The sequence below is a fragment of the Homo sapiens genome, chromosome 10, assembly GCF_000001405.40.
Source record: "Homo sapiens chromosome 10, GRCh38.p14 Primary Assembly".
NCBI classification, from domain to species: domain Eukaryota; kingdom Metazoa; phylum Chordata; class Mammalia; order Primates; family Hominidae; genus Homo; species Homo sapiens.
This window is the reverse complement of record NC_000010.11, coordinates 100,708,259-100,830,154: the sequence shown is the minus strand read 5'-3', so window position 1 is coordinate 100,830,154 and position 121,896 is coordinate 100,708,259. Positions and strand designations below refer to the sequence as shown.

Here is a 121,896-nt window from a genome sequence, read left to right as displayed (position 1 = left end):
GCCGGGGTGCGTGGGGGAGGGTGGCTACTAAAGGGCAGGCTAGTCTCGGCCTTCGCCGTGGTTCAGCTGCCGCCAAGGGGGTCTCGGCAAAGGAGTTGGAGGTGGCAGCGGGAGTGTAGTTGGGAGGATCATTGAAGGGGCTTTTGGGGATCGACCAATGGAGGGGAGGCCCATCTCAGAGACAGGGAGAGACAAACTTGGAGCCATGGGGAGTGACATACAAAATTTTATTCTTTATTTATTATTATTATTTATTTCTTATGTGCACAAAAGAAAAAGAATCAAAACGAACCGACGCACTGAAAGTGGCCGAGGAGACCAGAACCGTCCGGGGACATTTAGCAGGTTAGGCCTGGGCCTGGGTCCGGGGTCTCTGCCCGGCCAGCCCCACAGGACTGGGATGGGCCGGACCTCGGCGCCCTCGCCGCCCTCGCCGCCCCGTTCGGGCCACTGGAGCCTGGCTGGGCGCCGGGTTCCCTTAAACGATTCTCTTTTCTCTTTTTCCTTCTCAAATAAAAAGGGCTCGCAGGGGAGAGAGATCTGGGCGAGGACTCCAAGCCTTTTCGGATTTGTTCAAGGATTTTTATTTATTTTCACTTTATTGACTTTGTTTCTGTTATTTCGAGTCGTCACGATCCACGGGTGAGGAGACATGCAGGGCGCATCGCCACTACCGAAAGAGCAACTACGGGGCGGGACGGGGCGGCCCGGCCTTCGGCCGCCCGGGGCGCGCGGGGCACGCCCGCGAGGGGGCGAGCCCGGGGGCTGGAGCTGCCACCTCGGATCTAGCCTGCGGAGACAGGGCGGCCGGGCCAGGTCTGGGGAGAGAGGCCGAGGAAAGAGCAGAGACAGACAGACAAGAGCGACAGAGACGGAGAGAGACAGAGACAGAGGGGGAGAGAAGCGGAGAGGAGAGAGGGGCAGAGGGAGAGAGGGGCAGGGAGGAAAAAGCGAAAACACGGAATTACAGAGAAAGAGCCAACAAAACAGGCCAGAGGAGTCCACAGGACCATGTTCGTCATTTTGCATAGAGATTTCTTTTCTTTCGTAATTTTTTTTTGTAACATAAAAAATGCCCCCCTCCCCCAGGACGTGCTGTGCTTTAATGGGCGTGTAGCTGTGTCCCCCCCTTCCCCCCCAGCGAGCGGCGACTCTCACAGCACAGACAGCGGGGCGTATCTACAGGCAGGGCCGGCGGGCGACAGGGACTCTACGGGGCCGGGCGGGGCGGGGCGGAGGGGGAGGGGTTATGTACACCGGGTTTCGCCTTCACACGACACACACCGTCTTTCCACAAAGCAGCAGCCTGGTGGGCTTTTGTGTTGTTTTGTTCCTTTTTGCAAAGACCATCATATTAAATAAATGTAGACTTTTTGTGGTTCTGTTCAGTTCCTGCCGGAGGAGGAGGCTGGGAGGGGATGGGAGGAGTGGAGTGGGCAGCCCCCCACTTCCACCCCGCAGCAGCTCAGACGCCAGCTCAGAACCGGTTCTTACCACCGGCAGATTGAGAGTCTGTGTCGGGGGAGGGGGCATCAAGTAACTGCTGGAGGAAGACCCCAGTCCGCAGTCTATGGAAACTGGTCCTGCGGCGGTCCCGGGAGAGCGTCCGATGGGGCTGCGAGTCAGGGAGGAGGATGCAGGGCGTCAAGGGACAGGCGAAGGACTGGCAGGAGGGGAAACTGGGAGGCCAGCAGGTGGAAGAGACGCTGAGGTAGGGGCAAGGCAGGGCTGAGAGCCGGGTCTCGCAGCAGGAGGTGCCGGGCCCTGGGGAACTAGGCAGGCCAGGAGGAGCAGTGAAGAGCCGAGAGTCCGGCTCGATCGGTGCGGGCTGCTGGGCCCCCCGATCCTTGGGTCCCAACCTTGGAAAGACCTGACGCCCCCAAAGCCCGTTCCTAGAGCCGGACCCCCACACCCCCATTCCATCTTCTGGGACAGGGCACACCCGGAAGGCGAGGGCAGTCCGGCTGGCACTGGGGGAAAAGAATTTTTCCCAGGGATTCGGCAGCGGGCTCTTCCTCCTGCAGAAAGTCGTTTTCTTCTTAATCTCCTTGGCCCAGCCCCTCCAGCGAAGCCTCCTGGCGCCCGAGCGTCCGAGGCGGGTGCCCGGGGCTGGGCCGCGCTGCGGTCCGCGCTGATTGTGTGTCACAGAAACATCCGGCGCGCGCCAGCAGGTCGCGCCCGAGTCCGGCAGGGTGGCTGGCGGGCTTCGGGGCTGGCTTGGTGGAGGCCGGGACGAGCTGGGCCGAATCCCCCTCACGGCGCCGCGCAGTCCAGGCAGGCGGGGAGGGGCGGCAGGCGGGGCTGGGGGCGGCGGGCCCGGGCCTGAGGGTCCCGCCCACGGCTCCACCCGTCCTGTCCGACCTTCGAGGGGGGTGATGTGAAGGGTTGCGGGGGTCGTGGGATGGGGTGAGGCTGGGGCGGTGGCCGGGAGGCATCGCGTCGCGTCGGTCCTCCCTCCCTCCGGGGTGGGGTCAGACGGGGACGATGTGGAGGCCGAAGCTGTCGGCCTGAAGCTTGATGTGGTCCCCGCGGTAACTAGTGGCGGTCATAGGCAGCGGCAGCAGCGGCAGGGGCGGAGCCCCGGGGGGCGGCACTATAATAATAAGGGGAACCTGGAAGTTAACACAGGAGAAGAATGGGCTGGGTGAGAGGACAAACAGGAGAACAAAAAAGGAAAGAAAAGCACAGAAAAGACCTCCCCTGGCTGGGGTCCAGCGGGATCCGGACTGGGAGACCTTGGCTGGGCAGTGGAGCCAGTTGCCCCGGAGAATAGTTGCGTTCACGGGGCATGAGAGGGACCCGATCTGGTGACGCCCGGCTGCGCACCCTCCAGGGGATCCGAGGGCGAGGGCGGCGCAGAGCCTTCGAGCGACCAGGGAGGGCACGGGAGGGCAGGAGGTGCGGGCGTCCTCGAGGGGTCCCCGGGCCTCAGTGCTGCACTAACAAGCCTGTCCCCCTGGCCCGGCCGGGTCCCCAGAGGTCGGGTCGCCGGGAGTGGGACCGTGCCCAGAAGCCGCGCGGCCGCGCTGAGCCGCCGGCCAGCCAGGTGGCGTACTCACTTAGTAAGGCGGGGTTGCTGAATCTCCAAGCCTCGTTGTAGGCCGTGTACTGGGGGTGGCTGTACGGGTTGCCGGAGAACTCGCTCCCTGCGGGAGGGTCGGGGAGTGGGGATCAGACGCCTGCAAGCCAGGGCGGACCCCACGAGTCCGGCCGGTGGCTTCTCCGCCCGCTCCTCCCGCCGGGTCTCAGGCGCAGGTGTCGCGGGCAGGGTAATGGCCGTGGCGGGCGGGCCGGGCGGAGGTGGGGCGATCACCGCGTCCGCGTGGAGAGAGCCCGGGGAGGCGGGAGGCACCGACGCGCTCGCACACCCACGGGCGGGACCTGTGGGCCGGTGCCCGCCCAGGGCTTCCCAGCGGAGGCGCTCGCGGCCACCCACGAAGGGTTTGTATTGGGGCGCGTCCACCCTGTCGCGCTGGGGGCCAGGGCCTTTATAGATGCCACTCCGGTTCTAGGAGGCATGGCCCCTAATGGGTGGAAATGGGAGTGGGGGGCGGTGGCGAAGAAAGGCCTTCGGGACATTTTTCTCCCAGAAAGTCCTAAGAATGGCATCAATGTGCAGTGCCAACACAAGAGGTGGGAGCTCTTTTGGGAGACACCGCCCTCCCGCCTTTCCCTCAAGAGGTTGGATGCGTGGGCTACGCGGCAGGGGATGGAGGCGGCGCAGGTGGACTGCCCGCTGGTCCGCTAGCGGTGAGCGGAGGGCCCGTGGGTTGGGAGCCGTCGTCGGAAGCTACCTCCCTCCCTCTGCGGGAGAAAGGCCAGGCCTCCAGGTTTCCCCCTCGCCCTTTCTCCTGTGTGATGACCCCAGACTGTTTACAGTGATCCCTAACCGCGGGTTAAGTAGAGGAGAAGGGGCCCCTCTCTGAGAGGGAGCTGGGGTGGGGGTGGGGGATGCAGCCACTGGAAAGCCTGTTTATTGACGAGGAGGGAAAGCATGCGTGCAGCAGGATAATGAGCTTCTGAGCTCAACTGTGACCAAGAGGAACTGAGCTATCTCCTTCCCCATCGCTAATGAAACAAGTGTAATTTCCTCATCAGCACTAGATTCTGTTTAACGACTCCCCCCTCGACACCACGAGCTCTCTGCGGCTCCCCTCTTCCCCACCTCCCTGCAGACTCCCTGCCCCCACCTCCCCACTCTTCCCTCACCCCACCTCTTTAAAACCTCCTCCAGCCCCCACCTGCTCACTGCTGGGAGTTTCTCCCTAAAATCTCCTTGCCTCCCAACAAGGCTTCTACTTTCCTTCCCCTAAATCTGGGCAGGAATCCCTTTACCCACACCTCTAACTCCCTTCAGCCCCTAGTCCATAAGACCCAGCAGCAATCTCCCTCTTTGCCGCTGCCCCTACCCCAAGCTCTGCTTACCCAGGGTTATACCTAAATGTCCCTGGATGGATGGGGCCAACCACTCTCTTCTATCCTCCCCATTCCCCATACCAATGAGAGTTGAACTTCAGGGAAAGGCCACATAGAGGGCGGCCAGAGGGAGTGAGTTGCTGGCTGAGTGAGTCTAACCCTCCTTAAGACAAGAGTGTTTTGGTGTTTGTGCACATAGGAACTTCAACTCTCTTTGGCTTCAAGACCCTGCTCCCAATCTGGGGTTAGGGGTTAGGTATAGTACAACCTCCAGCTGCAGTCACCAGACCTTAAATACAGCCTCTGTCTCTCTGATTCAAACAACCCAAACCCAACTCCTCTGATTAGGGATGGGTCAGAGCCCCAGGGAAGCAATGGAAGGCTGGGTGCCTCTGAAGAGGTATAGGGGTGTTCTAGCCTGTCTCACTGCAGCGACTCTCCCTGCTTCCCGCCGCAGCCTGACCTCCATTCCTCTTAGGGACTAGCTCCCTACTGTCTCTGGGTTGGGGTTGGGGTTGGTTCTCAACATTGGTCTTCCCTTGTGTCTTGGTGTGGACCAGGGTGGCTTTGTCTGAGTGACTGACATGCCCCTGGAAATGGTTCTTGGCTCCAAGTTTCCATGGAAACCAGGGCAGGCTCTTCCAAGCAGTGTCAGCTGGCTGGGGTGGGCTGGGCACTGAGGGTGGAGCTGAGGCTGAGTGCTCCTCGGGCACAGACTTGGGTGGGTGGGCGCTGTGGAGGGGCCATGACATACAGTGGGTTGCACACAAGGGGGCACTTCTGCAAGCTTCCTCCCCGGCTTGCTCATGAGGGAGGATGAGGGACCAACTGCAGCCTCTAAGGAGAGAGAGGGACAGAATAGCAGTGGTTTGCAGGGAGGGGACGTTGTGTCTCCCCCCACCCCAGCCTCAGACTACAGACCATTCAGCAGCTCACCCACAATTTAGTTCCCCCCACCTAGATTAGGCAGCTGCAGCATTGTCACCTACCAGGCACCATTCCTGCCAGGGTGGAGGTGGGGTAGCTTCCCTGGCCAGTGGGGGGCACGTGAGGGGGGTAACCAGGCAGAGTGGTGCTCGCCATGTCACGACCTGGAAAAACACAAAGGGGAAGGGGTGAGGCCTGGAAGAAAGGGGCCTGCCTCTACTCACACCAGGGTACTGCACGGAGAGGAAACTCTTGGAGAGGAAAGAGCTCTGTGCAGACGTGCAGGGGTATGTGTGCCACTGTGCACCTGAATGCGCCATCTGAGTGTGCCTTTGCATGTGTCTAAGCTAAATGTCTATGATCAGCTGTGTGTACGCATCTCTGTTTTGTGTAGCTCTTTGTGTCTCTGTGTATTTGTGTGTGTGTGTGTGTGTGTGTGTGTGTGTGTGTGTGTGTGTATCTGCCTTTGCCTGTGTCTCTGTGCATTCCAAACCCAGATGGAGATGGGAGGGAGATGACCTGGTTTTACTCCTCCTTCTCAGCAAGATATTCAGCTGTGGTCTCTCCAGCAGCCAAATGGACCTCTATCATCTTGCTTATCTTTCCTCTCCCTAACACCCCATCTTTCCTTCAGGCTTGGAGGACACCCCACCATCACCCCTACAGGGACTGATGGCTATTCCTTGTCCTCTCCAAGTGGAGCTGCAGGTCCTGGTCCTGGCAGGTGTGGAGAGCAGGGGGGCAGCCAGTGGGCTATTTTGCTGTTAGTGTTTATGGCATTTACATGATAGAAAACCACCCTGAAGTGAATCAGGAGCTTTGAGCCAAAAGTGCAAGTGGACCAGATAAAGTTCCAATGAGCAAAATCTGCTCCCCCACCAGCTGCTGGACTTCTGTCCCTGGAGGGCTCTATCAGCTAAAGCCTGGAGGGTGGGAGACAAAGCGAGTCAAGATGAGGGTGCTACCCCTGGTCCACCGACATGTCCTCTGGGACACAGCTGCACATGACTGGGCTCCCTACCTTGCCTGCATCCTCCATGGCTATGAAGGGGCCACCACCTCCCTTTGCAATTTAGCATGCTCTGATCTCTAATAATAATTTGCTTTCTCCCCTCTGCCATAATCTCTTTATCCTCTCCTGGACCTCCTGGAACCCCCTTAACCCCTCCAGATTCCCCTTATTCTCCTCACTAGCCAATGCCACTCTATTACTCTAATGCCTCTGTCTATCCTTGGGAAGGCAAGGCATGGCTGGAGAAAGTAACAGAACTATGCATACCTGGGCCCGTTCACTTTCTTTTCATCAGCTGGGCCATAGTCATTATTCTCCCAATGGCTATTCCAAAGCATCTCTCTCTCTCTTTGCTACTCTCCCTTTGAAGATGGCCTCACCTCCCTGCATTCCAGAGCTGTATGAGTTTCCTCATCCCTACCTTGACACGTCTGAGTGATTTATCCTTCCCTAGCTATACAGAGCTACAGCTCAGGTTTTTGCATTTCTAGTACCCTGCTGAACATTTTCCTTGGCTGTCCCTCTGTTACCTCAAACCTAACTGGAATAAAAACAGATTCATCTTCCCTCTGTCGGTTCTTATGATCTTGAATATCATAAGACCAAAAACTTTGGAGTCCTTCTTGACATAGCCTTCTTCCTCCCATTCTAGATGAAGTCAGTCACCAAGTATTGTCAATTCTCCTTGGCAATGTCTGTTACATCTGCTCAATTTCCATTTCTTCCACTACCTTCCTAGCTCAGCTTCTAAGCACCTTCTTTTTGCCACAGAATATTTTTGCTTGCATTCCCTGACTCCACATTCTTCCCCTCCTGTCTGTCCTAAATGTGGCTGCTTGGCTAGTCCTCATGAAACTTTGCTTTCATCACACCACTTCCCTTGTAAAAACTATTACTGATTCCCTGTAGTCTATAGTTTGAAATGAAACTCTGTGGCTTTTAAAGCTGCTAAGGTACTCTCTCCATCCAACTTAAGATTATCACCTCTCCTGGTTTAGTTTGACTGTTTTCATGGCTTGTGTGATGTGAACCCCCTATGCTTTTGCCATGACCTTTTCTTCTTCCTTACGGTTTTCCTCTCCTTCCCCACTGAAGCCTTAAAATCCCTACCATTCTACCCATCAGGGAAGTTTCTCTCTTCCAAACTTCTACAGCATCTGTGCTGCATGGTTTACCATGCCATTATATTTCATAATATATGAGCCCTGATGTTTCATATCATAGCTTGCTTCTTCAAACAGATCATAAGCAACCTGAGGGCAGGACCCTGTCTTCTGCTTTATCCTGCATAGTTGAGAACGTGGTAGATGCTCAATAAACACTTGTTGATTAATCGTCCATCAATCTATTGCACTTAACAGCCAATTCCTGATGGGTTATCATTTTTTTTATTGTTTCATGTATATTGGTCTCATTAAAGAAGTAAAGGCTTGGATAAAATGTAAATATTAGAATATGCTTTTTCTTTAAAAAACAATTTAAACAATAGATTATGATTTTTTATAGGCTGATAAGAGGTTTACAGTGAGGGACTCATATATTGTGACTTTATTATGCAATAGAATGACTTTCCTCTATACCTGTCTAATATAGCCAATATCTTTCATTTCCTAAAACTCGAGAACAAGCAGAGTAGAACTGCCAAACAAGAGATCACTTTTGACTCCTAGAGAGACAGAATAAAGGATTTGTGTTTGCTTTGATGTGGGTTTTCTTTTATTGACTTCTGTTGTCATTGAAAGCTACACTCCTCCTGACTGTCTCTCAGTGGAGTGGACCTGAAGTAGACAATGACAGCAATATCAAAATCAATTCCTAGAGAGATTAATAATATGGCATTTATTGGTCAAAAAAAAGAGAAAGGCCCAGGACAGGATCGAGTTAGGGAAGACGCAGAAGTTTTGAAGCTGAACAGATATAGAAACCTAATTCCTCCTTCCCTGTCATCATAAAGTCTGCAAAGCAGCAGGAAAAGGGGTGTGCCTCTTTCTTAATAAACAGGAATTTAAATGCATCTGAATTCTGGTTTTCAGTTTTATGATTCCCACAATCTGTCACCATGAATTCCTTATAATCTAAGGTTTTGTCACGGAATCTCCTACCTCACTTCAGGAGGAAGGAAGACAGGCTGGATAACTAGAAAGATGTTTCCAGCTAACCTGGATGCAGTCCTATTGGAAAGTTTTATTTCTACTGCCTTTCTGTCTTGCAAAATGGCAACTTCCCTCAGGTAGGAACTTTTGCATGCTGAAAGTCACCCACTGAACAGCTGATTGAAAGGCACATTGCCAAATTCTATTTAGAAAACTGAAGTTGGGCAGTGCCATGTAGAAATTTTTAAAACGTGAAAGAAGAGTCCCAAGACAAGGAAAAAGCACGCAAGCTTCCTCGTGTTCTGCATACAGCTGTGCACCTGCTGCTGCGGAGTCTATAACACCAGTATCTCCACAAAGGAGTACCCTGTTCAGGACCCCTGAGCCAGCAAAGGTGCTGGCCACTGCATACAAAGCACTCTCAATTGCTTCATTAGCACACAGGTGACACTTAAAGAGCAGAAAAAATTGACCAAACTCTTGCCATATATTCTTCTGGAACACCATTGTCAATAATGGAAAACACATACTGCAGGAAGTTTTCAAATTACTAAGACTGTCATACCATTTGCCCAGCAGCATTCTTTGAGCAAGCCTCTTTTAGTGAAAGAATATGAATGGGTAATGGAATCTGTGCAAGCAAGAATCGACAGAGCACTGGGCCTTGCTGTACTATAGATGGATGGAAAAACATGAGTGCAGACAGACTCTAAAACTGTACAACAGCACAGCACCTCCTTTATACAAACAAGCAAAAGCACAGAAAAAGGAGAAAACAGTTATGTGGCAGAATACATCAGTTATAAAATATGTGCCACCCAACAGAAAGCAGTAGAGGATTTTTGTTGCTCAATGACAATGGCCAGTAACATAAAAACAGCATCAGAAATTACAAATGGACAAAACCCCACATATTATTACAAGAAGATGGGCATTTCATGTTGGACACTTGCTTTCCAAGGTTACAAAGTTGTTTTTTGTTTTTCGTTTTTTGAGATGAAGTCTCGCTCTATCGCCCAGGCTGGAATGCAGTGGTGCGATCTCGGCTCACTGCAACCTCCGCCTCCTGGGTTCAAGTGATTCTCATGCCTTAGCCTGTAGCTGGGACTATAGTTGTGTGCCACCATGCCCGTCTAATTTTTGTATTTTTAGTAGAGACAGGGTTTCACCATGTTGGCCAGGCTGGTCTCAAACTCCTGACCTCAAGTGATCTGCCTGCCTTGGCCTCCAAAAGTGCTGGGATTACAGGCATAAGCCACCGCGCCTGGCCAAGGTTACAAAGTTTTTAAAGATGAATAGCCTTCCAGATGATGAGGTAACTTCCTTGTTTCAAGGGTGAGACAATGAAGGCACAAAGATGCATCACAGTTTTCCCATGACTACACAGCTAGTAAATGATACAGCCAAAATTTGAAGCCATGTTTATACCACACTGCCTTTTAATAACACGAAGCCAGATACTCCCCAAAAGAGCCAAAGAAAAGGAAAAGAAGTCATCTGACAAACAAAGTCTCATATCGTCATGGCTGTGGATAAAAAGGACTCAGAGAATAAAATCCCGATGCCAAAAGTCTATAATAAAACTCCATGGGGTGGAGTATTAATCTCCTGTGAGAGTTTTCTGAAAAACAAAGAGGGTCTTCAAGAAACAGTGGTAGTGGAGAATCTTAAAGTCCCCAGAAGTGTTCAAAGCACTGTACTTGATGAGGATGTCTTCTCAGTTCAACTGCAGAAGTCCCTGAAGATTCTAAAGCCAATTTCTACAGCAATCACTACAACTGCATCAGACAGTGCACTTTCGTCAGACATTCCTTACCAAATGGGCCAGATCAAATCAACTGCTTTGGAGAATCTAAGTGCAGCTCCCCTTACAAGTACAGAGAAAAGCAAAGTGAAAGACTTTATTAAGAAAGTTGAAAAATTGTAGTCATCAGGTAATTTGTGCTACTTTCACCATCAGGTCTAAGATTCAAGGTCAGAGCTGTGTTTCTACTTGGGCCAGGACTACCTAGCATTCATTGAGCACCTTCTATATGCTGGGCGGTGTCCTTAACATTTTATATGATGTATTATCTCATTTAATCTTCATATCAACCCTATGATGTTGATGTTTTTATTTTTATTTTTATTTTTATTAAGACGGAGTCTCGCTCTCGTCACCCAGGCTGGAGAGCAGTGGCACGATCTCGGCTCACTGCAACCTCTGCTTCCTGGGTTCAAGTGATTATCTTGCCTCAGCCTCCCAAGTAGCAGGGATTACAGGCACCTGTCACCATGCCTGGCTAATTTTTATATTTTTTAGTAGAGACGGGGTTTCACTATGTTGGCCAGGCTGGTCTCCAACTCCTGACCTCAGGTGCTCTGCCTGTCTTAGCCTCCCAAAGTGCTGGGATTACAGGCGTGAGCCACTGGGACCAGCCATTGATATGTTTTTAAACTCCCCCCCCTTTTTTTTTTTTGAGACAGAGTCTTGCTCTGTCTCCCAGGCTGGAGTGCAGTGGTGCAATCTCCACTCACTGCAACCTCTGCCTCCCAGGTTCAAGTGATTCTCCTGCCTCAGCCTCACGAGTAGCTGGGATTACAAGCGCCTGCCACTGCACCCAGCTAACTTTTGTATTTTTTAGTAGAGACAGGGTTTTGCCATGTTGACCAGGCTGGTCTCGAACTCCTGACCTGAGGTGATCCACCCACCTCGGCCTCCCAAAGTGCTGGGATAACAGGGTGAGCCACGACGCCCGGCCTTTAATCCCCATTCTATAGATGAGAAATAAACTCAGAGGGGCCAAATATTACGTCTGAGATTTCACTGCTAGTAGATGGCAGAAACTGGATTACAGAACAGGCTGTATACTTGGGAAATGATCCTGGAATGATATTGTTCTCAAATAGTGCAGACCCAGAAAATAGATAGGTGTTTGGTCCAGGAAAGTAATATGGGATCATGCTAAGTGAATCCTTCCTATAACAGAACATCTTGTCACTTCTTGTTTCTTATGTGTTTCAGTTTCTTCCACTTTTTTACAGTGGGGGTTTTAAATTGGGGTTAACTGATCCCTCAAGAACCCATAGATCACTTCAAGGGGTCTATATAAATCTATACATAAAATGTTATGGACATTGTATATCTGTATCTTTCTGTGTAGATGGTACATGACTTTTATCATATTCTCAAAAAATATGGCTTAAAGATTAATAAGCACTGTTTATAAAAAAGTGAAAGAGCCCCGTTCTTTGGCATAAGACACTGATTTGTTTGCAACTACTTGAATTGTATCAATAAACAGGATGATACAAAGCACAGCAAAATAACATGTGAAGTAGCAGGGAGTTGCATCTCAAGTCAAGGAAAATGTCAGCATTCAGAAGATCAAGGAAATAAAAAGGAAGCCACGAAAGAAGCAGAAACTGCTGCTCATGATGGCTCAGATGAGACTTATTAGACATAGATTTATATAGCAAAAGTTCTATCGAGGAGTTCAGAGATGCTTTTCCTCAGCATCTTTCTCTGAAAATGAGCACTTTTGCTACCCACTTGACACTGCGGAGGACCCTAAGGCCAGAAAACATAACTCTTGTTTTACTGCCCTATCCTCAAGTTCTGTCTGCTTCTCATAAGGTAGCGAAAATGAAGACATTAGATTTCTTCAAGGCTGGCAGTCTATGCCTGCATTTGACATAGGCATTTATAATACTTACAAAAATACACAGTTATTAAATTTGTAATTGCTGCCTAAATATATAAATGCATAATTGGTATTTACTATAACAATTACGAGCACCTTATGACCAATTCAACGTATATCTATTACACTAAAGTAACAAACTTTAAATCCACACAAGATGTTTTAAAAGGAGAGGAAAATAACTATCTACATATTTCCTTTCATTTCTTATTTCCCAAGCTTCCAAATCCTCCCAGGATTTGAGTTGTCCTCTAGGGCAGAAGGGACTATGGGACAGCCCACAGCCCCAGGCTCTGGCCTCAGCCCCATACCCCACCTGAGGCTTGCCTGCTCCAGGTTCCAGCAGAGGGGGCTGTGCCTCCAACTCAGGGTGGCTGCTCTTCCAGTTGATCTCAGCTCCCACTGCCACCTTGAATCCCTGGTGTGTCCTAGGCAGGGATGTTACCCAGATCTGCAGGGGCTTAGTGAGGTCTACACCTTGACAGCCAACCGGCCGGACACAACCAGTCATGCTGTTTCCATCCCTTCTCCCAGCACCCCGCCCTCCTCTGGGCTGTGTAGCCTGTTGGCTCAGGGCCTCACAGGAGGTGGTTTCCTTCTAATTCAGCTGGACCATGGATGGAAATGCAGCTTCAGCATCCTAGGATAACACCAGGGAATGTTGGGGAGAATCACATTTTCAAAGGGCTGAGAAGGAACTTGGATATCTTCTAGTCCAACTCCCTTGTTTTACGGAGGAGGAAACTGAGGCTCAGAGAGAGGGGAAGACATTTCCAGTCCTCTTCCCAGTTGGCAACTTCCCAGTCCTCTTTCCAGAAGGCAACGTCCCTGTGTTGCCTTCTCTGGCTCCATGAGCAAATCACAAATGAAGATTGGAGTTGGGCAGGTACTGGCACTCAAGAGGTTGGGCCCAGGCTCAAAGATGGGCTCAGAGCATGAGAGACCCTCATGCTGGGTGGGCAGAGGTTAAGCCTGTTTGCAGAGTCTTCTGATACTCCAGGCCTCCCAGTTCCTCTCTGGCTTTATTTTGTTCTCTGAGAGCACTGAATTGTCAGCTCTAATCCTTCCAAAAGCGCAGTGTTTTTCAGGCGCTCTGTGTAAGTGAAACCCTAATCCCAAGGAAAACGGCCACTTAAGCCTCTGCAGCATTAGGCTGTTCTCCGAGCCCTGCAGGATTTCCTCCTTCCCTGCCTGCCAGCCCAGCCGCCACCACCACTGGGGAGAAGAGGGGAGGATTCAGGCTGAAGGCATGCAAAGCCCTCTCAGAAGTGACAATAGTGGCGGAGCTTGTCTCCCAAAGCTCAGGGTTGCAAAAGCACTAGCTTGTTTGTCCTGAGGCTACAGCTAATTGTGGAGGTGGAAGGGATTCTGGCTACCCTGGGAAAAAAGTGGGGGGTCTTCCTGTCACCTTGGAGGTGGCCGGCCCTCTGGGGGAAACAGGTTTTCAGGTCTTGCCTAGGTGGCTTTGAGGCCACTGAGACATTTCTGAGCCCTTGGTACCAATACATACCTGTTTCATTGGGACAGCAGTCTTTAGGATTTCCGGTCATTCAAAAAATGTTGGGTTGACTGACCTTACTTTTACTTAGCCAACATTTTCTTCTTAAAAAGTACCAAATAACGGACTAAAAAGCTTAGTGCTGGGAGATCTCTTTTTTGGAGAATTCCCCTGTGGGACACATCAAGTATCTAAATGACATCTACAGAAACCAAAAGGGTCCCGTAACCTGACGAATCATGAAAGCAGTGGCCAGTATTCTCAACTGGGCAATCCTTTATTGGCCTGAGTTGGCTATTGTTATGCACTTGATAGCAAGATCATTGATTTCTTAGAAAATATTTTGATTCAAATTCAGACTGGCCCCTTTCTCTCTCTCTCTGATCTCTGATGAACAAGTGAGGCCATCCTTGGAGGAATAAGCACTCCATTTGGCATGTTCAGGTTTTTGGGCCTCACGGACAGAGGGAAGAGATGAAGGGAGGAGGTAAGAAGAAAGGCCCAAGGTTAAGGGCCAAATTTGAGCTCAGCGTAGAAAACACCAGAACTACGTCTTTGCTAAGACACCCCAAACCCTTCCTACCTTTGTCACCCTCCCTACGATGCTCCTCCCTCTGCAGCCCCATTCTCAGCCAGGGTACTTCTGCCATGGCACCCTCCTGGGAAGGGCAGCCCAGCAGCACAGGGTGGCCGGTAGGCACAGACAAGGACATGGGATTGGGACCTGAGATTGAGGTGGCACAGCTTTTATTCTGGTCAAATATGGCCTGACTCTGATCCCGACAGTGGATTAGGGCCTCTTCTTTTCCATATCCTTTACCTCTATCAGTGGACTGGATAAAGGAGGAAGGGAAAGAGGCCTGATCCAATGACTCCCTAGGCTGCAGGCCGAGAGCAGCCGCATATCTGTCAATGTCTCATTGCTATGGAAATGCCCCCATAATTAAATCAGAGCTGAGGTTGGGGGCTGGAGGTCCTTGGGGATGTGGCCAGCAGACTCAGGGATGTTTGAAGGAGGCTAGCCTCTTTTCTTGGGACCCTCACAGCCTAAAGGAAGGGTCTAGGGCATGTGAGCACTGAGGAACAGCCCTCTGGCTTGCTTTGGCCTCCACAGTAAAGGGATCTCTGACTTGCCACACGTCTGAAGTTGTCTTAGCCCTCTCCTTTCAAGGAGAGGAACTATGATGTCTGTGCCCTAAATTCCTCTAGCTAATCAGGGGCTTTGAGCTGACAGACAAGACTAGGAGACTCCCAGCCTCCTTGAGAAACATTTCTCAGTCTTTATTGCCCTCTCCTCCCCCGGGGGCTGGCCAAGGGCTAAGCTGTTTGTTTTATGGAGGGAAATGCAGTTGCATTGGAAGGGGGTTGTTAACTACAGGAAAGAGGCAGTTCCTGGAGGTCCTCAGGATGCCCTGAGTAGGAGGAGGAGGTTTCCCAGGGTCCACACCTCTATCTGCTAAAAGGCCACTTTGCTGACCATCTCAGATGTGGGCCAGGAGGCCGAGCTTCTGAGTTGGCAACCCTTTTCAGAAGCTACATCCACACTGCTCACACTGGTCCCTGCTGCTGTCCAGCTGTGAACTTTGCCTCTCTGGCCTCCCCTACCTCTGCTCAAATCAGCCAGCTTCTGGGAGACCAGCCTCTTCTGCTCCCTCTTCCTGCCTTGGGCACTTCCCTCTTGGGCAGCATCCACATCTCTTCCTGGATCTTAATTACAGCTTCCTTCAAAACTGCAGTCTTCAGCAATTAAGAGACATTTCTCCCAAGCTCTTGAATAAAACCACCTTCCCCCAACCAGGATGGGGAAGCTACGGAGGCTTCCCACCTGCCCCCACCCCACTGGGGAGAAAGGTACTGTGCCCATCTCTAGCTCTCTAATGTTCAGACATTTTCTCAAAGAAAATATAAGATTTTCTGCTGAGGCTTAGCAGTCTGGGAGCCTGGACAAGCCTGGAACAGGCTCTACTTTCAGAGTTGCCTGAGGCTCAGCTCTTTCCATGCCTCCTGGACCCCAAAGCAATAATCTATAGGTATGGTCCTCATTCTTTGCCCTTTTTGATCTCCATTATCTGACAATTTGGTGAGCAGTGGTGGGAAGGGACTGGGGGATCTGGATCTGTGGTAAAGATACAGCTGATACTTCCTTTGATCTTTTTTTTTTTTTTTTTTTTTTTGAGATGGAGTCTCGCTGTGTCGCCCAGGCTAGAGTGCAGTGGCACGATCTCAGCTCACTGCAAGCTCTGCCTTCTGGGTTCAAGTGATATTCCTGCCTCAGCCTCCGAAGTAGCTGGGACTACAGGCGCCTGCCACCACGCCCGGCTAATTTTTTGTATATTTTTTTAGTGGAGACGGGGTTTCACCATGTTAGCCAGGATGGTCTTGATCTCCTGACCTCGTGATCCGCCTGCCTCGGCCTCCCAAAGTGCTGGGATTACAGGCGTGAGCCACCGCGCCCGGCCCCTTTGATCTTTTTTAGAATATTAAACATGCTGAGTTTATAGCACTTTTGGATTATTCTATTGTTCCCAGGTCTTGGGGGGATGTTAACTGTTCTGTTTATTGCTTCTACTAACTTTCCCTTTTGAAAGTTTGTATTCACATGAGATGTGTACTTTTTTTTACAGTAAGCTCATCATTAGTGGTGGGGTTTTTTCTTCCCCCTGTGGGAGTCCCATGTGCCCTGGATTTTAGAATGTCTCTACAAAGAAGGTTTGTCATTGCTCCTGGTGAGGTTTCAGAATGGGTTACTATCCTGTACAAATTTTTATGTAAGTTCCTGGCTTGGGTTTCCTGCAACATACTCATGGTATAAATTTGGACTCTGATCTGGCATCAGGCTTGGCGTCTCCATGTCTCATGGTGACCTTCCATTCTGCCCCCTTCCTTGTTTCCCTGGGCTACTCAGACGAGTGTATGTGTTTGCCTTTCACGGACAGTGTGGTCCCTGTTCTGTTCCTTGCTTTATGCAGGATGATACTCAGTTCTGGCTTCCTGATTCCCAAAGTCACATTCCCTGACTGGTGTGTTACAACCCCATCCTCTCCCAGTCAGCATCTCCCTCCAGTGTGATGCCAGCGGCCTCTCCAATACTGATCTGGCTTTGAGTTCCCCTCTATTTCTGGCACCAAAGAGTGAGATTTGCTGCGTATTAACATTTTTGTTGTTATATTTTATTCAGTTATGTTTTGGTGAGGTAGCCTGCCTGGGTCCCAGACATCAATCTCATTCCTCCTTTACCTCTCTGTGACTAAAACAAGGGCGGTGAGAGCTGCACTTGCTCAAGGCTCTGCCAGTGCGCGGCAGCAATGCCCACTAGAGGCCAGTGAAGCCTGTGGGTGCAGTGGCTCCAGGGACTGGTGCTTTCCCTAGCTTCTAGAGCGAGCCTGTCCAATCCACAGCCCACAGGCCACGTGCTGCTCAGGACAGCTTTGAATGTGGTCCAGTGCAAATTCGTAAACTTTCATCAAACATTATGAGGTATTTTATTTTTGTTTTTGTTTTTAGCTCATCAGCTATCTTAGTGTTAGTGTATTTTATGTGTGACTTAAGTAATTTCTTCTCCTTCCAAAGTGGCCCAGGGAAGCCAAAAGATTGGCCAACCCTTTTCTAGAGAGCATGGAACTGCACAGTCTCTGACTTCTCCAGCACTGTTCCTTGCATCTGGGCTCTCTCCTTCGGGGTGGACTTGCACTGTGTCAAGGGACTCTCTAATGCTCAGAAACATCCCCAGTGACTTTGGGAATCCTGGAGTAAGTTCTCATCTTCTCCTCCCAGATCAACATCACTGCCAGTGTCTCTGCATGCTCCTTTGTCACTGGAGCCCCGGCCAGACATGGGGAGGGGGGGTCAAGGTGAGAATGCTATGGAGAACAGGGACTATCTTTTCTTCCAGGGATGGGAGACTTTAAGGAATGAAGCCTCCTGCATGCAGTTGGAGCGAGTCCTCACTGCAGATGCCCTGACCCGGAGGGCCCTGGGACTACTGAGAGGTGGATGGCAGCCCCTCTGGGCTCCTTTGGAGGGTCAAGAAGGTGATGAGAGGTACCAGCCACAGCCAGCCAACCTGAAAAAGCCTGGGGCCAGAATGCCCGTGACCCATTCTCTCATGTAGCTGGTCCCTCTTTCTTTATCACTTAGGAGAGACGAGGCTCCGTTCCAGACCAGCAGCCTAGAGCCGTGGGCTGGAGAGAAGAGATGCCGCTGAGCTAGAGCAGCCCAGCGGCGGAAGGGAAAGTGGGTGATAAATTTAAATAACCAGCTTGACTTGGCAGCTTGCTGAGTTGTGATGCAGTGAAATTAAAATCTCGGCAGAACTTGCAAACACTACCCAGCAAAATCAGTCTCTCTCCTCGGTTCCCTGATGGAAGGTGGGGAGGGGAGGCTATGGGGCTGAGCCCTAGCCTCCGGCAGCCACCCTTGCTTGCAATGTGATTAGCTGTGTCCTGGCCCACTGGGCCCCACTCTCCCCTCCACACAATAGTCTAGGTTCCTCTCTCCTCTCAGTCCTGACCTTGTGGAATAGCTGCATCAAGTGGCTGGTGAAGTTTGAAATCAGCCTCCAGGGCCAGGAGGTGGCAGGAATCTCAATAAGGTCTGGCTTTTCAGGTTGGGCTAGGGCATTCCCTCATCCCCTAAGGTTTGCAGCCGCAGCTGTCAGTCCTGGGGAAGAAGATGAGCAGGGTGCCTGAGACGTGGAGGATAAAGAGGGCTCCTTGAACACCTCGGCACTCCTAAGCCAGGCTATGGGCACTGGGTGACCTAACAGCTCCCTTACCTTTAGCACACACCTCCCCAGAATCACCTACCCACCTAAAAGAGCCTCCTTTTCTCTTCTCCCACCAAAGCCCTTAATATTTGCCAAGAAAATAAGCTTTTAAAGACTCTTTGAGGTCAGTGTCCACAAATACACTAAGGGCCTCTCCCGCACTCCAGCTCTGCCTGGAGCCCAGTTCTCACAGATGCCAGTATCTTTCTAGAAGAACTCACCCAAAGTCCACTCTCCTGTTTCTGTTCTCCTTGCATCACTGCTCACTACTACCCACAATATCCTGGCCTGAAGGCCAACATGCTGGACCCACTGCTGAGATGGCATATGGAGTCTCTGAGCAATGCCCCATGGCTCACCTTGACAGTACCTCTAGCAAATTCTGTTTGTCCCCATAATAAACACATCATAAATCATTCATCTTTAATAGATTATGCAAATTAGGAGGACATAAAATCAACAAAGATCAATAACTGCAGCAGTTTAATTGCCAGCAAAAACATTTTAAGAATGAGCATAATCTGCAGCTCTTTCTTGGGTAATGGCACTATTAATCCAAACAGTGGATCTTGGCCTAAGTGTGGAAAAATCATTCCCTACCCCTATCCCCATCTTCCCTCCCCCACCTCTCCACACACTTGTCTCTTTTTGGTAATTTCCAGTTTCTGAGCGAGTTTCCCCGTCATTACCACTGGTGAACAGCTCCGAATGTTAATGGTTCTGCTTTTGTTACTCCTCGCTTGATTGAAATGTCGCATACAGATTGAGATGTTAGTGCTAACTTGCCACCTGGGAATGTCAAGCTGGGTCTGAAATGAACTTTTCTCACACTTGGATCCAGATGGATCAGCCGGAGATGTTCCCAGGCTGAGCTGGGACTGTTCCAGGGCCATGGGGGGGAGGCGGGTGGGGGCTGCTCAAGGTGGAGGCACTTCTCTGTACCAGCCCCTGGGTCTCCTGTGGCAGGAGCCCTACCCTGAAGATCCATAGCTCCACCCTAGGAAGCCCTTGCCTTCTAGACTATGGCCTGAGCGCTGGGCAGCAGATGGGGTTAGAGAAGTCTCCCGGGTTCTCTTTGAACAGTGCCTGGAGTGGCCATCTTTGGGAAGTGACCACTGTACTTCTGAGCAGGTCAGGAGAAAGGTGGCCTGGCCTGGGCCGTCTCTCTGCCTTGGGTCAGAATACCTAGCAGGTCAGAGAGCTTCCCAGCTGGGCGAAGGATGGCTCATGCTGAGGGCCATTTGGTCATGGGCTGTGTCCTGGCCCAGCTAACCCAGCTAAGGTCGTCACTCCCGAAAGCCCAGTCCAGGTCTCCAACACTTCTAGAATTCAACCTCTGACTCCCTAGCCAAAGATCTAGGCTGGAAACAGTTGTACCAGTACAGCCCCTTAGGGAGAGGCTGGGAAAACTGACAGGGCTCTCCTAAGCCCCCAGGTGGAGGCTGGGTGGCCACTGAGCCCAGCTCAGGCTCAAATGCAGCCGCACTCAGACCAGCTCACAGGCAGAACCAGGGCCCAGTCCTAGAGTGGGCGGTGCCTGTTCCCTGCCTTTGCCGCTGGCTCTGCAGCCCTGCTGCTGGGTCCGCAGGCCACCTCCGCTTGCCTCGCTCTGCAGGTAACGCCTCAGTGTCTCCCAATCCCCACCGAGACCCTTCTCAATCATCCTGTCTCCCAAGGAACAAACGGCACATTGGCTTTAGTGTCTCCAGAATAATTAGGTGAATTTTAATAACACCTCAATGCGTGTCTCTCCCATTTGGGCAGTCTCCTGGCCTGGAAACCCTTCTGCAGTGGCACGTGCATTCCACAGCCTGGAGCTCTGCGGCCTTCCCTGGACTCCACCTCCCCTTCCAAACTAACTGGCCCTGCTGCTCTTCATTTGTAGGGGCTCCTGGCCATGGCGCCCCTAGCTCTGCATTTGATTGTGGGCCAAGCCTGATCCTACCTGGCCTTGAAATCAAGCCTTGGTGTCACTGACCTCTCTGGGAAGCAGGAGGAAGGCTGGAATAATTGTACTCATCTCAAACTCCACAGAGCTGGGTGCCATGCCCTCAAGCCCAAAGCCATGATCACCCATGCTGCCTGGAGGGAGCGGTAAGCGGGTCCCCCAGGAGCCTTGGAGACCCAAGTGTGGAGGCTGGACACTGGGTACCCATGCTCCACTCTCACCAGCCTGGCTTATTTGCTTTCTGCAGACATCCTAACAAGAGGCTCATGATTCTGGGCAACTTGGGAGAGGGAAGAGAAATAGACAAAGGGAGAGGCGAAGGACAGGAGGAAGAACTGGCAACAGCCCCTCCTAGCATCAGCCTTTCCAGGTTGAAGCCCACAGATGCCCTGACCCCAGTTTTTTTCTCCCCACATCTGCACACCCCTGTTCAGGAAGCACCCTGGTTTTAGAAGCCTCGTTCTCTCTGTAAATATCACGGTGGGGGACCTGCTCCTCACACTGGGCCTCAGATGGCATGGGCTGAGGCACCCTCCACTGAACGCAGTGCCCCCACCCTCCTGGAAGCCCCCTTACCAGTCACAACTGGGTATGTCTGTGTGCCTGACACGTTGCTGCCCAGCTCAGGGTTGGTGGATGCAGATAGACTCGACTTGACTTCATCAAGCCCAGGGGTCAGGGCTGGGAGGGAGTACTCGTTCCCCTGGGAGGAGAGAGAAAAGTGACAGCTCTCTATTGATGCACGCACAGAGAAAGGGCTCGGTGTGCAGATGGGGAGGAGGAACAGGGGAGCCCGCCCAGATGGGGTAGAAAGAGATGGTGGGGCAGAGGGGAGATGCGGGGGCTTGGTGGATGATGGCAAGTTTTGTGCGGGTAGTAGACCTGACTTGGTGAAACCGGAGGCACAGCACCCTTTACACATTTTGGGCACTTAATGCCAGCACCCTTTATGTTTCTGTAGCATCTCCTGCCTAAGCACCCCTGCGGGTAGGGTGTAGTAGTGGGGATACCCTTGTTGAGAGGCATGGGATGTCGAGGAGCCTTGGGGAGGAGGGGGAACCATGACATGACTGGCAGAGCCAGTAGCTGGGAGAAGGGCCTAGTGGGGCCTTCAGCCTGGCACTGCTGGCTGATCGGGTATGGGCGCCCCTTTTTTAAAAACAAACAATGACAGCCCCATGGGCCCCTCGCTGTCTGCCTGTGCACTGGGGTATGAAATTGGGGAGGGGGAGAGTCCACATGGCTAACAGAAGGGTAGGAGGGGGCCAGTCATTGACTCTGAAAGGGTGTCCTGCCTGAAACACTCGGGTAATTGCCTTTTTATTGCAGCCACGGCCAAGCCAGACCCCAGAGCTGGGCAGACCGGGAGCCTGCACAAAGCAGGAAAAGTTGCTCTGATTAATATTACGTTAAATTAAAACTGATTTCCTGCTCTTTCGGGTCTGTTTTTTTCCCTTCCGCTTCCTGGCCCCCCTAGAGTACCCCCTCCCCTCCATGGCTGGACGGGATTGCCTCGTCATTTCCAATTCCTTCTCGTATTGATCTTCCTGTAGAAATCAGTTTTGTAATTAGCTGCAAATTAGGCCTTCTACTGGGGGTGAAGCTGCCCCCTGATTTATCACCAGAGTAATTCGCTGTGATCGGAGAGAAATTAAAATGAACTCAATTAGGCTTCGGATTTGCTTTATGGGCCCTGCTCCGAGTTTCAGGGGGAAAAATGACTGTGCTGGTGTTTAATAGTCTAATGAAAGTAAATAAAGGTTATTCATTGTAATACAGGCGGGGACTCAGGGAGGGTGCACTGAGCCGCCCGCCTCGGCCAGCTCCTCCTTTGTTGGTTTATGGCTCAGGGCACCTTAAAAAGACTTTTGATTTTTGTTTTATGAAGACAAACAGCTTATGGGATAAAAGGACGGGCGGGGAGAAAGGCGAGTGGCTGGGAGCTGTTGGAGTCTTAAGAGTGGAACTACAGCGTTCAACGCTGTGGGGCTGCACTGACGTGCATGTGTGGGTGCGTGTGTGCATGCATGCAAGCACAGCAATGCTGTCTTGTGCTGTGACTGTGGGCCTGGCCTGGGCTGCATGTGTAGCAGGGATGGGAGTGTGCCCCTGTGTGGGAGCGGGTGTGCTGGGGGCTCCACCCAGCGTATGTGGGTGGAGGCATATGCTAGGGGTATGCTGAGCTGGTGATCTGGGGGCAGCACACACCCACTGGCTCCATGCGGCTGCCGGGGCTAGCTGTGAGTACCGTGGGCTGTGGGTGAGGGAGCAGGTGGGCGGTGGTGTGTGAGCACAGTACCGTGGGCTGTGGTCGGGGGAGCAGGTGGACAGTGGTGTGTGAGCACAGTACCGTGGGCTGTGGGTGAGGGAACAGGTGGGCGGTGGTGTGTGAGCACAGTACCGTGGGCTGTGGGTGAGGGAGCAGGTGGGCGGTGGTGTGTGAGCACAGTACCGTGGGCTGTGGGTGGGGGAGCAGGTGGACAGTGGTGTGTGAGCACAGTACCATGGGCTGTGGGTGAGGGGAGCAGGTGGATGGTGGAGTGTGAGCACATGCACACCAGCACATAGAAAAGTTCGGAGATGGTTTCTGCGTTGTGCGTTTTGCTGGTGTGTTACATGCTGTGCCCCATGCTATGTGTCCTGGGCTGCTCAGTGTCTGCAGAAAGTGTTGGGTGTAAGTGGGAAGCTGCCAGCCTACCTAGGGTTCCATTGAATTGCTGGCTTGGGGAGCAGGAGGCAGGCACAGGCAGGCTCTCCTGACACTGGGCAAGGAGAGCTCCCCAGTCTAGCGTAGACTTTCTGTAGGACCCTGAGGGGGTGTGGGCAAGGGACACAGCAAGAGGATGTTCCTGAGTACTCCATGCAAGAACCACAGAAAAGCGGAGCTAGAAGGGACTTGACAAACCCTACATCCAAGCCCTTCATTCTATAGATGGGGAAACCGAGGCTCTGAACAGAGATGATTTACCCAAGGCCATACTCTTGCACCCAGAACTCATTTCTAATTACCATATACAGACCATAATGATTTGTCTTAACGATACCATACTGTCTCATGTGAGCCTGTTCACACTGCACACACACAGAACACACGTGTGTAACACATACAATGCTGGCTATGCATGTGGTGTTTAGTGAACAAGTTTTTGAGAGGCCTTGCTCTGCCGGCTCCTTTCTACTTCTGCAAGCAGAAAGCTCCCTCCTCACCTGTTCTGATTTGATGTGCTCTGATGCCTGGAAGACGTCAGGGTAGGAAGGACGCTCAAAGACCCGATCCAAAGCTTCCAGCTGCTGCTGGGTGAAGGTGTCAGCTCGCAAGTGCTTCCGCAAACTGTCCACACCACTCTGGGAATCTCCATTGGGGACTGAGCCCTCAGACACATCTGGAGAACACATGGACACTCGGGGCGTTAGCGCCAGGCCAGCAGAGGCACAGGAACAGTGCAGGGCAAAGAGGTGGGCATCTGGTTCCGGGCCCAGGAGCTCTGCACCCCTATGGGACCCCTTACTCTCAGCCCCTGGGCCAGTGGGGCTGACACCAGAGGGTGGCCCTGCCTCAGAGATCTGGCTGAGGAAGCCCAAGGAAGAGAAGGACCTGAGGACCTGGTAAGAGATGGAGCGGTCACACTGTGGGGTCAGGAAGGATTAGGCAGAGGTGGAGCCAGGGGGCTCCCAGGAGCCAGCTCCCTGGGGCATGTCTCCCTGAACCACCCCCTGCCCCCAAGCCAGGGCCAGCCTGGGGAAGAAAGAAGCTGGGTGTCTCAGACTGGCATTACTGAGCCTGTGGAGAATTGAACTCGGCTCCGAGATGAATTTCAGTTCCACTAATTCCAAGGGTTGAAAACCATCAAATTTCCGAGGCCGAGTGTAACCTGGAGACTGGGTGAAGTAATCAACTTCGCCCTGAGGGAGGAGGGGCTCTGAGGCAGAGCTGAGGCACTCTGCTTGGGTTGGGCCAGGACTGAGGCCAGAGGGAAACCAAGCGGGAGGAAAGAGGTGTCGCTAGAGCAGCAAAGCTCCCGCTTGGGCAGAGCCCACAGAAGGGCCCCTGTGGATGCCTCTATGCCCTGGCCGCCTTCTCGGCCTCTGTCTCCAACCTAGACCCAGGCTCAAGCCTCCTACAGGAGCCAGTTTCTTGGTCACCTGGTTCCTCCTGCAAGTCTCCAGAGGGAGCAGAGTCTTATCACACCGGTGCCTGCTCCCCTGAGTCTACAGGCCAATCCTGTCTCCATGTCCCCTTTCCTCAGGCGTTCTCAGCCCTCCCCTATCCTTGCCTCCCAGCGTCGGTTCCTTGGAGTTTTCAAGGTGTACAGTAGGCAATGTGCCTGCTCTGTGGCCTCTCTCTGAACCCACACCTTGCAGCCCCCCAAAGTGGGGTTTCCCCCCCAAACCCCATACCAGCTTGGTCACTCCAGGCTTCCCTCAGCCCAAGACCAGCTGAGGAGCCTTGGGCCTGGGGCCAGCCCATGCCGGAGGCCCCAGGGTGTTCCTCTGGGAATGTTATATATATCAGTTTATAGGTGATTATACGATATGATATAATCAATATTGCATTATATACAGTAACACCATACAGTATCATTCAGGAGACCATAGAAAATATTACATATTGATTAACTCAACCTGCAGCCATCCTCCCTTGCTGGCCTCCCAGACCGAGCATGGGGTTTGCTTTCCTAATGTGACCTCCCATCTTCCCTCCATATCTATTCTGGAGGGGGTGGGAAAGCAAAGAAAGTGTGTGTGTGTGTGTGTGTGTGTGTGTGTGTGTGTGTGTGTGTGTGTGTGTATGTGAGAGAGAGAGAGAGAGAGAAGGAGAGAGAGAGAGAGAGAGAAGGAGAGAGAGAAAGAGAGGGAGAGAGAGACAGAGATCAAGACCAGGACCACATCTGAAGAAGACAGACAGAAGCAGCTTCAATGGTATTTGTTCCCATGAACACAAAACTTGGTGGTTGTGGTTTCTTCTGCATAAGGCTCTGGAATCATTTCAGTCTTACGGGATGTATGCATCAACATATGAGTTGAAAGTTGAAGTGTGGTAAATTTATTTTTCCCTTTTGTGTGAGTATTGCGTGTCTACGCGCTTGTACATATATAAACGTCCAGATAAACAAGGGTCTGCGTGTGTGGAAATAGAATGAGAAGCTTCCTGAAAGAATGTGTGTGTCTGTGTGTGATTGCATGAGGACTGTGAGGCCACATGCCCCGTTTCTCCTGTGCCTACTTCTTTTTTCAGGATGTGCCATCATCCTCATTTCACTCCCTGTAGCTATTTGCGTGTCCTATTGTGTTTGATTCTCCCTTCCTGGAGCCCTCCTACCTTTTGGGGAAGCCGGACTCTCAGGGCTGAGGAAAGCATCAAATATCTTCATATATGGTTATTGTAGGGGCAGAGAGGGTGTATTTGTGAGCGTGTGTTCACACATTATGTGTGTGCATGTGTGGCAGGACTCTCCTCATGCCTCTGTGTAGATTTGTGTATATGCCTGTCTGTGTGTGGCTTGGCTCACTGTGTCTGTGTGTGTGTGTGTGTGTGTGTGTAGGGGCTGAACTGAAGCTTTGTCCTCAGGTCACTGGCTGGAGGAGTCTCTTTGCCTTCATTTATTCAGGGGCCCTTCAGATCTTGACAAATCTGTCACTCTAAATTTGCGAGAGATTATGGTGCTCTCTCCCCGGCCCGCAGAGAGGTGATATATGATATCTGCTGCCCCTATTGATTGCCTGATCTGGTGGCAGAGGCCGGCGAAATGAACTTGAAATGAACATCATGCCTCAACTCATTGTGCGTATAATACACTACTTAATCCCACATTTTTCAGCCGCTATGGAATTCAATTGATCAATCATGTTCCACTGATAGTACTGTTTTAGGGGTTATTGCTGCTCCCTCCACTCACTGACCTTTTTATTTATTTATTTATTTTTTTGTATACTCAGGCCCTGGTGGTAAGACAGGTTACAGAGGCAGCAAAGGAGGGGAAGGGGGAGGGAAAGGAGGCAAAGGCTAAGGAAGCCTGCTACTGGAAGAGGTGGCAGTGGGAGGCGGGGAAGCAGAGGAGAGGGAAGTGGGGAGGAGAAAGGAGGCGTTAGAGGAGAAGGAAAACAAAGTGGTGTGATGAAAGCATGCGGAGAACCCCCACCCCCCAGAGAGGCTGGAGGAGGCTTGCGGGAACTCCTGTAGGAGAAGGAAGGCAGCAGTCATGATGAATGGCGAAGGAGCACAAAGAAACTTATGGGGTGCAGGGAGGTGAGCCGCAGGGCCCAGGAGAGGGCAGTGGCATTACTGGTGGGGGACAGCCAGCCAGCCCTCCAAATACACCACACGTACCATAGGCTCTCAAGGGCTCTTTCCAGAGGAGGGGGTGGCATCCTTCCATCAGCTAGGGAAGGAAGGGAGGAATGAAGGCAAGGAGAGAGGGCAGGAAGGGAATGAGGAAAGGAGGTTGGGAGAAGCCCTGGATCAGAAGGTCCAAGGAGGATAAGCTCAGGGAAGGAGGAAGCCCAGAGGCGTGGAAGGGCAGAAAGAAGGAGGGGAAGAAAGGGAAGAAGCCTTCCGCACCAGAAGCTGGAAGTGCTGGCTGGGGTGAGGACACTTACTGCAGGAATAAAACCAGCTGGCTCTACTTTCGCTGAAGACTGGGTGTCCTGATACCTTCTCTGCCCAGGGCCTGGATGAGGGTGGCTTTGCAGGGGAAGGAGAGGAGGAGGAAAAGAAGAAGAGAGTAAAGGAGGAAGAGTCAAAAAGGAAAGAAGGAAGACAGCTGTCAGTGCTGACCACCTAGAGGGTTCTCCCGGGAAGATGGGGAGCGAGCTCGGCATGGGACTTTCCAAGGGCAAAGTCTCAGACGGGACGGCAAGGAGGAAGAAAGAGACCACTGTTAGGCCCAGCTGTTGAAGGGCTGTCTGGCAGAGCTGGGCTGAAACAGAGGTGGAAGCAGAAGCCGATCTTAATCTAGGTTTCTAGGATGTAAAAGCAGATCTTAATCTAGTGAGCAGGGAAGGAGAGCGCGTGAGTGATTAGACACCATCCATTTCAAAGAAGATCCCCTATCCAACAGCCCCTTTGCCCCCAGGCCCAGCAGCCAGTCAAAGAGCACCTTGTGGCAGGGACCGTGACTAATGCATTTCTGCAGCTCCAGCATCAGGAATGGCCCCGAGTAGGTACTCAGACTCTCCCGGGTGGCATTCAAAGCCATACCTCTGGCAGAAGGTTTTGGGACTGGCCATCTGACTGGCCTGGCACCCAAGGACACCCAGTCTCTCATCAGGTAAGCCCCACACATCCCTGGCTAGCAAAAGATGTGCTATCCCCACTGCTTGTTAGCCTCTAACAGCATCAGCTCTGACGCACAGGCCTTTTCCACTCTCAGCAACACCATCCTGCCCATCTCTGGTGCCTCTACCAATAGACAGAGAACACTGTGTTCCTGGTGAGCAGCAGAACTTAACCCCGGGGCTGCTGAGCTGCCATCCAAAGCAGGTGGCAGAGGCTGCTTAAGACTGGGGCCTGGAGAACACATCTACATTTGAACTCCCTGCACCAAGAGGGCTGGAGGCTGCTGGTCATGTGTCCTGGGCTTTCAGGAGGAATTCTGATTTCCAGTATTCTTCCCCATTCTCTGGCCACATTTTTAGATTGGGGCTGGAAAATATGGTGGCTGTGGGTTTAATAAGACCAAACAGAGCAAGGAAGGGACCGTGTGCTAGTCAGTCCCCATAGAGGGAGGGTTCAGCCTCATTCTCCGTCTGCCCCCTGCCCAGCTCCCATTCTGTAGCAGCTCACAAGTATCAAGAACTCATTACATGCCATTGCTGTTATTTACAGAGCTCATTTAATCCTTCCGACAACCCTGTGAGGGAACTACTATGATAACCATTTTAAAGATAAGGAAGCTGAAGCAAAGAGAGGTTAAGTAGCTTGTCAAAGGCCATGAAGCTAGTAAATGACAGCCAGATTTGAATCCAGGTCTGTCGGAGTACAGAGCTTGCCCTCTAAATCATTTCACTCTGCAGCCTGGGTGCCAAACACAGTGGGCCCAGTTGAAGGCCACTTGGCTCCATCCAGGGCACAGCCTTCCTCTCGGCATCCCTCGTTCTTTGCCTGGCACCCTCCCCAAATGGAGGCTACAGCCTGTGGCACAGGTGCTGGCTGAGTGCAGACTGTGCCCAGATGATTAGAGGATGTCTGGTCCAAATTTTTCATGTTACCATAACTAGCAGGGGTGGGCAGTGACTTTTCCAAGGTCACACAACTGGGGAATGGGACTCCCAGGACTGGGCCATTCCAGGTGCTCTGTCCACTGTGGCATGAGCACTCTCAAGGGGGTGAGCTACTACAGGTCTTTTTGGAACACAGATAGTATGTAAATAAATTAATTCGATTAAACAAACTGCTGAGTCAAAACTTTGACATAGATTATTCTTTCGAGGATAACAAAGCTCATATTGTCTTCTTATCTGACTGTTTCCTATTTGCTTAGCATTTAACAAAAGGTCTTCATAGATCTTAGGTTATATGGGCTTCCCAACCACTCTCCAAGGTAGGTAGGGATTTTAATCCCTTTTTACTGGGGAGGAAACTGAGGCTCAGAGTAAATGAGGTGCAGGTGAAGCGAGGGCAAGTGACTGGCTCAAGGGGACATTTGCTGGGGATCCTGGCACAGGGCAGGTGCCCTGACAGCTGTGGACTAAATAGACGGACAGAGTGGCTGCCTGCCCAGCCAGAGCCCAGAGTGTGGGGCTACTGACAGCAGGACCCTAGTCTCCAGGCAAACGAAGAGAACTCCAAAACCAAAGATCAACTTGACTGGAAGGAGAGCTGCCGGCATGGTGACAGTGGTTACTTCCCAATCACAAGCAATTTTTATTTTCTTTTCATCTAAGTTTTTCCATACCATCCAGGCTTTGTGCAATTAGTATGTGCTACTTCTAAAATCACTATTAAAAATGTCTTTACTCCTCAACCAAAATATCTCATCTCCTCATTCATTCAGCCCTGCACTCACTCCCCATCTATTCCTGGGTGGCCCTGGAGCTGGGCCCTATCTCACACCTCTCACCCCAGGTCAGGGCCCTGGCACTGGCCAGTCATGAATGGAGTTGTCCAGTGGGTTCTCAGCAGCTTGGGGAGGGAGACACCCCCTGAACCCTGTCTTGGGAACAGGGCTAGGGACAGAAGGGTCACTGCAAGGGACAAGAGACAGTTGGGGGTGGTGGTAATAGATAAAATGAAATAATGGGCCAGGCATAGTGGCTCATGCCTGTAATCCCAACACTTTGGGAGGCTGAGGCTGGAGGATTGCTTGTGTCCAGGAGTGTGAGACCAGCCTGGGCAACATAGCGAGACTCATCTTTACAAAAATAAAAAATTAGCTGGGCATAGTTGTATGCACCTGTGGCTCAGCTACTCAGGAGGCTGAGGCGGGAGTATTGCTTAAGCCTGGGAGGTCAAGGCTGCAGTGAGCTAAGATAGTGCCACTGCATTCAGCCTGGACAACAGAGTGAGACCCTGTCTCAAAAAAAAAAAAAAAAAAAAAAAAGAAAGAAAAGAAAAGAAAAATAAAGAAAATGAAAATGAAATGATGTCATTTGCTTGGGCAGAAAGCACCAAGGCTCATCAAAGTCTACAAAATCAGGGTGGGATGAACGGGGTTGCCCATCAAATCCCAGGAAGCAAGATGAGGTATTTGAGAAGAATTTAAGTATAGCAAAGAATTACACTAACTTTGGCCGGGCGCGGTGGCTCACTCCTATAATCCCAGCACCTTGGGAGGCTTGAGGCAGGTGAATCACAAGGTCATGAATTCGAGACCAGCCTGGCCAACATGGTAAAACCCCATCTCTACTAAAAATACAAAAAATTAGCTGGGTGTAGTGGTGGGCGCCTGTAATCCCAGTTACTTGGGAGGCCTGAGGCAGGAGAATCGCTTGAACCCAGGAGGCGGAGGTTGCAGTGAGTTGAGATCATGCCAGCCTGGGTGACAGAGTGAGACTCTGTCTCAGAAAAAAAAAAAAAAAAAAAAAGAATTACACTAACTTCAGTTTTCTAAGCTCAAATACAAACATCTATCTGTCTATGGAGAAAGTAATGATATTAGGGCTTTCACCTACACTCATCAACCTCTTCAAACTTTACGAGGTACTTATTACTACTCTCATTTTCTAGAAAAGGAAATAGTCTTAGAGAGGCAAAATTATTTGTTCAACACTGCACAGCTAGGAAGCAGCAGAGCCTGGATGTGAACTCAGGGATGTCGGACTCTGAAGCTCTCTCCACTCTACCATGTTTGCCTTCTCTGTCAAGGACCCATCATCATTTACTGAGCACTTACTGTGTTCTGGGCAGGCTCAAGGTACTTTATACACATTATCCACAGTCTTCACAGAATGCTTGCAAAAGTGATACTGTTAGTTCAATTTTACAAACGAGGAAACAGGCTCAGGGAGAGTTCAAAATATGTGCAAGATTGCACAGCTGGCAAGAAGCAGTCTTGGGAAAACTGAGTCTTCATCCGCAGGCAGAAAATGACCTCAAAAAGTGATATGGGAAGAAAAGAGAAAAGCGTGGAGGTGGGGGGACCAGTGGGTGATGGGCCTTGGGCCTCAAGGGCTGGGGGAGCAGTGGGGCTCAGGGGCCAGCTGTGCTGGGGATGGGGGCTCTGCCCGTTCTGATGGTGGCCTCTGCTCAGAAGGTGCTCTCTCTGCCTAGCTACTCCACACATTACTTCCGCCTCTGAGGGGTTCACCCCCAGGCTGCCCCCCAGTCTTCCCAGCTGCCAGTTGTTGCAGTTTCAAACTCAATTGTTCTCCTCGGTAGTGAGGCAAATGGAGTCATTAATTACCTTCTATCGGCTGGGCTGAGTTCAGAACGCGATCAATATCCCCGCTTGTCATTCAGGGCAGCCTGCCTGTGCAGGCCCAGCCCCACCCCCACGGCGGCACAGCAGGACCAGGGAGGTGGAGGTCCAACTGGGAACAGGGAGTGAGGTTTGGGAGCTGAGGAATGGGGTGGCTCCCCAGAGGTCAGGTGCTGTCCAGACTGGGAGAGGAGGGAGGATTGATGGATTGGGTGGGGGAGTCACAAGGGAGAGTGGAGGAGGATAGAAAAGGAAGGAGTGTTCAGGAATGAAGAGAGAGGTAAGGGAGATAGGAGAAGGGAGGGAAGAAGAGAGGATGAGGGGAAAGTGGGATTCCGGGAGTGAGGGAGGAATAGATAGGAAAAAGGAGAGAGGAGGGAAGGGGCTCCAGAGGGCCGGGCTGGGAAAGGAGCTATGGTGACACTGCTTGTCCAGGGAGATGGATGATATGCCCCATTGCCTCCCATCTTTAAACTGGACATTCAGTGAGTCTGGCCTGGCCACAGTTCCCAAGCCAAGCTCAAGAGGTGGGCATAAAGTGGGCCGGGTGCAGTGGCTCACTCCTGTAATCCCAGCACTTTGGGAGGCCGAGGTGGGCAGATTGCTTGAGCTCAGGAGGTCAAGACCAGCCTGGCCAACATGGTGAAACCCCGTCTCTACCAAAAATATAAAAATTAGCTGGGTGTGGTAGCATGTGTCTGTGGTCCAGGCTACTTGGGAGGCTGAGATTGGAGGATCACTTGAGCCCTGGGGATGGAGGCTGCAGTGAGTTGAGATCATGCCACTGCACTCCAGCCTGGGAGACAGAGTGAGACCCTGACCCTGTCTAAAAAAAAAAAAAAAAAAAAAAAAGAGGTGGACATGAAGAAGGCTTTGGAAATCTGGCCCAAACCTTGGCTCGGGGCAAGACCAGGTTCTGCCCAGCCTTCTAGCCCTGGGAAACTACCTGCTGTACTTGACCAAGCCTAGCTTCTAAACACTCAGTGAGTTCATGAATAGGGAGAGGCTGGGGTGGCTGTGGGCCTGTCTGACCTCAGGCTTGCTGTACCCATTCACACCCACCGGCCTCTAGGGACACTAACTGTACTAGTGACCCTAACACAATGCTGGACCAGAAGTAACATCTCCTGGATTGAAATCCTAGTTTTGTTGCTCACTTGCTATAAATCTCCTGAGCTTTTCTGGATTGAGTTTCCTCAGACATATACAAGAGGGCTGTTAGCTCCTCCCTCACCATTAATTTCTCCTTTCTCTGCATTCTAACAGCCATCTATCCAAACCTCTATTGTAGAAATAGTACTAATAATAACTAAAACAGATCCAGTTTCTACTTGGATACCAGACACTATGCTTAACATGCATGCACTGATGTAATCCTTACAATAACAGCAACTAACATTTATTAAGTGCTTAGTATATATCAGGCACTCCTCTGATAATCTTACATATATTAACTCACTTAATTTTCACAAGAACTTAAACATTATTGTCCCCATTTTGTAGATGGGGAAATGAAAGTGCAGAGATTAAGGAACTTTCCCAAGGTTACACGCCTCACAGATGGCAGAGGAGCCAGAACTCAACCCTGGCAACATGCCTCTGGCAGCTAAGCTCCTAACCTGGGGAAACTGAGGGATAGAGAGATTAGGTAATTTACCCAGAACAACTTATGATAGCCAATAAGTGGCAGAGCCAAATTTAGAATCTCTTCGTATCACAGTTATTATTTAATGTTTGTTTTCTCCTCTGAACTGTGAATTTTGAAGGCAGGGGTCCCATAGTTTTCAACTTTATAAACTTCATGTAGAGAAAGTGATCATGAATGTTGGCTGATTTGTTGACAAGAATTCCAAAAGCAAAGATTGGTCAGTTCTTAACTTGTTATGCTCAACATTTTACCTTTTAGAAGGAAAAAGAAGCAACAAAGGAGGCTGCTACTCTGAATTCAGTGTCACTCATGTTCTACAGCTGGAAAATATGAAGAGAATTTAATTGGATTCCCTCTTAGATATTTAAAATTAAGACAAAAACCAAAAGCCAGGCTCAGAGAAGTTAGGTAATTTTCCCATGTCACATAGCTAGTCGTCATAAGAATGGGAACTGAGGTTCCTAGCTCAGATCCCTTTCCACTATTGCAGGCCACTTAATTCTGACCAAGAAAGAAAAACTGATGAAAGGGAAATGATGGGGATGCAGGGAGAAAGCAAGCATGTCTAGAGTTGGCAGTAGCTCAGGAAGGGGGTGCAGGGCAGAATCTGAACTGAAGAAAGCAAAATGCTCCATGCTGGGGGAAAGACATGGCCAGGGATTCCATGGCAAGAGATTCTAAAAGAGACCATAATTCCACGAGGATGGGATGCTCTAAAAATGAAATTCTGCTTCTATAAGCTCAAATAATCAACCTGACAGCATAAAGGGAGTGGGAGTGGGGGAGGGGTGAAAAGAGAAGGACATTTCAGGAAAATCACTGTTGTTGCACACAGATAAGCTTTAAAATATGATGATCCCAGATTTTAAAAGGACATGTACATCGAACAGTGGAAGATTATGCAGCCATTAAAAAATCGTGTTTTCAAAGAATATTTAATGATATGTGAAAATGGTCCTATATTAAGTAATGTTAGGTGAAAATGGCAAGACATGAAGCTGTTTATATGGTATTGTTCAATTTTTGATTAAAAAATTATATATACACAAAAAAGAAAGAGAATGGGAAAATATACCAAATTCAACAGTGGTTATCTCCTGGTGACGACATTGTGAGTGAATTTTTAAAAATTTACTATCTCTTCCAGGTATTTCCCAATGAGCATGTATTGCACTTAGGATCATAGAAGTCACTTTTTTTCCTCTTATGCAGGATACATGACAGATGGAAGCGGGGACCATAACCAAGGATGGATATGAGGGTGGCATGAGCCTGTCAGGAAGACAAAAGCTCAGAACAAGCTGAGACAACAAAAAAGGGCCTTGGAGAAAGAAAGAAAAGAAAGGCAGGTTTTGGCTCAGTCCTAGGGAAGAGGATGTAATATTGAGAGAGAAGGCAGAACTTCTCAACCTTAGCTTGCTTTTGTCTTCTCCAAATGAAAGAATCTTCAAACTGAGCCCAGTAGGAGGGCACTAGTGCCCTGGTCAGGGAGGGGCCAGGCAGGTAACCTCTGGCCATTTCAGTGAACTTTCCCAGGTCCACACAGGACCCTAAAACTGCTGTTGATGATCCCTGAGATGTCACAAAGAAAGGGTGAGGCAGTGACAAGCCCAAGGCCATCCTGCCTGTCAGAAAAGGGGGAAGAGGTACACATATGCAAATGACACTCAAAATCATAAATTCAGGATCAGGCTCTGGAAATCCTTTAAATGAAATTATTATACAGTTAATTTATGGGCAACAGAAAAGAAAATGGTGATATCCCAGAGCTTGCACGCACTCACAAAAATAAGTTGTGGCATATTTACTCCATATCAACGCTTAGATCAAATACCTCCCTCATAAACACTTCCCTAGTTGCCCTGAGTGGAAGCAACTGCTCCTTTGTTTTTTTCGTTCATCATATGACTTCATGCCTTGATCACGGCATTCATCACATTCTGATTATATAATGATGTGTATGTCTACCTCCCTGCTAGATTGTAAGTTTCTTGAGGTCAAGGACTGTGTCCTATTTACCTTTGTAAATCAGTCCTGCCATACTTTGTACATAGCAGGCACTCAATTTGCTCATCGATGTAAACCAGATTTTTAAAAATAATTTATTAAGGAAATTATGTGGAAGTAGTGAGTGTTAACATTTAACCAAGAATCTCCTTCCTAGCATAATGGACAAGATGAAAACAAGTAAAATGATTGATGGCTGTTGGGCTCAGTAGTTCCCAAAGCATTCATTCACTTACAGCAGCCAGGAGGAGGTCCCCATTGGTGGGCCATGTGGCTTTCCTGTGTTTTCAAGGAAAATAACTCTTTTGCAAAAAACTAGTTGGATGATGATATAGAAGACATCCTTATGACCTTAATCGGGTAGAATTAAGAACCCAAACCAACAAGGTGAAATTCAGCAGGGATAAATGGAATGCCCTATGTTTAGGCTAAAAAAAAAATCAATTACACAAGTGCAGAATGGGGTAGACCTGGCTTGATAGCAATTGATGTGAAAAAGATCTCGAGGTTTTAGTTGACCACGAACTCAATATGAGCTTGAGTCTGACATGGCTGCTAAAAAATCAAATGTAATCTTAGGCTATATTATGGATGTAGAGTCTCCAGATGGGAGAGTGGCAAGGCTCTACTGTGCCTGGCATTGGTTAGACTGTCTCTGGAGTTCAGTGTTCATTTCAGAGGAACTTTAACCTTCAATAATGAATTCTGAGATGGGTAACCAGGATGGTGAGGGAACTCCAAGGGCAGGAACCATATCATGTGAGAATCTGAAATCCACCCAGGACCCAGCCCAGCATTTGCCAAGAGCTCAGTAAATAAGGTGGAGTGGATGAAAGGGAGGGAGGGAGGATAGGGAAGGGAGGGTGTCAAATGGAGAGCTTTACCACCACCACCATTCTCTGTGGCAAATGCCATTACCTCTATTTTAAAGATGAGGAAACTGAGATTCAGAGATATTATGTAATGAGTCAAAGTTCCCAGAGCAAGTAGGGAGTGGAGATGGACCCACATCTGGACATTTGGATCCCACGTCCCGTGGTCTTCCCTCAACCCGCATGACTTGGTATAAAGTGATGCTGCAAACAAACAATGGCCACTGTCCATCTCTGACATATGTCCAGGCAGGGCTGTGGCCTTTCAGGCAGAACTGTTGGAGGAAAGAGTTCTATGGTGAGTGGCAGATAAGACAGGATGACCCTTAAGAATCTGACACTCTGCCTTGTCACCATCCAGCCCAGCCAAGGCCTCTCTCAATCTCAGCCACTCCCAGGCTCCCAGGCTGAAGCCCCATTTCCTGCTTGCCCTTCTAGTCCATTTCCCCAGATTCCTATGGAACACACAGCCATGTGTCTGGGCATTTAATGAACAGCCAATTGTCTGAGTGCAACAGCCTTGCCTTCCCCAGCAGGCTCTAAGCTCCTGAGAGTCACATCCCGGTTCTCTGCTCCTCTCATACCTCCCAACACACTGGGCACCTGGGCCCACATTGATACAAAGATCCCCAGAGAGGCCAGAGAGGAAGGTGTCAGTTTCCTCAGTATCCTACCGATTTACACACCAAAGCAGTCAAGGACTCTTAGCTCACTGAAAACTGCCGAGGACAGAGGGATTGTCTGAGGGGCCCCTTAGGGCCCTGGCATTTCCTAACCAACCGGTAGAGAAGAGGGAGATATGGAGGAAACCTAGAACCCCGGGGAATTGTACCAGCACATTTACTTTCCTCACTTTGAATAACTTAGCTCCCCCGAAAAAGAGCCCCCAGGTTACCTGTGGAGAAGAAGAGCGTGGCACCCCACTGCCAAGTCACAGCCAGCCTAGATGTGTGCGATCCATGTATTAAGAAGTGGAACGGTGGAGAGTGGGTACCGACAAGGAGGGAGGTGAAGGCCAGAGGCCTCAGGAAGGGAACACACAAGTTGTGGGAGAGGGAGGACAGACCCGGGGAGGAAGGAGAGGGGTGAGCCTTGAGTGGGTTTAGGGGAATTCCCCGAGGAGATCAACTTTCCTGCCTGGGAGCACTGGTATGCAGTCCTGCTGGCCTGCTGCAGGGGCTGGTGGGGAAGGAGGGCTCACTGAGCGTCTAGCTCCTGGGACCCTAGCCCTTTCCCAGCCTTCTCTGGGCTCTCAGGGAGCGGGTGGGGCCCTCTGCCTGGTGCTGTCCCCGTTTGGCTCCAGCAGGGGCCAGAACCAGTTAGAAATCTCTGGAACCAAGAGGAAAGGGGGCTTTGTTAGCTCAAAGGACACAAGCAAGGCGAAAAATTACATACCAGGCCGCCCTAAGTATGCTTGTTTAGAGAAACTGCTTGCATTTATGAAGTCTTTGGTGCGGAAAGCAGGGTTGCAAATGACTGCATCAGAGCGACAGTAAAGGCCATTAATTTCCTGTTATGTTTTCCTGTGTTGGGGGCTTTATTAATTTAATTTTACACTGTCGAACAACAGCGAGAGCTGACACTGCCACACCGCCAGGGCTGGGGTTTTCTTTTTGTGTGTGTAGCAAGGCTTTGCCTGACATGCAAATCAACGCTATTACCAGAACCAATAAAGATGTGTGGAGGGAAGAGGGGAGGGAGGGGGAGGGAGAGAGCAGGGGGGAGAAAGGACCAACGCCATCCTTGGCCAGTTTCTGCCTCCTGTGCCTAGCACCTCCTGGCTTCCCAAGGCGTCCTCCACAGTCAGCAATTTCTGAGCATCCTTCGCTATCCTTTTGCCCTCTTCTCCCCATCCTCTGCTTCTGGATGGTTCTACCTCTGTCATCCTCTTCTGTCTCAGTTCCTGGTAGAATTTGAATAGAGCAGACATGGAGTTCCCAGAAAGAGAAGGGAGATAGACTTCTCACTGTCTGTCCCCAGCTGAGGTATGTCGCAGAAGCCATAGGGGCAAGCAACATGATGGTGCCAAGCCCACAGGCCAGAGCAAAGGCCTATGCTGCGGACTTCCTCTCCAGGCATTTTCTCCCCCACACTCCCCTTTCATCTAAAGTCAAGGGTCCTGGCCCACTTACACATTATTAGTGCACACACGCACGAACCCATGTGCTTGTGCACGTGAAGAAGAGTCCAGAAGAACAGATACTCCAATATTCCAACTTGCTTTTAAGTCCCTCTGTGAGCTTTCATACTTTAACATTGTCAACCACTTATTTCCTTTGAATTACCAGGAAAAAAAATACGGTCTCTATTTCTCCTTAAAAGACTCCAATAATTATCTTCAGTGGCTGTAAGGCACCCACATGGTTCAGACCAAAATGCCAGAGAAAAATGGATCCCCAGCATCCGAAGAAAAAGCAAGTCCCTAGAGGTTCCTTTGTATAGCATTCTGGTCCCTTTTGCTGCCTGGACCACATACCCACTGCCCAAGACCACCCACACTGTCCCTCACCCAGGCGGCTCCTACAAGCTGGCTGCCCCAGGTGGCCCACAGTGCCCTCGGCTCCCCACACCACCAGTCCACCCAGGTGCCCACACTGCCCAAGGGCTCATGCTGGGCACTCTGCCTAAAGAGATGGAGATGGCAGGTGAGGAGGGAAGAAAGGAGGAAAGAACGGCTCCTGGAGTCACTCCTACCAAACCTACTGTCCCCATCCCTCCATCCCAGGCTTCCCAGGCTGCCTGGGCCGAGGGAGATCTGTGTGAGCCAGCAAGGGTGTGTGAGTGTGTCCGCGCATCTCTCCCTCTGTCACTGGCTCGCTTGCTCTCCTGCTCACACTTTCTGCTTCAGGAGCTGTTTGGCAGGCTCTGGGAGGCTGTTGGATGGAATCCAGCTCTCCCTAGGAGGAAAGCATAAACTTCATAAACTGCATTTACTTTAATGCAGGTTCCTGGAGCTGCTTTCCTCTGGCTTCTCTTCCCTCCCCTTGTCTGCTGTCTGGATCACATTCTACTGCTGCCCCTGTGTGTACCCCAACCTTACACACATGCACACACATACACATGTACACACATACACATGCACACACACTCTAGCCAGTCCTCCTGAAAAAGGTGAAGCCTGGGGCAGAAAGAGAAGGGCAAGGTGTAAAAGCTCTGCCTGCAGGATAAAGCCCCAGCCCCAGTCCTGGAAAGGCCCCCAGGAGATGCCCACACACTTGTCTCCAGTAGAGATGAGCACAAAGGGTGCTTTGAAGCAGGCAGGCGGAGCCTCAGGGAGGGAGGGGATGCTGACATTTCATGGGGGCAGCCAAATTAGGAGCCACCTGGAGGATGGGCCACAGGGCTCCAAGAATGGGAGGGAGGGAAGGCCAGGCCTCCGTGCAGGTTGAGGTTTGTGAGGCCTCTGTTGTCTAGTGCTGTCAAGGTCAGCAGGTTCAGGTTCACCGAAGGGTCAGGATGGTTTGAATTACTGGCTCCGCTGCAACTCGGCTCTGAGGCTGCAACTTGGCTCTGAGGCTCGTGATCTGTCTCGCAGCCCCTGAGCCAGGCCCAGCCCTCCCCCAGCCCTCTATGCCTTTCCACCCCAATGGGGCAAAATGGAGAGGGTCCCAGACAGCCCTAAGGCCACCATGGCTCTGAGGAAGGCAGGGCAGGAGGGGTCCTTTTCTGGGCTCCAGGGCGGGCAGCAATGGTCAAGGAGGCTGCCAGGACCATTCCGCTGGCAGGCAGGGATCTGGGGTCTCCCTAGCCTACATCCTCTCCAAACCCTTTTTCCAGTGGCCTGCGCTTCTCAGCTTCCTGCTTGTCTGCAGAGGAAGAGGCGCCCAGGGAGGTGAACTCAGGAGTAGCAGGGCCCGGGGATAGCTTCGGCGCTCATCTCCTCCTTCCTGCTTCCATAGCCTGTGCTTGGGGAAGAAGGGCAGAGCTGAGGCAGCAGATTTCCTGCTTGGTGCCCTTGCTGGGTGGGAAAGGAGAACAATGCCTACCTGCAGGGCTGGAAGGTAGTTGCCAAGTGAAAGACTAGGAAGTTGAAGATGTATTCTGACAAGATGGGTGCTCGTCCACGAGGGTGCAAACATGGAGCTGGGCAGGAGTACCAGACAGCCTTTGCTGAGACAGTGGTATACCTACACCCGCCCACCCCAATTTCCAGCGGTGGATGGACACATACAGTCTCCTCTAGGGCAATTCTGTATATTCTCTCCTGGTAGGGTGGAATTGACCTCTCTATTCTGAATTTCTGGCATTGTATGAAAAAATATATACTCTTTTGTGCTAAATCCCAAAATACTTCCCCAAACAACCAGATGGAATTCTTCATCCACAACAGCATTAACTAGTTGGGAAGCAAAGGTAGTTGGTGATTTGGCTGCTGTCTCTGATATAAAGGCAAGGACTTATATGCAGATGCATGCACCTATGTTGATCCACACAGCCAGGGCTAAACCCCTGTACTTCCCCACAAAAAAAGTACAAATCACCTATGCACAGGGCCCAAGATAAAGGTCCTTCTAAAACATCGACAGAACCTACACCTACCTCTGGATAATGACATAGTCAGTATTCAACAGGCTCACGGCCAACTCTACCCAGAGAGTTTGGCTAAAATATGTGATCCAACTAAGACAGAAAACCTCCCCCCTCAGGTATGAACAGTTTAATTTCCTTGGTTACTAGGGAGATATAATCATAGCAATGAATGTGTGTTCATAAATGAGTTTTTTTTCCCCCTGTGTTTTGGTGAGTGCTGACCTTTGAACCTCAGCTCTTTCTTGGACTAAGTGGACCTTAGCCAGGTTTTGGGTATGAGTTGGAAAATGAACATAGGTTGAGCCAATGCAGTTAAAGTCAGAAACTTGTCTAGACAGATGGTTACCATCATATAGATTTGGTTTCTGGACTTTCATAGGGCCTGTCTCCTAGGGAGGGGAGAGTCTGTGATGTGCTAGATAGTACAGTGTGTGAAATCATAGAATCCCACCAATAATCCACAGAGCACCTCTCCTTAGAGAAGCACAAACTCAGGCTGGGCACAGTCGCTCATGCCTGTAATCCCAGCACTTTGGGAGGCTGAGGTGGGTGGATCACCTGAGGTCAGAAGTTCAAGACCAGCCTGGCCAACATGGTGAAACCCTGTCTCTACTAAGAATACAAAAATCAGCCAGGTATGGTGGCAGGTGCCTGTAACCTCAACTACTCAGGAGGCTGAGACAGGAGAATCGCTTGAACTGGGAGGCAGAGGTTGCAGTGAGCTGAGATCTTGCCATTGCTCTCCAGCTTGGGCAACAAGAGTGAAACTTCATCCAAAAAAAAGAGAGAGAGAGAAGCAAAAACTCTGCTCAGCTGCCCCCTACCAACATAAATGCCTTCTTACAGTGCTGAACCAGGGTCTGGGAGGAGAGCAAAAGCAGAGAGAGGCCCTGCAATTCCCTACCCACGATGTAAGCTCACTTTAGAAACCTGGGAGCACACTCCTTCTCCCCGTCTTCTCTAGCAAAAGAGTCGGATGGCTGGGTGTGCATGTGTGTGTGTCGGTGTGCATGTATGTGTGTCGGGGGGGGTGTGTGTGCATGCAAGAATTAGGTGGTAAACAGACATAATTGTATCCAAGTGCTGGGTTTTTGTTTACCCAATATGGTGCAACCTCGCCAAGTCTCCTGGGCCCTCCTCAGCCTCTCTCCAAGCTCCTTCAGGCTGAATCCCATCCCACTAAAATAGTGTGTACTCAGCAAAACTTCTCCAAGCTCTTCCCAAGCAGGGAGCACTCAGATCCCTCTCTGGTTCTGCCAGCCCCCTGCATCTGGACCAAAATGCCGCTGAGAGACTCAGGCCCTGTCTCCTTCCTCTGCCCCCAGCCATACCCAGCCCTCACTCAGTTCAGAGCAAGCCCACCAAGGAGCGCTCACCCACCGACTTCCCCCATCAGCCTCAGCCAACATGGCAGGCTGCACCCGAGTGCCCAGGGCCTGGGAAGCCAGGCAGTGGCAGCCTCTGGTCTTCCTCGGGGTCCTCCTTGCCTGCCTTTACTGACCCCAGCCCTCCTCCCACTGCCCCTCCAGAAGGAGAGCCGGGAAGAGAGCTTGGTGACCAGGGCACGCCTGGTTTACATTAATGAGATACACCGAGTGTAATCCAGCCATGGAGGCAGCCTACAAAAGGAGGCGATCGCGGGCGGCCAGGAGCAGAGCTGCTCAGGTAATTGGTTTATCTATCTGGAAGCAGGGGGAGCAATCTCAGCACAGACTAGCAGTAAAGTCTCTTCCTTAAGGCTATTTCCTTTGTCTTTTCAATTGCTTGCACATCCATGTGAGAGAGGGAGAGAGTGTTAAAGAGAGAGGGAGAGGGAGAAATGTTAATTTGTGAATTAATGGCTTTTCTCAGCGGAATTGTAAATTCAAATGTCACCTCACACGGTGACACCACGGCTGGTCTGCTGAAGAAGCAATGATAAGATCCCCCACCTCCCTCGGTGCCCCTCCCTCCCCAAAGATAGCTGTGGAGTGGAACATGCTACTTTTAATTTGCAATAACAACACAACAGAGGTATGCAGTAATGACTGCCTTCTTCCACCCTCCTGGCTTCCTTCCCCCATAGTCCAGTGGCTCCCCCATTTCCTCGCTCCTCACACCTTTCTCAAACAACACCTCACTTTGCCCTGGGTGCCCCCCACCCAACCCCAGCCAGTGCCCGATCACATGAGGGGGTGCCTTTGGAATTGACGATGCTGCAACCCTCTCTTCTCCTTCAATAATCAGGGAATTAATGACCCTGAAGTTAAAGTGAGGCTGATACCGAGGCCCTGCCCAGCGTTGGGAAAAAGCCTTCATTGTTTTCAAGCAGGAGGCGGGCAGCAGTGAGGAAGATTCATGGATGGAGATTGAATATGCAATTTTCTTTCACCTTGCCAAGAGCTGCCCCTGGGCTGTGCCTGGCCTAAATTTTTCCTTTTACCATCTCTGCCTTATCCGGCCCTCCCACCTCCCTTCCATTCTTTCCAGAAAATTACCTTCAAAATTGATTTCCACTTTTACAAACAAATATAATGGGAACACAGGAAAAAACTTGGGCTGTGATGAATTAGGGCTGTCAGGTGCTTCCAGGTCTCCTTTGCTTTTGTTTTACTACCCGATCTGCTCTTTGTTTTTCCAAGGGCTAGAAAAAGTGACCCCCCATCCACTGAGTGCCTGACCCTCCAGGCCACCGGGGCCTCAGCTCCCAAACCCCATCAGTGGCCCATGGCGGAAGTAATCCAGGCCCTGAGACTCTGTTAGCCTCCAGGTCTCCCAGTGGAAGCCTGAGCCAACTCCTCCTTTTCCATGCTCTGGCCCTTAGGAACCCACTCTCTGAATGTTCTCTAACCGCCACCCCCAAGCTATTTCCCTTGACCCCCACGCCATGTTCCCTCTGGCCCTCATACCTCTTAAAGTCCAGACCAGATGCAAACCTCCACCTCCTCTAATGTGGGCAGGATCAGTGTATACCTCAACTAGAGCAAATAAGAGACAGACAAACACTGAGAGATCCCGAAAGACAGGCAGGCAGAAGATTGGGGGCAGGATCCCAAGATCGGGAGACCAGACTCCCCTTCTAAGGGCTACAAGGGTTCTGAGCTGCAATTCCCTCACAGCCTGGCTGTAAGGGCCTTAGTCTCCCTAGTCTTGGGCCCTAGGCCACCCCTGGAGGCAGGCTCAGGACAGCCCCTCCCTTTATCAGCAGAAGGTAGGGTGATGCCTGTGCCCAGGACCATGGGCGCTCAACACACTGAGGCCTGGCTTAGAGCTCTCCCCGCTCACACAGTCACACCCGGCACTCTCTCCAAGCACGCACACTACCCAGGTAACTGCACACCTTCCCAGTGCATGACATTCCCATCCCCTTATACCCAAAGACCTCAGAGCGGTAGAACACATGCATACTCACACTTGCATAAACTGTGTAAAAAATTACATTTGGGTTTATAAAACAAACATACATTTTCCAAGGTAAAGAAATAAACTTGCATGTGGGAGCAGTAATGTCCACAGATGAATAGAGGGAGAGATGCCCACATGTTAGAAAAAGAAGAGGATCTTATGTTTATTTATTTATACACACCTAAAATGCCTGTGGAGGCTGAAAGATGACATGTGGCCCAAGTGGGTAACCACAGAGTAAATGAACAGATAGAAATGGACAAACGTTCTCCCAATCCCGGGTGTGAGGACGACAGCTTTCCTCCACTGCGCTGGTCCCATCCGGGTTAGCTAATCCCAGCATCCACTAAAGGCTGCCCTAGTTACAAGGAGCTGCACCAAGGTTAGGGCGCCTATGCCCAAATAAATTTCTTTCTAACACAACTTCATTTCCTCATGAAACATAAACCTGCCAATTAGGCTTTCTTTCCCAGATACACAAGGATGCGTCTCCAAGATGAAGTCAGCTCAACACTAAATTCACGACCTCATGGAATCCTCTCCACAGCCCCCAGGAAGGAAGTGCCATTACCATCTTCATTTTACAGAGGAGAAGATTGAGCTGATGAAGGTTAGGTGACTTGCCCAACTAGTGAGGGGCACCAGGATTCAGACCCTGCTGTGCTCACTCCAGAGGCCACATTCATTCCCACTGAGCCCCACTGCCCATCCATGCCCTGCTCTAGGGATGGCATGCTCACTCCTACCCTGTGCCTTCCTTCCTGGTGGGAGTCTTTGCAACCTTCTGCTGCCTCAAGCCAGGCTCGTAGACAAGGGCAGGTGCTTCTCATTTCCACGGCTTAATCCCCTCATTTGCTCCAAGTCTAACCTGAGCAACACTCTTGGGGACCTCTAGGATGGTAGCTAACTAAGGAAATAAACTGCTTCTTCCATTTATGGCTTCATCCAAAGCAGAAGGGAGCTATTAAAGGCAGTGACAGGACTCGGCCATCTGCAGCCATGCAACCTGCCCTGCCTGCAAACGCACAACTGCACCAGCTTGGCACCACTCAATGGCACAATTCATTGTACACCTAATGAATGGAATGCAAAATCATGGCCCCCTGCAATCTCACACCTCAAAGGATGATCCCAACACACCTCCCTCACACAGACCAGCAGATTCTCACCATATGACTTCATTTGGATTCTTGGACAAGTTGTGTAACTGCCCTGCGCTTCAATACCATCACCGATGAACAGCAATGTTTTGGGCCCCAGCCGAAAGCAACTGGGTAAAGGCGAAGGACTTCCAGTTTTCAGCCTGATTGTAGATAGGGAAATACAAGAATCTCTCTCCTCCAGCCACATAAACCAGCTCACACAGTGTTCAGGGAATTGGCATCCCTTCAAAGGGCCCAGGGAATCCAGCACTAACATGCCCACCCATAATTACAGCTAAGAAGTGAGGATTTTTGAATGATATGAATGGGGATTCTACCTTCTCGGACTGATGGACAGCCTGTCTTCTGGGTGCTTCAGAACATAACTTCCTCATCTATCTGGACTGTCTACCTGTCTCATTCTGGGAGCTCCTGGGCTCTTGGGATGAGGGTCAAAGCCTCTTGACCAGCACATTTCTCAAGGGAAAGTCAGGGGGTGTTTTCCATACTCTCAAAGGCCAAGGCATGGGAAGGGGTCTCAAACAGGCTCACAGTCACTGCCAGTTTTTCCCCAGAGTCACAGCTGATCAGTCCTTTCCTAATATCCCCAGGGAAATGATTGCTGCAGATACTAATAACACTGTCCATATTCCGAGTGCCAGTGCCAATAATGTTCTGGGCATTATCACTGTGAACACCAATAACTACTGCTGAGATTGTCTCCAATAATGCCAGCACTCACTGCAGTGATTGTCCTCACTAATGCCCATCACCGTGACATTGTTAGAGCTGAAGAATAGGCCGAACTGTACCCAGAGCAAAAGAGGAGCAGCTTCCTGGAGGACAAAGAGATTCACAGCTTGCCCTTGGGGTATGACACTCCTAGGAAGATGCCACAGTGCTTGGGGCCAAAGGAGGGCCAGTCTGGCAGGGTCTTTAAGGGTCCTCCTGGAGGGAGATGAGCCCCTCCATTCCCTCTAGGGTCTAGCCCTTTAATGTGCGTGCTCAGTCCCATCCCAACACCCCTTAGTCCCCTGGTCAGTATTCTCTTTTGCTGCAGTCCCGGCCCAGTCACTGAAGGACACACCTGGGTGTCTGCAGCCCATGCCCGAGGCTGCCTTCTGTGACTGGCCTGCCAGCTGCTTTGCTACCTTGGCCTGACTGCAGAGTTGGGCTACATCATCTTGACACATAATTATCTCCCTTATTCTTAATCATCTGAGCTGCTCCCTAATGCAAACTGGGCCTGGCTCCTTAGAAGCATCCAGAGTGGGGGAAAGGGGAGGAGGGGCTGCCACAGCTCTACCTTTGCTCTCTCCTCTCCCTTCCCACCAGGGGCTGGTGGATCAGGATTGGAGGGGGAGGTCAGGGAGAACTGGTCTCCCTCATAGGCCAGGCCTCCACCAGGGAAAATACATCTCCATTTGGCCTGGGGTTGGTCAAGAGGAGTTGGTAAGAGGAGGAGAACCGTCTCTCAAAAAAGAGTGAGGCCTCTGATATGTCTTGCCACCCGGATAGGCCCAGCAGGTAAATGTTTCAGAGGAAACTTGGGGGCACCGTAATCTCTTGCTTTGAAGGCTTTCACTGCTTCCTGCAACATGGCCCTGGTGCATCACTGTCACACTGCTGGAGCATGAGCTTCCCAAACCCAGCCCTGCTCCTGTCCCTTCCTGCTCAGACTACTCCTGCTTTCAGAAAAAAAAAAAAAAAAAAAGCCCAAACTCCTTCTATGGTCTAGACCTGGCCTGCTATCCTGTGGCCCTAACCTGTCTCCTCAGCCTTACTGTCCACCACATCTCTTTGTGCCTTCTATCCCTGCTAAAGCTGCCCTGCAGTGGCTGGCCAAAGGGCCTTCTGGTCACAAGGCTCAGTCTATCAGATAGAATTTCAGGCTACCATTGTCTCTGAACATTCTCCTCTTCATCCCTCAGGCCCCTCCTCAAAGAGCAGCCCTTCCTGGCCATGTACTCCCTCCCCAGCCCAGTTCCTGTGGCCCGCCACCAGACCTCCATCGCAACAGGATATCTGATGGGCCTATCTGCTCTTTGAGCTCACATGTTTAACATGCCCCACTAGAATGTAAGCTCCTTAAGGACAAGAATCATATCTTGTTCTGCTTTGGGATCCTATAGTACCAAGCCTTTCTTGAAACTGATGTCCAGGAAAGGTTCACTGAACTGAATTGATTAGAAACAATGAAGGCGATCAACCACTCAGGAGAGCGCCCTGTTCTGGGCCAGCCAGGCGCAGCCCTGGGTGACCACAACCTCATGCCAGTGCCTCCCTACCCCCAGCCTTTCTTGCCCCACAGGAGCCCATGCAGCAGAGGGCATACTTGGCCACGAGGTTGGCATACTTGGCCACAGCCTCAGACTGAAAAGGGAGAGTACAGAGGGGTATCTGTGGCCTCCCATGGGCTGCTGGGCCTCTCACCCCTAAAAAACACAGGGGCTGCTGGTTAAGGGAGAGACCTTTAGGGTTTGAGGCAGATTCTACCAAAGCACTTGGGGTGCCAAGGAGCTTGGCCAAGGCCTGAGCACAGGGAGCCTCAGGGAGAACTGGGACTTAGGGCCTTTCCCACAACCTCCCCCTGCCCATCAGGGGCCGCCGCCAAAACAACCACAATGAAATTTAGTGAATGGCAAAGGCCGTGGCGGCCAAATCGGTTTGGATATTTTGGAAGAAGGAGAAATAGAGCCAGACAAGCTGTTTCCCTGTGAAACGAGGCCATTAGGGCTTCTGGAAGGAGGCCAGCGCCAGGTCATCACTGTCTTGTCAGGCCTAGGCCTCCCCTCCACGCTGTCCCTTCCGCTGGGGGCCTGGCCTCTCCCACTCTCTTCCCTCAGCCTAGGCTGGGGGATCTTGGACTGTGGGCCCAGGCAAGCTCAGTGTTGTCCCTTTTCTCTGCTCCTCACTCCATTAGGCTTCCCCTACCGAGGGTTTGTCTATGTGTGGAATGACCACATAATTTATTGTCCAAACACGACATTTTTGAGAGAAAAGGGAGATGCTGAGATGCTGACTGGCCAAGATGCAGAGACAACAGGCATAAATTGGGACTGTTCTGGGCTAATGGGATAGATGGTCACCCCTTTATGCTCATTGTTTGAGGATTCTGCCTCTTTCCTGGGAGATGTCTTTAAAATCCTCTGAAGGCCAGGAGGTTACCACTTCTCCAGCGGGAACCATGAGAAAATGGGGGCAGGACGCAGGCCGGAGACACTGGTGTCTCTGTTGTTCAGGGTCTGCCAGCCCTGTGCCCCAGCTTCACGCATCAGAAGAGAACCAGATGGTCACCAAGGGACCCCCAATGTCACGACATTTGAAAAACACTTTGTCCCAGGATCATCCCTACCACTCTCCCCCTTATTTCTTTTCTTCTCTCCTCCTCCTCTTCCTTCCCCCTTCCCTTTGACACCCTTCCTAACAGCCTGGCTGCACCTTGAGGCATTTCAGGGAGGTGAGGGAGAGGGCCAGGGGATTTGGAGTGGCATTTCTACTCATGGAGAAGAAGAGGAGAGAGGGGTCCCATGTCCAGCTCCCTGTGAGGTTTGAACTGGGGGCGGTGTGCAGGTGTTAAAGAGAAAGGACACCAGGCTAGGCTGCACATGACATCACTACCTCACCTCCAGACAGATTGGGATCAGGTAAGGACAAGGTAGGTTGGCCTTTCATCCTCAGGCCAGAGACCAGCTGTTCCCCCAACTCCAAAACCTTCCCAAGGTAAACGGTTCTTGCTTCTCCTCCTGACATCCCACAGGGATCGATAGGGTGAGCCCTAGTGGCAGGTGAGGCAGCCGGGGCTGCTGAGCAGATGGTGAAGCTGATGGCCCCACTAGCAGCCACCCTCCCTCTCTCCAGGAGCCAGCAGGGCAGTGGGGGGACCTGGGCTTTGCTACTAAAATTGATCTCACAGCAGAGCAGCTGCGAGGCCAGGCCGAAACCGGAGCTTGGAGTCCAAGGACAAAGCATGTGAAGGGGAAGCCACACCTCTTCCCTCCTCCCTACCTTCATCACGTTTCCTCTTCTCACCATTGGAGCGAGGAATCCCCAGGATCCCATTGATGGAGTAGGATCCCACTGGGTCATTGGAGGCGCTGGAAACAGGAGGGGAGGCCGTGCTGGGAACTGGATGAGAGGAAGGAGGAAATGGCATCAGGATAGCAGTTTAGCAGTTGTGATCGTAGGCCAAAGCCCCAAGGCTGGGGGGCAGAGAGAAGCAGAGGACATAAGGAGGGATGAGGAGCCCACGTTCCTCTCATTCCTCTACTTCCTCTGGGGTCTATTTAAGAGGGGACTGCATTGCCATATACAGGCTATTATTCACTTCTGTCCAGCCCTGAGGTAAGTGGTGCCCAGTTTAACCCCAGGCCTTCTCTGCAGACCTGTGGATTTCACTGGGGTTCTCAAACTCACTCTCCTAAAGACGGATGGAGTACAGGCCCAGGAAACAGCAAACCTGTCTCCTTCTAGGCAGCACCTCCATGGTCCTCTAGAGAGCACAGCTCCTTGGATACCCCCTTGCACAGCTCATCCAATCCCTGGGGCTGGGCAAACCCTTCTAATGAAGCCCCAGCTCATTGTTCTCAGTCTCCTGGGCTGAGTCTTTACCAATCCTGATTTAGAGTCTGTGGCTTTCTAAGATCTGTCTCTGATTCTCCAGGAGACACAAGACTGGTCCTGATGTTCCCCAGGAGTGTGCATTTCTCTCTCTCAGCTGCTTTTGGTCTTGAAATCACTTGAGAAACTCCTAATTTCCCCCTTAGGGCAAGATTAGTGAACCCATTCGCTCTATGGTGATCAACTCAGGTACAGCCTGGCCCAACCCTCCCTCCCAGCACACACTGTAACACTGGCCTAGTAAACAACAGCTCCTGCCAACTCCTGGAGGGCTGGAACTAGTCATTTCTATTACCTGCTGGTCAAGACAGAAGGAGACAACTGCCAAGAGGAGCAGCAGGAAAAATGTAACCACATCCCAGCCCCTCAAACCCCGGGCCTCATCTATGGCTACAGTAGCACCAAGTTTCTCCTTGGGCCAGAGGGAAGCTAGTCTGTGTGCGTTGGGGACAGAGGAGGAGTGTTAGCAGGTGTTCTAGTAGGCCTGGGTCACGTCTTTGAGAGGCCCTAAGCATGGCTCAAAGAATGAGGAGGATGGAGAAAGGATGAGAGATACAGAGTGGGTGAGACAGAGGCTGAGCAATCAAGAGAGAAAGGCCAAGAGGAAAGAGGCCATGAGGAAGGAGGAAGACAGAACAGAGCCAGAGCTACACCTAAGAAGAAGAGAGAAGAGAGGGAAGGGCAGAGGGAGAAAAGAAGAGGAGCCAAGGGGAGAAGACAGAGGACAATGTTAAGAACAAGATGGAATGTTAAACAAAGATGGAATAAGAAAGTTGATATAAAAGAAAGAGGGCACAGGTAGGGAGACAGAATCAGATAAAAACAAAAGATGTTGGAGAATGAGGGAGAGGGAAGCAGGAGGAGGAGAAGAAGAAAAAGAAGAAGAAATGCTAGAAGAAAAACACTTAAGAGAGAGGAGAGGAGGGGAGAGGATAGGGACTGACTAAAGCAGGGCAGAGGGAGGTGACACAAGTGGGAGGCAGAGAACAGTCCTAGAGAACCAGTATCTCTCAGGAAGACCCTATGTGGACAGGAGCTCAGGTGAGAGGAGTTGGCAAATAGGTTGGGCTCTGGACCTCAAGCGGGCAGGCAGTTCCCAGGGGTGGAGCTGCGTTTCCTGCCTTTCTCTAGGTGGGATCTGGTTTCCTCCCCTTCCCTGAGCCCTCTTACCAATGGTGTGGCCAGGGGCGGTCACTCCTGTCCCAGCCCCATCCGGCGTTGGGTGGAAAGGCTGCTGAACTTTGGTCCGGATGATTCTGCAACAGCGTCACAACAGCATCACACATCAAATGCCCACTCCTATCCCGGCCAATTCCAGCCCAGCCCTGCAAAGGGGCTCTCTCCCAAGTTCCTCAGCGATTTCCTCATCCATCTGCTCCCTGTGTCCCTGCCCTCACTGACTGCTGCAAGGCACAGGGTTTTCCTTCTGTTGGCTCCGCAGATCCAACGTAATGCAGCTCTGGGTGAATGCAGCCTGCCTTATGTCCTGCTATGTGCATCACCCAAATTATTGTTTGATTTTTGGTAGCAAAGATCAGGGCAGAGACCCAGTGAGCACAGCATCCTTTCTTTTTCTGCAGGGTGAGGACTGCCCTAGTGGCTTGTTGTCCACCTTTCTCTCCTCAACCACACACGCATCTCTTCCTGGTACCAGGACCTCCTGGGTTTTGAGATCATTTTGGAGCTGGCTTTCCTACTTGGGACTGTGTCACAGTCCTTCAGAGTTGAGAGGATGAGATTTCCCCATATCCTGAAAGAATGAGAAGTAGCCAGGGAGGGGCTGGGTCACAGGTGACCCTTTCTTTTGTCCCCAGGACTCCAACACAGCACACAGTCCCTTTGCCAGATGTCAGGCTGAACAATCTCTTCTTGAGCCCACTTACTGCCCTCAAACAAGTCAGAGCCCTGTTCCTATATGGCTGGCTGGTTTGCTGGCCTCCTTTTCTGAGGTTCTTACTTGGATTGCAGCGTCTTTGCCAGCCTGGTTGAAAGGTCTGGTGCCCTCCCTGTACATCCTGGGGAGAAGGGGCCAAATCAAACATTCCAGGAGCCTGCTTTTCAGGGATCTGAAAAACCGAGGGCTCAATGATGCCAAAGACCAGTCCCAGGGCCAAGACGGAGGAATGCTCCCCCTACCCACTGGTCAAATGAGGGGCCTTTGGAAGCCACTTTTCTGATAGCGTTCCTTGTCCCCACAGAGAGGCATGTGAGCCAAGCTCACCTCAACCAGCCAGGTGAGTCACAAGCCATGAGCAAGTCAGCTCTAAAAGCTTTTCCTGAACACTTGCAGGCAGTTGGGATAAGGCCCCTAGCTCACAGTGCTGGATATGAAGGTGGGGAGGGGAGACTTAATCCCCAAAAAAGCTCAGTTACCCGAGGGAATCAGGTAGTTAGTGCTGGAAACTTGGAGGAGAGGAACCATTCCCCTTGCAGGAGAGGGAACTGCGGAAGAAGTCGCTGAACAGAGGGAAATTGATGTAGATCTTCAAAGCCAAGTAGGGCTGAAATCAGAGGCACAGAGGATGGCGGAAAGGACACTGGGCTGCATGGCAGGGGCCCTGAGTCCTGCTTCTGATTTTGCATTTAAGAAGCCACATAGCCTTGGTCTCACCTCTCAACTTCTCTGGGCCTCAGTTTCTTCAGCTTTAAATGAAGGGGTTGGACTACAGGATCTCCACTGTCTCTTTCCCCAGTAAAAAATAACTTGATCCTAAGATGAACAAAGAAGTAGAGGGGAGGGCATCACAAGCTGGTGGAAGCGGAAGCCACGCGAGCCTGCTGCCTTCTGGGTTAATGCCCAGAGTGGTCAGCCAGAATGAGTGGAGACAGGCAAGGGACTAAGAGGAAACAAGAATGAAAACTTGGATGTGATGAGAACCATCACCATTTTCCACTTACTGAACATCTACTATGTGCCAATATTATACACAATTTATATGACATATATATTACTGTTAATTCGCACAACCACCTCCAAAGTAGAGACTATTATCCTCATTTTGCAAATTGAAAACCAAAGCTGAGACAAGTTTAAGTAGCTCACTCAAGATCACACTACTGGCTGGGTGCAGTGGCTCACGCCTGTAATCCCAGCACTTTGGGAGGCCAAGGCGGGTGGACCACCTGAGGTCAGGAGTTTGAGACCAGCCTGGCCAACACGGTGAAATCTCGACTCTACTAAAAGTACAAAAATTAGCCAGGCATGGTGGCAGATACCTGTAATCTTAGCTATTCAGGCAGCTGAGGCAGGAGAATTGCTTGAACCCGGGAGGCGGAGGTTGCAGTGAGCCAAGATCAAGCCACTGTACTCCAGTCTGGGCAATAGAGTGAGACTCCATCTCAAAAAAAAAAAAAAGGCCAGATGCGGTGGCTCATGCCTGTAATCTCAGCACTTTGGGAGGCCGACGCAGGCAGATCACGAGGTCAGGAGTTTGAGACCAACCTGACCAACATGGTGAAACCCCAACTCTACTAAAAATACAAAATTAGCCAGGTGTGGTGGTATGCACCTGTAATCCCAGCTACTCAGGAGGCTGAGGCAGGAGAATCGCTTGAACCCAGGAGGCGGAGGTTGCAGTGAGCTGAGATTGTGCCTCTGCACTCCAGCCTAGGCGACAGAGTAAGACTCCGTCTCAAAAAAAAAAAAAAAAAAAAAATCACAGTACCAATTAGGGAAGACTCAGAATGCAGCCTCTAAAATCTATGCTTTTTGTTACTTTGTCATCCTGCCCCCAACATGTAGGAACCAGGTTTAGAGGGCCTTAAGCCATGAGTGATTTCTAAACTAGGGGGGATCTCTACAAACAGATCCCAGTAAAGCAACATACATATACATGAGGCATGAGGCGATAGGGAGCTGGTCTCAGGAAAGAAAGGGAAGAATTTGCAAGACAAGAGGAAGGCAGAATGGTCAGAGTTTGGCAACCAACTGGAGTCAACCATGGTTTTACAAACTCAGATTTGTGTAACTGGAAGCTTGGTGGAGTTTACATCAGCAGGTCAGGAATAAGGCTATAGGGAGGTGACTGGTTTTGGAGGGAAGTGGTGATGTTGGTCCTAGATGTGCAGCATTTGAGGTGAAAGAGGAGCGTCCAGGGGCAATGCCCCTGCATCAGCAGGCACACAGAGGTATGGATTTAGGAGACTGTCAGGGACCGGGGAAAGGAGTGTTTAAAAGACAAGAGGCCTAAGGAGTGGATACTGGAGGACATTTATTTCCAGGGACTGGGAAAAGAAACTGACCTTGCAAAGGATTCAGAGAATTAATTGCAGAGGAAATGGCAGAACCAAGATAGGTCAGTTTCACCTAAGTCAGTGGAGAAGAATGTTTCAAGAAAAACACAACCTGCAGTGCCAACAGCAACATGGGGACCGAAGGGAATTAGGAACAAGAAGAAGCACAGATTTGGGATTCTGGTAGCCATTAGTGACCTTGAGGAGGAGTCTCAGCAAAGCGACTGGAGCAGGAGCCAGACAGAACAAGGTTAGGGAATGCATAGGGAGTAAAAGGAGGCAGGGCAGTAAACGGAGACTATTGCCTCAGAAGTTTTTGGAAAACGAAAGGAGAGGAAAGTATGGAAGGTGGAGGATGGAACGGGCAGCTAAGTGGAGGGAAGGCCTTCTTGGGTAGGAAAGACCTGGATAAGCTTGTAGACTGAGGAGGAAGAACCAGTGAAGAGGAAGAGACTGAAGTTGCCTAAGGGACTGTGGATGATTAACAGAGCAAGGGAGAACAAGGAAAAATGGAGTGCAGACTCCAGGGAGGTGTTAGCCAGAAATGGCATATTTTCAGGTGGCCAAAGCTTTGAAAAGGAGCTTTTACGGCTTTTATCTCTCAGCAAAGCAGAAGGCAAGGTCATCTCCCAAGAGTTGGAGGGAAGATTTGGAGTTTGATCACAATGGAAAAGATTGGATAGTAGCTGAGAGGCAGTGTACAATCATCTACAAGAAAAGTCTAGAAAGATGCTGAGCAGCTCAGAGCAGCTGCTCCTAGTTTACTGCAGCAACAGCTTCTGTGAGCTCACTGGGCCTGTGGGTGGCTCTGGCTTGAGGGCTGATGGGCTCTTGACTAAGGGAACCCCAGGGGTGGGGCTGGCTGAGAGAGAGAACTGGACGGGCTTGAGGAGTTTCTGTCTTTGTTACCCAGAGCCTCTGACCCCTAGGGCACTGGCGCAAATTTAGCTGAGGCAGCGAGTGATGGAAAATCACTACTCCCTGACAGCGGCTTGGTGGTGCATGGGGGAGGAGCTGGGCAGGGTGCCTGCTGTGAGTTACTAATGCTCTTGGTGTCCATCCATGACCTCAGGCAGTGGGCACTTGCCAGTCCCTAGAGCTGATCTCGGAGAATTTAAGAACTGGGATCATGGAAATCTGATGGTCATCCATTGTCCTCCTGTCTCCCATACAACAACCCAACAACTCATGGCAATTTCACTCGGGGCTAAAGGATGAATGAAGTAAAGCAGTTGTTGATGATGACGGCCTGATACCGTTTCCCCATGTTCCTCCTCCTCTTTCTCCAATTCTTTTTCATACTTGGCCTCACAAGACAGCCAGACACACATCAAACCTCCACGGCCCCAGGCAGGTTTGACCTGGAAGGTCAAGTTCTGGATATAGATCCCTGGAGGGTGCAGCTGGGACCCTGGAGGACACAGCTCTGCTCAGAAGCTGGGAGGTGTCATTTTTCCATTTCCACTGAGAGACTGCCCTGCCAGGGTGCCTGCTCCCCACTTCTCTTTCCTTCACAAGATGCTCTTTCTCCTCCACCATTTCCGATGAGAGCTCGCCCTTTCCTGGGGACCTCCAGGGCTTTGGCCTGGGCCCCGCATGGGGACTTCCAGGCACTTAGAGTCTCCCACACTTCCAAGGGAGTGAGAGCAGCAAAAGGAAGAAGGACATGGGTTCTGGGCTCAGCCTGCCTTAGTCGGAATCCCGGCTTTGTTACTTGTTTCCTGTGAAACCCCTGGCAGTTTCTTATTCCCTTCTCTGTAAAATAAGATAATACTACCATACACTTCATAGGACTGTGGCAAGGACTAAATAGGGACACTCCATGTAATGTGATTACTATGATGGTTGGTTCTATAAATGCTACCTATAATAACAATGATGACCAGTATTATTATTCCTATGGGTGACCCCTAGGCCCGGGTGCTTTCAATTTAGGCCGATGCAGGCAGGAGACCTCCCTACCCAGTATGCCCCAGACTGGTCAATGCAGGTGCCACTGAGACCCTGGGAAGAGCATTGAGAAGACAAGAAACAGCAGCAGTGGCGGCGGCGACATCTGACCCAAAAGGAGGTTGCGTCAGACTCTCAAGCAGACAGACTGGGGGCTGGACCAAGCCCCACTAGGGTCACTGGCAAGGATCCACAGGAGACCCAAGGGATGGCAGGGGGTCGTGGCAGGACTTCAGAGCAAAGGATGACAGGGCAGGTGGGGAGGCCACTCCCTTACTGGTTAAATTCCCGGAAGACCCCCACCTCTCACCAACTTGGATATCAACACAGTCTCAGGCTCTGTGAGTAAGAATGAAAGCCCTGCATGAAACTCCTATTAACACTGTGTTAAACTCAAGAAGAAAGAGAGAAGCGCTCCACCTTTTAAGAGAGCACCAGGCATTCTTACTCATCTTCTAGTTCAGCTCTCTCTCTTCCTCCTCCTTCCCCATTCTTTTCTCTGTGTTTCACTCTCTGTCCCTCTCTTCTTCTCCTTCTCTGCTCCTCTCTCCACTTCCCCTCTCTTTGTCTGTCTGTCTGTCTCCTTGCACCCTGAAGTCCCACCGTGGCTATGTGAGTTTATTGATTCCTGGGAGCTGGGGGAAGCAGGAGGCAAGGCTGGGGTGCAGGCTCAGGGGTGGAAATAGAAGGCTATAAATTATTTGTGACAGGAAAGCAATAGTGGCAGAGTGCTGAGCACAAGTCCTGTGTCACTATTAGATTCCTTTTAGCCTGATGACACTGTAAAAAAGGTTAAGTGTCTGCTGGAATCATACACCTGGGGGGCCGGGGCAGCCTGGGAGCAGAACAAGCCACTGAGAGCAGGTATATCAATTCTCCAGGCCAATAATATTCCTCTCATTGATCGCCACGCAAAGTTCAAAAATCTCATTACAGCCAGGCAGACCGGGAACTTTTTACAAATCAATAGAATGATATAATGTATGTATACTTAGTACAAATGTATCTATTCATCTATCCATCCATCCACCGTCCGCCTCAGGGTTTCCAAGTTAACCTACCCATCATATTATGTTATGTTATGTATGATATTATATTGCATTATATTATATGATAATACATGGTGTGCAAAAACTCCCTGAGGTGGAGACAAGAAGAGGTCCTATTAGCATTGAGGTGACCTCAGACAGCTCACCTTGGGAGGAGTGAGGTGGCAGCATTTACTGGACTAGGCTGGGCAGGCTTTCTAGGAGCAATGCTTCCTCAGGAGAGGCTCCAGTTTAAAAACAAAAACAAAAAACTGTCTACTGAGTATCTACTATGTGCTAGGCAATGTTCTATGTACTTCAAATAAATAGTTCACTCAATCCTTACAACAACGCATTTTGCACATAAGGCTTATTACAACTTGCTCAAAGTCACCCATTTAATAAACAGTAAATCTGGGATTTGAATTCACATAGACTAATCCCAGGGACTAATCCCTTACCTGCTAAATTATACTGCCTCCAGGGGAGAGACACCCAAAGGCACCAAATTGAAACTTCTATTTTCAGTCCCTTCTGAGAAATGAAGGGTGAGAGGTTTCCCTGAACCTCAGTTGTCCTCACTAGAAAATGGGAGTATTAACACCTGCTGGACCCAATTGCTGACAACCCCTGTACATTGGATCTCCAAGTATGTCACCATGAAATCCTTTCCTGCTGTCTAGAACAGACTTCCTTCCCAATTTTAGAATTATTCCCTAGAGGAACAAAATTACTTCCTAGCAGAGCTTGAACAAACCAGTGACATGACCAGGCTTGAGGCAGGCTGCTCTTAGGAGCAAGATGTCAAGTATCTGGATATATGTGTTATATACATGTATAAATCAGTTTAAATTGTCCTGGAGTAAACTGTCCACTTTAGAGTCTTTGCAGAAAATATTTAATCCCTGGTATGGGGAGGGTCTTTCCTGATTCAGTAAATCAAAGGCACTCCAGGGTAGAAAATGTGCCAGACTAGCTGGCCCCATTGCCCACTAAGCCAGACGAATGGTCATGGGGGCCTCTGCCAGTGGTCTCAGACTGCCTGGGCATTATAAACTCAATCATCCTAGAGAACAAAATGATATTTGCAGCCAGGCATGGTGGCTTATGCCTATAATCCCAGCACTTTGGGAGGCTGAGGCAGGTGGATCACTTGAGGTCAGGAGTTCGAGACCAGCCTGGCCAACATGGTGAAAACCCATCTCTACTGAAAATACAAAAATTAGCCGGGCAGGGTGTCACATGCTTGTGGTTCCAGCTACTCGGGAGGCTGAGGTGGGAGAATCTCTCAAACCCACGATTGCAGTGGTGAAGTGGAACCCACGACTGGAGTCGGTGGAGGTTGCAGTGAGCTGAGATGGTGCCATTGCACTCCAGCCTGGGCTGCAGAGTGAGACTCTGTCACACACACAAAAAAGATATTAAAAAGGATATTTGTGGCCGGGCACAGTGGCTCACGCCTGTAATCACAACACTTTGGGAGGCCGAGGCAAGTGAATCATGAGGTCGGAAGTTCAAGACCAGCCTGGCCAAGATGGTGAAACCTCGCCTCTACTAAAAATACAAAAATTAGCCGGGCATGGTGGCGGATGCCTGTAATCCCTGCTACTGGGGAGGCTGAGGCAGAGAATTGCTTGAACGCGGGAGGTGAAAGTTGCAGTGAGCAGAGATCGCGCCACTGCACTCCAGCCTCGGCAACAGAGCGAGACTGTGTCTTAGAAAAAAAAAAAAGAAGATATTTGCTTCAGCAAAGGATATTTTGCCCAGCTAATGCAGGTGGTTATTGCTTCAACACAAGTCTTTGAGAGCTGCCTATATCAGGCACGTATCCATGGCTTGGCCCCGAGGCAAGTCAGCAACACTAACAGCGGGAGACTTTTCACAGCAGAACCTTGAGTGAGATGTCATAGATCACCCAGGAAATGTTTACCTCTCCTGGAAATGGTCCCTACTCCTGAGAACTCTAAGGAACTAGAGTCTCCCCCTTTGTATACCCCAGGAACTGAAAAATTGAAATTTACTTCCTCCTCTCCACAGAAACACAAAGGAAACAGCATCTCTCCTGCACGTGGCTTCCTTTAAGGCAGGCCTGAATCACTTAACACACTGTTTTTGTAGCCTCTGGCTGCAGTTTGGGCTGAGTTTAGAGGTTTTTTTGCCCATGCTCACTCATATGCCCTGCAGGTTTCAGTCTGGATAACTGACCATATGTCAGGCAGGGTTCTGAACATGGCCACTGATAAGGGCCAGGCCATTCTTCAGAGCTGTGGGCAGGACCTTCCATTCTGGCTGTGGCAGGATGTTGCTGGAATACACAGGTTCCAGGTTACCAGGGTTCTTCCCAAATGTGTCAACTCTTGTTGACTCTCAGAAGTCATAGCTGAGCTCCAAGAAATGAAAGTCCTACCAAAAAGCTGGCAGAAGGGTTTCCTCAAACTACTGCCCTTGAACTACCTGCATTAGAATCCCCTGGGGTGCTTGCTAAAATGCAAATCACCGGGTCCCATCTTAGACCTGAATTAGAGTTTCTGAACTCTATTTGAGAAGACTAGCTTAAGCCAGGAGGTGAAGAAACCATCCTTCTGGTTGGTTTCTCAAGGGGATCCTTGGAAGAGCTGGGAATAAGTCTTAGTGAGTTAAGAAAGTTCCTTTCTCATACTCTATCGATCCACATTTCTCTCCATCTATTAACCCTGACTCCAGCTGACATAGTCACCAAAATTCAATAAGCTATCAGTTGCTCTGTGGAAACAAAACCATAGGTTAAAAATTGAAATAATTTCAAAATGGTTTTTGGTACATTCCAGGATGATAAATTCCCAGTGGGTTACTTAGATACCAGGCATATATTCTGCATCAACTTAGCCTTCCAAGACTGGCATTGAGGGCGATAATCTTTCCGCCACGTGCCCCTGAGAGCCCAGGCCAGAGACAATTTACCAGGCTAGATGGGCCATGGGGCTGGCCCAAGGGGGCAATAGTGATGGTTTATATGATGAATGCTAAGCATATGGATTGATTTAACTTCAAGATATGCATAGGTTTAAAAATTAAGGGGCAATGTGTTTAACTAACCATTTGGAAACCAGTCTGTGGTGCATGCCAAGCCCAGAGCGTGACAGACTAGCGCCTCTCACCACTGGCCCTGCCCTCATCTGTCAGAGCTTCTGGCTAGAGCTGGAATCTACCAGCTGTCCACCCCCATGATCCTGTTTGGGAAGCTCCAGAGGCTTGAAGACTGCTTGATATAAGGTGAACAAGGTACTGCTATAGATTCATTGCTGGGATAAAGTCTCCCACTCTGCACCTGTCCATCCCCCAACCCTGTCCCACCACAGGCATGCTCACCTCCCTCTGCAGTCACATGAGCAGCAGCAGATGTAGGGCCCGCTAGTGACTGCCTGGCCTCCCTACCTCTAGCCTTTCCTACCTTTCGCCTACTCAGGCATTCAAAAACAGTCCGTCAGTCTTTCTCTGTCTCCTGAAAGAATGTGATCTGGCTAAACCCTACAATCACTTCCTATCACCTATAGGATAAATTCAGAATTCTTCAGCCCGGCCTTCAAAATCTTCCCTTATCTGGCTCTATCCTAGCTTTCCAATCTATTTCTCTCTGTTTCCCTCTTCCTCTCAGGGTCTAACACAGAGCTGAAACCTTGTTTTCTTGCTTACTCAGTTCACATAGAGTCCACCCCTCCAAGCTCTGAGAAGGCAGATGTCTGCTATTTTTCTCACGACTGTCTTTCCCCAGCACCTAGCAATGGTGTCTGGTATAATGTAAGTACTTGATAGCTATTTGTTCAATAACAAATGAATATTATTATTAATAATAATAACAATAATATACTCTTGTTTTTTGTTTTTTATTTTTTTATTTTATTTTATTTTATTTTATTTTATTTTATTTTATTTTATTCTTTTTGAGATGGAGTCTCACACTGTTGCCCAGGCTGGAGTACAATGGCACAATCTCAGCTCACTGCAACCTCTGCCTCCCAGGTTCACTGCAACCTCAGCCTCCTGAGTAGCTAGGATTATAGGTGCACACCACCACGCCCAGCTCATTTTTGTATTTTTAGTAGAGACAGGGTTTTACCATGTTGGCCAGGCTGGTCTCAAACTCCTGACCTCAAGTAATCCTCCCACCTCAGCCTCCCAAAGTGCTGGGATTACAGGCATGAGCCACTGTACCTGGCCAATAATAACAATGACATAATCTTAAGGGACACAGTGGGCCAATATACACTTACTATGTACCAGGCACTGTGCAAAGCACTTTATATGGATTATTTAACTTAATTCTCACAAGTACCTATGAAGATTATTGTCCATAATCTACAGATGTGGAAGCTGAGACTCAGAGAGGTTAGGTAACTTACGGAAGGTCACACAGCTGTTAAGTAACAGAGCCAGAATTTAAACCTGAGTGTCTCACTCTAGAACTTATGCGGCTAACCATTGAGTAGAATGAGTCAGTCATATCAAGAACCGATGGTAGAATCTATGAGAGGCTAGGCCTGAATAGAAGAGCTGAATCTAATAATAGTAAAAGCAATAACTATCGTTTATTTCATATTCACTGTATGAAAGGCATTATAATGAATGTGTTTTCTCATTCGAATTCAACTATAACTCTATCAAATAGCCATCCTCTCTATTTTGCCTAAGAAACAACAGAAAGGCCAAGCAACTTGCCCAAAGTCACATGCTTAATAGCATTGGAGCCAGAAATTGTTTGTTTGGTTGGTGTTTATTTTTTTCAATTGACATATAATTATACATATGCATCGGGTAAGAGCCCGACATTGGATCCAGGCTTGTGACTTCAATGTCTGTAGGCTGAATCAGTTGATCTTTTTGGGAAATTTATATATATATTTATTTATTAACTATTTGGACATGAACAAATTTTTCCTTCAGCCTTTTCATATCCATGATTTTGGAAAATTGAGCAATTATATATGTAGACAATTAACAGAGAGCACAGGTAGCTGTGATTTTAAACACGCTTATCCTCTCCCATGCATGTGCCATAGCTGTATTTGATAAGCATCATGTCTGTGTTACTAACAAATCACAATTTTAGATTAAGCTGCTATAGGCTTCGGTGAATTTTATATGCACTGGTAGGTTTGGGGGGCAAATTTTCCAAATTATTTTCATCTATCTAGTTTCCAAATCATGTACATGATTGCAGGATGATACTACATATAGATGTGTTTCTCAATTTCTGTTTTGAGGATCTATTTCTATGATTAGTTTATCTTTATATTCAGGTCTGCTCCAATGCATTGATCTAAGATTTATAATAGTGGATATATTTATCAAAACCTGCTTCATGAGTATCTGCCAAGTTATGCCCATTTCTGTCAAATATGTAAACTACAGCGAGACTCTACACCATCATTGTTCCCTTCCTGGGGTGTTTGAGATTTTCACATCACAATCGTGTTTTTATATTGGTCCATGCACCAGTATTGACGTACATAAATGTGCATTTGTATACCTGTGTATCTCTCTGTCTATGGCCAGGATGGGGTGGGGGAGGGGGATGTGGAAATGAGAGAATTATTAAATGCCAAGTAGCTGTGCAATAAATTCCATTGATTTTATAAACTCCAACTTGTCTTCAGTCTCCTTCCATTCTTTATCCTGGGGGCATTGCAACAAAAACCTATTTTAAATACCTTTGCTTCCCACCTCCCCCTCCCCAAAAAAGTGTCAATATTTTATTTGGATTTTTAACTTCGCTCCATAACAGTTGTTTGACCTCCTGACTCGTGCGAGTCACATAAATTCTGGGACTTTATTCAGGAGCCATGTTCCTGCTATTGAATAAGCAATTTGGGAGGGTGAATTAATGACTTGTGCTGTTGCTGGAAAGTCCCTGAAGAAATATTAAAATTGCTTGCAGACTGAATCGATACTCCGTGAACACCCAGCATGAGGGCTTTGGCTCTGGAATGGCCACAGAAGGTAGGGCTGGGTAGAGGAAGGGGAATTCCTGCACCCAGCTTAGTGAGCTCCCCTCCCACCACCACCTTTCCCTTTATCCCTGGAGCTCTGTCATTTTCACTAACAGCGAAGTCTTATTAAACCCCAACCAGGATAGAACTGAATTGTCCTGTCTCGGGAAGCAGGCTCAGGGGACAGTTTACTCTCTTACTAGCAATGAGAGCCCAGAGGCCTTATTAGAGGTGATGGTCTGGACACGTCCACCTGCTGGAGAAACGGCATGGTGCTGCTGCTTTCTGGCAGGCTGCATCGTGCTTGGGAGGACTGCAGCTGTGATCGTTTTCTGCTGGGTGTGCAGGAGAATTGGGTGCTGCGCTATTGGCTCTGTCTCTGTGTGTGTCTGCCCATGTGGCTCAAGTGGCCACATGATTTCAGCCTGTGGGTATGGGTGTGCCTATGGGATACAGAGTTTGAACTGTGTTGTGCATTACCGTGTATTATTGCATTGTGTTGACGCATTCCGGCAGCTAGCTTAATGTTTGTTACTTGGTGTTTTGTGGTATTGTATTGAGGTGGCTGCACTTTGTGTAACACTGAGTTGGAGGAATTTGAGTATTGTTTGGTGGCAGTGTCTGTGTTTCTGCTTTGAATTATTGTGTTCATTGATCATATCAGCATCTTTTTTCCCTAATGTATGTCTCAGAGATTAGGTTAATGGGTGTCTCCTTGGTGATGTGGGTTGAGTAATGATGCTGGATCTGGGTGATGGTGTATGATTCGGTAATTGCTTTAATTGCCTTCTTGGTGTGGTTGTGGGTGAGAGGATCCATCCTTTAGCTTTTTTAGCTTACTCTGGCCTGGTCATTTGCACTGCTGCTTTTCAGAAGGAAGATTCTAGAGATGCAGGACAAATCTCTTCTTGATAACCAAAAATACGATTCTATTCTTCTTGGAAGCAAATGTCCCTGCTCTGCTGAACAGTTACGACTTTACCAAACGAGAACAGGTCTGCCTGATTTGGAGAGTTAAGCCCCTAGTCCAAACCTTATGCCAATTGAGAGTCTAGATCCCTGTTGGAGCTGGAGGAGGATGGACGGGAGTAAACTTGCCAATCCCAATGGGAACAGCAATATAAACTCTAGTTCCAAGAATCCCCATTCCACTCTACTCTGTGGCTCTGGCTATTAGTATCTTCTTCCTTCCCAGTATCTCTAGATGATGTGGCTCAGCAGTGGCCTGCACTGAGGAACACACACCATGGAAGAGTACAGAGATACACAGAGGTGTGACCATCTGCTAGGGTGCAGGTTTCCTGTTTTGAGCTTGTAAGAGACTGCAAAATATACAGAGTTCCCCAGGAGATTGCCTGTGCCTGCACTTCCCTTGATCCAAAGTAGATATGAAGTATGGCATAGGGGATAAGCATGTGGGTTTTAGAGCCAGGACTGCATGGGTTCAAATCCTACTTCTGCTACTTAGTCTGTGACCTTGAGCAAGTTATTTAACTTCTCTGTACTCCAGCTACCTCATCTATAACAATCCTATAAAGCCCTATGGGGTTGTTTAGGATGCTTAAATCAATTAATGCATGAAACATGCTTGTAACGGTTCCTACTGTAGTAAGCACTTGTTAACCACTATGATGATGATGATGATGATGATGATGATGATAAATATAAAGGCTTTCTGAGTAAAGCAGCCATAAGATTGGCCTGTGTATGTGTATAAACATGTACACATGTGTGCTAGTGTACATAAAATCCTAAGACAAATTAAGAGGTGTATGTGTGTGTGTGTGTGTGTTTTAAGCAGAGAAGTGCAAAAATTGCAGCCAGGTAGCACAGGGGCAGAGGGTAGTTCTCTCCCTGCCATCTGGGCAGTGGCAGGGGCTGGGGATTGACAGAGCTCACCACTGCCTATGTCCACACAGAGGGCAGCATCTGGCCCTGCATCTGGTAATGAATAGGCAGCCCTTGACTTGTTTCGTACTACAAGAAAAATGTAAGGATGATTGAGCTTTCAGGATTCTAATTTTGCTCATTAAAAACATTTACTTTCTAATTTGAAAATCAGAACCTTTACCAGCTAATAGGCATAAATGACGAATAATGAAATCTAGGAATTTGAGAATGATGCAAAAGGTATAAAAGGTATCAGATAAGTGACTCTGTAAGTATTTGGGTGTGGGTCTTACAGCCATCCATTGAGCTGAACTTGGTCACCTAACTAAGCCAAAGGGGCAGGGAGAACTTGAGGCAAGAATGGGATTGCACCTCAGTCTTGTTCCATGGAAGTTCCCATAAAGATGAGAAACACATTGTCATGAGTTTGGGAAACTGGGTTTCATATTTGCTCTTGTCAGGCAAAGAATAAATAGAATTTGCAGTTGTCCAGTTAGTTGGAGCCATTCATCAAATAGATTAAGCCCAAAGTAATTTTTTCCTGAAATTTTTTTCTTAAAAACTTTTACTCCTTAGCAATGGAAATAACTGCAATGATTGTCAAACTCCCATACTTCCTTAGAATATCCAGACATGCCAGACAAGAATAGACAGATTTCATTTGAATTTGTTAAGTATTTGCTCACTTCTCCCTTTCCTCTTTCTTCTTCCTTTGTCTTATCTCCATTTTCTCTCCTCTCTTCCCCTCCTCTTCCTGTTTACCTCCCTTTCCTCTCCCCTGTATGACATTTAAGAATCAGTGGAACCCTTCAAATGCATCAAATAAGGACTTTTTCCCCACTACCATTTCATTTTATCTTTTAAAAAAACTACAAAATGCAAAGCACCACAACCTACGAAAATGCCATGAAGCCTAGAAAATGCCAACCTTGAATTCCTCAAGCAATAGCAGGCTTCCAAGAGAAGGAATGTGCAGTTATACAAAGTACACACACACACACACACAGCCACAAGGTCTGGGCTCTCAAAGTTGACAAAGGGGCAATTATCTGACTAATTCTGCTCAATGGTCAGATTACTGAATCATAGAGGGTCTTTTTTTCTGGAAATACACTGAGTGGGTCCCCTTCCTAAATCCATCTGGGCTCACGAGGGACCATGATTCTCACTGGCATTCATGATACACAATTCTGTTCACAGAATATCCTTTTGGCTCTTCAAACTTTTTTATTTAAAAATATTTCAGGCCGGCCACGGTGGCTGACGCCTGTAATCCCAGCACTTTGGGAGGCCAAGGTGGGTGGATCACAAGGTCAGGAGATCGAGACCATCCTGGCTAACAGGTGAAACCCTGTCTCTACTAAAAATACAAAAAATTAGCCAGGCGTGGTGGCGGGCGCCTGTGGTCCCAGGTACTCAGGAGGCTGAGGCAGAAGAATGGCATGAACCCGGGAGGCGGAGGTTGCAGTGAGCCGAGATGGTGCCACTGCACTCCAGCCTGGGCGACAGAGCGAGACTCTTTCTCAAAAAAAAAAAAAAAAAAAAAAAAATTCAATGTTTGTGCATACACAAAGCAGAATGCATACACACTGAAATAGACGCATAACAAGAAATACAGACTTGATTATTACTACTGCAATAATAATAACTAGCATTTATTGAGCACTTAATACCTGCCAGGTGCAATTCTAAGCTGGTTTATGTGGACTCACTCATTTAACCCTCATGAAAACTTATGAGAGACCTACACAATTATCCCCCACATTTTATGAGTGAAGAAACTGGGGCCCACAGAGGATATAAGGTGGACCCAGTACCCTCTAGCCAGTGAGTAGGGAAGCCAGCTTCAAACTCTGGCAGTTTCTCCCCAGAGCCTGCTTTCTAACACTATGCCACATAGCTTTATGTGAATTGCCTAGCACATAGTAGGTGCTTAGCAAGCACCTACTTGCTTCTGAATGGATGAATGAAAAGATAAATGAAGAAAAAGCCACATGTCTTAAGAACCTGACAGTCTCCCTTAAAATGGCAAAATGGACTCCCTTAGAGAAACCAGGCCTAACAGGCAGCCTAAGCTTATTTGGACAAAGTGATCTACCCTCCTGGCCAACTTTCGGGGGAAGGAAACCTCTCACCAGCTGTGCTCGTTCCAATACTAACTACTCTAACCACCAGATCTCCATCTGACTTAGAGCCCAGCCCAGCCTCCTTTCAAGCCAGAAATCAGACTCGAACACATCAAAGATGCTTTCTAATGAGAACACTTTGTTTCCTGGAATATTTTTCTCTGAAAATAGGTGTTTCCCAATGTGTTGATTCTGAGCCTGGATAAAAAACTGAGAAATTCAATCAATTATGTGGACATTTCTAAATCGCCAGATCTTTGGCATCATATCGACAACCTTTATAGATGATTGACTGAAGTTTTGGTTTCCATCCAGATGTTTGGGAGTTGCCACAGTCATTAACCTGTTTGTCAGCAAGTGCTCATGAATTTCCAAGAGGCATAAGTGAACACTAAAAAGGAAAAGAGTAGCCCAGAATAAAACAGAAAAAGGAGGACAGGGGTAGCAGCTATTTGACAAAACCAGTCAAGCAGGCAGTGTTCTGGGAATGGGTTGCTACCTTGGAGATCCATTAGAAGGTGGATCCAGCTCACAAGAGACTCATGTGTTTAAAGACCTTTAAAAACCTCATACAGCTGTATCCTCGACTGCCTACCGAACTGTACCCAATCAGATCCCTGCAAGGAGGAACTGATGGATCAATCCCAGAGTCCAGCACAGACAACAGCTTGCCCATGGTGCGACCAATCCACCCTCTGCATACTGACACTCTCTGGAAGTCTGCATGCCTGTGTGTTTAGCATCTCTATGTATTGTCAGTCCAAGCTGTGGATTCTGCAAAGCTTGGCATAAAGCCGGTTTGTGACTTCGTACATGTACCCCTATTTGTGATTTAGTGCTCTGTCTTTTATCATTTCTCCTACCTCCATTTCCTTTCCTGCTTGACTTTTTAATGCTATTTACAACTTCCTTATCCAGAGAGCAGCATAGCTATCTTTCAGTGTCTCTAACTGATATACCCTACTAATTTTTCTTATGCAGGTTTTCTCTCCCCTCGACTTAATTTATGTTCTCAGTAAATAGGAAATTTAGATTGTTCCATTCAGTAGCATTTAGGATTACCACTTTTATCAAGGGATCACGGCACTAAATGACTCCTTGCAAGGGACATTTGTTTATTCTTATGAGAAACCGGCTCTCCTTATGTGCAAGAAGGCTGCGTGCGTGCAGGCGTGCATGCACAATGTCCTCCTTGGTTTGTGCCTCTATGCTTCACTGCCCCATGTCAATGCCACTTGGAACTGGCAGGAAGAGCCCAGTGAAACCCCGGTGTGGACAGCAGATGACCCTCAAACTGCTGGAGAGAAATCCAGGCCCTTGACCCTTCCTGATGGCCACTTAGTTTTGTTTTTTTTTTTTTAATAGAGATGGGCCTCACTCTGTTGCCTAGTCTGGTCTCAAACTCCTGGTCTCAAGTGATCCTCCTGCTTCAGCCTCCCAAAGTGCTAGGATTACAGGTGTGAGCCGCCATGCCGAGCCTGGCAGGGCTGCTTCCTCCAAATTCTCTCTCCCATGTACTCCTTCATCTCATAGCTTCAGAGGAGGCTTGTGGTGATATTAACAAGTAAGATTTTGGGGGTCTATACCCCTAGAGATGTGAGTTGGTGGGGAAGGAGGGTGGGAAACCAGAATAATGTCTCCCTATATTCCTGGTAATCTATTGCCTTTTTCTCCTTCTCTTCAATTCTTTCTACATCTTCTCCCCATTTACTAACTCTATTTGACCTTGAACTCTGGCCTCTCCCTTCACACAAGAATCTGTCACAAGGGGGATAGCACCTCCAAAGAAGCAGTCACCTGACCTGACAGGCCTGGAGACCAGTAGCCAGAGGGGCCAGCCCATCACTCCACTCCTGGAAATAAATCTCATTGTATTTGCATTTTAATTTTCCACATAAACAAAGGCCCAGAGTACTCGCTTGGGCAGCACCACTGGACAAATTTAATTAGAAGTGAAAAGTTTATAGGGCCCTCTTTAATGCGATTAATGCTCAGTTAGCATTTATCACATTCGGATGCTGGAATCGCCTTTTCTAAGCAGCCACTGGCCATGAAATGAATTTCTCTCAACTTTTTTTGTACCCACCCTGGGAGGTCATCTCCTAAGGGAGTCTGCATGGCCTTCCTGGCTGTCTCCATGGGGCCAGGAGTGACCTGATCCACAGAGCCAAGTTCAGAGGAAACGAGGGTGGGGAAAAAGAAAAGTGTATGTGCTAGGTGGGAGGGCGGAGGGTCGAGAGCGCAGGTGAGCATTGTTTCTAGGAGGAGCTGAACCCTAACCAGGGCTGTACTCTCTGCAGGAGCTAAGTGCTCAGCCCCAAAGATGGGTTAAATGGCTTCATAGCCCCTTCCCTAATTAAAAAAAAAAAGGTACCACACCCCACCCCGTACAGTCCATTTCTGTGGCCAAAAACTAGGACTTAGCGAGGCATATCTGTGTTGATCACATCTGGCTCCCACTTCTCTCTTCCTGACTTCTGCACTCTCTCTTCTACCCTCCCCTCGCTCTCATCTGGAGTCTGCTAGGTTTTCCCTTCCAGGACCATTGCAAATGGGTAGGAACCCGAGTCCCAACCCCAGTCACACCTCCTTCTCTCTGGCTCTCCCAGACTCCAGACAGTCACAGTCGGCAGGCTGCCTGCCCTAGTGTCAGCTCCTCAGAGAAGCAGCGGGGAGTGAGGAACATGAAACCTCCATTGGTCCCTAGAGGAAGGATGGCCTTCCTTATCTTATCAGATTCTCCTCACTCTTTAATTAGAGTCTTCTGAGATTGGCCCCCTAACCCAAACCAGCTAACCTGAGGAACGAGGAGGAGGAGGAGAAAGAGGAAGAAAAGTAAGGGACTGGGGGAAGGGATAGTGGTATCCACTTTGCAAATGATAAAAGGAGGTGACTATCTTGACCTTTGTCTCTACCTAAATACATGCTCCCTTTGAGGACGTCAGCAGACACACAAGAAACAACTGCTTCCAGTTCTCCTAGTGCGATACTACACACACCCTCCACCCTGGCCATCACACATGGCTTGGTTCACTCATCCAGCAGAGCAAATGCACACTACTCATAAGCGTTCACATCCCCAAACTTGTGCATGCACACAGACTAGATGTGTCGGGACCCTGTGTGTACCTTTCAGAACCCCCGTTCATTGACCCATCAGGATGTCTACTGTCCATTCAACCACGTGCTCTCCAGGGAACATTAACTAACATCCCAAACAGGCAGGCCATCAAAGTGATAACAGGGACTTTCATTCTGGGACCAAACAATCCCTTTAGCCGGAAGCCTTCTGAATAGCAAACCACCAACTCCCAGTTTGACAAGACTGACTCCTTTCGAGAGTTCCCTGGGAGCCAGGGCCATTTAGACAGCTTCCCAGGGCATAGAAGCCAGGCCTAGCTAGATACCACCAGCACACATAGTCTTTCCAAAGCAGAGCCATGCACAGAGGCTCCCAACACATCACCAACTTCTCTTGGGAAAACGCACTAAGGCAGGCACCACTGCTTGCCCTCCAAAATCAGGATCAAAGCTTCTGGACTAAGAGGCTGAATGAGTGTCTCCTTCCTGACCGCCTCCATGTCCTGCAGGCCAGAAGCTGCCTGCAGACTCCTCATGCCCTTCAGCTTCTATCATCTGCCTGCCAGGTATGGGCTGGGCAGTTGGGCCCAGCAAAGACCCCCAGGCCAAGAGGGAGCACCAAGACCAGGGAGAGCAGCCCCCAGTGCTCACTCCCATTTGCTCATGCTCAGGGGCCACTTTTGTTCTCCCTTTCTGCCTGCTCCCCTCTCTCCCAGTCCTCTCCAATCCTTCCTCTCTGATTTCTTGATTCTACTGTGCCTGCAGGGTGAACACAGTTCTCCTCCCAGCCTGCTGCCCTGCCTCAGCCCTGCCAGGAGCCACCGGTCCTGTCCCTGGCTTGTTCTGTTCCCAGGTGGCAGCAGAGAGAAATCTGTGGTTCAGGCAGGACTGAGGGCAGGCAGAGGAGGAAGTCCACAGCAACCTGGTCAAAGGCTCTGGGTGGAGATGGCTCTCGAATCTGCAACCCCCAGCAGGCAGGGGCCTGCCTCCCTCCCTTTTGGCTGCTCTCCTACTCTCCCTCTCCAGCCTGCCAGGGACTAGGCTGGAGCCACTGCTGGCCTGCCTCACAGCCTGCCGAGAGGGGCCACAGCCAGACCATTGCGGCACACTCATGAGGTTTCCTCTCAGAAAGGGCTGCATAGCTCCAGCCAGGCCGCTATTCCTCCCATGCCATTTCCTTCGCTCCATACTCTTCTCAGAAACCTGCTTACCTTCCTCTTCCCCTTTCTCCTTCATCACCTCTGGGCCCCTCCTCAGGGCCCATCAGCCTGTACTACCAGATGCCTGGAGCTCAGGTTTCCTCCCACCACCCCCAAGACCTTGCAGGGCCACTGAAGGCCCCAGCTCGGATGAGCAAATCCAAGCTCCCCTTGCGGGCTCTGCCGTGCCATTTCCTGCTCAGCCATGTGCTCCAATCCCGAACAACCCTGTCCAGCCCAAGGCAGCGCCCTTCCTTCCACCTCTCAGCTTCATCGCTTCCTGCCTCACTCTCCCAGTCCTCATCCTCACTTTCTGCCTCTCCCTACCCACACCCCACCTCTCCTCCTCCGGCTATAGGGAGTCATAATCTCTCCTCCACTGCCTTCCCCAGGAGCTTCTGGACCAAGGGACCCAGGAAATGTCCCATCCCCTTCCACTTGCGTGGATGTTACTGCCCTGGTCTAAGGCAGAGAGATAAGTCCATCCAGTCAGGTCAACCAAAGGCTGCTGAATGCTGGCCAATGGATGGAATCAGGCCCAAAGTTGAGTTTTATTCGGTCAGCAGAGAGTTTTTTAAAATCCGGTCTTCCTGCATCACTGCCTGCAGGCAGGGCCCATGTGCTCCGGCTGTTTGTCCAGTTCTCACCACTTTTCATCTCATATTCTGGAGCCTCTTCCTGCTGGGGCCTGGGAGTCTTTTGTGCTCATGACTCCTGCAGCCACAGCGCATCTCCATCATTGCTTTTGGCAAACCCCAGTCTGGACTTCTGGGCACTGCTTTCCTTCCCCCAACATCCCTACAACAAACCTGAACGTTTCTAGAATAGAATGGCACCTGACGGCCGGGCGCGGTGGCTCACGCCTGTAATCCCAGCAATCTGGGAGGCCGAGGCGGGCGGATCACGAGGTCAGGAGATCGAGACCATCCCGGCTAACATGGTGAAACCCCATCTCTACTAAAAATACAAAAAATTAGCCGGGCGTGGTGGTGGGCGCCTATAGTCCCAGCTACTCGGGAGGTTGAGGCAGGAGAATGGCGTGAACCCGGGAGGCGGAGCTTGCAGTGAGCTGAGATCGTGCCATTGCACTCCAGCCTGGGCAACAGAGCAAGACTCCGTCTCAAAAAAAAAAAAAAAGAATGGCACCTGACTCGCTCCCCCTGCCCTGCTCTCTTTCTATCTCTTTCCTTCTCCCTTGGAAAACACAAAATCTGTTCTCATTACATTATCTCTCAGAAAACAAAAGAAAGGGCCTCATTTCTCCCATGGTTGATTGCGGATGTGCCATGAGGGGACCCTGGCTCTACGGCCTCGCCTGTCTACCTCTTTCCTGCACACTTCCTCTCTTACCTGAGAGTTCCCAGCCTACAAGAGGCTGCTCCCTCTCCTACAGCGCCAGACCATTCTTCTTTAGCTTCCCATACCCTCAACAGCTCCCCTGTGCCCAGCCTTCCTCAGGAGACCTGAGGCTGCCTCTGCCATCACGCCTCATCTACACCCCAAGCCTTCTGCAGTGGCCAGCTCTGCATTTCTCACAAACAGTAAGCCTCTTCCCTATGCCCCTCACACCTGGATGATTGAGGAAAGACTTGCAGGCTGGCCCTGGGGTGAGCTCTGCCCACCGTTGTGTCCCAGGGCTGCTACCATGCCTCCCACTGCGGGACCACAGCTTTGGAGGAAGGATTGTGTTGGGAAGAGCGCCTTCTTGGCTGCTTATGCAATTGGTCCCTAACTAATCCTGCCAACAGGGCTTGGACCCAAGTATCAAAGTAAGGATGGACAGCTGGTCGCACAGCTCTTGTGGCATCATTGTAGCAAAGCCCCTCTTATCCAGGGTTAACTGGACTATAGAGTGTTACAATGCAAATAACTGAAGGAAAATGTGGCTCCAATTTGCCTAGACTGTGAAATGAGGAATCTTCAGCCTAGCCTTATTGCTGCTGCCACTTCGCCCAGTGGCCCAATGACTACTTGCCAATTGATCTGATGGCCCAAGTACAAGGTGTCCAGCCTTGCCTGTGACTGCAGGTCATGTCCTGTGAGCCTTCCTCCCTTTTCTCCTCTTGGCCTCAGGGCCTTTTCACCTAAAAGCAGACATAGGTAGGTACCCACAAACACACACAAATCCACACGCACAGAAGATATCAACTTCTACACTGCAAACCATCATGAATATATTCAAGCCATGCCTTGCTAGCCCCAAAACAAATAGCCTGTTCCACAAGAGAAAACCATCTCAACCTAGTAGTTCAGTGGTAGATAGAAAAACCAAACGTGATTTAATGTTTCAGCTGTCTAATATTTCACTTGCTATTTGGGCATTGGTTGTGAGACTCTATTTCCCACATCTCAGTTTCAGGAGCCCTTTCCCCTTCTCTGGACTCAACTGCATGGCTGGGGAGCTGCACTGGGGATAGCTGCACCTGAAGCTGCTTCCCCTGCAAGAATCTGAGCTCTGGACACCTGGCTTGGAGGGGCGGGGGAAGTGTGAGAAGAAACAGCAGGGATGCAGAGAACTGGCAGGTCGGATGAGCATTCTTTTAAAGGACAGGAAGTGAAAAATAAATTATTTTCAGTGTACAGATGCTCCTTAACTCACAACAGGGTAATGGCTCGATAAGTTGAAAATATTGTAAGCTGAAAATGCATTGAATACAGCTAATCTATGGAACATCATAGGTCAGCCTAGCCTACCTTAAACATGCTCAAAACATTTACAGTTGGCCAAAGTCATCTAACACAAAGACTATTTTATACCAAAGTGTTGGATATCTCATGCAATTTATTGAATACTGTATTGAAAGTGAGAAACAGAATGGTTGTTTGGGTACTTGAAGTATGATTTCTACTGGATGCTTGTCACTTTTACACCATTGTTCTCTTCTTAATATAAAAACTCCAATTCCAGGTAGACACAAGGAGGGGGTGAAGATAGACTTGAGTATTAAGAGGCAACCTGCAGAGTAGCTATTGTTGGACACCTAAGAAGCTGGGAGCGGACAATGGGGCTCTTTCATCAGTCCTGCTAAGAAGACTGGGAAGCAGGACCCCTATCCCATGTGGGCTCATAGGAACCCCCTTTTCAGAGGGGTTTTAGGGGGTATGGAGTGTGATTAATCTTCCACACCAGTTACTACTATTGTTCCTCTTTCTGTAGAAGCTGTAACATTCTAGTCCGCAAGCACATGCCATCATGCATAGTCACACTCTCCCATGTGCACCAGAACAAGCCCATTTCCCAAATGCTGTCCAAAACACATGTTCCCTACCACCTCAACTTCCAACATTGCCTGTCATTCCCTGGGTCTATTTTGCACAATACTCCCCATCTAATACCAACATGCATATGAAGCTATTGCTCTCCCCTGCCACATCTCCACCCCTTCCCTAATCTCCCCTACTCCAGGCACCCCTGTTTCCCTTCTCTAGGGGCTGCTCCTGTTTGGCCCCATCTCCACTTGGCTAATTCCCCCTGTGGCCCCTCTATTGAACTGTTGTGTTGTCCATTTCCCTGTGACAAGGGCTCTGGTTACAGAGTTATTGATTGGTTTTCATGCAGACAGATGGGCCCTTCCTGGGCTCCCATCGAAATCTCTGGCTGTATGGGCTGATTGTTGCCTCTCAGGGTGTAGGATTGCACTGGAGACCACCCTCCACGCAGCCTCCTTTGCCCAGGCCATGAACGGTAATAAATGGAGGCAGCCTGAGCGATAATAAAAGCAATTGAGTAGGTTACCTGTGCAGACACAAGATTTATGCCTCTTCATATTTGATGTGATTGTTTTATTGAGTTCTCAGAACAGTTGGGACACTATTTATTTATTCATTTTGGGTTTTCCCTCTCTTTTCTTCTTTGCGTCACCTTCTGAAATGCACCTGGAGCTGTTGTCAGGCCCAGTGCCTCCTGTCTGCCTCTTCTCGAGAGTTGCCAGCTGAGGTAGGAAGGCAGGGCAAGCAGCAATTGCTCTCACCAGAAACCCCTTTTGTAGCCTGAACACCCACAGAACCAGCCAACAGGGAGACAGTCAGACCAACAGGACTGTGGGCCAGGAAGCCCAGGCTAAAACAACTACAAAAACAAAAAGAGGCTTTTCAGGAGGACAACTCCAGCTCATTTTAAGGAATGAGAATTTCAACCATCATGCCTGTTTCAAATGTTATTCCAATGATGGGTAACCTCACAGTAGGGGACTGTCTCTGGGAAAGGACAGGTGAGCGAGGCTTCTCTGACAGAAATTGGCATGTTGGTCTGCTATTTGTGGGCCCAATCTGCTAGGCTCAGGCCACAGAAGGTGAGTTCCCTGTCCTTGTTTCTGCCATTCCTCTGTGGATAGAAGTCTTTTTCTGAACTCTCCAACTTGCCCTGTCTCTTTGCCATGAGACCAACAGCCCTGACCACCAAACAGCTACAAAGATATGGAGATGTGGTAGGCAGTACCACCCCTCTGGCCAAGCTTCATGCCAAGCCAGGTCCAAGAGTAGAATAGGCAATGTTCTGGAACCTGAGTTTCAGAGAGGGAGAAACAGACCCTAGCCCGGAACATATCTTCAACATTCACGGGGCTAGGATTAATAGCTCCCAGCTTATTTGGAAAGGTCTTTGAACGAACAACTAGTAGACCATTGTCACCCCACTGCCTGACCCAAGGGGAACAATGACCTGAGAATGACTCAAAGACCTGAGAATGACAGAAGAGGGACACCCAAATGATACAGGATGGAATTCCTTAACACAGCCCTGGGTTGCCACTGCTAGGAGAATGAATGTACTCACCTAGAGCCTAACAGGCTAAGAGAGAGTGTGGATAGTGGGAGATCCGTGAGAAGTTGATTCTGCCAGGGTCCACTCCAAAGATCTAGGGGCAGAGAGTGCCCTGACTCCAAAGAGTGTTAGGCAAGCTAAAAAAGTTAGAAGGTGACACCCTTATTGTCAGCTCTTCCCAAAAGAGCACCCTCGGGGGATTGTCAGTAACCCCAGACTCTATTTGGGGTCTGTGCCTGTTCTTTCAAAGGAGGTGTATTCTCTGCCCAGAGTAACAGCCAAACCAGAAGATTTTGGCATATAATCAGGAAAATCCCTCCTGCTTAGACAATTGCTCAGCTATGTAACTAGACGACTTTTTCCTTTTTCAGTAGCATGGATCTCCCTCCACCTCTCCCCTCTCCAGGCCATGTCCCACACCAGGTTTCAATCTAAAGTCCCCTGTTTATAAACACCTGCCCTTTACAGCAGCGGTGTACAAACCAAAAAGCTGGCAACTCCATGCTCAGCCATTGGTAACCCAATGTTTAGAAAGATTCAGATAAATTCCACATGCTAAGGAGCCCAGTCAAGCCTTGGGATTTTTGAACGTGGTTTGTGGCAGTGGGGAGGCCTTCCTGACCCAGTCCTCTGGTTCAGAGAGGCATTTCTGAGGATTTGCTAGTGGAGAATACAGGCTGGATGGCCAGGCCTTTATCACAACAGAATCAGAGAATGCCAAAACCATTTTTAAAGAGTGAAAAAAGCAATTTAGTTTATAACCATAACAGCATATTTCAAGTGTGGCGACAGCATCTGTTTTGGGAAGGAGAAGATGAAAAACCACTAGCTCAGGTGGGTGAGCATGTGTGGACTTCTTTTCTTGCCAACCACCAGCTCATGCACAACCTTACTCATAACTGTTATAAAGTACCCAACACAAGTGGGCAGGTCACTACCAACAAAGCTCTAAACTCAAGAACCACCCGTTCCCCGGTGCACCACACTTTGTGCACACAGGAAAATCTCCGGGCTCTTCCTACAGTGAGTGAGAATTCCCAGAACTGATAAAAGGCAAAGTTTCTGATATAACCAGCACTAGCAGAAACATCCTGTTTTTATCAGGCTTTTGGGTGAAACAATACATCTCAGATAAACCTTCCCTCTTCAGAGCAAAAAGCACCTACAGGGATGAAGATGAGAGCGTGGTTCCCCAGGTGGATTTCTCCAGCCCCAACTCAGCAGCACACAGGGAAGCCCCCAGAATTCTTTCCAAAATATGAACCATGAGAGGATTCTGGACAAAAGCAAAATTGGGAATAGTTTTCCTGCTCCTTGTAGACAAAGCCAGCCATGAAGCCTAACTACGGACCCAGGGTAGGCTGCCCGTGTTGTTGGTGGCTTACCTGTTCCTCTCCTCCTACTCCCTCTCCATCTCCAGCAACATCTGCCCACAGATGGCTATTTCTCCACACCCAAAGGAAGCCTGTGTGCCCCTCAGGTGATAGGGCTCTGTGCTGGGCAGGTTCTGCAGCTGTCACAGCTGTCAAGCTGAGGCTACTCTTTCCCCACCCTCATCTCACTTGTGGCTCACTTGTCTACTTTGTCCTAATTCTGGTGGGTGCACCTCAAGACCTCTGGAGCTTGATCCTAGGGTCACCTGGCCCTTGTTCTCCATGGCTTTTCAGGATAGAAGTATTTCCAAACTTATGCCTAAGCCAGCTTCCAAAATCATCTCAGCCAATGAGGAGTGCATGTTGTTGAGGGGAGGGGCAGGGGGTGTTGGACGGGGCCACCACACCTGACTTGTTGCGCCACTCCTCTACCCCATTCAAGAGAAACAAATTACCTAAATCCTACATGACTTGGGTTTCTCCAAAGGCTTGAAAATTCTGTTACTGACAACAAGCATTTCTCTTAAATGTTCTGCAGAAGACCACTACCCAGTCCCAGCAACACTGCACACAGCAGGGCCACTCTTGGCCCTTGGCTGTTCTTCTCTTGAGATCTCAGTTCCAACTCATGCCCAGGACCAGCAATCAGCCAAGAGACTGAGTCTCTACATGGCTCATAAAACAATGCTTTGTCCCCTTCCCCTCCCGAAGTGCCACTCTTGCCTCAGCCCAAAGCTGCCCCAGCCTCCTCTCCTGGCTTTTAAAGCAAAGGGCTTATTCCTCTCCCAAACCACCCAGCGTCTTTCTCCAGCTCCTTTGGAAGGTATCTGAATGTCAAATCGCTATGCTTTCAATACCTGGCTGAGCCAGGCCGAGGGAGCTGGAGGGTTTTCGGAGGGTGTATAATTAGCTGATCAGTATTATGTTACCCTGTTCATAACTGAATAACCATTTTAATACAGATGGCACACACTGGGATAATTTCTGGGGTCGCCTCGCAGTACATTACAGCACGAGTGTGGCAGAGGGAATCTTCTTTAGCCAAGGTACATTCTACCAGCTAATTTTACCTGCTGTTTTCAGGATGATTTGGGATAATTCCATATCATTTGCAAAATATTTAAAAAATCCTTTATATGTGATGCCAATTTCAGAATAAGGCACCATGTGAATTATTAGTTGCCCTGATAATGAGCTTATGAAGAATGCAAAAAATAACAAAGGTATGAACTGCTTAGCCCTCTTTTCATTTTGGGGTGTCTCAAAATGGGGGGCCAAGGCTGGTGTGTGACTTGTGCAGGGACTCTGTGAACAACTGTCAGTTTGTACAGTTCTGTGATCTTGAAACCAGCCTGGGTTCCTGAGCCCAGTGCTGCTTGTATGTTCTGTAGCTACCACAGATAGGCATATTGGCACACTGGCTAGGGTGGACATGCATGGAGTGTGCACATGTGTTCTCCCCGAGAGCACACTGGAGGGGTTTGGAGACCAGGAGACCTAAATATCCTACACGTCAAGCTGACTCAGCCCTGTGCTGTCCTCACGTGTGTGAGCCTGTCATCAGTGCAAAGACTTCAGCCTGGAGACAGGCACCTTAGGTGGTTGAGGGTATCACCCAAGGTTCAGTCTCAAAGTCTGGAGTTCTCCCTCCCTGCTTGGCACTCCCTCCTTGTCCAGCTCCTCTACTCCCTGCCAGTTGCTGGCTGGTGGTTGGCATTTGTTCTGCAAGCCCGGATCCCAGTGCCTACAGGCCAGAAATTTGTGTGGAGCTGGCTAGCAAGACCAGACTCCTGGGAGGTGAGCTTTGTGGGAGTTGGCAGGGAGGGTGAGGGAGCCAGGACAAGCGGCGGCCCCTGGGGAAGGAGCAGCCTTTAGAAAGGCCAGTCTGTTTGGAGGGATGAATAGACACTGGTCATTTTAAAGGCTCCGGCTGCAGGCTGTGATTGTCTCAAGATCCCAAGGCTGGATGCTCGTAATCTTGGAGTCTTAATTACCACAAACACTTGGATTCATTTCCAGGACGCCGGCGGGAGAAGCCTGGCAGGGAATACCCAGCCCTGAACTGCAGACAGCCCTGTCTGTCTGTCTAACTCTCTGCCTCACAGGTTCCCTTTCTCTGACAGAAGGATTTGGGGCTGGAAGCAGGGAGAAAGGGCAGAGGCTGGACAAAGAGCAGAGACTGGGCGTGGGACACCCCTGCAGGCAGGAGCCAGGAGCTGGAGTCCAGCCCTGAAAACCCGGGTGGCTTGCTCACCTGTTGATGGAAGAGACGCTGGGCACTGTGTCATTGTCACAGATGCCCTCGGCCAGGAGCCGGTCTCGAATCTCCCAGGCGAACATAGTCGGGTTCTGTCGTTTGTATTCAGCAATCTTGTCCACCACTTTGGGCGTCGCCACTTTGGGCTTGGAGCCACCGATCACACCCGGCTTGATGCTGCCGGTCTCGTAGTACCTGCGCCGGGAAAGCCGGCGGGGTCAGCCAGAAGCGGACTGTGGCGGGGCAGGGGGGCTGCAGGTTCCAGAGCTGCTGAGCCACTCTCCTGCCCGGCCGAGGCAGCGGAGTGGAGGGAAAAGGCCCAGTGTGGCTGAGCTGACTTCCTGAGGGTGCCTGGCTAGGAGGAGCGCCGCGGAGTAGGAGGACAAGGGGTACCATCCCTCCAGGGAGACGGCCACACCAGGGGCTGGGTTCGCACCAGCCCAAATAGGCACCCGTGGGAGTGAAAGCCCAGCCTTTCACTTGGGAAGAGCAAAACGAACAGCGCTGCAAGGTCTCTGGGAGGCCAGGGTTGAGGCACCACCTCGAGCCCTTTCCTACTGGGCACAGAGCATCTGTGGGAACCAGGACCCTCCTTCTGCCTCCCAAATGCTGCTGCTTCTCCTCTCGGGGACCCATTTTCACTCCCCCCCCATTCCTCTAATGTCTCCCACCCCGTATCTGCCTTAACTCCATTAGGAAAGTCATCCTTCCCTTTCTGAAGCCAGAAACGGGCTGCCTTCTCACCAGGGACCAGGGGCAGGGCAAGCACTGGGTGACACTGCGCCACCCTCGCTCCTGGGTCTTCAGCCACCATCTGAACACTCTCTCCAAAAGGAGCACCTCTCCAGACCCCTTTGGGGATCTCCCTCTCTGGCTTGGCACGCTGGACTTTTAGCCACGTCCTCCAGCTGGAGACCCAGGGCTGGCCGGGGAAGTAGGCAAGGCGTCTCCCGGGACAGCTGCGAAGCCCTCACCTGCCCAGGATTTTGCTGACACAGCCGTGGCTGACCCGCAGCTGCCGGGAGATGTCACAGGGCCGCACACCCTGGTGGGCCAGCTCCACGATGCGCTGCCTCACCACGTCGGGTAGGGGCCGGCCGTTCACAAACACCCCCCCGAGCTGGTTCACACCCCCGTGCCCTGCTGGGGAGAGACAAGAAAAAAACACAACACCCCACACACAGCAGGGACCGGCCATTAGTCAGGGTCCGCGGCCCGGGACGGGCGAAGGAAGCAGGCAGGGCGGAAGGGCATGTTCCCGAGCTTGAGAAGAAAGGTGGTGGACCTCCACGACCACGCGGAGGAGTGGGGACTGGAAGCACAGACGCTGGGCTGAAGACTGGGGGCTGGGCGAGAGGGCGACTCAGGCCTTGCGACGCAAGGTAGAAAGCAAAGGGGGGACTGGAGAGAAACCAGATGACAGAAAAGAGGGGAGAGGGGAGAAAATGCCAAAGGGGAATTCATGCCAGCGGAAAGGGCGTAAGAAAGCGAGGAGAGGAAGGGCCTGGCAGAGGACTGGACTAGTGCGAAGCAGCATCCCGCCTGCGCCGCAGGCAACCCGGGAGCTGTCCGCGCGTGCGGGGCTTGGAGGCGGACGATTTGGGGGCGTCGAGGCTCGGCTGACTGTTTATCCGAGCTCCTAGCACAGACAGGGGATAAGTGCCTGACACACACACCCCCCTTTGCTCTCTGCCTCTTCTTTAAAAAGTATTAAATTGTAATCGGAATTTTTCTACCTCTTTCCTGTGTTGTTTGTTTTTGATGGGAAGTTTTTCTAATGTTATTTATCTGTAGGGGGACCGTATCTCTCTTTCACCTCCTTAGTATCTGAAGTAGAGCAAGGAAGGCGGATGAGGCAGGGGCCCGGGGTCTGCTGCGCTCAGAGACAGGGAGGCAGAGCGGCTCCAGGCAGCAGGCAGAGAATGCCGGCTGCTTGGGCTCGCCTGCCTGCCGCGCCTCGCAGAGCCTGGTTGGGGCCCACCGTCTCGCCCAGGTGGCACGGCATAGGCCTCGCTGGCGAGTTAATAACTCTCGGGGCGCCCTGTGTAGCCGACCCAAACCCGACTCGAGTCCCTTTGACCCCTCAGACCTCGGCAGCCCCCCCAGGAAACCGAGCGGCTCGGGCTTTTGCTCTTTCGGCCAAGAGAAGGGCACGGGGTTTCCAACCCGGCTCCAGCGCGGGCTCCCGATCTCGGAACCGAGGCGGCCACTGGGTGCCAGGCCTGAGGGTGCTTCCTGTGCCCCATTCTCCCTGGCCTACAGCAGTCTAGAAATCCTGCACCCAGAGCGATCAACCCGTAGCCGCAGGTACTGAGCAATCCAAGCGCAGAGACTTCTAGCGGCCGAGTCGGGTCGGCCCGGACTGGCAAGCTGCAGCCCCTGCCCCGCTAGCCTCACGCGAGTTTCGGAGAAAGCGGGGACATCTGTGCCCCCCTCATTTCTCTCCCCTCCCTTTCTCGGGGGGTACCTAGAGCAAGCTCGGTGAAACCCTGGGGAAAGACCTCTGATCGCGTTGCTGGGAGAGACTGAAGCCCCTTCTTTTACCCCCTTGCCCACCCCGTTAATCTCCCTATCTCTAGCCCCACTTCTCACCCTCCCCTCCCTCCAAACCCCGACCATCAATAATTTAGGCCCCGGGAGAACTCGCGTTACCGGTATGAAAAGGCGGCAGCTGCGGGCAGATTAAAGATGAATAATTCAGCCTCCCCGGGCTCAGGGCCCGGCCCCTCAGCCCCAGTCTAAGGGGTGGGGATGGGAAGGGGACACGGCGGGAGTCCAGGGCTGGGGGACTGCAGCGAGTCGGCGCTGAGTCGGGCCTGGAATGCGCCACGGCCGCCAGCACCGACTCGGGCTGCGGTGTCTCACCCACCAGTCCACCGGCCCGCGGGCCCGCGCTGCGGCTCTCTCCCTCCGACCTCTGCTTGGCCGTGCAGAAACCTTTGGGTTTCAAAGTGGCTGCCCGCGGGCAGCCAGGACTCGGCGGACCCCCGGCGGAATCCGCAAAAAAGGAGAACGAGAGCTGTGGCAGCGGGCCGCGAGGCAGGCTGGCTGGGCGAAAACGGCGTGTGGACCCGGTTCCACTCCTCCCGAAAAGGACCGAGGCTTTCCGGCCCGCTCGCCGAGACCCGCGGAGGCCTGATGCCCTCGGCGCGGCTTTCCTGCGCTTGGAAATTACTTAGAAAAATATATTTTATCCCAGAAGTATTTTTAAACGCCCCCCCCAACCCCCGCAACGCTAAATATATGATTAGCGAAAAACACAGCTCTCCCTCCTCGGCTCTCTTGTCCTAAACACAGGTCCAAGCCGGGTCTAAAGTTTCCTTGTGAAAAGTTACAAATTATCCTTAATTATTAATCTGCAGATAGGGAGGAGTTTTCTATTTAGAATTTTAGCTTTTAAAAAAAAAAGCCTGCAAAAAAAATCTCAGAATAGTTTTTCAAGCTAAAGACATGGCATAAATTCAAATTTTATTAAAATAATTCCCTCTTTTCTCTATTTTTTTCTCCCTTCTCCCTTTTCTTCTGTAACATCATGTCAACTTTCTTTCTTTAATTTCCTTTCCCGTGTTTGGATTTCTCTTTTCCTTTCTCCTCAGCTTTGGCATTTGCTTTCCTTTTGTTCTTTCCCCCTCATTTTTTGCTCTTTGCTGACCCCCTGGCCAGGTTGCTGGCTGCGTGATCCTCAATGGGGAGTCGGCAGTCTAGGCAAGGAGCCTCCAGAGCTGAGAGCAGAGCTGCACTCTGCCGGGGGCCCACCTGGAAGGCTGCGCTGCTGGCTCTCTCCCTGACTTCGATTTCTTCTCGGAGCCCCTCTTTGTTTTTAGAGCATCCCCCAGGCAGAGGCAGGGAAAGATGACCATCGTGTCTTGACAACCTGGGATTCCCAATGTGAAGGGAAGGGAAGGCAAGGGAAGGGGGGTGGGAAAGAAAGGAAGAGGAAGAAAATATTTCAAACCAACCCACAAGAAGCCTATGCTGGGCTGGAAGGGCCTGGAGATGCTGAGAGATGAGGGTCAGAAGGGGGCACCCCACCCCCACACTCTTCTGCCCAATTGTCCTGACACTGAGGCTGAATACTCTTGGAGTCTCCTGGACCCCACGACTCTTAAGTTTGAGAAAGATAAAGATGTGGGGAGACAGGAGAGGGAGGCAAACAGAGGAAGAGAGAAAGAGAGAAAAGACAGAGAAAACAACAAAACAACACCCTGAAAACTGCCTGCTAATTTGCCCCCCAGCCCAGGGCAAGAGGCTGACTAGGGAGAGGGTGGCTGGAACCAGGGCTCCGAGGCCGTGGATCCCATGACCTAAGAAGGAGCGGATAGAAAGAGCAAAGGCAGGTGATAGGGATCAGGGAAGGTAGGAAGGCAGGCAGACAGAGAGGTAAGAATGGGTGACAGAAGGCAGGAGAGAAACTGGAGGCATTAGAAACACCGGGCGAGGGAGAGAAAGAACGAAAAGAGGGACCAGAAGCCAGGGAGGCCTCCAAGATGGGACCTGAGCGCGAGGGGCCGGGGCCACGCTGGGACTGGACAGGGTTGGGACGGAGAGCCCCGAGCCGGGACAGGAGCCGGGCGCCGGTACTCACGGTGCATCGCGGAGAAGGGGTCTGCTTTGCAGTGCATATCCATGGGGAGGCAGAGGAGCGGGAGCAGCGCGGCCGCCGCCGCCGTGTCGCCTCTCAAACTCAACTTCAGGACTTGAGGAGAAAAGGGAGGGACGGTGGGGGAGGGAGGATGAGTGAACGCCCGGCTGCTGCGGGGCGCGCGGGGGCGGGGGGCGCAGCACTGCGCTCCCCGCTGGGGCTCCTCCGGGTTGGCCGGAGCTTGCAACTGCAGTAGCCGCAACTTGCCACTGTCGGGGCTCGGGGCTGGGCGGTCAGCAGAATGGCCCCGGGGCGGTGGGCCGGGCCGGGGTGCACTGGGGGCGCATGGCTCGCGCTGCAGCTGCAGCCAGGGCTGAAGCTGGGCGGGGGAGGCGACTCGCTCAGCTCCCCTGGAACCTGGTCATCCGAGAGGCGGTGGTCGGAGAGCGCGCGGGGCGGGGGCGGTCAGAGGGCGCCGGGAGGGGAGCCGGGCCTCTCCAAGTGCTGGCGAGTTGGCGAAGTTGGCAGAGAAGTAGCAATCCCGGGGATGTCCGAGGTGGCGCCTGCGGGAGGGGAGCGCGCGGGCCAGGCCCCCGCCCCCGGAAAAGGCAGGCGCACGCCGCCGCGGCCGAAGGGCCGGGAGGGAGGGAGGGAGCCGAGCGGCGCTGGCAGCTCTGGGCTGGCCCCAGGTGGGTTGCGGCTGCGAGAAGACTCGGCCGGAGACTGGAGCCTCGGCTCCCGGTGTGTGTCTCTCTAAAAGCTGCAAAGCCCCCTCCAGACCTCCTCCCCCTCCCCGCGCCGGGAGATGGATGACTTGTCAGACAAAGGCAATAGATTCCACCACTCTGTGATTCGCCAGCGCTGGAGCCCCGAGCTTCGGCGAGGAGGGCCCCGAGCCTGTCACTCCGGTGCCGGCTAGGGGAGGGCAGGGGAGGGAGAAATGGGAGGGAGGGAGGGAGGGAGCAGCCGGCGAAGGAAGAGGGAGGGAGGGGAGCGGACCGGGGGAGGGGGAATGGGAGCCCGGGATTAAAACTACACTGAGAAACGAAACTCGCCGATAAGATAAACGCTAGATAAGGATAAAGAGCGGTCAGTCTAATGAATATTCAGGTAACGACAGAGGGCCTCGGAGCGCGCTGCGCTGTGAAGCCGGGCTCTCAGTTCTAACTCGCCCAGCCCTGCCATCCACTGGCCAGTGCCCGCCTGGGCCGCGCGGCCCCGGGCCCAGTGCGCATCCCTAGCCCCAACCCCACCACCCTCGGCTCTGAGTTCCCTTCCGTTCCTTCCCGGCTCTTCCTTCCTCTCTTTCTGGTCCTTCCCTTTGGCCTTTCCCTCCGGAGGTACCTTCCCACCCACGCACCCCCCACTTCTCATTCCACGGAAAAGTGTCCAGCAGTTTGTCTTGTCCCCTCCCGTTCCACGCGACTGTGCGCAGGGCCTCCCCAGTCCCCTTGCCCACCGGGTCTGGGCAGTCCAGAACGCTTGGTTCAGAATCGAGCTGAAGACCTCCGGCGAGTACCCACCTGCCTCGGTGGGACCCAGCGGATGGCGGGAGAGCCGGGGGACTTGGTTTCTGAACCCTCGGGTGACTGGGAAGGGGGTACAGGGGAGGGAAACAGTGCGGAGCTGCAGGTCGCTGGCGGCAGAGGATGTGGGAGACGAGGCTGGCTCTCCCCGGCTGGGGAGAAGAGGAGGCTGCGGACGCGGCTGAGCGCCGCCCGCTGCTAGCTCGGTGGATCCGGGGCGAGCGCAGGAGGCGCAACCACGGGGACGTCCCCACTCCTGCCGGAGCCTCCGCAGCTCTCTCTGGCACTAGCTCCCTTGCTCGCTGGGGTCCGCTCGCACGCACCAGGCAGAAGAAGCCCTTTGTCTCCTAACTGGTTAAGTACAGAATATCCGGGAGATCTTCATGAAATATTTTCCCTCGTCTCATAAATCATCTTGGCACTTCAGCTGATGTTTTAACTCTCTCTCCCTCCTTCGCTCCCTCCCCCCGCTTCCCTGGGTCTGCGAAAGGGCGGCTCGGCGAAGCTTGCGCAGCGCTCTTGCAGCCCGAATCCGAGATTCCTCCAGCCCCCGTCTGCAGCTCCGGGCGCCCCGCGGAAGCGCGGCGGACTCGCGCTCCCCTCCCTCTGGCCGGAGCCTGGGCGGCAGATACCATGGGGAGAGATGCACCTGCCTGACTCAGCCTAACTACTACTACTGGGCGTCTTGTACCCGGGTTTTTGGGATGCCCTTATTCCTCAGGAGGAGCTCAGGCCAGGCTCAGCGGGACGAGGTTCTGAGCCTCTCACTCCTGTGGGGCCTGGGTCCGCTGGGATCCTGGCATTTGCCCTCCCTCCTGTATCCTCCAGAGCCCAATAAGCTTAATCCACCTGCGGGGTAAAGTCTGGGAGGAAAACACTCCTCACCGCCTGCCCCTCCCAGCCCCTATCCCACTTCCCTTGGGTGGCTAGGCAGGTTGGTTCCCTTGGGCTAGAGGTTGAAGACGCAGGGCCTAGCCTCTAAGGTCAGTCTCTTCCTCTTGAGGCCTGCAGATGGCGCTCCCGGGTTTGCTTTGGCCTCACAACCCCACGAACACGCACTAACTTCGTGTAGGGACCGAAGAAGGAAAACAGTTCGGGCAGCCGAAAAGTAACAGCTCCCAGGCCAGAGTGCAAGGGATCTCAGGTGGTATTAGCTAGCACAGCCTTGGCTTTCCCCTCTGGGAAGTAATTAACCCAGAACTGGGGTGAAAGGAACGTTGAGAAAGGGTCCTTATTTAGAGGAGCTCAGAACTAAAGTAACCTTTGCCCCAGGTCTCTCCAAGTTGGTCATCCAGGAATTTGTCTCGGGGTGTGTGAACTATTGAAGGAAGAAAGCTGTGAGTAAACCCCCCCCCTTCCACACAGACACAGATTTTTCTAGAACCAGCTAGACATGTCCCTATGTTACAAGTACCATGAAATGTGGGTGCCCACAACAAGCATTTTCACATGTTGGGCGAGAAGGATTTTCCATTTTGTAGAGAAGGGGACTTAATGCGCCAAGTGTGCTGGAAGTTGTCCTCACACACCTGTCCTTCACATGCACCTTCTGAGGAGTAAAGACCCTTCTGATAGTCCCATTCCCAGGTAGCCCCTGAGAGTCCCCCCTGCTCCTGGGATCGTCTCCCCAGCACTGCACTAGCTGGACACTCACTCTTCCGCCAGGCCGGCTCCTGGCCGCTTCCCCATTAGCTCCAGCCCATTCCTGGGTCTAGAGAGTCAAAGAGTAATGCTCCCTGGAGATTAGGAACCCCTTTTCTCCAAAGCTCTGCCTTCTCCTGGGGCTCCAGGATGAAGGGCTGGCCTTCATCCAGTCACTGGCCGCTCCTCTGACTCCCCCTTTTCTGTTCTCTTTCTTCTATACAGTCTAGTAGAGGGGTGGGGGGAAGCAAGAAAGCAAAAAAAAAAAAAAAAAAAAAAAAAAAAAAAAAAAAAAAGGAAGAAAGAAGAGGAAAGGGGAAAAGAAAGAGAAAGAAAGAAAACAACCCAACCCCAAACACTACCCGGGCTCCGACCTGTCAGGGTTGGTTGCTTTTCCCGTCCGCCTCTAAATGAACCTTTTCTCTCTGGTGTTTTCAAAGCGGCCCTTCCACCCCCCAACCTAGGGGCATTTACACTTCAAACAAGGAGCCCGCCTCCCTGCGGAAATTTAAAGGCAAATAAACTTTTGGGGAGTTGCTCTGATACCCATCTCGGGATTTGCTTCATTAGCCGCCTCTGTGCATCTGATCTGCCCAATAAATCTTCCTTGTGGATCTCGGCTCCTTTGCCTTCTCGGCTCCCTTCCCTGCCAGGCTTGCCCAGGCGCCTGGCGGCCCCCAACCTTGCCTCCGCCCTCCAGGCCGAGCTACTGCCGGCCTGGTTTTCTGGCTGGGCCGCGCCTGCTCTGTCTGGGTGTAGGTGTCGGGGTGGCGGATAGGCACCCCGCACCTCGAGTGTACCCACGCACCGGCGCCCCAAGCCAAGCCAAGCGCGACTCCAGGGCTCTCAAATGCGTTTCTGGGCATGTTGTGCAAAAGTGAAGTGCCGGTGTAGACCTAGTCCACTGCCCGCTGCCCCGCTGCCACCCGCTCCCGCTGCCTTCCAGAAACCCTTTCTCCTGTTTTCCGGTTTCCAGTTCCCTGGCCCAGCGTTTTCTGCCCAGGCGAGAAAAGGCAGAAGCGTGGTTGCCTCTCCTCCTCCTGCAGGGCCCTGACCCGGGGCCCAGGCGCCCGGCCTCCAGTAGCTTGGGAAGGCGGCTGAGCCTTGGTGAGACGGAGGGGGCCGCGGGAGCATCCCAGCCGCGCCCCTCCCCCGTGGCCGGGACCTGCCTTCCTCCTTCCACTTCCCGGGGAGCGGCTAGGGGAGCTAGGACCGGGGTCTGAGGGAGGGGATTAGAAATTCCGAAATTAAATGCATCTCCCCAGGAAATGCTCCCCACAGCGCGGACCAAATTAAATGCATTAAAGTTCAGAGGGGAAAAAGCTGTTTAGAACCAAGGGGAGAAAAGTAGTCCGAAGGGAAGAGAAGCAGAAAGGGAGGGGAGAGAGGGAGAACAGAGCTGCAGCTCCGCAGCTGAGCTTCATTTCTGGATTATTCCCACTTTTAGAAGTCACCACCAAAAAGAAAAATAAAAGTTCTTCTGACAACCGAACTCCAGAGCCGACCAACCGAGGCTCACTCGCCCTCTGGGTCCCGGCGCACCCCAGGGCGCATACCCTCGGCTGTCAGATCCCAGGGAGCCGAAACTTACACCCCAGCCCCTTCCGCAGAAAGGCCTGACCGGCTCCTGCCCGGCCTTTCCCCCTCCTCCTCCCCATTCTCTCCCCGCCCTTCCCCCTGCCTGGCCCTCTGGTCACGTTGGAGGATGGTTTTTTTTTTTTTTTTTTTTTGGAAGAGCTTCTGGTACAATATGGAGCACCATGGGCTGCAATTTCACACTCCACAGCACATTCCCCCTAAAGCTACTTTCTTTTTTTTTTCATCTAAGACCCCCTAATTTCTGCTTCCTCGCTCCCTCCCTCCCTCCTGCTCTCACTCTTCTTTTCCTGCTTTTGTTCCCAATATTTGGGCTCCCTGCGTGAAGCCCGGGGGGCCTGACTCCCAGCTGGCCCCGCCCGCTCGGTCTGTTGGTCCTGTGGAGTCCAGGCGCACGTGCTGGGCCTTTATCCTCCAGGATCCCTCCCCCTTTAATCTAGCTTCCCCTCACAAGAGGTCTTTGCGACCTGCCCAGCCCTTCACAGGCCCTTTGAGGAGCAACAACAATGCAAGCCACTTGGCCACCAAAGCTGCCTCTTAGTGGCACGGGCCAGCCAGGTGGCTACCGCCCATGGGCCACTCTACTAGGGAACTGAAAAAATAGCGAAGCTGGGAGAAACCCAGCCAGCAGGTCTAGAGAGTAAGAGTGAAGGTCCTGTCCAACAGAGAACAAGCTAAAAGGGCTAGGAGCCCCGTGAGGCCCTGGTACTTCTGGCTCAGACCTGGACACAGCCTGTACCGCCTCCCTAGATACCCATGGACCTCCTAAAGGGGCCACTCACCCCACAGCCTACAGGAAAAAGTGACAGCCACTACATACACAGTCCCTTTGCTTCTTTGAGACTCAGTTTTCTCACCTGTAAAATGGGGATAATTACGCCTGTCTTGTCTACTCCATGGAGCTAATCAATAGGCATTTTGCAAACCCAGACATTTCTCTAGTAGATTATGGAGTAAATGGCCAGCTTTCTGAACTCTTACCCTTTCACAAAGAGGTAAAGGAGGGATCTGAGTGCTAAGGTAGGGCAGGAGGTGGCGTTTTCCACCCAACTTCAATCCTATAAAGGTTACTGGGGATTCCTCCCCGCGCCGCCTTCCTGTTTTATTTTGTTTCCCCTTCTATTGGCTATGCCACACCTGTCCAGGTTTATCGTTCTTCCCTCTGTCTATACCTCCTGCCACTCCTCCATTCCCACTTCCTGCACCCCCCTCCCAACTGCACCAGCGCAGCTGCTAGAGGATCGGTTAAATTCCTCACTGCCCACCCCCCAACCACCACCACCAACAGCCGGGTTAATTGTGGCCTCAGGCGCGGTCCTCTTCAGCCAGTCCGCCAAAACCGTCGGGAGGAGCTGGCCCATTGGCGGAGACCTAGGGAAGGAAATCCCGTCCGGTCCGGTTCCAAACAAAGAAAGTTGGTTCTCCCAGGACCTGCAGTTAATCAGTCAAAGCCAGAGCGGACAGGAGACGGTGGGGAGAGGCCTGGCTGGGAGGAGGCTCGAAGGAGGGAGAGACAGGAGGGGAAGAAAGAGGACCTTAGAGAGTTGCCGAGGGAACTGAGAAGCCACCACCTGTCTCTGGGAGGCCTGAAGAGGCTGGTTTGTGCGAAGCCGAAGTCCCCACCTGGCCAGCTGTCCCCTCCCCTCCTCCCCTAGGCCGGGCGAGAGAGTCGGAGGGAGGCTGAGTGTCGCTGGCGAAGTAATGATTAACTCTCTTAGCAGCCGGCCCGGAGCCCGCGGCCTCATCGGGCTGTGGTCGAGGGAGACGGTGCAGGCTGACCCAGGACGTCCCCGGCGTTACCTCCACAGTCATCGCCGCCGCGACCGTGGGACCTGCGGAGGGTGGGGGCAGGCGACAGCCGGGGGCGGCCGAAAGGGAACGGAGAGCAGGGCCAGGGAAGCACACTCCAGAGGCTGGGAGACCAGAGGGAGCGAAACAGCCACAGCCGAAATACAGGGAAAGGAAGGGTCCCCGCGGGTGAGCGCGCGCGACCGGGCCGCGCTGGGCAGAGTTGGAGAGGGGCGGGAGGACCCGCGCTGAGTTTCCCAGAGTTGCGAGCCGGCACCAAATCTACCGTCTCGGATCCATCCGCGGCGCGCCCGCCTTTCCTTCCTCCTCTCCCAGCAGCTGTGTGGATGTGAGGAGCAGGCGGAGAGCGCGCCACAGCCGGGAGCTGGTAAGGCAGGGGGACCCGCCAGAGAGACTGGGAGGCCCAAAGGGCAGGGCCGCCGAGGCGGGGACAGGCTGCGAGGTGGCTGGAGACAAAGGACCCGAACGCAGGGGAGAGGGGACCAGGGGCGAGAGCGGCTGGCTGAAACAAGGAGAGACCCGAGGAAAGGGGCGTCGTGGGACCCGCCTGGGTTTGTCCACTCCTGCCACCTCCGCCTACGTCCAGCCTGGAGCCAGGACGTCCCAGGGGTTCCTGGCCCGCCGTCTTGGGGCCTCGGGTCGGGGCTAGGGCTGCTGCTGAGAGTTGCGGTGGCTATGGGGGCCGTGTGTGTGTGTGTGTGTGTGTGTGTGTGTGTGTGTCCGCGTGCGCGCGCGCGACGGATTAGGCCCTCGGGGAAAGGGGGAAGGAGGGCCCTCTCTGTAGGGTGAGACCCCTGCCCCAGGCGACTGCCAGCCTCTGCCCTCCAAGGTCCAGAGCCATCCGTTCCCCGAACTTGAAACAAAAGGGCTGAACTGAATCCCTCAGGAGCCAGGACAGGGTCTCTTTCTGGAAAAAATGCTTTGGTTTGAGACTTGCATCTCAAGCGTCACCTACATCCAGAATTATTTCTTAACTTTGTGTAACTGTTCCTAAAAAAGAAAAGCTGCAAGGTAAATGTTGGAAAGAAAAAAATCCCTCAGGTTCCAGGAGTTCGCTCCGCTAGGTCTAGACGGGCTGGGAGGTCTAGACCCGCGGATAACGAATACATTGAAGAAACTGATGGAGGGAGGAAGCCCCTTTCAATTTCTGAATCAATTAAGGAGAATTTCTGATGTGTCTCTTTGGGGGCTGAGCGTCTGGATGAGGGGATCGTAGGAGTGTGCTTGAGTGTTGTGAGGGTGTGTAAAAAGTGCCAGGGGGTGGCGAAGGTAGTATAGGCAGACAGCTGTGTTCCAGGCGGGGCTGAGATGGGAGCTGGGGACCCATATCCAGCACCTCCCCCTCCCTCTCTCCCTTTGCCCTAAGCAGAGGCTGCTCCGAGGCCAAGGCCTCCGCAGCCTCTTCCAGCGGGGCCGCCAATCAATCCTGCAGGTCAACACAGCAGTTAATAACGGGGTGAGGAGGCCTGGCAAAAGAGGGCGGCGAGGCATCAGGCTGTGTCTCCCCCAGGCTCTGAAAGCCTGGCGCCCGAATGGGGAGAGGGAGAGGAGAAGTCTCCCAAGGTAGAAAGAAACCTGGGAACTCAGTGCAGGCCAGGGAGGGAGCTCAGGGCCCCAGAAGGCAGAGGCAGGGGACCAGCGTCAGGGAGCCAGAGAGCCAGCTGGGACAGAGCAGTGCAGAAAAAGGGAGGGCATCGAATAAACGGCTTATTTTTGTAAGTTCTGGGGGTATAGGCAGCGATAGCTGAAGACCACAATTGCCCTAGTTGCTGATTCAATCCCCTTCCTCCTTCTCTCGCCCTTTCCTGATGGTTTTCGCTGCTCCGGAACAGGCTCAGCGAGACTAAGTAAAACCCGCATCCTTCGCAAACCCGGCTGCGGCAGTTGCGCCAGGACGTCCGGCAGGCACGTTCGGTCACGCGCCTCTGTCATTGTCATTTTAAACTAGCCGGATGAGGTCCAAAAGGGCTCGGGGCCGTCTAGGGGGGCAGGGCCTCCAGGGAGTTGTGCCCCGGCCAAACGTGGCTACCGAAGAGATGAGGGAGGGGGCGGTGAAAAGAGAAAGAGGCAAAGGGAGAAGGCGGCTGGGAGGGCGGAAGACTCTGCAGCTCTGCTCTGCGGAGCCGCCTCGAAGTGCGGTTTCCTTTTCCCAAACACAGCCCTGTCTCCTGCCCAGCTCCGCAGCTCCCCCCCGCCTTTCCCGGAGCTGCTGCTGCCTGGAACACGAGACCCGCACCCGCAAAGGCGGGAAAAGAGGGAAGGGAAAGGAAGTGCGGTGCGGAGTCGGGCCGCTGGCCGCTGTGCCACGCGCGCCGGGTAAGCGGCCGCCCTAACCCGTCAGGCCCAAGTAGGTGCAGGCGCCCCTGGGTAAGTGGAGAGTGCCCTGGTCTCTTCTGTAGTATCCTGAGGGCCAGAAAATTTGGAATAAGGACCCTGACAGGCACTCAAGGATGCTCCCCATCACACTGCCTTCTCTTTCCCGAGGTCCTGGGGAGGGGGCCTAGATGCCTTGCTGGGAGACTTGCTGGGACTGAGAACCTGGTTCACAAACCTCAGGCCTGCAATGCAGGCAGAGCGCCTGCCCGGAGGGAAAATGGAAAAGTTGGAGTCTCAGGAGCTTGAGCAAATGGGAAAGGGAAAGAAGGAGGGCAGGGGACAGGAGGTATCAAGGGGCAAAATAGATTCAGAAAGAGTTTGGGAGAGAGAAGCCCTGTGCAGAGAGGAAGAAAGGGGAGAGAGGTTCTCAGGAAGTCCCAGACGTTAGGTCTGTCCTTGGGCTGAATATTTATACGGTCGAGGGGGTGCACAGATGGGCTCTCAATTGAATTCCATCTTCAACACCATCAGAGATTGATTTTGTACTCGCTTTTAATTTTGCCATAATTAATTAGATCATTACAACTGTTTGCTATTGATCTCCCTACTTAAACCTCTGGTGCAGAGGGTCTGCCCAGAGCCCTAAAAGCTCAGGTGGCCACAGTTGACACTCCCGGGGGTTCAGGTTTCCCAGTGGGGACAAGGCCCTAGGAGGGGAATTGGGTACAGCCCAGGGATTGGGTCGAGAAGCTAGATCAAGGGTAGGGCTGGGGGTGGGACCTGGGTTATCAGCTGAAACAACTGGAACCTGAGCTGGGGGAGGGGGGAGCAAGGAATGAGATTTGGGAAAGGTGAGGAGTGAGGCAAAAAAGGCCTCAAATTAGGCCTTGACCTCTGTGGAATTATTTGGAAAACTCTGGAAACCTGTTCCAACCCTCTCCCTCCCCCGAAGTCCAAAACTAAACTTGGGTGCCTGGCTTCCCACCGCTGTACAACACCAGGGCACCTAAAGGGCAGTCCAGAGCTGAGTTGGCAGCCTGGGGGACAAGCGAAGGAAGGAAGAAAAAGAGAGCAACACTCTACTCCCTTAGCCCTTTGGGTAAACATTTTCAGATTCCTCTCCCCACTGGGTCCCCTGGGGCCTGCCACCTGTCCCCATGCTGCCCTTGATTTGGGGTTGGGGGGACACAGCCTTCTCCCTACAGAGGTTAGGCTCATCTACATTAGTGTTCATAATCGAATACATAAGACCCTACACACAGGTACACACAGAGTTTCCCCACCCACTGGCATAGGCGCTGGCCCAGCTCACACTCCCTGCTTACTGGAAGCGAAGGCCTTCCCAATGCTCCCAACTTGGAGGAAGTTGTGCAAAATATCTGTAGCCCAAAGTAGAACGAGAAAGTCCTCAACACACAACAGAAAGGAAAAAGCCAAGTTCTGCAAGCGAAGTTGTAGAACTCACATTTTCTGAGTGGAAAGTTTTCAGAAGGTTTAGAGGACACCGGGAGGGACGGCCCAGGAGGCCCCAGAGTCCGCAGAGCCTCAGTCCCCAGCCTTCACGTCGCCCGCCGGGTACTGAGCACAGGGATGAAAGAGGAGAGGAGCCCGCCCCGGCCATGGCCGCCCCCATCCCTCTCCCCTAGTCCTCGCCTGCGGCGCGGACGGGTCTCTGCCGCTCTTACCTGCCGGACCCGCGCGCTCTTCCATGCTAGGCTCCCCGCGGCCGCCGCGTCCTGGGGCTGGGTCTGGCTGTCCCGCTCCTCCGCGGCCCGACAACGCGTCTCGCCTTCGCCGCCGCCGCCGCCCGGAGATCTGGGCGCAGCCACCCAACACCAAGCGGCTCAGATAACCCGAGCCGCCCGCCGCCACGGCTGTGTGCTCCGCCCGCGCCCGCTCTCTCACTCCCGGCCGCGCAGAGGCTCCGGCACCCCGAGGAGCCCGGGTTCTCCGCCCCGCGCACACGCGTGCACACGCACCGAGGCCCCAGCCAGCCGCAGGCAAGCAGCCACCCTCGCTGCCTGAGGCGCCCACGGACCGCAGCCCAGCCTAGACGCCGGCACACCCTCTCACCCAACCCCCTCTTCTTCACTGTCACACGCCCCCCTCCAGACCCACAGCCTGGCTTCTCGCCTACTTCCCAACTTTGTGCGGTTCCCCTTCCCCACCACTCTCAGCTCTCGGCTCATTCCACTTTCTGGAACGTGAGGCTCCACAGCCTCCCTTTCCAGGATCTCCACAGACATGCCCTAACTTTCTCAGGCCACACAGTGGTTCCAGAAGGGCCCTGTCCCCGCTATGTTCAGGGTGGAAGTGCTCGCTAAATCCCTCACAGGTTCTCCTGCTCCAGGAGCTTTTTTATTTTTAAACTGAATAAAAGAAAAAAGTTCTGGCTTCCTTGCCTTTAAAGAGATGGCGAGGGCGAGGGGGAAAGGGAGGAGGAACTCACCCCTTCCAAACTCCTGCCACACTCACAGGGCCACCCGCTTGAGCCATGCCCGTCCATAGCATTCTGGTCCCAAGTCTCTTATACCCTCAGACTCACACCCTCCTCTTCCAGCACACTGATACTTCCAACCCTGATGAAAGGCCCACTTTATCTTTGCCCACATCACTCCCTCCCAACCTGGAATTTACACCTCTCACACCTTAGCCACAAGCTCTCCCTCAAAACTCTCACACCCTTTGCTCATCTGCACCGTCTTGTACTCCTACTTCAGACACACACACACACCTTCTAAGCACCACAGCTCCCACTCCTCCTTGCCCCAGGGTTCCCCTTCTTCATTTGCTCCACTTAATACCCCTACCCACATACCCTGGGCCTCCCACTTCACAGCCTGGCTCACACTCACGGGGGAAAACTGAGAGGCTATCAAGGAAAGTGCTGGGTAAACCCCCGTGGGCAGGCAGAGGCTGGGGCTGGCCCCATCTTGAGCATACTCCACCAGGCCCCAGGCAGGAAGGCACCAAGGCAAGCCAGGCAGCAGGTTCACCAGGCCCACTGGGCCAACTTCCCTCAGGAATAGGAAAGGGACTCCCACCACTTCAGCTGAACTTCCTCTAGAAAGGTTGTATAACTAGGGACAGGAAGCCAGAGGGGCACAAGAGCCCAGAGGCAAAACCTATATCATGGTTCTGTGACTTAAAATTTAAATATCTTTCTACAAGAATATGATATTTTTACCCTTTCAGGCAAATTATGGCCAAATTATCATCGTACTAATATTTGTGATTTAAAATATCAGACCATGGTGGTGTTTTTTTTTTCTTTTTCCATCAGTGATTTTCCAACCCAAGCACACAAATACTTAGAAGCAAAAAAAATTTTTTTCACTTTGTTATCCACGGAGCGACATTTCCAAGGACAGGGATGGAGAGCAATATGTATACATGAGACCTTAGTTACATACACAAAAATCTCACACCATCGTGACAAAAATCTCACACTGTTGTGTGGCCCCTCCATTGCATACATGTGAGATGATCACACATTGATTAGCCTCTCGCTGTCACCTATTCAGAACCACACCCACTCACACACAGGGACTGTGGCCTGCTGAGTCTCACCTTCACTGCACAGCTCTTTGTGCCCTTTTGTGGCCTTTTCTCTGAAATAGTGATGATAATCCTTGCCCTTCTAGCAGGCTTCTCGTGAGATAGTGTGTGTGCAAGTGATTTGTAAAATGTGAAGTATGACCACACATACTTCCGGTGCTTTTGCTTCTGTTCTGTCAGAGACTTGAACTGAGGCCCAGCGTACCAGACACATACAGCGGGAAGCACCCACTGGGAACCAGGTGTTTTGAACTGGAAACACACGTACTCAGTGTCCCCTGCCTGCTCCTGAGCCCATTGGTCACAGTTACCTGAACACAGGGCCCAGAGTTGGGGCAGTGCCAAGGCCAGGGCCTAGGCTCAGGGGAAGAGAGCTGAGGCCATTGTGCAAAGTCGCCTGTTGCATACCAGAGGGGCCATGAAGAGGAAGGTGACTTCTTACCTCTGGCTCTGATACTCTTCCTCCGGAAGCCTGCAAAGTGATGTCAGTCAAAGGGCCCAGCCCTGTACCTCAGCCTCCCTCTGGCCTCCTCCCTCAGGCTCAGCTTCTCTTTGTCTCCTGGCCCTCACCCCTGTCCTGCACTGTCTCTTGGGCCCTCTTGCTCATTGCCCGCCCCATTGATTGAAAGTCTCTCTCAGGATCTCCAAGGAGTCCCAGGAAAAATGATCCGCCAGCCTATTGATTCTTCATTAGAATTACATTTTCACGTGTGCTAAATTGGTTTTAAAAGCTTTTTCTGTTGTTATTGTCTTGTCAGACCCTGAGGTCCAGGGCAAACCAAGTTTAAATGTTGTGGCTTCTTAGGAGAAAAAATAATCACTGGGGCTGGGTCTGTGATTACTGGCTTCTCTGCCTTATTGTTGTCATGATGACAATTGTGATTTGGTTTAAGTATCTTTAGGAAAAGGGCCCTGCAGGAGGCTGCTCAGGTCAGGCTGGGGCTGGCTGGTGAGAAAGCTGAAGACCCTGAAGGAGAGGTATCAGGGCAGTTTTTCTTTTCCTGAAAATTAAATTTAGCACCTGAGCCTGTATTAATTTATTCTGGGACAAGATGAAAAGCAAAAGTTTTCAAAAAATCATTTTTTATTTCCTCACTCCTGTTCCAGATCAAATAGAGGAGAAATAAAAAACAGGACCCTCACGTCTTCTAGTTCCTTCCCTTCTCCCCTAAATAGCTGGGGAGCAGGGAGGAGCATCAGTCTCCACCAAGGTGCTGAGGGAGAGGTTGCAGCCTCCTGCTTTGTAGCAGGGCAGAGGCCTAGTCACAAGGACTGGTCATCATTATGCTTTGCACTGGCTAGGGAGGAATGAATCCGAATGATGGGGAACAAGGGGGAAGAGAGAGGCAGAAACTCCAATAGAGGGAGGAAGAGAGGAGAACCAGAGAGGGAAGGGTTCAGGGCCCAGACTGGCAGAGAGAGAGAAACACTACCAGAGACAGAGGCGGAGAAGCACAGGGCAGAGGAGGACAGGAATGGATGGGAGGAAAGGAGGAAAAAAGGAGAGAGGGAGACAGAAATAAGGAAAGAAGGGAACAAGAGAGACTGAGAAGAGGAAATGTACAGAGGAAGGAAATGAGAAGGAAAGACAAGAGAGAAAGGGAGTAAAGAGATCAAGGCAGGAAGAGGAGCAAGCCCCAGGGAGCCCTCAGGCCCTCCAGCCTGTTCCGCCTCCAGCAACCCCCTCCCCCAACTCCTTCTGGCCTGGCAACCCGCAGGCCATGCTGGGGAGTGGGTACCAGGCGGCAGCGGAGCCGAGGCAGGAGAGTGGAATGTCTTCGTGATATGTTTATCCCCTAATCAGTTCATTAGTTATAAACAACATGACATTAGAAGTTAGGAGGCAGTTGATATTAATTTTTATTTAACTAGTTGATGTTTAATCCGTCACGCCAGGCTGGGTAGCGGCGAGAAAGATCTTCCTGACACAAAACCAGTTAGAACTTCATAAGGCACAATCAGTGTCCGCGCCTTGAAACAAACAAGAGAGACAGAGACAGAGAGACAGGGAGAGACAGAGAGACAGAGAGACAGTGGCAGCCCTGCCAGAGATGGAGTCGGAGACAGAGACAGAGTGGAGGGCTGGGAGAGAGCTAACCCAGGGCAAGAGCTGGGGGAAAATAAACTAGAAAGGCAGAGAGCTCAGACAGCTGGCAAGGGGCTGACAGCCCTGAACCTGGGCTCCAAGCCCAGGACAGCCCCGACTTAATAGGGACCAGGAGACCAACGCCCTGGGAAAGTCCGGCCAGGGCAGTGGTGGGGTGGTCGACCAGGGCCCTGCCAAGCCTGGCCGCTGCAACTACTAGCGCCTTCCGACAAGGAAAGTGTTTAGTGTCCATCGGTCTGGTGGGTGGCAAGGGTCTAATGTCACAGCGAGGCGAGGCCCTGACTTTCGGAAACTCCTCTCCCAGGTCTGGAGGCCAAGAACTTCTTCCCTCCCTGCTCCAGGAGGAGCCGGCCCAGGCAAGAGAGGAAAGGAGAAAAGGGCGTGAACTTTGCACCCAGCGGTTCAAGTTTCACAAAGTTTGTTGCGGTCACAGACAGAGAGGGGTGTGTGTGTGTGCACGTGTAAGCTCGCCAGTGGCAAAGAGGGAGGAAGTAAGAGACGGCGTGGGGATTCTGCAGGCGGGGGAGGGCATTTCCCCGGGTTTGACTAAGCCTTCAGGCGCGTCCCTGCATGCGGGCTCCTCGGGTGGCGGCCCTGGCTGCAAGTCTAAGGTCCCCTTGGCTTGCCCGGATTAATCTCCCCCTCTCAACCCCGCCCCCGAGCAGGAGCACTCGGCTTTTTCCACCTTCACTCCGGGCACCGGCGGGCACTGGCTTGGTCACGGCTTCCTGAGCAGGCACGGGAGCGGGGGCGGGCTGTAGTTTTCCGCCGTCGCGAAGGACACTGTTTGAGGCGACAGAGGCATCTTCGCCCGCGCGTAGACTCAAGCCGAGCATCTCACTGTTTGCGTGCTAATCTGAGTCCACTGCGAAAAGGAAATCGCTGAAATTCCGAAGAAAATTGCCTCTCGCCGGTGGTTAATAGTTAACTCAGACGGGAAAGTTCCCAGGGAAAGGCGAAAGCCAGGGCGAGAGGTGCAGGGGAGGCGCCCCGGGAGGGCCTCGGCCAGCCCCGGTCTCTCCCCTCCCAGGCCGCGCTCGGCCCCGCGCGCCTCCCCTTCCCGGGCGACGCATCCCCCACCCCGTAATTAGCATCGTTTAGTTCACAAAACCTTTCCTGGGAGAAATCTGTTCTCTCGTTCCGGGGCTCGGTTCAGCACCTGATTCCGCCGGGTGAAGCGAATAAATCACTGCGGCGGCGGGGGAGCCGGACCCAAGCCCGCCAGACGGTGGCCGCCGGGAGAACGAAAAAGTGAGAAAGAGGCAGCGGAGCCAGGAAAAATGATGCAGGGAGACGGCGCAATCCTAGCCCAGGAAGAGTGAGGGGCCCGGGAAAGGGAAACCCAGAGGCAGAGAAGGGGCCAAAATGGAAGAGGGAGATACAGAAAGAGACAGAAGAGAACAAGAAGGAGAGTGACAAGGAAAAGCGAACGAAAAGAAAGGGAAAATGAGGAAGGGAAATAAGTTAAAGAAACAAGAGCGAAGAGGGAGATTAAGAAGGAAGGGACAGGCGAATAAAGAAAATAAAAGAAAACCAGAAGAGCAAACGCTTTTGTTTATCTACAAAACCCCCTTGCAGGGCGCGCTTTCCCGACCGCGACCCGCGGCGGGAAGGGGGCCAGGGCTCTCGCGCTGAGGCCGCAGGCCCAGGAGGCCAGGGCGGGGCGCTCAGCCTGTGCGCTTGGGGCGCTAGGCGGGGTCCCGCGCGGACCTGGATTCCAAGTTGAACTTCAGGGCGCGGGGCGCGCCGGAGCATCTGCCCCTGGAAAGAGTGGTGTCTGGGTGTGGGGTGTCGTCCTGGGTCCATGGCGGGGAAGGGGACGGGTAGATAAAAGGTTCACGGCTCGTTCTTGGGCACGCATTGGGCGCCTGGGACTTTCAGCCCTGGCGCGAAGGGAGGTGGGGAGGCGGGGTGGCGGGAACCCGTGGTGGGCAGGCTGTGGCCGCTAAGCACAGACCCCCAACGTCCCCGCAGCTCGGACTTCTCATTCTTCAGCCGGCCCTGGGAAAACTCCCTTCTTGCGGATCTAGTGTCCAGGCTGGCGCGCCGGGCCACAGATGCAAGGAAAAAGTAACGCAGCCAGAACCGCGACCCAGCGCCAGCGGAGGGCGCATTTCCTGAGCCGCCTTCCCACTGCGACTCAGAGACGCGGCTCAGATTCTGCCCGTTCCCAGGGTCTTCTCCAGCACCGGTGTCCCCAGGCCAGAGGGTAGAGAGGAAGAAAGAAGAGGAGAAAGAAGCGGGGGCAGGGGTGGGGTGGGGAGGAAAAGGGACGGGAGAAGGGTGGGGGAGGAGAGGGGGCGGTGCAGAAGAGAAGCAGATTGCAATGAAAAGTGGAAATGCAGACCGGATGGAAAGGAGGGCTTAAGGATGCTAGGAAGCTTCCCCCTTCGGTTTGACTAGGTATCTACGTAGACAGAGATGGGAGCGCCCGGTTCCCCGGCCTCACCATTTTGAGCCCCTGTGCTTTGGCGCCCCCATGATGTCGGGCTGAAGACTGAGACCGCAACAGGGCCGCTGCAGGCTCCGGTATGAGTGAGACCGAGATCACAGAGTGGAAGACTTCCCTGCCCACTAGGCGGCCCTGGGATGACAAACGCCCTGAAATTTTCCAGCCTTTTGAGACTTCTGGGTCGACCTGGTCCAACCCACTCTGCTCCTCCTCTCTCCTCCTGTCCCCTCCTCTGGCATTGGCTGGTGGGTCAGCTGCAGAGCTGGACTAGACGAGTGGAAAAACAAACAAAACAAAACAGAAAAACCTCCAGGAAGGAGACTGGCAGCTCAATCAGTTCCTACTTCTGCACGGAGACAGAATGCAACTGATGCCTAGACCAGAATTCTTTGGAAGTAGGAAGGCAGAGACTGAGCTGGGCTGACTCAAAGAATCAGGGCACCAGTCAGTCAGTAAACCTGGACTGGGACAATGGGGCTAGAGAGGTAAATCACACACTGGCCTTGTTTTCAAGGAAGACATTACCTGGTTGCAAAGAGAAAGAGAGAGAGCTATCAACCAATAAATTCCAGGAAAGTGTCAAGATAAAGGTGACTGGGATACAGAGAAAGGTAATTGGGAGTGTCAGGGAACACTTCATAAAGGGAATGGGGTTTTGCAAGATCAGTAGATGTCCACTAAATGCAGGAGCTAAGCAGGTGAAATATTCCTAGGCAGAAGGAGCATCAAGATAAAGGCATGGGGAGGGGGCAACAGCCTACCTAGCTGGGGAAGCAAAAAGGATTCTGTGAAGCCAATATATGGGTCAAGTAAGGGAAATAAGGCTGGGAGGTTGGCAAGGCCTAGAGCAAGGAGAACTTTTGCTAAGGATTTGCTTTTCTCCTTTAGGTCATGGATGCAATTGAGAGATTTTTTGTTTGTTTGCTTGCTTTGTTTTGTTTTTGTTTTTGAGACAGGGTCTCACTTTGTCACCCAGGCCAAGTGCAGTGGCACTATCACAGCTCCTCGCATCCCCAACCTTCCAGGCTCAAGCAACCCTCCCACCTCAGCCTCCCGGGTAGTTAGAACTACAGGTACATGCCACCACACCTGGCTAATTTTTTAATGTTTTGTAGAGATGAGGTCTTGCTATGTTGCCCAGGCTGGCTTTGAACTCCTGAAGGCAAGCAATTCTCTCACCTTGGCCTCCCAAAGCAGAGATTACAGGAGTGACCCACTATGCCTTGCCTGGGAGATTTTTTCAACAGAGGAATGAAAAGATCTGATTTGGAGGGGACTCTATGGACAATGAGCTGTAGGTAGAGAGAGCATCAGAGACTGAGTGAGTGGTCTGCAAAAGAAGATGTGAGGCCTCAAAAAAGTCTAAGGGATACAGAAGCATTAGATGAGAGAGGCAGAAACAAGATGGTCACAGATTTTGTGTGTGTGTATGTGTGTTGCAGGGTGAGATGCTAAATTAAGGTCAACCTAGGTTTCTGGGTGAATTTCATCTCAATTCTGATTCCTCCCCTGTACCCTCCAACTCTCTTCCCTTGCAAATCCTCACCTGTAGTGGTTGTGAAGTGGAAACCCACATGTCCTGTCTCACTTGACAAATGGGTTTTTCTCCCAACCTCATGCACCCTTTACCGGGCAGTCTCATAGAACAATGCACACTATAGAAGATGATAACTTCTCACTAATCCCAAGACATCTGAGAAAGCAGCACCCAAGGGTAGAAGATGGAGTCAGCAGTCTGGAGGTGGACTCCACCTTTCTCAGATCTGAAATGTACCAGCTATGTGACCTTGGGCAAATCCCTTGAACTCACTCTGCCTAAGTGTTCACGTCTGTAAAATGGGGACAAGAATTTCTGCTTTATAGAATTGTTGGCCGGGCGTGGTGGCTCACGCCTGTAATCCCAGCACTTTGGGAGGCCGAGGCGGGCGAATCACGAGGTCAGGAGATCGAGACCATCCCGGCTAAAACGGTGAAACCCCGTCTCTACTAAAAATACAAAAAATTAGCCGGGCGTAGTGGCGGGCGCCTGTAGTCCCAGCTACTTGGGAGGCTGAGGCAGGAGAATGGCATGAACCCGGGAGGCGGAGCTTGCAGTGAGCCGAGATCCCGCCACTGCACTCCAGCCAAAAAAAAAAAAAAAAAATTGTTGGTCAGGTTAAGTAAGTTTTTATATTCCTGGCACATTTAAATAACACATTTCATCATGTTATTTCATTCCCTACCCCCACCCAAGCCTTGGACTTCTTCATGCATTGATTGAGCTTTGTCTCCTGCACAGGTACAGGGTGTCAGGGGTACAAAGAGCAGTAATGTAATGATGCTCTGGAAAAGTTGTCAACAAGAGGAAAGGCCTTGTACTCCACTGGAACAAGGTTAATGATAATAACAACAAAACAACTAACATGTCTGAGGGCTGACCGCATGTCAGATATTGTTCTGAGGACTTTATATATAGTAATTCCTTTAACTCTCACCTACTGTCATGAATCCCATTTTACAGATGGGAAAACTGAGGCACAGAGAGCTTCAGTAGCTTACCCACAATCACACAGTGAGTAGGTGGCAAAGGTTAGGTTCAGATCCTACCTTTGCCACCTACTGCCTCCCTAACCTACACTCTTTAAGCATATGCTATATTAGATACTCCTAGTCCCCAGAGAGAAGTCAGAGGGCAAGAAACCATTTTGTCTGGCTGAGAGGACTCTTTAAGGACATCAGTTGGTGAAACACAGGAGCCCCCCACCCCCTGCCTTCCAGATCCTCATGCCAGTCCTCTTTCACTCCCTCCATACTCTGCTATTTTCTCTGCCCAGGGCCTCTAAATCAGATAACTCAGATCTGACTGCTGCAGGCAGACTAGCCAAGACTGTGAGGCTGCAGGGCCTCCCAGCCCTCACTCAGCCCTTCAGGAAGCTCTAGGGCCCCCACCCCAAGAAGTGTTTTTTGTGTTGAGAGATTGATTTTTCCCAGTCAGGCCTTGCCCCTCTCCAAGATGCCCTCAGGCCCTCCCAGCTTCCAGGCCTGCAGCGTCACTATGGGTGTCTCCTCTCCATGCCCTGTCCCAGCTGGGCTTAGCCTCTGATCAGGCCTAAGTGGGCCCTGATCCTCAACACCAGCCACAGCAAGAATTCCCTAGACAGATCCTGATGGGCCACATGCAGGCCTGACCTGGGTTGTCCCATACAGATCCTCCATGAGACTGGCCAAGGTCCCTGGGAACTGCAGAGCACAGAGGACCCTGCCCATGAGCCCATCCTGTCTACAAGCTCCTGTGTCCACACAACAGGCACTGTGGCCAGCCTCAGAAGTGACCTCACTGTGGCCAGAGCTGCCCCCATCCCATATCCTAGAACTGCCCTGTAGTTCTTCCTTCTTATTTTTTTTTATTTTTATTTTTTTGAGATAGAGTCTCGCTTTGTTGCCTAGAGTGCAGTGACACAATCTCAGCTCACTGCAACCTCCACATCCCTGGTTCAAGTGATTCTCCTGCCTCAGCCCCTGGAGTAGCTGGGATTACAGGCCTGCACCACCACACCTGGCTAATTTTTGTATTTTTAGTAGAGATGGGGTTTCACCATGTTGACCAGGCTGGTCTCCAACTCCTGACCTCAGGTGATCTGCCCACCTCAGCCTTCCAAAGTACTGGGAGTACAGGTGTGAACCACTGCACCTGGCCAGTTCTTCCCTTCTCTAGGCCTGCAATGGTCTTTCTTTTCTCTCCTTGGGCAGGAGTTGTCTTTGCCAGAAGATAGAAGTTGAAGTTCTGAAATGATTCAGTTCTGTGGAGACCAGAATTAGTAGGAATGAAAATATGTGTGTTGGGGGAGGAGAGTCCAGGGCTTGTTTTTGAAGGGTCTCATTTTTTACTGGAATGTAAGCATTTCCTCACCAAGTAAGACTGAATGGCCTCTTGAGATGACCTTTGAATTCTTTAAAAGAGTCACCGTAGCTCAGCAGATACTACTCTCAAAGTGCTAGTATCATGGAGCCAAACCATTGACGCACTCCTTTTGGAGGTCTGCCTTCCTAGCTTGCAGTCCAAGCTTTTGAAAACCCTCCCTCTAAGACGGACAGGGTGTCAGGCCATAGGCCAAGGCATTCAGAGCAGACACTGGGGGTGGAGGTGACTGGATGCATGTAAATCAGAGAGAAGCGCTTTCTGTCTTGCCGCCCCTCCCTGGCTCTTCCTGTCAAGGAAAAGTGTTGTGTGTATGGGGGAGGGGGAGGGGTGGGGAACAGGGTACCCTTGAAGTACATTTATACCTTCCCAAGGACAAGTTGCTTCTCTAAGTCTTAGTTTCCTCATCTGAGAAGTGGGAAGCCTCATCCCTTCTGCATGGAGAAAGTAAAGCCTCAGAGCTCCCAGCACAGTTCCTGGCACACAGTAAGGGCCTCATAAGCGTCATTGTCATGATCATGCCTTTCAAGCAGCCCGCACTTGCGCCAGTCCCAGGCTCGGGGTTCACGGCAATCCTCGACACCTGTGGGAGTTGGGAGCTGGGGGTGGGGGTGGGGTGCGCTTTCTCTAGCAGAGCTGTTCCTCACCGGCCTACAGCTGCGGGCCTGGGGCTGGGGACCTGCTCGCCTACCCCGGCGCGGAGCCTGATGCTCGGCTGCGCAGGCGAGCCGGCCAGGGAGGGACGTTGGACGGCCGGGTCGGAGACTGGCAGGGGTGAGGAGAGCCGGATGGGCGCAGAGGGACCATGCCGCCCGCAGCCCAAGTGGGAAGCGAGCCTGGTCGCCGCCGCCGCGGAGCCCGCCGGGCTTGGAGCCGCCCCGGGGCCCCGCGCGTCCTCCGCACTCCGAGCGCCGCTAGCCCGCGGCCCGCCAAGCCCCGCCCGCCGAGCTCGGGCGCTCGATTAATAATCATAAACCCCCCGCTCACCCTCCTCTTAAAATTAATAACTCTGTAATTAGAGTCATTTCAGAAGCCTCCTGAGCCGCCGAGGCCGGCCGGGCCGGCGTCCGCCCCGCGCAGTGGGCAGGAGGGAGGAGGAGGCCGGGCGCGGCGGCCGCGGCATCTGCAGGTACAGAATGAGAATTAAAATCGCTCTCAACAATCCAATACACTTTTTATCAGCCATCTATCTGAAAGCCGGGCCCATTCATCATCCAAGGCATTCTCCCTGAAAACAAGACCCATTCAGATTTTATACAAATTATCATATTTATCATCGTCTCCAACTCCGGAGTAACATCTCCGCAAAGTGTCTGCGGTCTCCCCGGGGAGCCGCGCAGCTCGGAGCGCCCGAGCGCCCGCCCGGCAATTCCCCCATCGAGCCCCCTCCCCTCGTCCCTTCCTCCCCGCCCCGCCCCCCACCTCGCGGGCCTCCTCTCTGGCCTTTGATCCACCGGCTCTGCTTCCCCCTCCGCTCTTCCCCACTCCCCCCTCCAACTTCCCATCAATCTCTCTCCTGCACTCTTTTCTCTCTCTCTCTCCCTCTCATCTCTCCCTCGCCTTTGATCTACTCTTGCTTCTTCCCCCTTCCCCCTCAGTTTTCTCTCTCTCTCCAGGTTTGGGTCTCCCTTCCTTCCCTATCTTTGTCTCCAGCTCTGCTTGTTTCTCTGGGTCTTTGCTGTCTTCCCACGGCCTCATCTTCTATTTCCCTGGCAGAACCAAAAAACCAGAGGCGCTATTTGGGACAGAGCAGCTTGAGCCTCCCCTCATGGACTGGGGAGGTGTTCCAAAGTGGGGTTCCCCAGGATCATTGGAGGGGTCACTTTGGGCCCAGTCCAAGAGTCTGAGGAAATTAAGTGGGGCCACAGGAGAGATGTGTACGTGCCCATCGCACACTACAGCTCACTGCCCTCAACACACCACACAGGCTCCCCATATACACAGTCACCTCACACCACACTCGCACCACACACACAACCCCTAATACACATGCAGCCCCCAACACACACAGCCCTTGATACAGGTTACCCCACAGCTCCCTAATCATACTCATGCAGCCCTCCTCATAGACACACAGCCCCCCTCAACACGGCACACAACCCACAATATGTACACAGTTCCCTACCACACACATAGCCCCCCAATATGTACAGACACACATAGGTGCAGGAAGATACATACATTCCCAACACACAGGTGTGCACATCTACAAACCGACCTCTCCTGTCCTCATATCTGGATTATCCACCCCATTCCCCTCAATCTCCATTTACTTCTCCTGCATTTCTCTTTCTCTTTCAGCACACACATACCCTTCAGATGAGAACATGCCAGGCACCACAGCTCCTGGAACAACTTGTGGCTTGAGTTTCCCTGGAACCAGCAAGATCTCAGCTGTCCCATCCAGCTCCTGGAAGAGCCCTCCTTGCTCTGCCCTGACCTTCAGAGGTCAATGAGGCTTCCCTAGGACAGGCCTGCAGACACTAGGACATTTCAGAAGGGGCTTTTATTCAGACTCTAAGGAGGGAATACCTCACAAAAAGGGATAACAGGGATGTTCAGAACACAGGTTCCTGACTCCAACAACCATCCATAAGTGACTGCTTCCTTTCTAGGCCTCAGTCCTGGGGGTGACCCTGCTGGCTTCCCTGGGAGCATCCAGTCTCCAATATTTTTTATTTTTATTTTTTTGAGCCGGGCCTCGCTCTGTCACCCAGGCTGGAGTGCAATGGTGCGATCTCAGCTCACTGCAACCTCCGCCTCCCGGATTCAAGTGATTCTTCTGCCTCGGCCTTCTGAGTAGCTGGGACTACAGGCACGTGCCATCACACATCACACCTGGCTAATTTTTAGTAGAGGGGTTTCATCATATTGGCCAGGCTGGTCTCAAACTCCTGACCTCGTGATTCACCCACCTCGGCCTCCCAAAGTGCTGGGATTACAGGCGTGAGCCACCGCACCCGGCCAGTCTCCAACGTTATACTGAAGTCCCCTTCGACTTCATCCCCCCACTTTCCCCAAAAAGGCTGCCTCAGTGGGCTACTGTGGAGGAGCCTATATTTGTGTCTCCTGCCGGTATTGGTTGGTTCATTCATTCATTCATCAGTTATTAATTCAAAAAACGTTACCGAGTGCCTTCTCTGTGCCGGCTCTTTGCCTGACATGAGAATTACAGTGATGGACAAGAGATACCCAGTCCCTACCTCTATGAAGATTACAGTCTGCAGCAGGGTGTCCAATAGAACTTTCTGTGATGGTGCAAGTGCTCTGTATCTTCACTGTTCAGTATGGTAGCCACCAGCCACATGTGGCTATTGAGCACTTAAAATGAAGCAAGTGTGACTGGGGAACTGATTTTTAATTTTATTAAATTAAATTATGTAGTATAATTGTGGCTAATGGCTACTGTATTGGCCAGCACAGATCTAGCCAGCAGATTAGTCTTCATTTTGTTAAATGAGACAGGATATATGTGAAAGAATTCCCTCTTCCTTCCAGAGCTGTGGAAGGTGCAGGTATGGGGCCTCTGAGTACTGGCACTTCTTGTTTGGATCACCAGTTTCCTACACACTCTAAGAATGCAACCCATCCACACATGCGTGACACATAAATCTGTGTCCCTAAAACAGGCTCATTTTCAAAACTGTAGATGAGTGATTTCTCATGCAAGAGTAATAATAGCATTTATTGAGTATTTATTTCATTCCAGGCACTATTTGCATATGTTCTCAGTCTTACCAGGGGCTCATGCATGCAGACGCCTGTAGGGGCAGGAGGAGTTGGGAAGACAACAGGGAGGGGGGTTCTAGAACAACTGGAAAGGAAAGGGTTCTTTAAAGGATGTAGTTCCTCAACTCTGGAGACTGTTGCCAAGCAGGAGTGGCAGTCAGTGATGCCAAGTTGTCTGACCTTTAAAGAGCAACCAAAAATATTGATTTGTATTTGAAATCCATTGGAAAGTACTTAATTTTTTTTAAAAGAAACAACCTAACTGGGCAGATGATCAAATGATGAATGTGAAAGGATAGTCATTGCAGCTTTATTTGCAAATTAGAAGTAATCAAAATGTTCACAGCTAGGAGCCTGCTTAAATGACTTATAATACATCTATTTAGGGGAATACTGGGCAGCCTTAACCAAGAGTGAAGTGACTTTTCACATATAAATATGGAAAGAGCTCAAGATAAATTAAGTTGATCTCTATGAGATGAGATCAACTTTATTTATCTTGGATTTCTTTCCATATATATATATATATATATATATATATATATATAGGCATGGGACAATGTGTAAGGTACCATTCATTAGAGAGAAAAAGAGAACACATACACATGCACCTGCATAGACTAGTTCTGGAAAGTGATTGCCTTAAGGAATGTGGCAGAGGTGGAAGGAAGACTGTTTTTCCCTGTATCCCCTTTGGTATGTTTTAACTTTTGCACTAACCACATGACTTACCTATTTACAGTGCAGGCTGAGCAAACCTGGCTAAAGGCCAGCTATGGCTTTTGAGCCACATGTGCATAAACTCTGATCCTCACAGGCTGTCCCTTTGAAGTAGGTGTTAAAGACTCCATTATACAGACGAGGAAGCCGAAGCTCATTTGGATTAAAGTGTGGCTGCTCAAGTTTATACAACTGGTTAACTAACTGGTTAGTGGTGAAGCTTCGATTTTAACCCAGGTCCCTCTAACTCACAGGCCAGAACACCACACTGCCTCTTCCTGGAAGAGGGGAGGAATCATGATGACAACAGCATCACTGCCATCAATGACAGTATTTATAGAGAACTTGTTACCTGCCAGGCACTGAGATAAATATTTCAGGTCACATTATGAACCTTATGAGTTAGACACCATTATTATCCCATTTTACCGATGAGGCAGCTGAGGCAGAGAGGTTAATGAGGCTGCCCAGAGTTACACTGGGCAGGAAGTGGTAGAGCTGAGAGCCTTATCTGGGTATTATAACTCCAAACTTACCTTGGTCCTTTAACCATTGCAATGCACATAGAGAACTCTATGTCCTTTTTTTGTATCCCACTGTGGGCTCATCCCCAAAATGCCCTGTCACACCTCTCTGGGGCCTGCCATGAGTGTACACTGATTTCTCTAGTGTGGACCTATGTACACATGTATTTGCCCAAACACACATGTGCAGCACCGCAGCAGATGCCCTTGGGGGACAGCCTTCCTGTGTCCTCTTCTGCAGTGAGGAGAAATGGATATCTAACCCCCAGCAATGCTCCTTCAGATTCCTTATGACCCTCCCTTCCTAATTATACCCTTGTGCTGCTGCATGTCCAAGAGCAACCAGAGTTGTCAAATGAGAGTTCTTGGCTCCAGGGTCCCAGGCATTAGCAATACCAAATGTTTGTAGAGAAAAATCTCTCTCTCTTTTTTGTTTTTTTCACTCTCGTCATCCAGGCTGGAGCGCAGTGGCACGATCTTGGCTCACTACAACCTCCACCTCCTGGGTTGAAGTGATTATCCTGACTCATCCTCCCAAGTAGCTGGGATTACAGGTGCCCACCACCACGCCTGGCTACTTTTTGTATTTTTAGTAGAGATGGGGTTTCACCATGTTGGCCAGGCTGGTCTTGAACTCTTGACCTCAGGTGATCTACCTGCCTCGGCCTCCCAAAGTGCTGGGATTACAGTCATCAGCCACCGTGCCCCGGCTGAGAAAAATCTCCTTTCATTATCTTAACACCCTGTAAGGAAAGAAGGACAAGATTAGTATTCCCCTTTTGTGGATGAGGCAGCTGTGGCTCACACATCACATCACATCACATCACACACAAACACAAACACACACGCACACACATACTTGTAAGAAATAAAAATCTATTGTGTCTTGGCAACATGGATGGAACTGGAGGACATTATGTTAAGTGAAATAAGCCAGGAACAAAAAGTTAAACATTGCGTGTTCTCCCTCACATGTGGAAGCTAAAAAAAGTTGATCTTATAGAAGTAAAAAGTAAAACAGAGGTTACTAGAAGCCGAAAGGGAGGGATTTGTTAAAGGATTCAAAATTCCAGATAGATAAGAGGAATAAGTTCTAGTGCTCTATAGCACTGCAGGATGACCATATTCACAATAATATATATTTTCAAGCAGCCAGAAGAGAGGATATTGAATGCTTCCAATGCAAAAAAAGATATATATTTGAGATGACAGATACACTAATTACCTTGATCTGGTCGCCATACATTGCATGTATATATCACTATTTACACCACAAATATGTACAATTATTATGTGTCAATTAAAAAAATAAAAAGAGCAAAACTACAATAAAAAAAGTATGTGTTGTGGAAATTAACTGAATCATTTCATTTTCTTATGTCAATGCCTCCAAGTCCCTGTCCCAATGAAGGAATCATGGGGGAATCATTTACACAGGGGCCCTAAGCTGGAAATGGAGGGAGACAGCAACAGAAGCAAAGAGGTAATGGAAGAACCACGGTCTTTGAGCAAGAACTCACCCCATTGGTGGCTTGGGTTCTATGGCTAAGAGCTAAGACTGTGACACAGTGTGGCTCAAGGTCTGGTGTAGCTTTCTGTGCATAAGGACATGTGTATACACCACTGGCTCTCAAGGCACCAAGTTCCTACACAAGTTTCCCTTCCATCACAACAACCTTGTCCTCCTGCCAAACCTGGTCAAAGAGCAAGTGAACATGAAGGCCCAAAGATTCTCAATCTGTCCCCCAACCCCCTCAGCCACAGGCCTAGATCCCTGGTACTAGCCCCAACCCTAAAGCATGAGTAAGGAAGGACAAGCAGGCAGATATTGAGGGGACATTCCCCTCCCCCACCCACTACATGTGTTGATGCTTAGGTTGGCAAAACACAGGCTCTGGCAGGATCTGGAATCTTGGAGGGTTGGGGGCAGCCAGAGGCAGTCTGAGATGTGGATGGCAAATCTGGCAACAGACTGACCAACCAGGCCTCCCCTAAGGCCTCAAGCATTACCTCTAAGAAATTTATTTAACACACACTTACAAGGTACTTGCTATGTACTCGACACTGTTCTAAGCACTTTAGACAAGTGTGTTAGTTTCCTATTGCTGCTGTAATAAGTTACCTAAAACTTAGTGGCTTCAAACAACACAGTTGTTATCATACCTTTCTTGAGTTCAGAAGTCTAAAATGGGTTGGCAGGGCTTTGTTCCTTCAGGGGGAGAATTTGTTTTTGTGCAGGCTAAAGCAACTCCTTCTTGGATGCTAATCTGCCACGTTGACTTCTGATTAACCCCAGTTCTGGAAAGGCCGCTAAGATTTCCAGTTTATCTATTGTTCTTTGTGTAAAAGCAGGTACTTACTACAAATTCTGCCCTTGTGTCAAACAACCTTGATATTATCATACTTCAGTTGTCCTATATATCCCTTCTGAATCATGCTTTCCTCATGGGCATATAAGCCCTGGGTCTGGGGGATAAAGGCACAGGGATCCACCATCTCCTCTCACTGCTGACTGAGATACTCACACGGCTTCTGTTCATAAGTCCCTATTAAGTGTTTTGTTCTAAGAAACTGGATTTGTTAGCCTCTCGTTTGCTTGTCCTCTCAACTTCCTCAGATTTGGGGGTAGGTTTGAATAGACCTGCCTACCGTGAAACAGTTTCTTTGCCTTTTCCGTAGTCTAGAAACTACCCACATTCCTTGGCTCATGACCACATCATTCCAATCTCTGCTTTCGATCTCACACCTCCTTTGACTCGGATATTCTTGTTTCCCTTATAAAGAATTTTTGTGATGACATTGGGCCCATCTGGATAATGCAGGATAATCTCAAGATTTTAAAATTAATCACAGCTGCAAAATCCCCTTTGCCATGAAGATAGCATATTCATAGGTTTTGGGGATTAGGATGTGGACATTTGGGGGGGGCAGCCATTATTCTTCTTACCACAGTAACTATTAACTCATCTAATCCTAATAATAACTCTATGAAGTAGGCACTATTACTATCCCCATCTTGCAAATAGGGAAGCTAAGAAGCCAGAGGCTAAGTTGTTTGCCCAAGGTCACAGGCTTAGCATATGACAAAGCTACAAGTAAGTCTATGAGCTTAACCACCACACCACAAGTATTCAGAAGCTGATAGAAACAAATGCTCTGTTTCTGCACCTGCAGACACCCTACATACTCAGACAACTCACACAATGTCTGTGTATTTTTTATACATATATACACATGCCTTGCACATATAGATATATTCTGCTCAAATACATATGTGCTACAGACACATGAATATATACAAAATACCTAGACACACATATCCACAAACATCCCCTCTGCTCACATACACTCACACTGTACACATATACACACGCCCTGCACACACATATACACATTTGTATATATTATCTCACACAACTCTATGCATAAATACATACTCTGTGGACACAACCAACATATTACATATTTATTTTTCTTTCTTTTTCTTTTTTATTATGGCCTGTGACACAGCCCTCAGGAGGTCCTGAGAACATGTGCCACCATATTATATTTTGATACTATTTAAACATCCTGTGTTCACAACCACATAATGCCCTCTAATATATACACCTTGCACACTCACACATACACACAGAATGAGGCAAACATATATCCTCTTTATAAACACACCTTGGAAAAAGATATGTAATATGCCTGCAATGGCATATATATCCTGTACATGAAAACACCATGCACACACATATATTCAGCAAATGTCTCTGCTATCTAGACACGTATCTTAACCACACTGAGATTCTGTGCATATGCACGTATATCCCACATAGAGACTCGCTTGGTATACGTACATATTATGAATACACACCCTTCATCTCAAAACACCATGCCCCGCATACCCTATTAACATACACCTTTACAAACCATGCATTATGTTCTCAAGTACTATGCACATACATACAGAGACCCCGGATACACATATCCAGCACACGCACACATACACACACAAGCTTTAATAGATGTCACGCACAAATCCTGCAATTATAGAAATGTATATCCTATTCGACAGGTCTAAATCCACGTTGAACTCTCTGCTTTAATCAGCGCTTCCCATGAAAGAAAACGTCGCAAGTAAGCAGCCCTGTCTGAGGTTCTGAAGGCTTCCTCAGGCATTCCCCAGCGCTGGACCGGGTTGTGCCCATTTTCCCGGGGAGGAGGCCGAGGCGGACGGGGGGCGCGGCTAGGCCGTGGCCGCCGACCCCGCCCCTCCCGCGGAAGAGGTGTGACCAGCCCCGGCGCGTATTCCTGTCTCCACAGAAAAGTAGTTCCAATCCCATGTTTGTTAACTAGGTTATCTAGGCTGTGGAAGGTTTTAATGTTGAATTTTATAGCTTTACCACGCTCTGCCGTCCTTGTGAATATTGTAATATTGCATTTTTTACAAGTTACTCTTCTGTTAATGTTCCAGCTAGTAACTTTTATAATCCTCCTCAATGAAATTTTTTTGTATTCTTCCGCACCGTTAACCCCAATGGCGGAGCCTCGGCCCCTGGCAGGAGGCAGATACGAGATGAATTCCTCTTTAATCAGAAATAATAATAATAAAAACACACACGCGGCTCCGCTGCCTCTCGCTCCGGCTTCCCTCACCGCCGCCGCCGCCTGTCAGGGCCGCCTGTGGACCCTGCGGCCTAGGCCCAGGGCGGCTGCCGACAGACGGCGCCGGCGGCGGCTGGGGCGGGGCTGGGCTTCGGGCAGCGGGGCGCCCTGGGCAGTCCCTCCCGGACGCCCCTGCTCCCGGAAGCCGAATCTCTTCTTGACCCAGCTCTTCAGCCTCGGGCGCACGTTGTCTCTCTCTCTCTCCTGTCCGTCTTCCTGCCTGCGTCCATCTGTCTGGGCCTCTTTGCGGCTGACGCGGCCATTCACTCTCTCTGGCCTGCCTTTATATCCGCCTCTTTCTACCCGACCCCACTTCGTTGGTCTCTGTCTCTGCCCTTCTCCACGCCTTTCTCTGTTGTGGATCTCCTTTTTTCATCTGTCTAGCTTTCCTTTTTTTCCACCTCTTTATCCTCCACATTTCCGGTCTCTACATCCTCCCCTCCTTTTTTCTTCCCAGAAGGCCCTAAGCCACTTGGGGTGGGGAATAGGGAGTCCCATGTGATGGGATGGTCCCTGGTGAGTGAAGTGGGCTATTGGACCAGGTTGTGGCTGGGCTGGGATTGGGGTACGTTTGGAACCGCTAGATTAGGGGAGCATAAGAGAGGGTGATAGTTCTGTGGCCATGCAAAGGGAAGAGGTCAGCTGGGGAGGGAGTGGTGACCAAGGGTTGGGGGTGAAGGTTAAGTCAGAGGGGGCCTAGCTTATGGGGCCCTGGCCAAAGGAGCCCTGGTTTAGTGTCAGACACACTCTTGCCCTGGGATTCCTTCTAACTAATAGGAAAGATCCACCATAGAGGTGGGTGGGGCAGTGGTGGGGTGGGGGCATGAAGGAGGCTGTTACCTAGAAAGAGGGCTGCAGTTGGGGAGGAGTGTCGATGTGATGGAGTGGTGTACCCATGCTTTTGTGCTGGGGTGAAGAGCCTGTCTTCATTGATAGTAGCACCAAAAAACATGTTCAAGATTACAGTAGACCTCACAAATGCCTTCATTCAGTCAACAAATATTTATTGAGCATCTACTATGTGCTAGGCCCTGTGCTAGACCCAAGGAACACAATGATGAGTGAAAATACAGTTCTTGACCTCATGGAACTTATGGACTAGTGGAGGTGACAGACATTAATTAATCACAAATGTATCTTTGCAAACTGGAATCACTGCTAAGGATTGCTGAACTGGGGAAGAATATATTTCTGGGGCTTTCAGGGATCCTACAGGGGCTGAGTGAGGGGGTAGTATATTGGACTCAGGTCCTGCTATGAGTTCCAGGGTCACATTCCTAGGCTTCTCACCTTCCTCCCAATATTCAAGCTCCCAAGAAGTGGGAGGGACTCCAGAGGGCTGAACTTCCCAACTGAAGTGAGATTTTATCAGCTTCTCTAAAAGACTCCATGCCACTAGATTTTCCTAGCAACTCCCAGATCTGACAGCTACAGGACTCTCCTTCCTCATCATGCTGAAGGGATGGCGATCCCAAACGTGAGAACAAAGGTGTCCAACATCTGGAAAGCGGAGCCCTAGCGCAGCCAAACATCTGGAGCGCTAATCGCAGGAGCCGCCAGCGGCCCTAGACGTGGGGTCCAGGAAGGGGATGGGGAGTGGGGGGGCTCAGCTATCCGGGCACTCGATGCTCCTGTCCTCGCGCCCCCCAATCTGGACCTGGCGGGGAATTTGCCTCAGCGCAATTCTGAGTGCCGTCGCCCCCCGCCCCCGCCAGTGCCCCTGCGTGTACCCCCACCAGCGGAGTCCCAGGCCCTGCTCCCCAGTCCCACCTCCGCTGCGGGCCAGGAGCGTGCAGGTGAGGGGGATAGTGTTAAACGGGGACCTGGGGAGGGGAGAGGAAGAAGAACCAGAGGGGGAGAAGAGGGGGCGGGCGGAGCGGGGGCGCCCGGCGCGCCTGTGCCGAGCGCGAAAGCTGCGAGCGCCCGCGACAGTAAAACATCTGTAATGTGCCATTCGCCGCTGCTCGCTGATTGCTCATGGATTAAAGATTAAAATCTCGGCTTTGGCAGATGGGGAGAGAGAGGAAACTCTTATGAGCACGTTTTGCATCTGCATTTCATTCTGCTCTGTTCCCCGCGCCACGCCTGGTGGCGTCCGCCCCACCCCGCCCACCCAGCTCCCAGCTCCCCCTGCGCGGCCAGGCTGGCCCGCACCCGTCGGGCCTGCGGACCTCTTCCCATCCTTCCTGTCGCTGCCAGCCCTGGGATCCTGGCCCCCTCGTCTCTTTCTCATCCGGAGTTCCCGCCTCTAATCTAGTGCTGGTCACTTCCCCGCTCCCTTCTAGACTCCAGGCAGGACGCGGGGAACCTCCCCAGAAACGGAGTACGCTCCATTCCAGGAGCTGGTGGGCCACCCACATGCCTACCCTGCTAAGCTGGCTGCCTCCTGGGTACGGAGGCTGGGGAGGCCTGGGGCGCAGAAGGTGGATCCAACAGTGGTATTTCCGGCTATGGCGAAAAGTAACTGTGGCATAGCCAGGTGGGCTCAACTGGGCAATTGTTTCCCCTCTGCGTTTTTCACGCAGAGCTGCTGTGGAGGCAGGGGGTGGAGTAGGAGAAGAAACAGCGTCAGAAGGACTCCCAGGAGCTCACAACCCAGTGGTTGTGGCAGGAGAGTCCTGGAACAGGGCCTGTTCTGGTCTTTGGATAATCCCTGTAAATTAGCGTGGTCCTGGCCCACTGAGGAGTTGAAACATGCTCAGGCACCTTGGGTAGATCCACTGGCTTCCTCATTTGCCCCTTCCTCCCAGAATGTGTCCCTGGCATGGAACTTTGTTGGGGAGAGAAATCCAGGCAGAGAGAACTGGAGACAAAGGACTGTCAGAAAGACAGACGGGCATTAGAGACACAGAAAAAAGAACAAAAAGCTGCAGAGCAGCATGGCAGATGCGAGCACCTGCATCTGATGGTGGGGGGAGAAGGCTGGGGCGATGGACAGAGGGGGCTCTGCCTGGCTTTCAGGCTCCAACTGGGAGGAGGAGGTTGGTCTAGTGTGAGCAGAAGAAAAGCTGAAGAAGGATGAGCGAGAGGAGGGTCGCTGTGGCAGATGTAATTAATTACTGCATATTAAAATGTTTGTTTACAGAGATGAACAGTGGCCGGAGGTCTGATGGTAATTAATTCACAGCATTTCCCAGCCCTCTTTGAGCCTGAACCCCTCTGGGGGGCCTGGTGGAGGGGTGGACTGGGCTGGGTGAAGTGCTGGTTTGTTCTTGCACTCCGCTCACCAGGGACTGGAGTCCAGAATGCTGATGCTAGAGGGAACCTCAGACATCACCTACTCAAGCCCCACTCCACCACACACACTTGGGGAAATCGAGGCCAGACAGCAGTTGTGACTAGTGATTTGCCCAAGACCACCAGCTAGTCAGTGGTAGAACCAAGATCGTAGTCGGCTTCCTGTCAAGGTGTTCAAGGCCAAAGGAACATTGAAGCCATGGTGATCTTGGGCAGAGATGATATAACAGAGAGAGCAGAAAGGAGAATTAGGGCTACAGAAAAGGCTTGGAAAGGGGGAGATCCATTAGGGCCCTTTCTGGAGAGAAGATCAGAGTTCCACTCACTCTGGAGAGGTGGGGTGGGGCAGCATGGTTATCAGAAGGTAGCTTCTCCCCACCTCTGCACCAGGCCATGAGGAGGGAGGCAGAAGCTGTTAGCATCCTCAGCCTGAGGTTCTGATAGTCTGGCAAGCTTTGTGACCTTGGGGAAATAATGTGACCTCTCTGAGCCTTCGTTTCTTTATCAAATGGACACTTCCCTTGTAGGGCAGTTAGGAAGCGTGCAAGGGTTGTTAGGACTTTCACAGAGGAAACACGATAGTGGCACTTACCCCATGTGGCTGCCCCTGCTCCCACTTCTTCACTCACACATAGTCACTCTCAATAGCCGAGACACAAGCCAAAGTCATAAATATCCCTCAGCTGATTCACTCATTCACGAAGAAGTCAGCTGATGTGCAGGAGTAGGGAATGCAAGATGAAGAGGAGACTTGCTTGTTTTGTAGGAGCACACAGGATTCACAGCTATGAAGAGAGAATCAATGGTGAAGGCACAAAAGGAATGTCAGTCAAGTGAGGGATACAGATAGGAGTAGGGGGCCGAGGGGAGCCTGGAGAAGCTGGGCCCCAGGTTATGCCACAGAGGATGGGTAGGAGTAGGGTAGGAGTAGAGGAGGAGGAAGTTCTGTTGTGGAGCTGGGCATGGCCAGGGGTTCCTAGGCAGAAGGCAGGGGAGGCCTGCCTGCCCCCCTTAAGCCCTGGAGCCCAGAGGGAGCCCACATAGGCCTCTTATTTGGTGGGGCTGAGTAGGGGGACTCCTCATTTTCTCTTACAGGCTCTGCTTTTTTCATACCAACTCTGGGGCTGCTGGTAGAGCAGGCAAATTTCCCCTCATATCTCAAGACCAAGAAATGGAGTAGGAGGCTGGGGAGAGGGACAGGAGAGCAGATATTGGGAGGAGGAGGAGTCGGGGTAAGCAGAAAGCCAGCTGTAGAATGAATGAGGGCATCTGAGATGAATGGGGCACTTGCTGTCTGAAGGGGCTGGGCTGGAGGAAGATGAGAACTACAGGGCTATGTATTTGTCTGGGGATTTGAAGGACAGGGTGTGTGTGTGTGCGTGTACAGGAGGGCACAAGTGTTCATGTGTTCTTGGGCCAGTGGCCATCACTACAAGGACATGCTGGCAGGCATGAACATACGTGTGAGTGTGTGTGGATGTGTGCCCCTGGGTATCTGAGTGTCCATGTGTGAGGAAATGCAGAGGGGCTACTTGTGCACATGTAGGCCTTTCCCCTACAGCCAGCACTCCTCCCCACACCCCTGCAGCCTCTGCAAGGTGAAGTGGGAGGAGGGCCAGCGTCCAGGGAGGGAGATGGAGAGGGGTCACCTCCTGGCCTGGTCTGACCCCCAGGACCCTTCCTGCATGCTCTAGCCTTTCTCCCTGTGGGCTGGATCAGCTCCAGGGCCTGGAGTCCAGGTGGGAGGTGGCAGAGCTCCTTCAAACAGCCCTTCTGCTCTAGCTTGGCTTTTATGGGGGTGGGAGAGGGGGTGTTTATTACAAACGGACGCAAAAAGACAAAACAAGCCCAGGAGACACAGATCCGCAAAAAGACAGGAAAACCCACCTGTCACCTCACACCCGGGGAAGCCCCTCTACATGTTGCTTTCTTTCCAGTCTGATTTCTATGTCAACACGGGGAAAACAGAAGCGGAGTCGTGTAGCGCCAACTGTGGGCTGCCCCTTCCCCCCGCCCTGCGCCTGCCCGGCGCCCCTCTTTACCCCATCCTTGTCACCCCCAACTGCCGGGCAGAAGCTCCTCCCGTCCTAGGCCACATGGGAGGGGTCGGTGGCTACTTGTTGGGCCAGGACCAGCGGCTAGGGCGCCCCAGGCCGGCTGGGCTGGCAGCAGGAGCGCGGGACGCGGCGCCCGGGAGGAGCCGCGGGAGGGCAGGAGTGGAGGGAGGCGGGGCGGAGCTGTCGCTTCCCATCAGGCGCAGGATTGTTCCCGACACGCGCAGGCCCCGCGGCGTTTCTGTGTCAGGGAGTTTTGCAGGCGCCGTGACCCATACGAGGGGGGTCGGGCTGCGCGCGGGGAGCGGCCAAGAGTGACCAGCGCGGCCGGCCGCATCATCACCACCTGGCCGGGTCACTGCTTCCCTCTTCTGCCCGGAGCGCCGCGGAGGGAGGGGCTCCTGGGGGATGGGGGCGCGGGGCGCGGGTTTCTCCCGGTGTCACTGTCTCCCAACCCTCAGGGAAGGGCAAGCGGGAGAAGCATTTCCCACACAGAGAAGGCGCCGAGAGACAGGAGAAATCAGCACCCTGGGCCTCAGTTTCTTCCCTTCGAAACTGGGGAGGGGGAGGTCCCTGAAATTAGAATGCCCTGTTCCCTGAGAAGTGGATGGGGTCACCGACTGGAGAATGCAGTGCCTGAGGGTGGGCAAATCCCCTCAAGAGGCACGGGGAGGCATCTCGCCTTGGTCAGCCCCCAAAGCCAGAGCTGCTCAAATAGGACTGGAGCCTGAACTCCCACGGAGAGAGCCGAGGGAACTGGAAGGCTGGGGTGGGGGTGTCTATGCAAATCAGATGATAATCGGGGTGTGAGTGGCCAAGTTTCCAGAGCAGGAATAGGGTGGAGGAGGGGCTGCAGGGAGGGAGGGGCAGGCTCCTGACCTCTTCCCCCAACCCACTGGTCCCATCTGAAGTCTGCCGGCTCCCATCTTCCGCACTTAATGATTTTGACGGGCCCCACCCGCACACCATCGGGGCCTTTGTGTCTGCAAGACCAATGGCCCCTCTCCTGGGCCCACCCATCAGTCACCCGGAGCTCCAGCTGTTCCCAGCCTTTAGAGCAACCTCGGCCATCACCACTACAAATTGGCTCTCGACAGCCACTTGGAGACCCCTTCTCTGCCATTGTCTTGGGACAAATGGCCCTTCCCCTGCACATGGCCCCACAGGCCCACCCTAGGCTGCCTGCTGCTTCTGGGAAGGAGGGGGCCCACCAGGTTCCTCCGGGAAGCCTCGTCCTCCCCCAACCCCAATAATCTAGCCAGTCTGGGCCAGCACACTGTGGCCACTGCCTAGACACTCCATATCCTTTCCTCAGTCAGTTCCGGTTCAGGAGCCCCAAGACTGAATCTCCTTCTTTTTCCCTCACAGCACCAAGGGCTGAGGAAGTCTAACTACATAAAGATGCTCCTTGACGATAATGGGGTTACATCGGATAAACCAATCACAAATTGAAAATATCCTAAGTTGAAAATGCATTTAGTACACCTAGCCTAGTGTATGAAACTTACTTTAACCTAGCTTGCCTTAAATGGGTTCAGAACACTTACATTAGCTTACAGGGTAAGGGCAAAGTCATCTAACACAAAGCCTATTTTATAATAAAGTGTTTAATATCTCATGTAATTTACTGAATATTGTACTCAAAGTGAAAAACAAAATGGTATTATGGGTACTCAAAATATGATTTCTACTGAATGTGTATCATTTTCACATTATGGTAAAGATAAAAAAAATTGTATTGGCAGGGTGAGGTGGCTCACGCCTGTAATCCCAGCCCTTTGGGAGGCCGAGGCAGGCAGATCACCTGAGGTCAGGAGTTCAAGACCAGCCTGACCAACATGGAGAAACCCCGTCTCTACTAAAAAATACAAAATTAGCAGGGCATGGTGGCACATGCCTGTAATCCCAGCTACTCGGGAGGCTGAGGCAAGAGAATTGCTTGAAACTGGGAGGCAGAGTTTGTGGTGAGCCGGGATGGCGCCATTGCACTCCAGCCTGGGCAGCAAGAGTGAGACTCCACCTCAAAAAATAAATTACATTAATAAGTCAAACCAGCATGAGTTGGGGGCTTGTGTACTTGTTGACTGAAGCTGAAGTGAAGGGTAAAAAAGGAGGGAGGGAAGGATTGGTGGAGGAGGGCCTGGGAACCGGGGGCTGGGGTTCCCAGGAGCCACCATGGCCAAGCACAGAGCCAAGACAATTACATGCCTAGTTTTGCTGATTGCATT

At 51.3% G+C, this 121,896-nt stretch overlaps 1 protein-coding gene across 7 annotated transcripts, besides 14 other annotated features; it reads right to left on the bottom strand.

Moving 5' to 3' along the window:
* Window positions 211-94,759, bottom strand: PAX2 (paired box 2). Of its 7 annotated transcripts, none has more exons than NM_001304569.2 (11): window positions 94,422-94,759; window positions 83,852-83,962; window positions 80,241-80,409; window positions 79,264-79,461; window positions 50,572-50,657; window positions 48,790-48,909; window positions 23,550-23,725; window positions 20,919-21,045; window positions 5,406-5,507; window positions 3,060-3,146; window positions 211-2,612 (listed from the first exon to the last, which is right to left on the bottom strand). In NM_001304569.2, the coding sequence occupies exons 1-11, from the start codon at window positions 94,444-94,446 to the stop codon at window positions 2,536-2,538; spliced, it is 1,278 nt and encodes a 425-aa protein (NP_001291498.1). In that variant the 5' UTR covers window positions 94,447-94,759; the 3' UTR covers window positions 211-2,535. The 7 variants fall into 7 exon arrangements, with proteins under 7 accessions (NP_001291498.1, NP_003978.3, NP_003981.3 ...); NM_003987.5 differs by lacking the exon at window positions 94,422-94,759 and adding an exon at window positions 43,144-43,212 and having other exon boundaries at window positions 83,852-84,573; NM_003990.5 differs by lacking the exon at window positions 94,422-94,759 and adding an exon at window positions 43,144-43,212 and having other exon boundaries at window positions 211-2,593; window positions 83,852-84,573.
* Window positions 12,590-13,090: an enhancer, noted in NCBI's record as "H3K4me1 hESC enhancer chr10:102576822-102577322 (GRCh37/hg19 assembly coordinates)". NCBI's record gives its function as "activates a minimal SCP1, AML or CMV promoter by ChIP-STARR-seq in naive H9 embryonic stem cells {active_cell/tissue: H9 hESC(naive)}" and the evidence as "EXISTENCE:reporter gene assay evidence [ECO:0000049][PMID:30033119]".
* Window positions 22,149-22,649: an enhancer, noted in NCBI's record as "H3K4me1 hESC enhancer chr10:102567263-102567763 (GRCh37/hg19 assembly coordinates)". NCBI's record gives its function as "activates a minimal SCP1, AML or CMV promoter by ChIP-STARR-seq in primed H9 embryonic stem cells {active_cell/tissue: H9 hESC(primed)}" and the evidence as "EXISTENCE:reporter gene assay evidence [ECO:0000049][PMID:30033119]".
* Window positions 26,610-27,110: an enhancer, noted in NCBI's record as "H3K4me1 hESC enhancer chr10:102562802-102563302 (GRCh37/hg19 assembly coordinates)". NCBI's record gives its function as "activates a minimal SCP1, AML or CMV promoter by ChIP-STARR-seq in primed H9 embryonic stem cells {active_cell/tissue: H9 hESC(primed)}" and the evidence as "EXISTENCE:reporter gene assay evidence [ECO:0000049][PMID:30033119]".
* Window positions 38,305-38,481: a silencer, noted in NCBI's record as "fragment chr10:102551431-102551607 (GRCh37/hg19 assembly coordinates)". NCBI's record gives its function as "represses an EF-1alpha promoter that drives an FKBP-Casp9 reporter gene in an ReSE screen in HepG2 liver carcinoma cells {active_cell/tissue: HepG2}" and the evidence as "EXISTENCE:reporter gene assay evidence [ECO:0000049][PMID:32094911]".
* Window positions 38,868-39,781: an enhancer, noted in NCBI's record as "H3K4me1 hESC enhancer chr10:102550131-102551044 (GRCh37/hg19 assembly coordinates)". NCBI's record gives its function as "activates a minimal SCP1, AML or CMV promoter by ChIP-STARR-seq in naive H9 embryonic stem cells {active_cell/tissue: H9 hESC(naive)}" and the evidence as "EXISTENCE:reporter gene assay evidence [ECO:0000049][PMID:30033119]".
* Window positions 41,148-42,051: an enhancer, noted in NCBI's record as "NANOG-H3K27ac-H3K4me1 hESC enhancer chr10:102547861-102548764 (GRCh37/hg19 assembly coordinates)". NCBI's record gives its function as "activates a minimal SCP1, AML or CMV promoter by ChIP-STARR-seq in primed H9 embryonic stem cells {active_cell/tissue: H9 hESC(primed)}" and the evidence as "EXISTENCE:reporter gene assay evidence [ECO:0000049][PMID:30033119]".
* Window positions 41,148-43,322: a biological region, named in NCBI's record as "VISTA enhancer hs229".
* Window positions 41,817-43,322: an enhancer, noted in NCBI's record as "VISTA enhancer hs229". NCBI's record gives its function as "enhancer in: heart[3/5]" and the evidence as "EXISTENCE:transgenic organism evidence [ECO:0001131][PMID:17130149]".
* Window positions 79,017-79,951: an enhancer, noted in NCBI's record as "H3K4me1 hESC enhancer chr10:102509961-102510895 (GRCh37/hg19 assembly coordinates)". NCBI's record gives its function as "activates a minimal SCP1, AML or CMV promoter by ChIP-STARR-seq in naive H9 embryonic stem cells {active_cell/tissue: H9 hESC(naive)}" and the evidence as "EXISTENCE:reporter gene assay evidence [ECO:0000049][PMID:30033119]".
* Window positions 83,841-84,382: an enhancer, noted in NCBI's record as "H3K4me1 hESC enhancer chr10:102505530-102506071 (GRCh37/hg19 assembly coordinates)". NCBI's record gives its function as "activates a minimal SCP1, AML or CMV promoter by ChIP-STARR-seq in naive H9 embryonic stem cells {active_cell/tissue: H9 hESC(naive)}" and the evidence as "EXISTENCE:reporter gene assay evidence [ECO:0000049][PMID:30033119]".
* Window positions 85,482-85,531: an enhancer, noted in NCBI's record as "active region_3899". NCBI's record gives its function as "activates an Ori minimal core promoter by ATAC-STARR-seq in GM12878 lymphoblastoid cells {active_cell/tissue: GM12878}" and the evidence as "EXISTENCE:reporter gene assay evidence [ECO:0000049][PMID:35858748]".
* Window positions 91,740-92,483: an enhancer, noted in NCBI's record as "OCT4-NANOG-H3K27ac-H3K4me1 hESC enhancer chr10:102497429-102498172 (GRCh37/hg19 assembly coordinates)". NCBI's record gives its function as "activates a minimal SCP1, AML or CMV promoter by ChIP-STARR-seq in naive and primed H9 embryonic stem cells {active_cell/tissue: H9 hESC(naive and primed)}" and the evidence as "EXISTENCE:reporter gene assay evidence [ECO:0000049][PMID:30033119]".
* Window positions 92,484-93,229: an enhancer, noted in NCBI's record as "OCT4-NANOG-H3K27ac-H3K4me1 hESC enhancer chr10:102496683-102497428 (GRCh37/hg19 assembly coordinates)". NCBI's record gives its function as "activates a minimal SCP1, AML or CMV promoter by ChIP-STARR-seq in naive H9 embryonic stem cells {active_cell/tissue: H9 hESC(naive)}" and the evidence as "EXISTENCE:reporter gene assay evidence [ECO:0000049][PMID:30033119]".
* Window positions 115,594-116,403: an enhancer, noted in NCBI's record as "H3K4me1 hESC enhancer chr10:102473509-102474318 (GRCh37/hg19 assembly coordinates)". NCBI's record gives its function as "activates a minimal SCP1, AML or CMV promoter by ChIP-STARR-seq in naive H9 embryonic stem cells {active_cell/tissue: H9 hESC(naive)}" and the evidence as "EXISTENCE:reporter gene assay evidence [ECO:0000049][PMID:30033119]".

Coding starts and splice junctions, on each gene's coding strand:
- PAX2 (NM_003990.5), bottom strand. CDS start 83,894: ATGGATATGCACTGCAAAGCAGACCCCTTCTCCGCGATGCACC. Junction 21,046..23,549: donor AGCACATCAAATCAGAACAG/GTGAGGAGGGAG, acceptor CTCTCCTCCCAG/GGGAACGAGTACTCCCTCCC. Junction 5,508..20,918: donor GACATACCCAGTTGTGACTG/GTAAGGGGGCTT, acceptor GTGTTTTTCCAG/GTCGTGACATGGCGAGCACC.